General features: G+C 39.2%; 15 protein-coding genes and 3 long non-coding RNA genes across 32 annotated transcripts; 8 read left to right on the plus strand and 10 right to left on the minus strand.

Annotated features, from left to right (window-relative positions):
• The first annotated feature begins 6356 nt into the window (after positions 1–6356).
• On the plus strand, positions 6357–8949 carry LOC123469425. 2 transcript variants are annotated; one of them, XM_045168395.1, is made up of 4 exons: positions 6357–6670; positions 6733–7777; positions 7853–8102; positions 8171–8949. In XM_045168395.1, exons 1-2 carry the CDS (start codon positions 6569–6571, stop codon positions 7489–7491), a joined length of 861 nt encoding a protein of 286 aa, XP_045024330.1. In that variant the 5' UTR covers positions 6357–6568; the 3' UTR covers positions 7492–7777; positions 7853–8102; positions 8171–8949. The 2 variants fall into 2 exon arrangements, with proteins under 2 accessions (XP_045024330.1, XP_045024329.1); XM_045168394.1 differs by having other exon boundaries at positions 6733–7466.
• Positions 8946–9721, minus strand: LOC123469427. 3 transcript variants are annotated; one of them, XM_045168397.1, is made up of 5 exons: positions 9584–9721; positions 9379–9503; positions 9269–9314; positions 9059–9204; positions 8946–8997 (listed from the first exon to the last, which is right to left on the minus strand). In XM_045168397.1, exons 1-5 carry the CDS (start codon positions 9719–9721, stop codon positions 8946–8948), a joined length of 507 nt encoding a protein of 168 aa, XP_045024332.1. The 3 variants fall into 3 exon arrangements, 2 of the variants coding, with proteins under 2 accessions (XP_045024332.1, XP_045024331.1); XM_045168396.1 differs by lacking the exon at positions 8946–8997 and having other exon boundaries at positions 8998–9204; XR_006642696.1 differs by lacking the exon at positions 8946–8997 and having other exon boundaries at positions 9034–9314; positions 9379–9519; positions 9584–9699.
• Positions 9720–12949, plus strand: LOC116927699 (protein Cep78 homolog). Of its 2 annotated transcripts, XM_045168391.1 has the most exons (8): positions 9720–10187; positions 10279–10387; positions 10452–10707; positions 10772–11086; positions 11154–11216; positions 11322–11499; positions 11569–11784; positions 11855–12949. In XM_045168391.1, exons 1-8 carry the CDS (start codon positions 9720–9722, stop codon positions 12521–12523), a joined length of 2274 nt encoding a protein of 757 aa, XP_045024326.1. In that variant the 3' UTR covers positions 12524–12949. The 2 variants fall into 2 exon arrangements, with proteins under 2 accessions (XP_045024326.1, XP_032790625.2); XM_032934734.2 differs by having other exon boundaries at positions 11322–11784.
• Positions 12950–13038: 89 nt separating this feature from the next.
• Positions 13039–14177, plus strand: LOC123469428. Its single transcript, XR_006642697.1, has 2 exons — positions 13039–13700; positions 13799–14177. It is a non-coding gene; the product is annotated as an uncharacterized LOC123469428 (long non-coding RNA).
• On the minus strand, positions 13937–17506 carry LOC123469423 (molybdenum cofactor sulfurase-like). Its single transcript, XM_045168390.1, is given in 15 exon segments — positions 13937–14174; positions 14239–14343; positions 14411–14560; positions 14623–14821; positions 14887–15115; positions 15171–15309; positions 15385–15501; positions 15560–15836; positions 15964–16040; positions 16126–16178; positions 16285–16314; positions 16317–16604; positions 16685–16954; positions 17013–17222; positions 17285–17506. Coding segments are annotated over 15 exon segments (2424 nt in total). The 5' UTR covers positions 17352–17506; the 3' UTR covers positions 13937–13961.
• An 819-nt stretch (positions 17507–18325) lies between these two features.
• LOC123469424 (SET domain-containing protein 4-like) lies at positions 18326–20077 on the minus strand. Of its 2 annotated transcripts, none has more exons than XM_045168393.1 (2): positions 18784–20076; positions 18326–18401 (listed from the first exon to the last, which is right to left on the minus strand). In XM_045168393.1, exons 1-2 carry the CDS (start codon positions 19868–19870, stop codon positions 18391–18393), a joined length of 1098 nt encoding a protein of 365 aa, XP_045024328.1. In that variant the 5' UTR covers positions 19871–20076; the 3' UTR covers positions 18326–18390. The 2 variants fall into 2 exon arrangements, with proteins under 2 accessions (XP_045024328.1, XP_045024327.1); XM_045168392.1 differs by lacking the exon at positions 18326–18401 and adding an exon at positions 18608–18720 and having other exon boundaries at positions 18784–20077.
• Positions 20078–22482: 2405 nt separating this feature from the next.
• Positions 22483–23844, minus strand: LOC116929884. Its single transcript, XR_006642699.1, has 2 exons — positions 23671–23844; positions 22483–23257 (listed from the first exon to the last, which is right to left on the minus strand). It is a non-coding gene; the product is annotated as an uncharacterized LOC116929884 (long non-coding RNA).
• Positions 23845–24013: 169 nt separating this feature from the next.
• On the minus strand, positions 24014–27531 carry LOC116929881. Its single transcript, XM_045168398.1, has 5 exons — positions 27042–27531; positions 26248–26979; positions 25612–25861; positions 24885–25543; positions 24014–24820 (listed from the first exon to the last, which is right to left on the minus strand). The coding sequence occupies exons 2-5, from the start codon at positions 26942–26944 to the stop codon at positions 24360–24362; spliced, it is 2067 nt and encodes a 688-aa protein (XP_045024333.1). The 5' UTR covers positions 26945–26979; positions 27042–27531; the 3' UTR covers positions 24014–24359.
• A 1770-nt stretch (positions 27532–29301) lies between these two features.
• Positions 29302–32140, plus strand: LOC116927670 (plasmanylethanolamine desaturase). 5 transcript variants are annotated; one of them, XM_045168400.1, is made up of 7 exons: positions 29302–29568; positions 29668–29892; positions 30011–30067; positions 30159–30199; positions 30266–30295; positions 31301–31519; positions 31582–32140. In XM_045168400.1, exons 2-7 carry the CDS (start codon positions 29718–29720, stop codon positions 31840–31842), a joined length of 783 nt encoding a protein of 260 aa, XP_045024335.1. In that variant the 5' UTR covers positions 29302–29568; positions 29668–29717; the 3' UTR covers positions 31843–32140. The 5 variants fall into 5 exon arrangements, with proteins under 5 accessions (XP_045024335.1, XP_045024336.1, XP_045024337.1 ...); XM_045168401.1 differs by having other exon boundaries at positions 30011–30043; XM_045168402.1 differs by lacking the exon at positions 30011–30067 and having other exon boundaries at positions 29303–29568.
• Positions 32141–32230: 90 nt separating this feature from the next.
• LOC116927661 (conserved oligomeric Golgi complex subunit 2) lies at positions 32231–35275 on the minus strand. Its single transcript, XM_032934709.2, has 11 exons — positions 35099–35275; positions 34794–35021; positions 34443–34730; positions 34094–34386; positions 33897–34017; positions 33677–33813; positions 33456–33617; positions 33332–33398; positions 33029–33269; positions 32672–32951; positions 32231–32586 (listed from the first exon to the last, which is right to left on the minus strand). The coding sequence occupies exons 1-11, from the start codon at positions 35159–35161 to the stop codon at positions 32313–32315; spliced, it is 2154 nt and encodes a 717-aa protein (XP_032790600.2). The 5' UTR covers positions 35162–35275; the 3' UTR covers positions 32231–32312.
• A 3364-nt stretch (positions 35276–38639) lies between these two features.
• Positions 38640–42247, plus strand: LOC123466452. Its single transcript, XM_045168403.1, has 4 exons — positions 38640–38953; positions 39016–39179; positions 39242–40609; positions 40678–42247. Exons 2-3 carry the CDS (start codon positions 39051–39053, stop codon positions 39986–39988), a joined length of 876 nt encoding a protein of 291 aa, XP_045024338.1. The 5' UTR covers positions 38640–38953; positions 39016–39050; the 3' UTR covers positions 39989–40609; positions 40678–42247.
• Positions 42248–42869: 622 nt separating this feature from the next.
• On the plus strand, positions 42870–46135 carry LOC116927625 (spastin). Of its 4 annotated transcripts, XM_045168436.1 has the most exons (13): positions 42870–42951; positions 43023–43181; positions 43317–43425; positions 43641–43699; positions 43859–44032; positions 44333–44446; positions 44520–44617; positions 44680–44832; positions 44908–45016; positions 45083–45231; positions 45303–45493; positions 45564–45757; positions 45819–46135. In XM_045168436.1, the coding sequence occupies exons 2-13, from the start codon at positions 43064–43066 to the stop codon at positions 45980–45982; spliced, it is 1632 nt and encodes a 543-aa protein (XP_045024371.1). In that variant the 5' UTR covers positions 42870–42951; positions 43023–43063; the 3' UTR covers positions 45983–46135. The 4 variants fall into 4 exon arrangements, with proteins under 4 accessions (XP_045024371.1, XP_045024372.1, XP_032790548.1 ...); XM_045168437.1 differs by having other exon boundaries at positions 42916–43181; positions 44680–44855; positions 44955–45016; XM_032934657.2 differs by having other exon boundaries at positions 42917–43181.
• Positions 46136–47648: 1513 nt separating this feature from the next.
• LOC123469444 (GPALPP motifs-containing protein 1-like) lies at positions 47649–49162 on the minus strand. 2 transcript variants are annotated; one of them, XR_006642710.1, is made up of 4 exons: positions 48595–49162; positions 48358–48519; positions 48064–48287; positions 47649–47990 (listed from the first exon to the last, which is right to left on the minus strand). XR_006642710.1 is itself a non-coding variant. In XM_045168438.1 (3 exons), the coding sequence occupies exons 1-3, from the start codon at positions 49069–49071 to the stop codon at positions 48132–48134; spliced, it is 795 nt and encodes a 264-aa protein (XP_045024373.1). In that variant the 5' UTR covers positions 49072–49162; the 3' UTR covers positions 47649–48131. The 2 variants fall into 2 exon arrangements, 1 of the variants encoding a protein (XP_045024373.1); XM_045168438.1 differs by having other exon boundaries at positions 47649–48287.
• Positions 49163–49497: 335 nt separating this feature from the next.
• On the plus strand, positions 49498–50535 carry LOC116927651 (small nuclear ribonucleoprotein Sm D1). Its single transcript, XM_032934700.2, has 4 exons — positions 49498–49661; positions 49858–49934; positions 50102–50302; positions 50363–50535. Exons 1-4 carry the CDS (start codon positions 49648–49650, stop codon positions 50443–50445), a joined length of 375 nt encoding a protein of 124 aa, XP_032790591.1. The 5' UTR covers positions 49498–49647; the 3' UTR covers positions 50446–50535.
• A 3400-nt stretch (positions 50536–53935) lies between these two features.
• Positions 53936–69465, minus strand: LOC123469445 (protein grainyhead-like). 2 transcript variants are annotated; one of them, XM_045168440.1, is made up of 13 exons: positions 69165–69465; positions 67668–68697; positions 67338–67585; positions 66290–66452; positions 65170–65281; positions 62300–62394; positions 61651–61707; positions 59014–59115; positions 56358–56537; positions 56219–56268; positions 55915–56131; positions 55627–55691; positions 53936–55472 (listed from the first exon to the last, which is right to left on the minus strand). In XM_045168440.1, the coding sequence occupies exons 1-13, from the start codon at positions 69377–69379 to the stop codon at positions 55343–55345; spliced, it is 2664 nt and encodes an 887-aa protein (XP_045024375.1). In that variant the 5' UTR covers positions 69380–69465; the 3' UTR covers positions 53936–55342. The 2 variants fall into 2 exon arrangements, with proteins under 2 accessions (XP_045024375.1, XP_045024374.1); XM_045168439.1 differs by having other exon boundaries at positions 67668–68700.
• On the plus strand, positions 61836–62628 carry LOC123469447. The gene is made up of 2 exons (XR_006642711.1): positions 61836–62136; positions 62207–62628. It is a non-coding gene; the product is annotated as an uncharacterized LOC123469447 (long non-coding RNA).
• LOC123471576 lies at positions 69438–83836 on the minus strand. The gene is made up of 2 exons (XM_045173210.1): positions 82994–83836; positions 69438–69708 (listed from the first exon to the last, which is right to left on the minus strand). The coding sequence occupies exons 1-2, from the start codon at positions 83263–83265 to the stop codon at positions 69438–69440; spliced, it is 543 nt and encodes a 180-aa protein (XP_045029145.1). The 5' UTR covers positions 83266–83836.
• A 12215-nt stretch (positions 83837–96051) lies between these two features.
• On the minus strand, positions 96052–99706 carry LOC116935944 (trifunctional enzyme subunit alpha, mitochondrial). Its single transcript, XM_032943153.2, is given in 16 exon segments — positions 96052–96446; positions 96510–96548; positions 96614–96690; positions 96693–96779; positions 96845–97050; positions 97115–97314; positions 97468–97690; positions 97749–97916; positions 97974–98149; positions 98215–98419; positions 98476–98617; positions 98620–98725; positions 98790–98878; positions 98952–99038; positions 99098–99310; positions 99542–99706. Coding segments are annotated over 16 exon segments (2286 nt in total). The 5' UTR covers positions 99606–99706; the 3' UTR covers positions 96052–96242.
• Positions 99707–113754: the final 14048 nt, after the last annotated feature.

Here is a 113754-nt window from a genome sequence, read left to right on the forward strand (position 1 = left end):
TCTAAGCTGTCGCAAATTTTCACAAAATCTTCGTCAGGTGCCTTGTAAGCCGTAACCCAGTGGTTCATTCCATCGTGTAGAATCTGGATCCATTTCTTCTCCTTTACTTTTGGGAAGCCAAGATTTGAACCATGGACAGTGTCCATTAGACCTCCAACCTCTGGGGAAATCTTCTTGATGAGAACTTGAGCTGCTTTCATGTGACAATCGTTCAACCGAATGTCCTCGTTAGTGACTTGATTAAGCTGATATCGAGACAACACGACCAGTGGAAATTCAGGTTTCTTCTATAAATAATGAAGGAAAAATATGTACTGGTAAAATAGAAATAAGATTGGTATTGGCTAACCTTCGTAGTCAAGTCGATGAAAGAACTTTTTTTGTGGTCATCACGTCGAAGAGGAATGTCAATTTGAGCCGCTTTTGTATTGATTTCTGGACCAGGCAAAGAACCCTCCTACATTGCACAGAGAAATGGATAGGTTCTTCAACTTGTCAAGAAATGCATTCAATTAAAACATAACTAATTAAATAAGGTAGTTAATGGGAAACGGAACAAAAATCCTAATTAATTTGTCCTTACCTGTCTCGTACTGTTATCCCGTGAGTAAGTAGATGTTTTAAATAACAACGTATCCGCGCTACAATCACAACCAACATCTTCTACAACAACTTCTTCTTTATTGCAATTGTTGTATCCGTCCCTGACCCCTTCTTCATCGAATGATTCAGTCTAAGCCATTTAAGACATGAAAAAGACATGAAAAAACAGTTAATTCCATTTAAATTATAAATGGATTTATAAGGCTTACCATGCGGGCTAATAATATGTCCTTAGGACCAGCAGGTGAATGGTAAATTGCATCGTGCAATGATGGAATCACTTCGTTTAAATGATGTGGGACCTTTCCAATAGACCAGTTTCGGATACTGCGTTGCAAAATTTAAAAAAATCCAGGGGGGTTTCGATTGCAGGGGGAGATAGGAAAAAGGGGGTTTTTGATTTATTTACCCTAGTAATACTTTTCCAATTCAGGAAATGTTCTAGAATACTACACTTTAAGACATTCTGCGTCTTCTCCAGTCTTTATAAATAATTAATCATCCCTAGTTTATCCATTATCCTCATATGCACATTTTAATCACCCATGTTTACATATTTTCTTGACACTAGAAACGCAAAAAAATACTAAACAGCATCCCTAGCCTTTTACTTGAATTAATTTTCATGGATAAACTAGGGATGATTAATTATTTATAAAGACTGGAGAAGACGCAGAATGTCTTAAAGTGTAGTATTCTAGAACATTTCTTGAATTGGAAAAGTATTACTACCTAGCCTTTTCTTGAATTAATTTTCATGAATAAACTAGGGATGATTAATTATTTATAAAGAACTGGTCTATTGGAATCTTTCTATAAATGAAGAGTAAAAAAAAATCTCGAATACAATTAAACATCTCTATTTTATAACAAATTAGGATTTTTAACAATCATAGTCAAGTCGATACTGGAAGGACTAATTTGATGGTCACTTGGAGTTGTTTGGGCAGCTGCATTTTTCTTTTCTTTTTCTTTCAATGTGGAATTCACCTATGAATAAAAATCAGTAGAATATGCTTATGTGTGACATTTCTAATTGATAAAAATTTTGTTTTTTTCGGCTTACATTCATAGTCAAGTCGATACTGGAAGGACTAGTTTGATGGTTAAGTGAAGGAGTTGATTTGGCCTCTGGATTTGTTTTGTCTTGGTGTGTGGATCAATGTGGAATTTTCCTATGAAAAAAAAATACGCTTTACAATGTAATTGTTTCAATTGCTAATTATTAAGGTTTGAAGGCAAACATTCATGGAAAAAATTGTGTGAACAGGTCGAAAAGGTCCAATGTCCGATGTCAAATTGAGCCAACTTCTCTGCGATTTCCGACAAAGAACCCTCCTACAGCGCACATTTATATTCCAAAATACCGGAGAATATTTGATGAATGTTAACCTTGGGAGTTAACTTATTTGAAAGTGATGATGGATCCACATCTTTCTTCCGTGGACGCTTTCTGCCAGACGTCTTGTCTGCAGGTTTCCTTGCTCTCTTTAAAGCAAGAGTAGAATTCTTTGGCTTTTTCGTATTGTGGTCGAAGCATCCAAGGTGCATCTGGACAGCCACGACGTGTGCACACGTAGCAGATACATGGCAGGTACACTTAGTCAAAGAAAAGTTCTTTGGAATCAGGTTCACAATCCTACTCTCGGAGTACGTCGTTCTTTTCACCACATATTCGCCTGGCCCGATTTGTTTTATCAGGTCATTTTTGTTTAATTGGGTAGCGACGTTGTAAACCGTGACATTATCCTCGTGAGTACCTTCATTGGTACTGTCGGTTGCAATTCTAGCCTTTGAATCATTCTGTAATATTAAAAATTGACTTGTAAATATTGAAGAACTTAACGTATTCCCTACGTTAAAAATAGGCTGGACCGAATACATACTTCCGCTTTCATTTTTGCGTAGCACTCTCTCACATCTAGAACTATTTGATCTGGCTGGATAGTCTTCTCAAAAACCAGCATGTCTTTGTTGGTGTCGTACAACTAGAGTGCATGATAAATTTTCAACGTCATTAATTCATAACATATAAAAGAAAAAGAAAGTGAAGTGCTAAGAAGCGTTCAGAGCGTACCTGTTTCAAGTGAGATTTTAACGTCAGATCACCCAATCCATATCGTCCTCTAAGGATTTCGATGTCGTGATATTGGCTCAGTAATGAAAAAGCCCGGGCGAGGACATCGACCGGTCTTTCTTTTCAATCTTGCAAACGCTTTAGGACTGCATTATAGGATTCCGAGGCATTGGTGTCGCCTGTTTTCAGACAACTTTGGCTCAACATCCAGGCTCCGATGCATTGAATAGCCGAGTGGATTTCCTTTCTGTAGTATGCCTTGAATTGCTGTAAAGTTTAACAAATATTTTATAATTGTTTCAAATTTAAGCCTAAATAAGTTTTTTTTAAATTTTACCAGCAAACCGGATGCGTACCGAGGGAGGGGTACGATCCGAAATTTAACATGGTAAAGATGGGATAATAAGGGTGGGGGGCTGGGTACGTCCTTTCAGCAATCGTTTAAGTTATATGTTAAAAGAAAAACTTACACCATTCCAGCGCGTAGCATTACTCAGTATCTCGTTGTATCTCATCAAATATTCAGTCTCTGAGGTAGCCACGAACAACCACTTTAAGTCATCGATGTAGCTGTCCACTTGATCCATCTTCGTAATCTGAAGCTTCTTTAGTTCACGCTTGGCATTTTTGAGGATACGTCCCCAGTCCCGGTACCTCTTCATCTTTGGAAAATATTTTTCTATCGCGAATGAGAACGCCTCCTCGCCATCAGTCATTATGTAGGCATTATCGGCTTTCACCTAATGTTGAGACCAAATTCGAAATATACTTAAGGTTAATCATATGCATATACATAAAAAAGATCTTACCAATTGAGGAAAATAATCGGCACACTTTCTGAGAAAACGTATCATGTGTTTCAGTCGTCTTTCTGTCATGGATCATGAAGACAAAGGGCACTACAGGGGCCTCTTCAAACTCAGTAAACCGAGCAATCAAAACCGAAACATAGGCATCCGCTAGCTTAAATGTAGTATCATATTGCAAACCGAATGCTGACGAAAGATCCGTGCGGTTGATCAGACCTACAATTTTCTTGGCCAGCTGGTCGAGGTATATGATGCACAAGAAATCGGGATAAATTTCGACTTTCTTGATACTCTTTTCCTGGTTAGCATTGATAAGCAAATTGTAATATGCATCTCGGCTGATGCGCAACTTGTGGCGTTCATTGGCCTGGAAATTTTCCACTTGTTTCTGGTTACGAGGAGCGGACACGGCATGAAGAAAAGCTTCTTCCGGAGCTTCGCAAACAAGTTCCTTGTAGACATTTGAAGGCAAACCAGGTCGTACTTTCATTTCATCCCGAGATGACTTCCTCGTAGTAAAAAAATTCATCTTTCTCTTTTTCCCTTTTGCATTTCCATGAGGCAGGTCGACTTGAATGTCGGCGTTGCCAAGATAATGAATCAGAAATCGCAAGGGGTAGCGGGGGTCCCAATAAACTTCCCGCTTGAATTCTGATGACAGTTGATGATCACCAATCCGACTGTAGAAGGGGATTTTCTTGCCCCAGACCCCTTCTTCAATTTCGTAGTTTTTTCCTCCTTGTTGTCGCCAATGGTAACCATCGGTTCTATAATCTGAATAAAAGAAGTTATAGAAAAAGACCTGTGTTAGTGTTTTAAAACATAATGTTGGAATTCTGTAGTGAAACTTGTATTTTCCTCTTAACTGTAAAAAAAGGTGTGATTTGTTTATCGTAATCGACAATAAAATCAAAAGCTTTCATTTTCTAGGTAAAACAGCAGTGAATTCAATTTTTCATTTCGTTTCTGCGTAGCAATACGTAACTAAACAATGGTTAAAAAAACACCAATCAATAAAGCTATAATTAATAAGCAAGGTTCTTTTATTTAACAGCCCGTTGACAAGATAAAAAAAGTAGTGTACCATTTTTCTTCCCTTCTGATTTTGCTTCATACAAGTAAAGCACCCCTCCTTGACATTTCATTTTGACCTCGTCTGTTTTTTCATCTTCTAATTCTTCAATTTGTATAAAAAAAATTTCTAGGGGCCAGTTTGTCATAGAATTCACTCCAGTATTGTCATTTTCATCATCAACTGATGAATTTGCACTAGCTTTGTCGGGCATGTCCTGCTCCTTCTTCTTTCGCCCTTCAACTGAAAAAAGAAAAGAACCCGTAGGAAAAAAACTTGAACTTCACGTGGAAATCGACCATCTGGTTGTTTTGAACTTGTTGCAAAATTGGGGTGGTAAATCTTGAACTAAAAAAAGTGTTAGAAGGAAAAAAAGGAAAATTTTGTTTTTTCTACAAAATATAAAAAGAAGAAATGGTTAATTGCAAAATTAATTGCAATTGCCAATCCAAGACATAGAAATATCGTTTGTAGTAATGGCATGATGCTATTACTGTTTTTCATGTTCATTCGTGCTTATTGTATTCAAATAGTGTGTCAATTGCAAATCCAAGACTTTTCAATACAGACTTTTAAAACATTTGACATTTTAAATCACGAAAGTTTTTTTCGAAAAATTGCATGCGGCAAGTGGCATGTTTATTTGAAGGAAGAATGAAGAAAAACATTTCGGGTTCTAGTGCGCCTTTCGTTATTTAATAGGCGTGCATGTAAGGTGCGCACTTTAGGGCCGTCGCGCATGTAGGGCGCGCACTTTAAGGTCGGCGCGCCCACGGGCGCGCATTTTAGGGTCGGCGCGCTGGTGTTTTTTCCTGTCAGAAAAATAGTTATACATGCGACAACTAGGGGCGCGGGTATACGCCATTCTTTGTGAGATTTCGCGCATTTAGAGACAAAGGCTACCTAAATTTGCATGATTTTCAAGTAGAAAAACAACGCACCCCTAGTTGCCGCATGTGTAACTATCTTTCTGACGGGAAAAAATCAGAAAATGACACATAGCCTGCCACGGAAAAATTAATTACTAAAAAGGGATTTAAGTTTAAGCATAACAAGTGGCCGGAAGGAGTAGATTACGTATTTGTACACATAAAAAGCTTAGTTAGCCTTTGATAGTCTTATATTTGGTGTATTTTAAAAAATAATTAAGAAGACACGTAGTGCCATAAGGAAGTACGGCGGAAAAACTCGCGTTCGGATACTTGTGCACTGATATGCCGGCCAGCGGCTACAAGTCATAAAAATTTAAAAAAAAATGTGTTTTGATACCTTTATCTATTATTAGGTCACAAAATTATTTTCATTGACTTAGGTGGATTTTTTAACCCTCTTTTTCTCAATCGCGCTAAGCGCACTCCGTCATTTGAACCCATGATAAAATGGTCCGAAAACGCGAAGTGTTCGGATACTTTTGGCACCTACTGTATGTATAAACATATGGGTTGTTATAACAATAACAACCCTTAAAACTCAATTCATAGGTGGCAGTTACGGTTATGGGACACTTAAATCGATATCTTGCCTCATTTTCTCACAATCGATACGCGAAATTGGCAACAACTTTTGGGAAAAAATCCGGGAGGGGAAGTTAACATGGCCGTCAGCGCTTCCACTTCTAGGGTAATTACCCTTTTCTAGGGTAATTGAAAGATGGAATTGGCCAGCTAGGGAGCTAGGGACTTTCTAGGGATATTGTCTTTAATGGATATTTAGGGCTAAGCTAGGGTTTTCGGCAAAAATCTAGGGAAAACGTCAGCTTTTTTCAAAAATTGCCGCTTTTTTTCATAGTTTATAATTATTGTTAAAGAAAAGCATGCAACGCAGCACAACACTGGCAAATTTTCAGCAGAACAGCAGAGAGAAGCAGACGACAGTATTTTGTAAAATTCTAGATTTCAAATATTTGAATTTGAACATTCAAACTACTTTTTTTCTGAATAGAATTAATTGATTTTTTAAGTGTAGTGATTGATTTCTATTCCAGATTATTTTCCCACAAAGACAGTAATGTCAGACCCTGAACTAATATCAGTCGATCTTTGTGCTGGTGAATCTACTAGTCTTGATGTCATTGAAGTCGTTGTACCCACAAACATTCAAAATGATAAAGTTAGTTATACTGTATATTTTGTCAACAAGTCATTCATTAATATTATGTTTCAATTTTTCAGGAAAGAGACGGTCGCAATAAAGTGAGCATTAGTGGATGTGGAACAAAGGCCAAACAGAACTACAAACAGACTTCCGTACAAAACTTTTTCAAAGTTCCTGTTAGTACGTCTCTTCCAGTAGCAGTGTCTCTTCCAGTAGAAGTGTCTCTTCCAGTAGCAGTGCCTCTTCCAGTAGCAGTGTTACCTATTCCTACTTGCACATCACCATCATCTAGAACAACGGAAGAGATATGTGCAACTTCAATAGTCGTAACCAATCCTGATTTTGCTTCACCAGACTCGACAGAGCCCAGCAAAAAGAAGAAACCATATTACAGACAAAAATTTGTCGACAAATGGCTTGCTGAAGAAGAATTCAAACCATGGCTGGAAAAAAGGCTAAGTCCATCCAAAAACTGCTTGACAGCCTATTGCAAGTTTTGTTGCGTAGAATGTACAAATGGCCGCTCTGAACTCGTTCGACATATGGCTACCCGCATTCACTTGCAGCAGGGAAATACGTGGGCGTTGAAGCTGGTGGAACAGCAACGGAGTACGATGCAAAGGTTTGTCAGCGGCTCCACCAAGCAAGCAGAACTAGAGGGAAGACTGACTCTCTTCATCGCGGACAACCACCTTGCTCTTTCTGTCATTGACAGTTTAAGCGACCTTTTGAAGAAATGTTTTCCAGATGACGAAAGAGTTCGTAAGCTTGCTTTGAAGAAACAAAAAACTAGGAAACATCGTTCGCTATGGTACGTACGGATAAGCAACGAATAATTTTTTTTCGTTCCTAGAACGGAGACTGTGTTGTATGTTTTATCTTTCTGTCTCTTGGTGGTTGGCGCAATTGTATCATGAGAGTATAGACTACAAAAATTTTGCCTTGGCTGCCCGGCAACCATCCCATTTTGTTTGCCACTTGAACCACTTGACGGATTTACTCTACGGGCCAGTAAATTGTTAAAGTAGTTGAAAGAAAAAGTAAAAGATATCGTTACAAAAGCGGAAAAATATCATCATTTATTTTCATACAGCTCAAACGAAAAATGGAATACGATCTGAAGTAATTCCTAAAGATCGTATATTTATTTAAGAAAAGTTTATTTTTGTGTAGCTGAACTAACTTTTTTAATTCCAGGTTTTGGAGATCATCTGAAAAAGGATCTGGTGAACACCTTGAAAGAGGTTTTTTTCTCAATTATTATTGACGAAACGACGGATGTCTCAGTAAAGGGACAATTAGCGTGTGTAGTGCAGTATTGGTGCCTCGACAAACACATGCTGGTTGTTAAACTGCTCGACTTAATTGAAGTCGAATCGGCAACCGCTGATGGGTTATCTACTAGTGTTTTAAAATTGCTGGAAAGAGAAAATATTCCACTGGAGAGGTAACATGTACAACTATTCGCTGAAAGGATTATATTTTATCTCCCTTGCTACATTTCTATATTTACAGAGTCATCGGGTTTAGTGCCGACACCTGCAGTACAATGTTTGGAAGGCATCATTCCGTTTCCACTCTGTTGACCTCTGCTTTTCCGAACCTTTTAACCGTAAAGTGTTCATGCCATTCCATGAATCTTTCGGCTTCATACGCTTGTAAGAGGCTTCCTGTAGACATTGAGGATGGTCTGCGCGCTCCTAAAAGGAGCTATTGAGGGACTTATGCAGAGCTTTGCAACAAACTTCATGAATCCAAGGTACGTCATCAGCCGTGAAGTTGCAAAAATTGACGTGTGGCTTACATCGGAGTACGTTAGCCTTAGAAAGGTTTATCTCGGTAAGTAACTTTTAAACCCATAATAAATTCCCTTAATGCATGAGCCATTTAACCCAAATATTAGGAGAAGCTGCCAATCAATGGATCCAAAAGTGCACTGAATTGAGCACTGAAGACCTTGATTATATTTTCAAGCTATGTCGGAGCTTTTACATCGAAGCTTTTCTACAGCTTCAACAACGATATAGCTTCAAGGACAGTTTTTTTGCAATAGCTGATCTCTTACATCCCAAAAATGCCCGTAGTTGTGAGCCTTCTAATTTAACCTCTCTTTTCCAGCGTTTTCCTGTTTTAGGAAAGAATATTAACACGTCGAAAGCCGAACTGGACTGGCGATCCCACATTCATCTTGAACCTGAGTTTTTTGGTTGCGCCAACGATGGCTCGGTGAGACTCCTTGATGCCGAAAGTTACTGGAGTACTAGTACTAATACAAAAATTTCCCTTCCTTCTAAGAAGGATTGTCAGGGTTTTTCCGCAGATGGCGGTTGAAATGGAATTGACTATATCGAGGATATTGAGATGGAAATAATTACAACTTTAAATTTTGTTCTTTTAATAAACCTCACGTTCACCAAAATTTGATGGTGATGTACATGTAAGTTGCTGGCAGCCTGAACCAGTTCATTTAGGTCAACGATTGGGGGTTCCAATTCTTCCACGACTATATTCTGAAAGCCTGATTGCAAGATCTCTTGACAGGATGATGGCTGATAAAAACATATACATACTGATTACAGCACAGGTTATTTACAGAAAAATAGCTCAACAAACCAGATCTATTGGAACTTGCTTCGCATTCCCTTTGTAATTTGGGTTCCTTTAAAATAAGATCAAAACGAAAATTATTATCGAAAAAATATAAATAAGACTGAATCAATTACTTCTGATCAATCAAATCGATTACTGCTTCTTGACTACCTAAGTCTACCTCTTCAGTGTCTACCTGTCCCATCTCTGAGCTCTCTGCTTCCATATTGTCCACAACTTTTAAAAATGTAAAAGCTTCCTAAATGTTGAAATGTCTGAGGTAATGTTTAAATGATTAAGGTCATTGTTTAAAAGGCTCGTTAGGCTGAGCATACTTACTAAACCAGTAAACCAGTATTGAACACCAGCTTTTGTTTTGAGTGAGTTGCGATCTTCTACCGCAGGAACGCTCGGAATTGGGAACAAAATATGCGCAGGGTGGCAGCGCATTGACGTTTGAGCAGGCTGGCTGAGCATGCTCACCTCAACCCGTGTTGCTACACCAGTATTCTATTACTCTGACACGACGGTAATCGTACAAATCGTAAAGATATACCGGGTAGAAAAAAAAATAGATTGTGAACGAATGAATTTTGTCTCGACGTACAAGCGAGAATGTCTCTTGAAAGGAACCTCACCCTTGCACGCCATCGAATCATCTTTGGCAGATGCCATTCTAAATTTCAAATTTCTTCGAATCCCATCTTCTGAGTGGGGTCCGGTTTTGGACACTCTGAAGAAAAACTTTTCCTTAAAAAAAATTTGCGTGAATATCGATGTTCTTGATTTAGAATCCAAAAACCAAATCCACATGACTAAGTTGAAACATCTCCACCCATTTATCCAAAGCCTGCTCATTCATGTGAGTAACAGTCAACATTTAACTGAGCTCTTTTTGGTTGGAATACCTTTTAGTGTTGCAGATCTGGATTGCCTTACTAAGGTATCAATGTTTTAACAAAATAGTCTTGGATATGAATTATGAACAGGTTTTAATACTTTTGTAATGGTAATTTTTTGTTAACATTTTTTAGGGAATTTTAAACTCAAATTCATTAAAACATATTTGCTTTGCAGAAAGCAAGATTGGTGATAAAGGATTAGCAAAAATTATTGAGGCAGTAAAAGCAAAACCCAATATTGGTAATATAGCTATTACTGTTATTTGGTTACATAATCTACATTTAGCAGAAAAAACTTTGTTTAGCATGGTTGGATTTGAGGAGCTGTGGCTTGTCTGATAAAGTTGGCAAACTGCTTGCCTCACTAGTATCTTTTCAGTCTGTTACCAGAGAAAATGCTGCAAGGAAAGCTTGTTTGTCAGCAGGAGATCACAATTTAGATCTGATGTGTGGATTAAGGAGGCTTTCTTTGAGTGGCAATTCTCTTTCTGATGCTGTAGGGAATTTGGCATTGGCCCTGTATGAAGATAGATGGATAAAGGCAGTTGACTTGCAGTTTTGGTAATTATGAGTTTGTGAGAGCTTTGTCTATAGTCTATTTGGCATTTCAACTTACTGTTCATAGTCATTTGAAAGATGATCACCTCAATCAGTTTATTTTGGCTGCTGAAAACAGCTGTTCATTGGTCTATCTTGACACAAGCAACAATGATGGCTTAAATTCTACATTGGTGAAGAGGTTGAAAGAAGTTCTTGAGTTTAACGCTCTGAAGCATCCTTATGTTATTCAGCCAATCTCCACCTCAGTGTCTGATCGCATGGTGTCAAATAGAAGAGGGCAAAACATTGGGCATCTTCATTCATCTTTGAAAGAAATGAAGTTAAATACTAAAATTCTGAATTTACCCATTGAAACTAGACATGAGATGACAAAAAATAAGTATGTCTGTTATAGTCAAAATTTTTAAAACCTATACAATATTTAAAAAATACTATTTCCTTGTTAGAGAAAAAGGACTAAATGATGGATTGGTAAATGATGTATCATACAGTCAACTTGTATATCCAAGGTAAAGTGCTTTTTCATGTTTGGCTGACCAACTAGCATAAATTTAAAATTTATTATTCATTTACTTACTTATTTATTTACTTTATTATTTACTTTATTTTTTCAGAAATGATATTTACTTGAGGAAAATATTACTAAATAATGCGGAGTTGCAAATTTCTCAAATACATGACGAAGTCAGATCAGTAAAAGCAAAAATTGCGACATTAGAGGAGGAAGTGAGAGAACTCACTATCATTAACAAAAAACCTTCAGGAAGCATGATGATTTCGGGTTCCCCCAAAGTTGTTGAAAGCAATGCGCTTAGTAGTCCTTTCACCCGAAGTATACTTTTGTCTTTGATGCGACTTCAGGAATTATTGAGAGAACTGAAGATTACTTCTGCTGCCCCTCACCATTGCGAAGCAAATGTTCGAAGTCAAGATATTCAAGTAATTCTTGATGTCGTGTATGCGGCCGTGCGTCAGTTTGACCCTAAAACAAACCGTGCAAAATTATCGGAAAAGTACGCGACTGTCGCTACCGAAAACCATTCGCTTAGGGGAACCACGAAAACCGTGAATTACAAGGTGACAAAGTTTATCTGTCTAAGCTGATTCTAATAATCTTATAAATTTCTTTACCCGTAATGATCAAAAGGCGGAAAGAACAGGTAAATATTGCGAAAATCCTTCTGGTGACTTTCACCAAGTTTGCCAAGGTCAGATTATAACCCCAGACAAAGAAAATACGACAATCACAGAAGATCTTTCAACACTTTCCCGAGCTATGAGTTCGGTCGAATCTCTGTTTCACGGACACTCGCCGATGAACGATCCTTCACAAATTCTGCAAGATCCGTCAACTATTAGCCTGCAAGATTCTTCTAGAAATATAACTAGCAATTTTCGTGTGAATTCGTTGAAAAGCCTACAAACGAGTTTGGAGGGATTACGTCAACAGCTTGATGGAAAAAAGGATATATCCTTGGATCAAAGGAATTTTATACCTGAGTTGACCGACAGTAGAAACATTTGTGATTTCACCTCCCAGGAGCAAGCAGGCTCGCATTACAGCACATGTTTCAATTCATTTTGTACATCCAGTGCATCAAGTCGGCTAATTTCGAAAAGCTCAATAGAAATGCGGACTGAAGTTTCAAATGATTATCTTCCGCATTCTGACACCAAACAATCAAAAAAAGTTTGCCTTGATAAAGAAAGCATTCCATCGCCACTGTCATCAACGATCGACTTGTCATCTATTGTCGATCTTTTGGGGAACTTCAGCATTGATGATATTGGCAGCAGTACGCTAACACCTCCGTAAATGACAAAGTGAGTAGCGAAAACCTTTTATCATAAAAAAATCTGATGAGTGCGGATTGTTTGGTCGATGAAATGTTTCGTCACCATAAAAGAAATTCGCGGTTTTTGCGTCAACGGAAAGCACAAATGGTTTTGTCCAGTATACATCATTAAACGTGGCAGCTTCCGCGTTCATCAGAACCCATCCTAATTTGAGCGTCAAATATCGTGTGCTGAAAAGCAAGCTATTTAATTAGAAAACGCTCCGTCTGATACAGGAGGAGATTCATTTTTAAGGCGCTGTCGTGAATTTGTGATTTTATTTTTCTAGTGGCTAGCTTGGGCATAAATGTGAATCAGTAGACCTTTGCACAAAAATGTGTGCGTTTCGTTCAAAACCTTTGGTGGAATGTTTTTAAATGGTAATACAGAAACGGTGCGAATTTCATTAGTTTATGGGCCTTATTATCCGTTTGTGTTAGCTTGTCTTGCCAATTTAAACACACTTCCAATTCAACACATCCCTTTCAAATCTGCTATGATTTGATTTGATTTGATTAGGGAATGGGTGCTGTGCTGCTGTTGCAGCAACTGGTCTTCTGTACAACGAAGACCTTCCGCACCGGCGTACGCAGTCGTACAAAGTGAGTCGCACATATGAGCAGTGTAAATGTTGTAGTGTGTATTTTGTGTGGAAGAGGGCGATGGAAGTACCATCATTTATATGCGAACTTGTTAGGCGATTTAGGAAGAGGTGTGAACTGTTCGTGTAGTGGTGCGTGCCCGGATGTGGGAGCAACTATGCTCACCAGGAGAGTTGAACTCGGATCTCAAGGTGCCCCGATCACCAAGTGACGCCTTATCCAACTCACCCATCCGCCCCCCTTCAAATCTGCTATCCCTACCGTTCTTTACGCGCCTCAGTTTTATTTCTGAAAGAAGAAAAAAAATGTCGCTGAAAATTTAAGCATGCGGAGAAAACAGATGGGAGTATACTAAAAAAAATAGCGTAAAACCTATGGTGTGAAGCATCATATCTTACCCATCTTCGATTCTTATTTTCCCATTTTTGGAGGTAAAACTACAAATTGATCCAAGCACAATCTCAAGTTACCCTATTGACAAAGCTGTTAGGCAACAACTTTTCATCATCCCACACCTGGAAGAGGCGCTTTTTTTGTACCAATTTCTGTTCCCAAGTACGTATAAGCGTTCAAATAAATTAATCGTTTATTAATTTATTTGTTAATGATTGTAATTTTTGTGTATTCATCGTCTACTTTGTATGCAAATAAAGTTCCGCATCCATAGCATTATCCTTATGGCAGCTTAAGAGCGCAGGCAACAGTTCAACGTAATGCAAACATGTTACATGTTCGTACAGTACATTCACTATCAGTGAATGATAGTGAACGAATGTAATAATGTGGTAATGTGAGAATGTGAACTAATGTAATAATCTATGTAAACTTTACATCAGATGTATCTAGCGAAACTGGATATCCAATTTCAACAACTTGTGCACCACTAGCGTTGGAACACATTTCAAGACAAATTCCAAATGGCATTTTTTTCCCTCTGGTATTTGCCAGGACTGTTAATGCTTCACGACTTCGGATAGCAGTGTTTTGATCAATACACACCATCTGACATCGGAAACATGCACCGACATTCTGTTGCAAATAAACTGAGTTGAATGTCTCAACTAATTACTGTTATCATATTACGATTTATTACCTGAAAAATGTAAGGTCCTATTTTAACTTTTTCCCAACCATCTTCTTCGAAAGCATTTGCACTTTCTACAACGAAATTGCCTCGGAATCTAGTCAGGTATTCTTCCTAAAGAAGGTAAACATACTGCGTAATTATTTCGCCTAATTTTCAATACTGCACATGGTATAGCTACCGTTGAAGATAATTCAAAATCCGTATTTTTAAGCTGCTCCTTCAGACTATTCACGCTGCTATAATTTAGTAGCAAAAAAGAAGAAGTGTTTACCAATGATGAATCCAAAATAGAACATCGCAACAGTTTCAAAGCAGGTCGACCGATCACCTTCGTGACATAAAAAACGCCATTACTAATATAACCCTTTTCTAAATTACTAGGCAAATTACTTCGCTCAGCCACTGATTGACGGCAGATTCGCAGTCATCTAAGTGCATGATTTTTCCGCATATTTTTCTAAGATTCATTCCATGGTTACCGTCCAAGGTCGTATGATGGTCGTTGATATCCATGCTGATGGATAATTCCGTACCATAGTATTGTAAAATAAGTTTGTTCCGTTCTAAGTCAATGCTTGGCCGAATCATACTTCAAAATATTGATAAATAAAACCATTATCATTATAGTGAATTTTAAATGTCATAGATATTCACCAGAGTTTCGGTTCACGCTTTTGTGTCAGCGCAATCCCGGCGTCATTTACGATAACCCAGTGTCGGTCATACAATAGCCCAGACTTAGAAATCGGCCATGTTTTTGGACTAAAACCGCCACATGACTTTATCGGATAGACGTGAATGCCTATCAATTCAAAATAAGTTCGATTCTGCCGAACGGGCTCCAGCAGCTTTTCTGCGGTGCCTTTTCTCGGTGCCACATTATCTGAGAAAATATTTGATAAACTAGATGATCACCAGCAAACATTTGAAAGCTAGACCTTGCAGAAAGCACTGTCGTAATATAGTCAGGAATTGTATGACGTCCTTTCTTTGTGACATGTAACCAAACGAAACACGAACTGCACCAGTCGGCCGACCGTGAATTAAGTCATTTTCATCGCCACATTTATGACCAGACTGTTAAATAGCATCCGAATTTATTACAAATTAGAAGAAATTTAAACAGAACTGTAGTGCATAAGAAAATCTTACCATATAGTGGGAACATAAATCCTCTTCTGATAATTCAAGAAACCGTTGGCAAGCTGCAGGATTGCAGAAGCAACCCGTTCTCACGTGAACATCATACAAACTAAGTATTTTTTCAACCTAGAGAAAAAATACTCATTAACTTCTAAGCTAGTTGTGTAATTAGCATAAGTTCAACATAAGCATATCCAATGTAATCGCCGCTTTCCGCCATTAGATTGAAAGTGACAATGGCACCCTGGCGTTGCCGATCAGTGAATTCCGTGTGGGAATATATTTTCACTAAACTTTTTCCGTTCGCATGTTTCAGTTGGCACAGGGAAACATACAACAATTGTCCTAGTCGAAACGTGTGGATAGACACGTTGTCCATTGTTAATACAAGATTTTTAAGCTCCCGCATACCATGGCGGAGTGCGAGAATGGAGAGAAAATTCACAGTCCCATTTTCAAATCTGTCAATTTAAGAACATGTTGTGTTATTAATGTTTAGTGTTCATTTTTTTTTTTTTTTATTGAAAAATTTCTTGGGTTAGCGCTTGACACTCAATTCGACACAGAAGAATAACCTAAAAAAATTACTTTTCTTGTAGAACATGACGTGCCACATGAAAGTCGCGAGAAGATGAAACAATTTCCACTGTCCCTCCTCCAACATACTTTATTGAGCCAAAGCAAACGAATATAAAAACAAATTAAACAACAATTCCGAAAGGTCATTAGAAGTTTGTGGCTGTTTAATACCTTTTTCTGTAAGACATGATTAGCGCGCTGATGAACGATTAAAGCACCTAAACCTATAGCGTTGAAGAAGAGTAAACAGAAATTAAAAAGTTTTAGTTTGTTAGTCGTGAAAATATCTTGTTTCTGTATTTTTCTTTGGTGTCCACAGTGCAAACTCACCTGTTGGATAACCAAACATCTTGTAAAAGATATTGCTACCATATCTGGTTGCCAAACAGAGAGATCTAGCTGATTCGTGCCTACATACGAGGCGGCATCCAAAAGACAAAACCAGACCTTTTTGCTTTTCTCCTTCTTATTTAAAAGTTCTTTGTTCAAACATAAATCTCTGCTGATGTCGGAGAGGCCTCCCTGTTGCGAATACGATATAAGCTCTAAAGGATATTTGAAGCCGCTGAAATTGCATTGCGCTGGGAAGACAAACAATGAATTTGCTGTCGCCAACGTTTTTTCGCTTTCTTTCGCAATCTCTGTTTCTACTGCAAAAAATAAACATAAGGTACAACGAATTTTTATAATTGATCCAGAAAGCTTAAGATATCGCTATAATTTTAGTTACCTTTTTTTTCCTGATAAACTGAAGAAGCAAGATTGTCTTTTATGTGTACCTTTTCATGAATGCCACTATGGCTTTCCAGATTAAAATATGTGCTAATGTCGTCAGACGGTAAAGCATAACATGGAACATTTCTTTTAAAATATTCCCTCATGCCAATAACTGAAGTGTGACTCTCTTTAAGGTAAATGAAGGACCCACAGTCATATGAATGGGATGACATACTTGAAAACTGAAAACTTTCAGCCACAAGCCTAAGGCTATCAGTTGCTCCTATATTGTTGAATTGTTACTAATTTTAAATTATGTGATTCAATGGTATCTAAATAACCTGATGTAAATAACAATGTATATTGGTTGGGATCTGCTTGGAAGAAATTAAGTAGTTCAATTCTTGTTTGATCAATAAGATCAGTTGTCAATCTGCTAGGAGTGTTACGACTATGAGGATTCCCAAAGCAATTCTGTGTTAATTCAGCAAGTGAATGCTCTATTAATGACTTAGAATATAGTGTGCTTCCGGCATGGTCCAAATACAAGCCTAAAAATGCAAAAGTATCCAATCATGCCCCAGTTGGAAAAAGAGGAAATATTGAAGCTTACCTTTCACATGACTGAAGTTGCTATTCATATATTGCCAAGCCTCTTCCCCATAGATATCTATCTCCATTTTTGGGTTTCACACCAGCTCTAGCGTGGAACAAATACGAAATAGTTGAAGAAAATGCACTACGATCATGTGGGAGATTATGATTCAGTCCCAAAAAGTTTGTATAGCTTTCCTGTTCGGCTAGTTTCTGTTTCACCTACTGCATGCAACAGGTGAAATATTTCAGATAGATCGCTGCGGTGTGGAGACGAAGGCCCATTTGTTGACAAACATGTCTAAAATAAGAAAATGCGGACGTTTCGACTAAAATGTGAAACTTCCCGCGGAATGAGGATGCCTGTTTTATAGTGAAGTGAAACTGGTAACTTAAGACCCGACCAAGGACGCGAATCTTTATCTCGCGGTCCTAGCACTAGCTAACGTCGGGAAAACATAGGCAATGCTATCTGGGGGGCCAGTGTAGATCGTATAATAATAATCGATCGTATAATAATCGTATATTCGCGCAATGTTATTTCCATTACACGATCTACACTGGCCCATCTGGGATGTCTGAAGGCTATCGCCACAAAGCCACCCCATCTACACTTGCGTTATAGCTGCCCGTCGGCCTACCAATTGTAGCTATTCGTCGAACCACGATATAATAGAAACAATCATAATATAAATTCATTATTATAAATAAATTCTTATTATATCGTGGTCGAACCTTCTTTTGCTCGTCGGCCGCTCGCTGTATCTGTCAGTCGGTCCACCTGGTGAAGTCCTCAACGGACGACCACAGCATCAATTACGCCACACGAAACGCCGTACTCGAGTTTTTGTGGAGATCCGGACTCCCAAAACGTATTTAAAAAGAAAGAGAGAAAAAAGAGAAATTCCCCTCGTAACCTCACCAACATCCCCTGACAACTTGGATCTTTAATACGCCGGCGCTTTTTTGTCATTTTGTGATCTTCAACGGAAGACCCGTATCCGCCAGGACAACCCTGCACCAACACATAACAAACAATAAACAAACCTGGTAAAGCTATCCGTCGATCCACCCGGTGAAGGTGCCCGTCGCTCCGATCGCTGTTTCTGTCCGCCAATCATTTCGCTACACTGCCCCTTGACGATTTTCAGATAGTTAGTTACTAAATCTGATGACATCCCGTTGTTTTTGTTGAATGAACAAATTAGCTCTACAGAAATAACTATAATTTTTTTATAAGACCAGAGAGCAGTCTGATGGCTGAACCTTAGGATCTCGAAACTAAGTATCCACACTGTTACCAATGCAAAAACAGTAAAAGTGAAGTCTTGAACCCAAATGATACGTCATAACTTAGTATTTATTCGGCGTCCAAGACGCAAGCATTGAGAACATTTAGAATATCTTTTACGAGTGATTTGGCAACCCAAAAGCTTGAAGTAGTACTGCTAGAAACTAGAGACATTTTATTCAAGCTTTCCGTGAATTCCAAAAATAAGGCATCTACAATTTTCTTACCTAATAACTTGATTTGGTCTTTGTCAGGTATGATTTCCAAAGGAGAAAACCCTTTTCTTGACAGCTGGGAATCTTCACATGAAAGCAACATCAGTGCAATTTGAGCATTCCAGCTAAATCCCTCTTCGCTGTAAAATAGATTTCCATTCTTACAAAGTTGCTTGAGAAGGGCAATCCGGTTTGGAACAAAACACAGAGAATTGACGGGGAACAAATCAAACAGAAGATTGATTCCGAATTCAACCACATTATGAGGATTTTTTGGAGTTATAAATCCATATTCTAAAAACAGTTTTTGGTTATCGTGTGGCCCATAGTTGATGAACACTTGCTGATGTTTCTTTATCTTTTGACTCGAACGTATTTCGTAGTACTGGCTGTTTTTATTAAAACCAGCTTTGACGACCACGTGCGGATCGTGATTAAACATGTCCAAATACGGAGCTAGAGCCATGTTATTTTCCAATCCGTCCATGTTAAATATATCCGAATCTTGATAAAAAACTGCTCTTGTATTGACACAATACCAGGCCCATTGGAAACATTCTAATGTCAGGGTTGGACCAAACAAATTTTCCCATATTACCACAAGGTTTTGATACTTTTCCAAAACATAGCTTTGATTGCATAAAATTTTATCTTGAAGAACCTTGGGTAAAACAGCCACTTCTTGGCTTTCACATAATCCTCCAACTGAAAAACTCTTTGGCAGAGTAGAAAGGTAAGAAGAATACAATCCATTTATTTTTGAAATCAAAATGAAGAAAGTTAAACATTCTGCTGTTGTCATCTTGAAATTTCTCAAGGCAGGAATTTGCAAAATAACCTTTTCTTTAGTAATAAGAAGATTTTTAGGGATTCTGACTATGAGACTATTTGGAGCTAAGTTGGACATGGCCATGAGACCACGTCCAGTGTCACTAAACACGGCTGGTTTTGTTTTTAAGCAATCTTTTGAAGCACCATTCCACCCATTCGCACTCATCCATTTGCACAATTCAACGAATTCCGGATTAGAGTCGATTACAAGAGGGCGAAAATGTTGACTTCCTACTCGCAGTTTACGAATTCTGGATGTTCGTCCCATTTTCTCATTGAAATAAAGTTTCACGTCACCAAAGATTGTCCCATGGTGTATGTAGCCATTTTGATAGTAGTGCCAAACCTTTTTCTGTTTTTCTTTTATTTCGAACTTAAGTCTTCAACTAGGCTGGATTCCCACAATCAATTTGTAAAATGAAGACAACAGAAATGCACCTCTCGCCTAGCTACCAAAGACAGGCCCTACTGCCAGCGACGATGACGCGCTTACGTGACAATACTGGTAATGGTAGGAAGCGCTTGCGGTGTAAAAATAGGCACCAGATACCAGAACCGCACGAGACTTTAGAGTTAGACCGGTTAGACCAAGGCCTACTTAAAGTTGGCGCTAAGCAACAAAAAAAAACTTTAAAAAGCAAATTTTATGTTTGTTGCGCCAGTACATTCCAGTAGTAAGCTGGTTCTCGGGTAATCGGGGCCGAGCCCTACTCTTGAAAAAAGTGTTTTTTAATCTTAGCATTATTATTAGTGCAAATTTTTGCTTAAGTGTAAATTTAATATGTAGCTCGAATTTATTAGGGTTTTATAAAAGAATTTTAAACAACCTACTCTATCTAATTTTTCTTAAATAAATGATTACAGGATGATGTTTACAATAAAAATAGTATGGTCATTTTAGCCGAAAAAGGGGGGTATACATAGGACAATTAGTAATTTGAAAAATTTTTTTTAGCACTATTTATACTTACTTTTCAAGGAAGTGTAAAAAACCCGTACAAAATCGTACTGTGGGATCACATATAAATTTGCAATTGAAAATTTGAAAATCGGAAATGGGGGTCTAATTGTAAATATTTTATTGTTTTGAGTACATGTAATCAAATTTTATATGTTAATAAACGTGTGTTTCAAATTTCAATGTTTTTTATGTAGATTTACTATTTTTTTGTTAATTTAGGAGTTACTCAAATCGGTTTCCGCGTCGAAATTTTTTCGCCGTGTTTAACACGCCGCTTATGGCGGTACGCGTCATCTTAAAATTAATGCTGCATATAAACGAAATAACATTAAAATCCCCAAATACTCTAGTTTTTTAGCCCATATGACCTAGTTTACTTTGTATTTATTAGATTTTATGAGAATAACACAGCAGAAAAGTTATTTACATTAGAAAAAACTACCCTTTTTCAAAATTCCCAAATGTTTTACAACACACCCGCCGGGTGTGTTGTGGCGAAAGGGGTTGTTGAAGTCAAGGCAGGAGCCTTGAAATTGTCAGGAATGGACGAGTGTTATGATGTGTCAGATTAATGTTGTCCTCATTCTTCGGCCGAGCGCTAGATGGCGCGAGACTGCACTCAGTCTAGAATATTCCAGGTCACGTGGCGTGACCTGATTGGCTCCTCCCCTTGCTCTATGTTGCCCCTTTCCCTGATGTAGTATAAAAGGGGACCCCCCACAGTCAGTTCGGGAGTCGTTGAAGGAAACTCGAAGCGGTCGGAGCTCAGGTCGCTCTATTCCGTGTAAATTCCTTTGTTTGTTTGGGTGCGAAAGCGAATACACTGTGTTACATCGCCGCCATTGGATTCGTCGTAATTTTCTGTCTGTCATCCTTCGTGCTCATGGGAGGTGAAACACTACTCGCTGACGCTGCCGTTGAGTCTGTAGGGGACTCGCTGATAGATTCTAGCCGACGAAGTTCGGTGAGGAAAGCATTAACTGTCGCTGGCGGATTACCCATCATCACTGATCGTATTTCGGGACGGATTAGTCCATGGATGAGGAAAGGAATCATCTCTCCATCGTTGATAGGAATAGCTCTGCGGTGGCATAATTTGACTTTATCCAGTACATAAGCCGAGCCAGTTTCATTCGGCAATTGTTTTCTTTCTTCTACTTGTATTTGCCACTGACTTTCCGTTAATTGTATTTCAAAGGTTCCACGTAAGTTATTCAGCCAGTCGGCCCATAGTGGTATATTTGTTCCTATTTCTTCGTGCCAGGTGAGAGCCTTTCCGTACAAGGAGCTAATGGCGGCCCTTCTCTTGTCAGCATCTTGCCAACCTTCTGCTAACGCTTTTCGATTAACCAGTTGTAGCCAGTCTTGTAGTGATTCGTCTTTTGATCCTGAATATTTGACATCGGAGTCCAGCGTAGTCCGAATCGCTACCGCTGGGGCCGGTACTGGATTCACGGGGGCAGCTACGACAGGTGCTGCAAGTAAACGATTTGCTAGGGCCGTGAGTACGTCCTTTTGTTGACGCATTTGTTGTTGCTGAATTTGAAATTGCTGTTGTTGCAACTGTTGATTGGCCGCCAGATTGGCCAATGCTTCTGCTAGGGCGTCTTGATCCATTTCCATTTTATTGGGACTATTGGATCGTGATACCAGTTTGTTTTGGCACCGACTAGGATGACACTTACAATGCTCGTTGCAATACCTTTCGTTCTGGACGCATACGCACCCTTTACAGGTGGTTGATTTGCAACTACAACCAGACTGCATTAAACTTTACCTGTGAAGGTACAAACTCGTCAATTAAGTCAAAGTATTTGACCTTAAGACACAGTTGTGTCGATTAAGTCAGACTTTAAGACGCAAAACGTATCGATTGAGCAAGGCGAAACCTGAAAGTAAGACACAAGACGCGTCAATTCCGAGGTGATAATATCTTTATTAATGAACGTTAAACAGGTAAAATTTTTTGGGTTTGTTTTAGTCGATGAAAGTAATTTCCATCCTTACAAGACGCGTCAATTACGAGGTGATAATATCTTTATTAATGAACGTTAAACAGGTACAATTTTTTTGGTTTGTTTTATTCGATGAAAGTAATTTCCATCCTTATTCTTTCTAATTCTTCTTCTTCTTCTTGCTTCTTCTTTGCTGCTTCACTGTTTTTTTACCTCTCCAACTTTTCTTTCGCTCTTCTTGCCTCTCTTTCTTCTATGCTTTCTGCTTTGGTCTTCCTCAGTTTTTCTTCTTCTGCTTTCTTCTTAGCCTTTCTCGATTCTCCCTCTTCTGCTTTTTTCTTAGCCTTTCTCGATTCTTCCTCTTCTGCTTTTTTCTTAGCCTTTCTCGATTCTTCCTCTTATGCTTTTTTCTTACAAATTTCTGAAATCCTCAATCTTTCCCACCTTTCTCTGGCTCTTCTTTCTTCTCTCTCGGCCACTGTCTCTTCCCTGACTCTTCGAAGGGGCGCAAAGTATTCCGCCTTACTAGGGAGTCGAACTTGTCGTCTTCTTCTTCCTCCTTTTCTTCCACCTATCTGGTTTGCTTCTGTCCTATTTTCCTTTTCTTTGGCCTCTCTTTGGCGCCTTTCTTCAATTGCGGCTTCGGGGATCTTCTTTCCTTTTCGAAATTGTAATGGTTATTCCTCTTTCTTTGCCGATCCGACAACTTCCTCTTCTTCTTCTTTCCTACTTTTTTTTCCTTTTTTTTTTTAGAGAGATTAATTTTAATTAGTGTAGCCTGAACAAATTTGTGACGCGATTGCGTCAACAAGTTGTGACGCGAATGCGTCAGCAAAATTACGACGCGCCAGCGTCAGTAATTAACCTTCTTCACTGACTTGCGACGCAAATTCGTTAGCAAAATTACGACGCACCAGCGTCAGTAATCGAACTTAACTAGCTTGCGACGCAAATGCGTTAGCAAAATTACGACGCACCAGCGTCAGTAATCCAACTTAACTAGCTTGCGACGCAAATGCGTAGGCAAAATGACGACGCACCAGCGTCAGTAATCAAACTTAACTAGCTTGCGACGCAAATGCGTTAGCAAAATTACGACGCGCAAGCGTCAGTAATCGAACTTAACTAACAAATTAACTAAACTAGCAATACTTATTATCCATGTCCGGCACGTGTTGAGCAGCGTCAAATCCCACTTCTGACACCAAATTTAGAGAAATAATCCAAAGGCGGCGATGTAACACAGTGTATTCGCTTTCGCGCCCAAACAAACAAAGGAATTTACACGGAATAGAGCGACCTGAGCTCCGACCGCTTCGAGTTTCCTCCAACGACTCCCGAACTGACCAGTGCTTCCACGGCCAAAAAATAAAAAACCCTAGACGCATTGCCAGATCTCCCTTTTTACCCCTTTTTAAAATCCAGAAATCCCTAGATTTCTCCCTAGATTGATGTTGCCATATTTCCCCATTAACCTCTCTTTTACGCATTGAAATCCGACCAGATTCTTTGTATTCCGAATTGCACATTGAAAAACATTAGATAATGACAGCTCCTCGTCAAACTGCAACATTTACGGAGGCGGAGACTAGGTTATAACTTTTAAATTACTCACATAAAAGGGAACAGCACACAGTTAAAAAGGGAGAACATCAGGAGTTTGGCAAGCTCCATCTACGCCACTTCTGATGCCAGGCTCAATAGCTTGATTAGCAACAACAGACAAAACGCTTCCAGTTACTTTCAGCCAATCTTTAATCCGCATTAGACTAGATAATGTAATATTATGCAATGAATGTCTACCATCAGTTTTAATAAGCTTGAGCATACTAAAAACCCTCTCAGCTGCAACATTGCTGTACGGCATTGAAAAAAAAAAAAGCAATACAAACGGCCAAGTTTGGACACTTCGTACTACCATTTGGAGTTTTGCATTTCAAAACAGTACTCCAGTAACTTTCGGCATCAAGGAGTCTCACCGAGCCATCGTTGGCGCAACCAAAAAACTCAGGTTCAAGATGAATGTGGGATCGCCAGTCCAGTTCGGCTTTTGACGTGTTAATATTCTTTCCTAAAACAGGAAAACGCTGGAAAAGAGAAGTTAAATTAGAAGGCTCACAACTACGGGCATTTTTGGGATGTAAGAGATCAGCTATTGCAAAAAAACTGTCCTTGAAGCTATATCGTTGTTGAAGCTGTAGAAAAGCTTCGATGTAAAAGCTCCGACATAGCTTGAAAATATAATCAAGGTCTTCAGTGCTCAATTCAGTGCACTTTTGGATCCATTGATTGGCAGCTTCTCCTAATATTTGGGTTAAATGGCTCATGCATTAAGGGAATTTATTATGGGTTTAAAAGTTACTTACCGAGATAAACCTTTCTAAGGCTAACGTACTCCGATGTAAGCCACACGTCAATTTTTGCAACTTCACGGCTGATGACGTACCTTGGATTCATGAAGTTTGTTGCAAAGCTCTGCATAAGTCCCTCAATAGCTCCTTTTAGGAGATGGAGTTGTGGAGACTCTGATTGGAATTGGGTGTTAACTTCGTTCATCTGGCTTAAGGCATGACCAACAAAAAGCAAAAAAGGAACGGTCAATGGATGCTTTAAGGAAGCTATAACCGCTTTGTTGGTTTGAGTATTCGACTCTTGGTACTCAGATTCAAAATATTCTTTCAATGCCGGTAGCTGATCTTTCACACGCCAGACACAGGCCTCAAGCGATAGCCATCTTGTTTGTCCGGGGGACAAGATTCTATTTTTTGCGACTCCAACGAACTCCTGAAAGGCGGAAAAATTACGTCGGCGAGCTGTGCTGTGGCTAAAGTGGTTAAAAACACCGCGCAGACCATCCTCAATGTCTACAGGAAGCCTCTTGCAAGCGTATGAAGCCGAAAGATTCATGGAATGGCATGAACACTTTACGGTTAAAAGGTTCGGCAAAGCAGAGGTCAACAGAGTGGAAACGGAATGATGCCTTCCAAACATTGTACTGCAGGTGTCGGCACTAAACCCGATGACTCTGTAAATATAGAAATGTAGCAAGGGAGATAAAATATAATCCTTTCAGCGAATAGTTGTACATGTTACCTCTCCAGTGGAATATTTTCTCTTTCCAGCAATTTTAAAACACTAGTAGATAACCCATCAGCGGTTGCCGATTCGACTTCAATTAAGTCGAGCAGTTTAACAACCAGCATGTGTTTGTCGAGGCACCAATACTGCACTACACACGCTAATTGTCCCTTTACTGAGACATCCGTCGTTTCGTCAATAATAATTGAGAAAAAAACCTCTTTCAAGGTGTTCACCAGATCCTTTTTCAGATGATCTCCAAAACCTGGAATTAAAAAAGTAAGTTCAGCTACACAAAAATAAACTTTTCTTAAATAAATATACGATCTTTAGGAATTACTTCAGATCGTATTCCATTTTTCGTTTGAGGTGTATGAAAATAAATGATGATATCTTTCCGCTTTTGTAACGATATCTTTTACTTTTTCTTTCAACTACTATAACAATTTACTGGCCCGTAGAGTAAATCCGTCAAGTGGTTCAAGTGGCAAACAAAATGGGATGGTTGCCGGGCAGCCAAGGCAAAATTTTTGTAGTCTATACTCTCATGATACAATTGCGCCAACCACCAAGAGACAGAAAGATAAAACATACAACACAGTCTCCGTTCTAAGAACGAAAAAAAATTATTCGTTGCTTATCCGTACGTACCATAGCGAACGATGTTTCCTAGTTTTTGTTTCTTTAAAGCAAGCTTACGAACTCTTTCGTCATCTGGAAAACATTTCTTCAAAAGGTCGCTTAAACTGTCAATGACAGAAAGAGCAAGGTGGTTGTCCGCGATGAAGAGAGTCAGTCTTCCCTCTAGTTCTGCTTGCTTGGTGGAGCCGCTGACAAACCTTTGCATCGTACTCCGTTGCTGTTCCACCAGCTTCAACGCCCACGTATTTCCCTGCTGCAAGTGAATGCGGGTAGCCATATGTCGAACGAGTTCAGAGCGGCCATTTGTACATTCTACGCAACAAAACTTGCAATAGGCTGTCAAGCAGTTTTTGGATGGACTTAGCCTTTTTTCCAGCCATGGTTTGAATTCTTCTTCTGCAAGCCATTTGTCGACAAATTTTTGTCTGTAATATGGTTTCTTCTTTTTGCTGGGCTCTGTCGAGTCTGGTGAAGCAAAATCAGGATTGGTTACGACTATTGAAGTTGCACATATCTCTTCCGTTGTTCTAGATGATGGTGATGTGCAAGTAGGAATAGGTAACACTGCTACTGGAAGAGGCACTGCTACTGGAAGAGACACTTCTACTGGAAGAGACACTGCTACTGGAAGAGACGTACTAACAGGAACTTTGACAAGTTTTGTGCGGAAGTCTGTTTGTAGTTCTGTTTGGCCTTTGTTCCACATCCACTAATGCTCACTTTATTGCGACCGTCTCTTTCCTGAAAAATTGAAACATAATATTAATGAATGACTTGTTGACAAAATATACAGTATAACTAACTTTATCATTTTGAATGTTTGTGGGTACAACGACTTCAATGACATCAAGACTAGTAGATTCACCAGCACAAAGATCGACTGATATTAGTTCAGGGTCTGACATTACTGTCTTTGTGGGAAAATAATCTGGAATAGAAATCAATCACTACACTTAAAAAATCAATTAATTCTATTCAGAAAAAAAGTAGTTTGAATGTTCAAATTCAAATATTTGAAATCTAGAATTTTACAAAATACTGTCGTCTGCTTCTCTCTGCTGTTCTGCTGAAAATTTGCCAGTGTTGTGCTGCGTTGCATGCTTTTCTTTAACAATAATTATAAACTATGAAAAAAAGCAGAATTTTGGCGCAGGCGGCAATTTTTGAAAAAAGCTGACGTTTTCCCTATATTTTTGCCGAAAACCCTAGCTTAGCCCTAGATATCCATTAAAGACAATATCCCTAGAAAGTCCCTAGCTCCCTAGCTGGCCAATTCCATCTTTCAATTACCCTAGAAAAGGGTAATTACCCTAGAAGTGGAAGCGCTGGAACTGACTGTGGGGGGTCCCCTTTTATACTACATCAGGGATAGGGGCAACATAGGGCAAGGGGAGAAGCCAATCAGGTCACGCCACGTGACCTGGAATATTCTAGACTGAGTGCAGTCTCGTGCCATCTAGCGCTCGGCCGAAGAATGAGGACAACATTAATCTGACACATCATAACAGTACCGACCTAAACAAAAAATTGTAAATCGGTTTACTACCCTAGTAAAAATTGTTAATGTAATAATTTTGCACAAATGGATAGAGCTTATGAAGAGCTATCCATTCCTGTAATTTTTCCAAATTTACAGTAAAGCTTATAGTTTACCGATTATAATTCATTTAGTTTCACGATCCGTCAAACCACACCGACAAAAATATCCAATCGGTTTACTACTCGGTTAGGTATTTTTTTGAGCAAAAATTTTACAGAAGTGGGTAGCCGTCATCATGGTCTAACATTGGAGGTCCCCGAACTGTCGTCTGCTAGGCCTGCTTTGGGCTGTTCGTCTGCTATTTCCGCGGACAAATTTTGGGGCACTCGCTAGGGGTGCTGACTACCCGGATCAGTCATAACATTTCCCTCCAAAACGTTGTCAACAATGGGGAAAGTAGTCGCTTGGGACCTCTTTTCAGCGCTGTTTTCTTCTGGATTAAAAATAAAAAAATTTACTACAAAAAAAAGGAAACCTGAATCCATTCCTCTTCGTATTAAACACCTCAATATACATTAATACACATTAATTGACCATCTTAGACGGTTTGCGCAGCTTATGCTGCTCTTCAAAAGTTTCTGACTAACCTCATTTTTTAAACGTTTCGCTTCCATATGATATCGGATTTCTATATATTCAAACATTAAAAAAGGGACCATTTCCATGCGATGTTCGTCGCAACAAATTTTTGGCAAAAACAAGGCCGTCGCATCTCGCATGCAACATCATGGATGAATTGGTGGAAAGAATCTCTCATGTAAGCTTTCGCAGAAAAAAATGATTTTGAAAAATTTTCTCAACTTTGGCAAATGTAAAAAACATGCAAAGAGAGGCAAATGAGGTTAGCCAGAAATTAAAAGAAGAGCAGCATAAGCTGCGCAAACTGTCTAAGATGGTCAATGCCACAAAAAGTTTTTTTGGCGGAAATTCAAAGCGCGTGACTTGATTTCAGGTAAATACCCGTGGTAATCGAAGAGAAAATCGGGGCTAACCGGGTAATGGAAACGGTTTTCGAAATCGTGTTACTCACATGAAAAATGGGTAGGTAGTGGGCACAAAGTCTCAAGAACCGTTACCCACCGGATCCAATTTTTTTGCCGAGAAGACCTACCCATTCGCCCAAATACCTACTGATTGGACACGGGGCCGAGCCCTATCCATGACTCTGACCATTCTCTGACGGTATGTTTCTGCTTTGAAATAAAAAACAAAAAGAACTAGGCAACGCCGCAAACGGCGCAATTTTTCAAAATAGGGTGAATTTAAAACATAAATAAAAAATTCCCAAATTGCATCGTCATTTTGATTTTGGTCCCAAAAAATCGGGAATGAAAAGGAGCCCTAGTGGATTTACTTTTCTAGCACACGAACTGATAATAAAAAATTCTAAAAATAAAAAAAGTTGTTTTGCCCTATCACCCCTGTAGACGACTGGCCTCCTATACTAGCGAACCTAGCGGGGAATCCAGGAACCATTTAATAAACACCCGCCGGTTTTGGGATAGGCGATAGTGTACCTTACTATTTCATCATATCGTCTATCGTGCTTAGATTAGACCTTAGACTTAGGGAAGTTTAGACCGTTTAGACCGCTTAGACCGTTTAGACGTTTAGAGTTTGGACCCTGCGGAAAGTTTTTGAATATCTAACGAATAGCCTATCTAAAGATCGATATATTGTCAAAAAATCTAAATAGTTCCAAAACTTCAACCTACGTGTAAACACAGATAGCGTTAATATTTCACATTTCTTCCTTTACAATATCCAAAGATAGTCGTGCATTGAAAACCGTAAATCAGAAGTTTAAGTCTTTTAAACAAGACTGTCCCCACACATTTCCTTTGCAAATCCCATATAAATATAAATTTTTTGTTTTCTTGCTCTAACAGTTGTACGGTATACGGCTTTACCAATTATTATCACAATCTCATTCACTGCGATGGCCTTGTCTGTTTCTTCTTCTTCTCCAAGCAATCACAATCTCTCAGAACAAACCCTGGTTAGTGGTGATTCAGGTTCTAACTGTGTTCCTTCTAGGTTGGAAGATAATAACAATCCTCGTTGGGGACCAGCACACAAGGGCGCTCAAGAATTAGCACAGCTTTACACTAAAGGTGAAAAATGTCATATATTTAAACTTGTTCATATCTGAAGTACCCAAAGATAATTAAATTTCCCTGCTATACACTCTTTGTAGATTATTATTTGTAAGCTTTCTGTTTCCTCTTTGAGATCACAGGCAAAAGATTCCAAGAAACCTTTTCGGTAGTTATTGCTGTTGCATTGATGGTGATAGATCTGTGTTATTTGATATATTACTTTCAACTTCAATCAATTGGTGTTATTCTACTTTCTGGCTGTGCTGGTATACTGTCAGCAGATTTTTCATCTGGACTTCTTCATTGGGCTGCAGATACTTGGGTGATAATTGTAAAATGTAATTTGTTAAAAAATCACCAGAAACATTTTTTATTTTTATTTAAACAGGGCTCAGTTGACCTTCCTGTCATAGGAAAGGTATGTGTAAAAGTTTTAAGTTTTCAATGATATAACTTGAACCATACTATAGTCATATCTTCTAGTCCTTAGATACATAATGCTGTTTAATGGTGGTGGTACACAAACACAACGCTCATAGAAAACAACTAGCAGAAGTTCTCCCAGTCTGGGATTGAAGTCGGCCAAAAGATCGCCAATTCCATAAACCTTTACTATAAGAAAAATGAAACATTATTCTAAAATTAGTTTTATAGCCGTGATCATGCTATCTTTTAACACAACAGCTACGGCAAACTTTTTCTTTTTTGTGCACTCGCGTGTGACGCGTACCACCAAATATAGTATACTGAATCACAAAATTTAGTACAATATTTGAAAGAAATATGCTCATCTAGCAGCGATAGACTTAATTTTTGTAGAAGCCAAAAAATTCAGTTTTAGCATAGAATTGAAACCTCAACCGCCGTTCGGCATAGAACGATTGAGAATTATGGAGAAACGTAAAATGTAATTTATTATTGATAGCGATAATGAAATAACAGGCCTGTTCTCATCAATAAGAAAAGAAGAATCGAACATTCTTGAAACTCCTGCGACATTCATGTTGTTTCGAACAACACTTTTGCTCACAAAAACTGAAGTACCGGTATCGAGGGCATATTAATAAATGTTTTAATAAGATATTGTGTAAAATGCCTGTTTTGTTTTGTGGAGATTGGTTAGCATTCCAGCTTAGCGACTCGAATGATTGTAGGTTCCGTCAGTTTAGTTTTGCCATAGTTCCTAAAACGGATGATCTCTTTTATCCAACTTGTAGTCTTTACAGAAATCATCCATGAATTAACTTCTTTTCGCTTTTTATTTGCTCAAGTTGTTAGATGAATCCTAAAATTTAATATAATATTGTAGATCGCTGTTTCTGTTTTTACTCATGAATGCTTGAACTTGATCACTATGTGGTGTTCGCAAACTTAAAGGAATGAAGTTCAACCAAGTTTTATCTGGTTACTTGTCTGTCTACAGAACTTTATACGACCTTTTCGGGAGCATCATATCGATCCCACGGCTATTACTCGCCATGATTTCATAGAAACCAATGGCGACAATTTTATGGTGATCATTTTGCCTCTAGGAGTTATGGCGTCACGTTTCTCGACTTGTTCGAACGATCAGATTGCGCATTCCTATGCATGGTACTGGTACCTATTTCTTTTTTCAGTTTTCGTCTGCGTGACCAATCAGGTTCGTCATTAGTGATCAAGAAAAAATTAAATGAAATAAATGCTAAAAGATTTAATTGGCAGATTCATAAATGGTCGCACATGTACACCGGGCTTCCTAAATGGGTTCAATGCTTACAAGATTGCCACATTATTCTACCCCGTAAACATCACCGGAAGCACCATGTATCGCCTCATGAGACATTCTTCTGCATTACAACAGGTTGGCTGAACAGGCCTCTTGAAATCGTGAAGTTCTGGAAAATACTTGAATATTTAATTGAAAGTGCCACCGGTCAAAAACCGCGAGCAGATGATTTCAAATGGGCCGAAAAAAGAAATTAGCTGTTTAGTTAGTGCAAGGCAATGATGGAGTCACGCCTGTAACTACTGTATATTTTTGCTTTTACGTTATGCTTCCAGGCACAGTTTATTACAATTGTCCTATTTTACTTGCTCCGGAGACTGCTTCCTCTACAGAAGTACATAGGGCTTATTAATGCAAATATGTCAAAATAAAACTAATTGTCATGTGTTTGTTGTAGAATTCAGCATAAGAACTTTTTCAATTACAGTATTAAATAGTATGAAATTGTTATAAAATCCGAATGAAACAAATAAAATACATTTTCTTATTGGTTAATTCAGAAGTATTATCAGAAATGACTTCTGTGTCAATCATTTTCATTTCGCGTGAATTCATCATACTGGATATATGTTGTATCTACAAGTATCGGGTGTGGTACAACTGTATTTCTTTCTCCACTCCAAGGCAATAAACTGAATACAAAATGCCGCACCAATCGTTCGGGGGACTATGCCGGAATTTGGCGAAGGTAAACTTGTCTTGCGTGTTCAACGGCATCCAAAAGAGCCTGTAATTCTGACAATGGCTGGGAAGATAATGAACGGGCCTCTTCGACGAACAAATCGACATCAATGACAAGCTGTATTCGTATTTTATCGTCGTCGCTGATGCCGTTGCCAAGAGTCATCAATGCGGAAGCACTACGGTCCTTACGTAACCGTTTCAGGCTCTCTTCCGTTTTCTGAACAGACGTCAATACATCAGAGACTGCTGCAAAATACCTGAAAGAACACACGTGGTAGGCGGGGTGGAGAGAAAGAGAAGTTGAGCACATAAAATGGGGAAAGTATTTCTTTAATACTTAACTGTACAGATAATGCTTTTATGACCCCATCCGACCACTTTGAAACAAGTTCGGAGTGGTTCACGTGTAGTGCGCGGAAGTCCTTGATTCCAGCTAGCAAATGACTGACATAGCTCGAAGCCTTCGTCGGTGCATCTTTGTTTGTGCGTCGATATAACCTTGGAATATCTGCCACCTGTTTCAAGCGGGTTGCACAGTTACGCTCAACATCGCTTATAATAAGTTGGCTTATTTTTGGTAATATGACGCTTTCAAGATCTGCAACACAGCTTTGAAAAGCACCTAACGAGATGTCAGTCAATTAAGAGTCACGCTGCTATTGAAATTTCTGAGAATCTCGAAATATCATGCATACTTACTTTCAAGTGCTTTATGATTTTGTATGCCCAGTAAAAATAGCTGTTTCCAAGCCACGCCCCAGATCATAGGGAATTCAGCAATAATTAAACGGATGTCACTATCTAGCAGGACCAACTGGTGTTGCGTAAATTTTGCTTGGTGTTGCTGGGTCCCCAATACATCCATTTCAGTTAACCTGGCGGTACTGCCTGACTGAACTAACGACGTTGCTGGATTGCTTGTCTCAGTACCCTTGAATTGCTATTGATTAAAGAAGCTAAATTGATTGACGAAAGCTAAATGGAAATAAATTTGATTTTTACTTCGAACAAAATTTGGGAAATTTTTTGTTTGTAACGGGCAATCATTTGAAGGGACAACTTCCAAAACCTGAAATCGTATTATGAGAGTAAATAAGGCAATAAAAAATCTGAAGTTTTATCACACCTGTGAGCTAAAGGTGGAAGGTAAATATTTTGATCAAAACACGACACCAAAGCGTTTAGAAGAACTTCAGTGGTTTGAAAATTACTTCGACTTTTCTCTGCTGATGATTCGTTGAAAGGGGTTATGAGACTTTTTTCGAGGGTACCAGCTAACTCTTGAAATCTAAAAATACCGAAGACCATGAAAACCTAAGTTATACATGATTCATTTGATAGACTTACCGCATTTGGAAGTAAACAGGTAAATTCCACCGTCTCATTAAGGAATAAAACATTGGATCATTTTTTACGGAACGATTGCAGGAACGATTTGACGAGTCTTCCAGGTAGTCAATAAATTCCATCGTACATTTGTAGCGCTAGACAACAAAAAGTTTTAACAACTGAAGCCCATTAGACAGCTTATTAGAAGTGTAGTCATTTGATTACACAGCTAGCTTACTTTGTGAAACAAATCGGGATTTCCTTGCGCAAAAATGCAGTCTAGATCAGAGACAAGAAAACCATAGAATTCTGGCCACAAACAATCAACAACGAAGGCGAAGCCTTGCAAACCTTCAAAACTGGAAAGTCATGAACTGATTATTAACAACCTTCTGAAGCGTAGAAGAATTTAGCTATTGCTGAAACTTTTATTACCTCCTGCTTATTTCGATAACATCCTTCAGCTTTTGCTTTATAAAATCTTTTAATTTATTAAGAAGTCCATATAAATCCTGTGGATCCTTTCGTAAGGAGCTGTTACTCAAAATTTTTTCAAATGCTGGATGAACAAGATGAATCCGGACAAGGTGAACTGCTAGTTTGCACTGATCCAAAGTAACAAACGTATGCAGAGCTTTTTGAAGAAAATCCCGCTTTCGACATTCAATTCCATGCAATAGTGTGTGTTCCAGACACTTCATTAAACTTGACTTAACATCGGCAGTTCTCTGGAAAAGCGTTATCGAGAAACAACGATACAGTTGATGTAATTATAATATGGTACCTTCTGCAAATCTGCAATCATTAGTGGTCCACTGCTACACTTTAAAAGTAAATGTTGCAACTGATTATATTCATTTGCTGCTCTTCCAATTACATTTCCTTTACTACGATCTTCTTCTAATATAATTGTTTCAGACTTTGCAAGACTAAGAAGTTTTTCTAAATTGTCCAGTGATGTAGGAATTTTCATCAGACATTCTAAAAGGAGTTTTTGCTCCCTTAGGCATTGCCGTTCACTTAAATTAATTAGCAGAGTGCTATGGGCATCATCTAGCACTTTCTTTACTGTCTATAAATAGAAGAAAATATGTGGTCTTTTGCCCTTTAATACTGTATTTTGTTGTGCACTCACCAAAATTTCAGCATGAATAGAAGTTAATGGCTGTTGCAAATTTGAAATTGCAATATCAAGCCCTACTAAATTTCCTGAAAGATTGACAAAATCTGCATAATCTCTGTTAATTAATTCAATCATAGCGGATCTCAAAACTTTTAAATAAGATCCAAGATCATCCCTTAAAACTTCCAAGGGAACAGAATTCCATAGATCTTGCAAAAAGACATCTGCTGAGAAGCTGTCCTAAATTTTTTGTTAGAGATAAGTAAACGATTCGACACCTTTGACAGTGACTTAATACGAAATGCAAAAACAAATACTTGAATAAAAATTTCTCGTTTGAAGCAAACCCCCGGTGGTGTTGCAGGGACGACAGATTCCATGTCGAAGTTCTTGAACTTACGACGTTATGTACTTGAGCCTTAAGTGACCGGCAATGCAAAATTTCTTAACAGAGCTAAACTGAAGAACCACCAGGATTAGCACCAAATAAATAACAATCAACAAAAAAAGCAGTCGACGTGGCAACTTTTTGAGTCAAAACAGACGGAGAGCCAGAGGGCCAAAGCTTGCCAACCGAGATCTGTTCAAAATTAAATCAAACAGAAGCTTTCCTGCAAAGAAGTTCCTTCAGTGATCTAATAAATAAAATTTAATTTGTTACGGTGCTTGCGGAAAAAAATTGATCAAAGGATATGAAAGCTTAATTCTGTTAACCTTGATAAAATATGTTTTAGTTTTACTTAAATTTAAATTTTTTTGTTTAAATTTTTTTTAGTTTAGTAAATAAAATAGATTAACTAATTTAAAGTTTAAAACTGAAGAAAATAAGCTTTGCAAAGCAAACATTGTTCTGCAACTAAATAAATTTTATTTAAGTGTTTTTCAAAGTAGGAGAATGGTGGGTTCAAATTAAAAAAAAAATACGCTAATGAAGTGACATCGGGTTTATAGCAAAAGGGAGCAAATAAAATAAGCCTCGTCCCGGCCAAGCACAAATTCCCGATTCCCCAGAACTAGGGAGATTTCGAAGAAAATTTGCTCGTTTATCCATCCAAGTCATGCAGACAGGCTAAGACAGGTGACGAGAAGAGAGATTGGAATAACAAAAAAATTGCGTACAAAACCGAATTTCGTATAGTTTAATCATAGCTGAAATAATAAAGAAAATAATTCTCTTGAAGACAGAGTACGAAATAAACGTATCAAGTCACGGGTCTTAGTTTCAGTCTTAACTCTTCTGTTGAGTTCATGAGTACGTCGAACGGTCGAAGTAAATCCAAACGCGTGACCAAAAACAAAAACTTCGAAATATCTCATTTTTGTTTATGGCCGTTTTCTCCATTTGTGATTTAAAAAAATACTTTTTCATATTTTGTTATAAGGAAGACGGAACGCAACTAGGGCTCGGCCCCGCGACGATCGGGTACGATTTTGGCCGAACCGCGCGGTTCCTTTTTTTGTCATCATCAATCAATCAATCAAATCAGTCATGATGACCTTAGTCCAAAACCAAAATGCTCTCCAATTTTACAACTTGAAAATATCAGGAGGGAGTCCCGCAAAACGTCGAGCTGCCGCACAAGAAGTTATCGAAGGTCTGCCGGTGACGATCGAGTGTTCTAACGTCGACTTAAGGCAACTCCGTCATCTAAAAATGCGAAGTTCCGAGACTGAATTCTTCGTCTCCGTCAGACGCCCGATGTCACGCGATGAGAAACTACAACTCTCAGGCAGAATAAACGACTGCCGAAAAGCTTTCAACCTTCTCGTTAACGGGAGAGATCCGCGGCCATCCCCCAAATAAATCCCGCATATCTAACATTTTTTACCCTCCACATGCAGTTAATGTATGACTTTCAAAAACAAAAAAAATGTGTTCATTTTTTTTTTTTAACTACCCGTTTGAAGTGCAAATCTACCTGAGCTGATCGTATGGAATGGATGAAAAGTCGTTTAACGTTTGGGCTTGAAGCTTTGGGAGTATCTTGTTTCGATGTGATGATGGAAGCGTTCATGGAGTTGCAGCTTTATGTATTCCATGAATGCCTAAATCATCACTGAGTTACGAGGTGATTCCTGGGCTGGGCTCTTACGTAAACGACATGACATCCACGACATTCGGTCAGTTTCAGTATGGATTTGTTCTTCAAACGGTAGTTGGGGTGACTCATTTGGATTTATTCTCTGACTTTTTCTTGTTTTATGAGATCAAAAAATAAAAATTTTCTTTGAACTAATTCAGATAGATGGCGGCAAAAGTCTTTTACGTGCTGAGGTTGAAGCTTGGGAGTATCTTGTGTATTTATCACTGAATAGACAAGATGACTTCTGGTTAAGCCTCCATGTGAACGTCTAATGTCCTTGATATTTGGTTAGTTTGGGGATGCTGAACAAAAACAAAAACTGTTGTCTGTTTTTATTATTATTGCTATATTGATTCTCGGTGTTTTCTATTTCATCAATGGTGAAGAACATAGAGCACGTACAGGAAATTAGGGACAATCTGGCCGTCTCTCAATTCCATGTGAGGAATATGGGGGAGGAGTTTGACTCTTACACAACACTAACGTTCAGTTGCAAACCGCTAGATGTTTTAAGCAGCTAGACACATCCAGTAAATCTTTACCTCCTTTGATTTTCAATAACAAATATACAAACCAAGTCTCTTACGCAATTATTGATTGAGAAAAGTCCTAAACGGAAGCTTTTCAATAGCTTTTCAATTTCAAGTTAGAATATAGAGATTGGAAATATTTTACATTGATCCACCATCACTTTGACTTTAAAACATTTTATTTCGTCCATGGCCGAATTGAAAACATTATCCCCGGCCTTTGATAAAACATAAACGAATGCCTAGATGAGGAAGAAGCACATACTTAATGTGCAGGGGGAAATTTCATTACAGCTTTTAGACGGGCGCTGCACGTTGCAAATCTGGCGAGAAAAAAACAAATACGAGAGAAAGCATTAAGAACATGGAAATCGGTGCTGTGCCCAGCTTTCTACGAGGAAATGAACCAATCGTATACGCACGAAACGTAAAAAAAAAAAAAAAAGAAACCGTAACAACTCGCCAGTGTTTATATTACAGCAGTCGCACTCTTTAATCCCATTTTTCTACGTCATATCCAAGTGGGTATTTATTTAGCCAAGCGGCTCGATACATTTTAAAAACTGTGCCACGGAGTCGAAAAGACTTGGAATTATTTAAACTGTTGGCTGTTACAGACGTGCTATAACGAAGTGACGTCATGTGCCAGACTGCGTCTATGATTCATTGATATGCGAACAGCGAAATGGCGATCAAATCTCCACACAAGGACAAGGCATTTGCACATAAATGAGGCCTTTTGATTTATATTTGCAGTGACTTGTTTCTGTTGCGAACACAACCAACTATACGTCGTATAGGGAAACAACTGTCTGTTAATTTCATGCGCGTAGAACTACATTCGTTCTCTGTATTTACGAAGGCAAAAGGCCAATGGAAAATCAAACGAGGCTATAATATAAAAGATCGATTTAAATAAACAAATGAAAATAAATGCATATCATATAAAAAACCGGAACGATGTGTTACACAGAGACGCCGTACATATACATTTACCATGATAGATGCGTCATACAGCGCCATGCCGCTGGAGCCAGCGCTTCCACTTCTAGGGTAATTACCCTTTTCTAGGGTAATTGAAAGATGGAATTGGCCAGCTAGGGAGCTAGGGACTCTCTAGGGATATTGTCTTTAATGGATATTTAGGGCTAAGCTAGGGTTTTCGGCAAAAATCTAGGGAAAACGTCAGCTTTTTTCAAAAATTGCGCCTGCGCCAAAATTCTGCTTTTTTTCATAGTTTATAATTATTGTTAAAGAAAAGCATGCAACGCAGCACAACACTGGCAAATTTTCAGCAGAACAGCAGAGAGAAGCAGACGACAGTATTTTGTAAAATTCTAGATTTCAAATATTTGAATTTGAACATTCAAACTACTTTTTTTCTGCATAGAATTAATTGATTTTTTAAGTGTAGTGATTGATTTCTATTCCAGATTATTTTCCCACAAAGACAGTAATGTCAGACCCTGAACTTATATCAGTCGATCTTTGTGCTGGTGAATCTACTAGTCTTGATGTCATTGAAGTCGTTGTACCCACAAACATTCAAAATGATAAAGTTAGTTATACTGTATATTTTGTCAACAAGTCATTCATTAATATTATGTTTCAATTTTTCAGGAAAGAGACGGTCGCAATAAAGTGAGCATTAGTGGATGTGGAACAAAGGCCAAACAGAACTACAAACAGACTTCCGTACAACATCAGTCGATCTTTGTGCTGGTGAATCTACTAGTCTTGATGTCATTGAAGTCGTTGTACCCACAAACATTCAAAATGATAAAGTTAGTTATACTGTATATTTTGTCAACAAGTCATTCATTAATATTATGTTTCAATTTTTCAGGAAAGAGACGGTCGCAATAAAGTGAGCATTAGTGGATGTGGAACAAAGGCCAAACAGAACTACAAACAGACTTCCGTACAAAACTTTTTCAAAGTTCCTGTTAGTATGTCTCTTCCAGTAGCAGTGTCTCTTCCAGTAGAAGTGTCTCTTCCAGTAGCAGTGCCTCTTCCAGTAGCAGTGTTACCTATTCCTACTTGCACATCACCATCATCTAGAACAACGGAAGAGATATGTGCAACTTCAATAGTCGTAACCAATCCTGATTTTGCTTCACCAGACTCGACAGAGCCCAGCAAAAAGAAGAAACCATATTACAGACAAAAATTTGTCGACAAATGGCTTGCAGAAGAAGAATTCAAACCATGGCTGGAAAAAAGGCTAAGTCCATCCAAAAACTGCTTGACAGTCTATTGCAAGTTTTGTTGCGTAGAATGTACAAATGGCCGCTCTGAACTCGTTCGACATATGGCTACCCGCATTCACTTGCAGCAGGGAAATACGTGGGCGTTGAAGCTGGTGGAACAGCAACGGATTACGATGCAAAGGTTTGTCAGCGGCTCCACCAAGCAAGCAGAACTAGAGGGAAGACTGACTCTCTTCATCGCGGACAACCACCTTGCTCTTTCTGTCATTGACAGTTTAAGCGACCTTTTGAAGAAATGTTTTCCAGATGACGAAAGAGTTCGTAAGCTTGCTTTAAAGAAACAACAACTAGGAAACATCGTTCGCTATGGTACGTACGGATAAGCAACGAATAATTTTTTTTCGTTCTTAGAACGGAGACTGTGTTGTATGTTTTATCTTTCTGTCTCTTGGTGGTTGGCGCAATTGTATCATGAGAGTATAGACTACAAAAATTTTGCCTTGGCTGCCCGGCAACCATCCCATTTTGTTTGCCACTTGAACCACTTGACGGATTTACTCTACGGGCCAGTAAATTGTTATAGTAGTTGAAAGAAAAAGTAAAAGATATCGTTACAAAAGCGGAAAGATATCATCATTTATTTTCATACACCTCAAACGAAAAATGGAATACGATCTGAAGTAATTCCTAAAGATCGTATATTTATTTAAGAAAAGTTTATTTTTGTGTAGCTGAACTTACTTTTTTAATTCCAGGTTTTGGAGATCATCTGAAAAAGGATCTGGTGAACACCTTGAAAGAGGTTTTTTCTCAATTATTATTGACGAAACGACTGATGTCTCAGTAAAGGGACAATTAGCGTGTGTAGTGCAGTATTGGTGCCTCGACAAACACAGGCTGGTTGTTAAACTGCTCGACTTAATTGAAGTCGAATCGGCAACCGCTGATGGGTTATCTACTAGTGTTTTAAAATTGCTGGAAAGAGAAAATATTCCACTGGAGAGGTAACATGTACAACTATTCGCTGAAAGGATTATATTTTATCTCCCTTGCTACATTTCTATATTTACAGAGTCATCGGGTTTAGTGCCGACACCTGCAGTACAATGTTTGGAAGGCATCATTCCGTTTCCACTCTGTTGACCTCTGCTTTGCCGAACATTTTAACCGTAAAGTGTTCATGCCATTCCATGAATCTTTCGGCTTCATACGCTTGCAAGAGGCTTCCTGTAGACATTGAGGATGGTCTGCGCATTGTTTTTAACCACTTTAGCCACAGCACAGCTCGCCGACGTAATTTTTCCGCCTTTCTGGAGTTCGTTGGAGTCGCAAAAAATAGAATCTTGTCCCCCGGACAAACAAGATGGCTATCGCTTGAGGCCTGTGTCTGGCGTGTGAAAGATCAGCTACCGGCATTGAAAGAATATTTTGAATCTGAGTACCAAGAGTCGAATACTCAAACCAACAAAGCGGTTATAGCTTCCTTAAAGCATCCATTGACCGTTCCTTTTTTGCTTTTTGTTGGTCATGCCTTAAGCCAGATGAACGAAGTTAACACCCAATTCCAATCAGAGTCTCCACAACTCCATCTCCTAAAAGGAGCTATTGAGGGACTTATGCAGAGCTTTGCAACAAACTTCATGAATCCAAGGTACGTCATCAGCCGTGAAGTTGCAAAAATTGACGTGTGGCTTACATCGGAGTACGTTAGCCTTAGAAAGGTTTATCTCGGTAAGTAACTTTTAAACCCATAATAAATTCCCTTAATGCATGAGCCATTTAACCCAAATATTAGGAGAAGCTGCCAATCAATGGATCCAAAAGTGCACTGAATTGAGCACTGAAGACCTTGATTATATTTTCAAGCTATGTCGGAGCTTTTACATCGAAGCTTTTCTACAGCTTCAACAACGATATAGCTTCAAGGACAGTTTTTTTGCAATAGCTGATCTCTTACATCCCAAAAATGCCCGTAGTTGTGAGCCTTCTAATTTAACCTCTCTTTTCCAGCATTTCCTGTTTTAGGAAAGAATATTAACACGTCGAAAGCCGAACTGGACTGGCGATCCCACATTCATCTTGAACCTGAGTTTTTTGGTTGCGCCAACGATGGCTCGGTGAGACTCCTTGATGCCGAAAGTTACTGGAGTACTGTTTTGAAATGCAAAACTCCAAATGGTAGTACGAAGTTTCCAAACTTGGCCGTTTGTATTGCTTTTTTATTTTCAATGCCGTACAGCAATGTTGCAGCTGAGAGGGTTTTTAGTATGCTCAAGCTTATTAAAACTGATGGTAGAAATTCATTGCATAATATTACATTATCTAGTCTAATGCGGATTAAAGATTGGCTGAAAGTAACTGGAAGATCTGCTTGTGATGCAGAATTCAGTGAACAATTAATAAAAAGCGTTTTGTCTGTTGTTGCTAATCAAGCTATTGAGCCTGGCATCAGAAGTGGCGTAGATGGAGCTTGCCAAACTCCTGATGTTCTCCCTTTTTAACTGTGTGCTGTTCCCTTTTATGTGAGTAATTTAAAAGTTATAACCTAGTCTCCGCCTCCGTAAATGTTGCAGTTTGACGAGGAGCTGTCATTATCTAATGTTTTTCAATGTGCAATTCGGAATACAAAGAATCTGGTCGGATTTCAATGCGTAAAAGAGAGGTTAATGGGGAAATATGGCAACATCAATCTAGGGAGAAATCTAGGGATTTCTGGATTTTAAAAAGGGGTAAAAAGGGAGATCTGGCAATGCGTCTAGGGTTTTTTATATTTTGGCCGTGGAAGCACTGGCTGGAGCGTGAGCCGTTTGGCCCAGCTGTCATTCCAGCTTTTGTCCCCCTTTAGTGGCTAGGGGCTAGTGGCTGGAATGCTTAACATATCTCTAGCCATGTTTGATAATTTAGGCCATCTTTTAGACCTTTGGTCCCATTCAGCATAACAGCAATGCCTGACAGCCTGACCTGACTCAATTAAGTGTCAGTCAGTCAAAGTTCGAAGTTCAACTCAGGTCCCACCTGGCAACCATTGGCACCACTTTACGCTCAACGCGATTTGATTGGTTGATTTGAAATTTCCGCCAAATTTTAAAAAAATTTCAAAATGGCGGCGGTTCGCACCGGTTTGACGAATTCCAAACCGAGAACCGCACTTAAGTCAAAAACGGCTAAACCGAACCGACGGTTTGGTGATTTCTGGCCGCTAAACTGCGGTTCGCCCCGATCGAAAACGATCGGGGCCGAGCCCTAAACGCAACAGGAACGATTTATCTTTATTAAAATTTGGCTTTGTGGCATTGCAAGTTTGCAACAGTTGTGTCTGGCCATCTCTGTTGACATCTCACAAATTGTAGTACCAATTTTTCTTACAGATCTATATATATAGACTTCCTTTTTCTCTCCGTTTTTTTTTTTTTTTAGTTTTCTACTTCCAATATTTGCCTTTATACGAAAATTTTAAAATGTGGAATTTGACTGGTAAAGGGTCTTCTAGTGATATTTTTAATAGACAACAACAGTGTCATATAAAAGCATATGGACTTGTTTCGCGTGCTCTGAAACTTGATGAACAAAACCTGAGTAAGTTATCAAGCTACGTCATTTTATATTTTTTCTTCTATTTTTATGGATATGTCATACAGTTCAGCTTTTTTTTATTTTATTTTCCATACAAGAAAAAGTAATCTGTTTTTCTCTATGTCAAAATGGATGAAGAAGACAGGTCCCTAGTCATTGATTTGTATACTGAAGGAATCAAGGAATTGGAATCTGGAATAAGCATTCAAATAGAAGGAATTGGTGAATCCTATGAAAAGGCTAAGAGGTAAAAACACTAAGATCAGCCTATCATAAAGCAAAAAATAAAAAATTCCTTTGTTTTGACATGTCTTCTTTACAGTTGCATTAACTTGCATAGTCACATTCTAAAGTTGCTAATTCCTATAATGCAGTATGCTTGTGCTAATCTTTAAAATATTTCACAGAAATTTGTGTCTTGGATTAACTTTTCTGTATAAATTTTTGAAATGCTGAATTTAGGTTACAAGAAAAGATGAGAACCACCCTGCAAATGGCAAGAGATCGCCTAATTATTTTGAGTAAGCAGTTTGAATTGTTTTGAAGTAACACAGTTTATTTGCCTTTTGCAGCATTCTTTTTTTTTTTAATCATAGGCTTGTTTGGATATAAGTGATGAGAAAACTCTTTAATTTGCTGTGTCTATCCCAAAGTAACTTATTCATTTGTGTTTGCTATAGAAGGTGTAAGCGATTTACATAATCTGCCTCTCGCTGACCAGGAGGAAGAATTAGAATCTGTAGAATATATGCCCAACCATAGAAGTACAACTGAAATAAAACAGCAAATTTTTGACCAATCTAAGGACTTGGCAAGTGTTCCACACCCACCTGGTGCTACATGTAGTCGCTCTGGTACCTATGTTATTCTGTATTTTGTTCCTGTTTTGTATATTATTATTATTATCTATTTATTTATTTTTTATTTATTTTTTATTTATTTATTTTTTACCATTATATTATTATGATTATTATGATTATTCGTATTATTCTTATTGTTAACAATAATAATAACAATGAAAATAATAATAATATTATGTATATATATTTTTGTTTTTGTTTTTGGGAAGTGTTTTTCAATTTGATGGTATTTTAATGGCAAATAGCAACTTATTTATTTTAAATGAACGTGTTTGACGGTTAGTATAATCTTAGGGACGGTTCGAAAGCAAGCCATGACACCTGTGCGCAGAATTAATGCTGCAAAGCCAAACGTCGTTTCTGCATCTCAATCAGCTAATAAAAACAGTCCAATAACTAAAGGAGGAGGTAAAGCAACCCTAACCGTTTTATTGCTTTTCTCTGAATACTTTAATCTCAATTTCAATTGTACTTGTTTTAGGTGTGAAATGTCATACTGCTATTACTACTATCGCCAAAACAACGCCTCCGACTAGACTGCCTACTGTTGCAAGCAATCGCCGCCCTGCACTTTTGCCTGTAATTACCTAGTGGTATAGAAACCCATAACCTGTTTACATAATCCTGGGATTCTTGCACAGACGCCGCCTAGAGCCCCGGCCTCCGTTTTAACCAAGCGGACTTCAAAAGTTTCCACAGTAAAAGGCGTCGACTCAAAACTGGTATCTTTAATCTTAGACGAAATTGTGGATGGTGGTGCGGATGTTTCTTTTGGTGATATTGCCGGTTTGCAGGTAGCTAGAAAACCTTTACTTCGGTAACTTTAAATGTGTGATTCTTTTTATTGCGCATGATATTGGAAACTGTAGCAAGCCAAGCAAGCATTACAAGAAATTGTTATTCTTCCGTCCTTAAGGCCTGAGCTCTTTACAGGTCTTCGGTCCCCTGCCCGTGGTCTCCTGCTTTTTGGCCCTCCAGGTAAATCTACACATGGCATGACCCCTACTCTTGGTCTATGCATCACAATGTGTTGAATTTAAATAGGTAATGGGAAAACTCTGCTTGCTCGTGCTCTCGCAACGGAGTCGTCAGCCACGTTTTTTAATATTTCCGCTTCATCTTTAACTTCAAAATACGTCGGTGAAGGGGAAAAACTGGTGCGGGCTCTTTTTGGGGTTGCCAGAGAATTGCAGGTATCTAACTTGTATGGACTGATGAAATAAAATTAGTTGCAATCACAGCTAATTTTCCCTCTCGTGTTTAGCCTTCAATAATCTTTGTCGACGAGATAGATTCTCTGCTATCCGAACGTAGAGAGGGAGAACATGAAGCGAGCCGAAGATTAAAAACAGAATTCCTTTGTCAGTTTGATGGACTTCGCGCTTCACACGAAGAAAAAATCCTGGTAATGGGAGCTACAAATCGACCACAGGAATTAGATGAAGCCGTTCTAAGGTAAGAGAATATCTGAAAACATGCGGCTGATTGAAATATTTGTAAAATTCTTCCACGAAATGTTTTTTAGGCGTTTTCCAAAGAGAATATATATCAGTTTGCCGGACGTTTCTGCAAGGGCCCTACTACTTACGAAACTTCTTTCGAAGCATAACAATCCACTGTGTGAAAAACAGCTTGCTAAACTCGCTCAGCTGACTGATAGCTATTCTAGTTCGGATTTGACAGCCCTGGCCAAAGACGCTGCTCTTGGACCTATAAGAGGTAAAGTTGGTGACATTGATAAGATGATGAGATTTTAACTGATGATAGATTTTCTTTTCAGAACTTGGACCAGAAAAAGTTAAGTTCATGAAGACACAACAGCTTCGTCCGATTAGCATGCAAGATTTCCTAGATTCTCTAAAAAGAGTTCGTCATAGTGTATCGGAATCTTCACTAAACGTCTATGCAAAATGGAATCGTGAATACGGAGACGTAAGCATGTAAAGCAATTTTCAACTAGCTCTATAAGAATTGAAAGCTGCAAAAGGCAATTGTCCTGTCATACCGTAAAAGCTTGCTTCTCTTAATTCTTTAACGCTCAAAAACGATTTTACCAAATCTATACATGTGTATTTTCTAATAAAAGTTTATATAGTACGTCGTCCTATTCTAAAACTCTTGCAGTAGAACCTACTTTTCTTATCTCTTCGTCAAGCGTTACCCCAGACGAAAAAATATTCTGCTATACTTCTGTAACAGTACAAGTTCCTTATTCCGGATTGCGGTAGGCGCAGATCTATGTTCTCAATTTAAAAAGAGAACAGTAAAAATATGACGCCCTGATCCTGATCTAAGCAGTGTGTCTTTGATTGGCTTGAGAAATCGATTGAAGATAGATTGATTGAAGATAAAATTGAAATTGTCAGCGGTCCCTATTTAGCTAATTTTTGGGTTGTCAATGGTCATCGTGGAAATTGAGTCTTTAAGGGCCAGAAACAAGAAAGCAAGTTTAGAGAGAGACAACGCAGAGAAAAAATTGCGTTGCGCCGCGAACAGAAAACAACCTCTTCAGTTTTGCGGTGGTTTTTTGAGGCGTTTAGAATGCAAACAGTTACACTTTCGCTCTGTTACCTAATAGTATGTCTCTGATTTTCTTATCTTCATTGCTGTTCTTTGATTGGCTTTTAATTACTTGTTTTGTTAATGAATTTGTATTTTTCTATATGGCATTCCAAGGACGGCCGTAGCCTACTCCAACCGTAGTCCACACGACTAACTGTAAAGTTAGCCTACTGTTAGTAATTGGAAATATACTCTAGGGTACTAAAAATTAATTTTTATGATAAATAAAGTTTCCCAAAAAATAAAGTTTAAGACACACATCTCTGGATCGGGAAAAAATTTGAAAAAAGACACCATAATGAAAAACAAAAAAAACAAAAAAACAAAAAAACATGAAAACCCAAACAACCTTTTTCTTCTTCATCTTCAATTTTTTAAAGCTGTTCCGTGACACGAATGAAGTAGCAACAGATTTCCTCGTCCATATTTTTCCCTCTGCCGTACAATCCTTTAGCTTGCATACTTTCCACCCTTCGTACCGTAAGGAAAGAAAACCTACTAAACCTATTGTCGTAATCCGCCAAGCGGTCACCTTTTTCACCCGAATGAAAAGGTACAGAAGAGAATAAGAAAAATAAAAAACAGAAAAAATTAAGAGAGACCAAGAAAAAGTTAAATAATTATGAGCTTAATGAAAGCAAAAAAGGGAAATGGATAAAATAGGGTAGAGAAGCAGTGAATTGTAAGTCTGAAGAGTGAAAAGTGCGATCAAATCAGCGGATGCTTGCAAGGTAGCTAATTCATTTTAGGAATATGAGGAGTATAGTCAATTGGTCATCGTATATAGTCCTGCCAAAAGTAATAAACCTATCATGGTATGGTAATTTCTCAAATGCTATCCAATGTCTTAAACAATACTTAGAACGACTCCCTTTTCAAGATGGAAGATTTAGTTGTTGAGCTGCCATTTTTCTAAGGAACAAAAATTCTAAGTGTGAAAAACTAAAAATATACAACTCATACGACGGATAATGGAAAATGAGGAATTTATTACCGTAAACTGTTTTTGGGCAAAACTGAAAACTTACAAACAGAAATTGTCGAAAAATTGTCGAAAAAGGATTGCTGTATTTATAATAGAAAATTCTTTAAAACCAAAAGATACAAAGATGTTTAGTAATGACGTTTGAAATGAAATCGAATACGGATGACAGGCAGATTTAGAGAATTTTTTCACAAAACAAGTTGCTCCTCACATGGAGAAAATTGCCGTTCCTAATAAGAATATTTTTTGACGCGAAGTGTATGCTCACAACGGACACTGCACGATGAAAACTTCTTTTCCGGTTCAGCAGCAAAGTCCATACTTATCTTTTAATTGGTTAATTGGTAGTAAATGTTTGAAAGTACGATCCTAATTACAACTTCCTAGTAATTCCAACCATATGTTCTACCAAAAGTAATCTGTTTCACTTGTGGTTCAAAGACTCATGTTTTGGAATTAACTGAGTTACAATTCATACCACAACGATATACTTCAAACATCCGAAATCAGCGGAGGCCCATCGGCTGTGATCAAGGTGCAAGTGTCCTAAAGATACTTTTGGTTTCCGATTTTGAATTTTGAATTTAATTCTTGAGACTTTTTGATCAATGATTTTCGTTTTGCGTCGTCAAGCTTGTTGAGTTTTAAATCTTCGTCCCTATCAAAAGGTTTCCTTTCACTAGGTTTGGAAAGATTGCCTTTCTGAAAAAGATAACATCAATTATCTTTCAAGGCTTTCCATTGATGATAAGAAATAAAAAGTGAAACTTACTATTTTTTTCAATTCTTTTTGATGCATCTTCAGAAGACTCTCAGATCTCTTAGTTTTATCATGCTCAGCTACAACTTTCTCTAGCTTCTGATTCCTCTTTTGTTCCAAGTAATGCTTCCTCATTTCCCCATCAAAATTGTCTTTTTCTTTGGATACACTGGCCTAAGATGGATTATCATAAAGAAAAGAATAATAATACAACTCAATATTTTTGGTTTTGTTTTGTTAGAATGAAACCTTAGTAGTTGGAGTTGAAGTCCATTGATCTCTTCCAACAACCTCTGGCTTTTCAGATCGATTGAAGGCTCGTGGGCCCAGCCCAAAATTTTTCCTTTTAAGCTCTGGAAGTTCAATCATCCAGTCTTCTCTTTTAGGCTGTTTGCTTTCTTCATCTTCATTGGCACCAAGTAATTTCCTTTTCATTTCAAGGGCTCTATGTTCAACATCAACAAATGAACTTTGTTCAGAATTCCCAAAATTTGCTGGCAAGGGTCCAATAACTCTATCATCATCGGATGTTGACTCACTTTCTTCAGTGATTGTTGCTTTTTTTTCACTAGATATCCTCAATCCATTGTTGGGCATATTTTTTGATTGTCCCAAATGGGCGGGAAGTGCTGGTCCATATAGATCAGCATCATCAGAATTCGAATCTGTGTCATTTTCGTAAGCTTTTTTCAGGTGGGGAGGTAGAGTAGGTCCAATACGAGACATTTTCTTTCTCTCTAATGGCGTAGAATAAAAAAGTAAGAAACACAGCCTTGTTTCTGTCGAGGGTAAATCGATGGGTGTCAATTACCTTACACCTAGCAGACGAAAAGCGTTAATTTCTATTTGAAAAAGTTGGGAAGTTTTTAGGCCTGGGCGAGTAAAGTGTCTGTTTGCGCTTGCTACTGCAGTTTTGGGATTTATCCATACTGTGTTCTGTGTAAATAGTTTTCAGCTTACACAAGTTACTTGAAAACATGTTTCAACATTAGAAACATTATGCTAGGATCCTTTTTTAATTAGCTTTCGTAATTTGCATTTCTTTTTCCTCACAGGTGGCGATAAATACCACGCATCCAAAAGCCGCAAAGTGGTTTGTTAATAAAATGGAAAGAAGCCCAATGCTATGTGCAGAAAGGCCTTTGTTAGTATAAAACATGCTTTCCAAATCCAGTTTTGGTTTTTGATTGTAGCGTACCTCGTGCGTTGGCTAAGTTAAGGACTAAAGAAAAAAGAAAACGAATAAATCGTGTATGGTGATTCATGTAATCTTGTATTTAACAACCAACAGATTGTCAAAAAATGAAATTAGTTAGGTAAGTCCTTATTGTTCATCCGCAACATCTAAACTAACGGTTTAAAGCTGCAAGTTTGCTCTTTGTAAAAACCGGTTGGGATGCATCTGCCCATCAATGATGCAATTTGTTTCAATATTTTTATAATTTTTTTTAGATAAATAATGCTGTGTCTTATGTTAATTGAATGGTTGAATGATGTTTTCTTTATTTTTAGGTTTTTGATGAAGTTGAGCCATGAAACAGTCATAATAGAATTAAAAAATGGTACCCAAGTTCATGGAACAATAACAGGTATTTACTTTTTCCTAATATCTTTTGTGTAAGTCTTTAGTTATTCTGTAATTATACTATTACAATAAATAGCTTACAAGTGCTTTTTAAGTAAATGCGCTATTTTTCATTACACATTGTTTTCTTGGTGTGTATGTAATGGTAGCCCCCCGATTCTGCATTTTCAGGAGTTGATGTTGCAATGAACACCCATTTAAAAGCTGTTAAAATGACAGTCAAGAACAGAGATCCTGTTCAGCTTGAAACCCTGAGTATCAGAGGAAATAATATTCGGTATTACATTCTACCTGATTCCCTTCCACTGGAAACCTTGTTGTTGGATGATTCTCCTAAAGCCAAGGCAAAGAAAAAAGATGCAAGTGGTAGAGGTAATTTTTTGCATTTATTTTATTGCATATTTGTCTTTGATCATTTTTATAAATGTTTAGCTCGTGGAAGAGGCCGTGGCCGCGGAGCCGTCAGAGGAGGGCGTGGGAGAGGACGTGGGCGAGCTACGGGTCCTCGACGCTGAAATTTGTAATTTCAAACGCTTTCCATTTTTTCCCCTTTTGAGCAAATGTAAAAGAAGTTTTCATTTGCATTACAAATCGTCATTGTCTTACATGATTTTTGCCACCTTTAGCAGTTAAACTTTACAGTTAACTTATTAACGACATTTTAAGCATTCGTGCCTATGGCTCGGCCCCCCGACTATTTTGACCAAAATGCGCGGTAAAAAAAAAAAAAAAGGCCAAACCGATGCGGTTTGGTTTGTCGCTTTTTTAGAACCGATCGTACCGCGGTTTGACGGTTTGCACCCGCGGTTTAATGTGATTTTATACGGTTGGCACAACACAATAATTCGGAAATTCTGTTTAGTACGAATCCAATCTTTTTAATATCAAGTTCAATCAGTATCTTCTTGGACACCAAGTCGACATCGTCGAGCAAACAGGCTCTGTACCAAGACCGTAAACGTATGAGGGCTTTTTTGGTTAAGAATCATTCGAGCAATTGGAAAACCATCTCCATCCCCGTACCACATACGAAAAACAATTTCTTGCAATAATTGCACTTAGCTTTAACCTCACTTTTTTTTGCATAATGCTTCCAAACACATGACTTTAACCCATGTTTTGACTTGAAGGTAGAGCTAGTTGGAAAATTTGGATTACTTTGTTTAATGTTCCTTTAAACTATCTAAATTTAATTCCCTCTTGGTTTACCAAGGCGTTCTACAGGACCTTTATTCCACTCCCTTTTTCTGACTTGATAGCATTTTCTACTAATATCTTGTAAACGGCATTATAGATCTTGATGTTGGATAGCTAGTACCGGTAATTAGCGTCTCGTGGCACTACTAATTATGGGTACAAAATTTTAATTTATTATTAGTGGAAACAACGTGTCATTTCGTGTTTTGTAGGAAAAAAGGGCGGAGCTACACATTTCGCAGATCGCCCCGTTTCCTCCGTGGATCAGCTGATAGCTATTGGGGGCCAGTGCCACCAGTGTTTAATGTTTAAAAATCCCTATTGCCTTCACAAATAAAACTTAAGTAAAAACAAAATTCACATTTAAATAACGTTTAGAAATAAACATTGAAGAAAAAAAAAAAACATGAACCAGCTGATCGTCTGCTTGGAACAAAAGAAGAAATAATTTCCCGTGATCCCATGTAATCAAGCATTGAAAAAGGGTTGGCCTAGGTGACGGAGACCTTGTTGCAACTTGATAATTATTAGTCTGTGGCTTAGCTTTGGCTAAGGGGGCCAACGGTTCGCAAACAACCAAATTATAAGTGGAAAATGTTGGGGGAAAAAGTCAAATTTATAATTCGATTTTTTATTGTTGAGTACGTTTTACGACAATTTTGCTGTGTGTCCCGGCTTGGAGAAGTATTTCCAAAAAGAGACAGAGACCTCTCAACTAGCCGATGCCAGGTAATGAACCGAGCCTATATCTGCTGTACAAAAGTTGATAAAAGTTATTGTACCTCTATGACCAGACAATATTACGCAATCTGTATAAAGCAAAACGAAAGAGATGCAATACTATGACTGTATAAATTTGTCGAAGAATGAACTGAAATAGTAAAACGGGTGCTTGTGTGCTTGCATAACAAAGGCACCAAACGCGAACAATTCAATTCTGGTTCGCGAAAACTTACCATACATAATTGTTTCCCCTATTTTTAAGTAGACCTAGTAAATAAATTAAGATCTTGTCTGTAATTACCCCTAGTCTGCCCAAATTACCCCGAGATCAAATGAGATTACCGCATTTTGGAAAATTACTTGAAGACTTTTCGACCACTAAATCAGTATATTATCTATAAAATACGTCATATATTATTGTATTAATTCATTACATTGTCATCCGTCCCAACCATGACACCATGGTTGGTATACTTTACAAACGACCTGAATTTACCTTACGGTTGGGCCTAAATTTGTAGTATATGGGTAAAAATAAACAGATAAAAACACCCAATTAACTCTATTTTCAACTGGAAATGGTGTTGAATTGGCAAAAAATGGATTTCTATCGGACGTCCACTATCGAGCCAATTTGGCATTCCAGGAAAAAAAAGACAGGACCGACTCATCGCAAGAAACTCAATTTTTGTGCGATTAATTCCCGGTATTTATTTTTTTTTCAGAAAAAAATTTGAAAAATAATACTTTTTTTAAACAGTATCATCATTATTTCAGATATGCGTCCAACAACCAAGAATATTGTGGCACACGATGCCTCAAACATCTTGAATCGTGAAGCGAACTACTTCTGGTGTAGCCGAAAAGCGAATCAAGAAAGTGGGACACAGACACAGTATGTGAGAGCTTAGCTATCTGCATTAGCTGACCAAATATCGGAGATACTGATTTTTTTTTATTCGAATGACCACCGAATGAAAAACCATCAACAAAACGAAGAAGGTAAATATTGCATTTTTTCTCATTAAAAGTTTGGTAGTTGTATTTCTTTTTTTTTTTTTTTTTGTTCTGAAGAAAAAAGGATTATAGTCGGATGCCCCATATCACCAACGAAGGTGAAACCCCAACGACTACGTTAGCGATTAAAGCTGTTTTCCTTTTTCGTTTAATTCAGTAAACCAAGGATAATTTTTTTCCGGATAAAGTTCTATTCGTTTATACAGCAGGTGCCAAAAATATCCGAACACTTCGTGTTTTCGGACCATTTTAGCATGGATTCAAATGACGGAGCGCGCTTAGCGCGATTGAGAAAAAAGGGGTAAAAAATCCACCTAAGTCCATGAAGATAATTTTGTGACCTAATAATAGACTAAGGTATCTAAAAAAAAATTTTTTTTAATTTTTATGACTTGTAGCCGCTCGCCGGCATATCAGTGCATAATTATCCGAACGCGGGTTTTTCCGCCGTGCTTCCTTATGGCACTACGTGTCTTCTTTATTATTTTTTTAAAATATACTAAATATAATACTATCAAAGACTAACTAGGCTTTTTATGTGTTAAAATACGTAATCTACTCATTCCGGCCACTTGTTATGCTAAAACTTAAATCCCTTTTTGGTAATTAATTTTCCCGTGGCCGGCTCTCCTTCTTTGTAAGGAAAAATGAACTGCGTTGTAAAAGGGTGTCATCATACCCAGGGCCTAAGACAATGAAAAATATTGTGTTACATTGAAAAAAGTTAACAGTAGGCTATATTTTTCCAACAATTTAGACTGTCTTCTATTTTAAACTCAATAGATTGTCAAACCCAGTCGCTTGTATAAATCAAGTTCAAAGTCGACGAGACGACTATCATGCTGTTGAGTCTCATAACTCGAGAAATACGATTAATGTATAAACCGGTCCCACAAGTGCAATCCAGCATTGAAGAATGCAGAAGTCATTTTTGATCTCGGCCCGTCGTTTTCTTTTAAAACATCATAGAGCTATCTTTGCGCTTGGTGAAATTAAGTGATTTTAAACAGCATGCGTTATTTTATTTATTGGGTTCGCTTGGGGCTTAAAGTAATTTCAAAGCGGGAGTTTTTGTAACTGTATATTTTACCACTATAGAGAATATAATTGGCTATCGTTAGACGATGTCAAACAAATGTATCTTTGTTGTTTGTTTTTCTTTTTTTTTGCCTTTTTGCGTTGTTTTTTGTTTTGTTTTTTGTTTTTTTCTAATTTTTTTGTTTTTTTTTGCATGCGGCACTTCATTTTTGTAGTCATCGAGAGATGGTGGCAAAATGAAATCTTTGACGAAACTGCATGTGAAACAAACAGAATAATAAAAATGCTAACAAATACCGGGGAATAAAGATAGACGCTAAAAATGTTGCATAAATCAAGTATTGAAAAGATATAGAGGGGTGAACACGAGATTATTTAAAAAAAAACGTACACCGCATGGTTTTAACGTCCTTTGAGAGGCTAATTGACAATTGGCATGGTGAGTGAACGGAGGGCTTTAAGCTCTCAAACAAATGTCAGCACTTGATGCTTTTTGAGCTAATAGTCATCGTAGAAAGGAAGCGCGTCCAGTAGCATGCATATAAAAGTTGTGAGACAAAACGGGGGACAATTGAGACAAATATCATGAATTTTTAAAACATCCGTTTCAAATAGCGACATAGACGAACATTCACTCAGGTATATCCTAGACCATGGTCGGCCAAGCAACTGGACGAAACAGACAAAAATTATAACTTGATCCGTCATACGACAACATCCGCGTGTACGCACAAATGCAACGCGGAAAGAGAGATTTCTGAAGGAGAGGCATGGCATGATTGGGTTGATCTCATTGGTTTGGCAACAACGATCGACATTTGGCATTGTGCATTATTTAAATACAAATTGACCTTCATCCAGAACTCTAAGCTGCTTCCTAACGTCTCTTTTTCATTTCTTATTATTTAATTTTTTATCATTATTTTTTTTTGTTTATATATATATTCATTTTACGGCAGCCGCTTGGCTGATGGAGGACTGAGATAAGAGTCAACAGTCTGAAGAATTGATATGAGAGAGCTACGAGGAGTGAGTGAGCTGCCGTGTTGTATGTTGTATGAGATCAGAGCGAGTGATGTTGGATGATCTACACCACGCAACTCCTTTGATATGCTAGCGCATCCGAAACAATGGGGGAGAATGTAAATGTAAGGTTCTTGTACAAATCCAGACTTTCTGGGCATTACAGGTGCTATTCATCACGGTTAACTATTATAGCAAAACTATGCATCACTGGTTAGAGTCGGTCTAATATCCTTGAAAGTCACACTGAGGAATCAAATCAGAAGGCAAATTATCTCAGATAATGCACAGTGCTGGCAATTTTGTGCTGATGATCATTGATCAATCTAATTTATATGTAGCATATATTGGATGGCGGGACGATGGCTTAAAGTCGGTCAGTATGACAGTTCGAGATTTCGAGTTTTTAACTTTTCACGTGTCGTAGAGCTCCTTGAGAGTGATGTCATACATTCCCTCTTCCGACGAAGTAGTAATTTCTAAAATGAACAGATCCTCGTTGCAGTAATGTTTGAGCATGTCGTCATCAATTTTGGCCAAAATCCTAGAATTGGATGGGTATACAAGATATACATGAATGAGGACTCACTGCCACAATTACCATCAAATCTAGCCATTCATTTCTAATGTGATTATTGAATGCAATCTGCTTCTGTCTATAAGTTACACTATAAGACGTGGTAAAAACGGATAGTTACCCTTTGGCATTTTTCCTGTAGAGCATGTTGATAGTCGACGCAGATAGCTTGTATTTACTCTCAATCTGTTCATAAACAAAGCCAAATTTTAATGCGTTTTTCTAAACAATACCAAGATGTTGCTAATAGCACGCTTAAAGTCTTATTCGATTTAATGTGTAGGTATAATATATATTTTATGACAAGTTTTTGTGAATAAATGGGGCCATTATTGTGATGATTTAAGAGCCGTGCTCTCCATGAAGCTTGTGGTTAAATTTATTATTGGATGACAGGTTCCACACTTACAGCGTCTAGAAGTCCAAGTGATGTTGGTGGCACCAAATGAAGTGGAGTAAAGGCCAATTCATTTTCCTGGCGCACGTATATCATAACTCGCTCGCATGGAGGAGGTGTTAATTTCCGCCTTTTGGCAGCAGGTGACGCATACAGGGTGGCAATGTTACCAGACGCTGCGATAGCCGGCGGTCCTATTAGGTTTGTGTGCGTGTCCAAAAATTCTTTCCTACATTGAAATGAATATTAAAACGATGGCATAAGATAAAAGGGAAAACAACCAATGATGCAATAGGGAAAAGAGAGTGGTTATTACCTTTCATGATCTTGGCCGTAGAAACTTGGAAGTTCCATTGAAGCCCCAAGCTGTAAAGGAAAATCAATTTTATTTATGGAATGGTTTGAATAAAAGGTTACGCATTTCCATGCAAAGGAGAATAGCGAGAAATGTCTACCTTCTCGTGATCGTCGGGTGTAAAGAGAGTCGGTGGTTTCATCAAATCTGCCATGTGGTAGAATTCGGATCGCTCGGCATTGAGATGGTAAAGTTCCTCCAACCGCTTGTTCCGACCTGTGACGACCATTTTCCTTTTTGCTGCTCGTCTCTCCTCATCGCGTGTTTTCCTTTCCGCTCCCTTTACAAAATACATAGTGATATGTTTACAAGTCCCGTTTTTAATCAAAACTTAAAAGTAGAAGGAAAAAAAACCGTTTTCTCAGATTACAATTGCAAATGTCTACGTCTATGACGTTTTCCGCGAATTTTGTGGCCGCTTGGCGTTTCTTAAATTTCAACGTTCTAAGACATCGCACTTTGACCAGAATGAAATTAACGTTATGATTTTGGCTAACGTTTCTTGGAATACGATTACTTAGATTTATGATTTTTGCTACCCTACATGGTCTTATTGTTTCACATTAGGCTCTTCTTTTATTCAAGAAGCGCTTGACTATAACCTTTCAACGATCACGAAACTAAAGTCGACTTTTACGCATCGATCTTTCTACCTTATTCATTTCGGACCAAGGTCTAATCTAGAGCAAAAGTCATTAAATTCGTAGTAGGCGTGGTAACCAACACATTTTCTACTATAATTTCATATCCACTTGATTGACTGTCCACGGGTGCGACTCGATAAGATATAGTACTACAGGTCCTCTCTCATTTTCATGGGTTCGCCTACAGTGTTCCGCAATTTCATTTCGTATCATGAAACAAAATATATATATTAATATACTTGAAGAAAATAATGGACAAATTCGCCTTTAGTTTGAACCAAAACCACAGGTGAAAATTTTGCCTGCTGAAAAAGGGCGGGTTATTGTTGGGATGACGGTGCCCAGCAGATAAAAGAATATCAAAACGAATGCTGAATGAAGCCTGGCACGCAACCTAGCGATGATGGCCGCAGGATAAAGAGGGTGCGGTCTATCCACGAATCCGTCTAAAACGATTTTTTTTGTCTTTTTTTCCTTTTTTTTTATTTTTAGTGAAGAAATATATTATAGATATGCAAGGAGAACGAAGTCAAGTCAATTCTGTTTCGACGATATCCCTGAACCTGTCGTACAGCCGATTCAATGTAGATGGCACCTAGCAACATATGTTTCTTACCGGCATTCATTAATTGCCCAGCTTGTTCAAACAGTGCAAGAAAATTTCAAGTAATTAAACCAACATGTCGTCTGAATGGTTAAGTCATCCAGTTTTTCAAGCTCTTTAAGTTTAATAGCTGAAAGAAATAGTTGAGTTGATTTGCTAAAAACGAGCTTGACCCTTTTATTACTGTCCAATCCTAATGAGCAAACGTTCGGCCTGGCTGATTAGAATAATCGGTAAGTAAGATCCGAGCTTCTGAAGCCGTCGTGCCAGTGATACAAGATGTAGACCATCGACAAAAACGCACACGACTGCGGTGAAAGCTATTACAAGACATAAGAGAAACGATAATAATTCAGCCAAGTGGTTTTCATCGTTAGTGTTGCTTTCACAAACTATCAAAGACAATCATCCAGTTCTGCGTGCGTTCAGCTTTTATTCATAATTTTGCCGCAAGACGTCTAATGGGTGAAAGTCTCGATGACGGAATGCAAAGCGATTGACCAATCTGACGAATACATGTTTTGTCGTTTTCGTCAGTTCCGTTTCTACTTCTTCGTTTATCGACTCTCCGATTGTCGACTCTTTCGGAACCATGTTTTCTCTAACGCACATTTCAGCCCTGCTTAAATAAACTGAATAATTTGTCGTGATCATCATAATAGAGCTTATCTTGGTTTGCGATAGCCAGTCCATCAGAATTGCTTAAAGTATCTGCGCATATAGTGAATACCCAAACGCAAAAATGTTTGGATTTAACAGTAGACTCCACATCTTCGGTGAGGACAACAACAACAACAACAACTACAACTACAACTACAAAAAAAGTGCATTGTAGATGTAAAACGCAGAATGGAAACTTCAGGATAAAAAAAAAGGTATCTGAACAACGGGATGAGGTTCAGATGGTTTTCGAGCGTGACTCCAGATTTTCATATCATCTCGTAGAAGATCCATCATGCTGGTGGGGTCAAAGATTACACGTCACTTCTCCGCCCTCCTGCGGTACCGACACTTCTTCTACTATACTCTCTCTCCTCTCTTTTTTTCTTCTTCTTATTCTCACTCGCCTTCTTGCTTTCTGACCCTCCCTATCTTATTTTTGCTTTCTGTCGACCATGGAGTCAATCGCAAGTGGCTTGATACAAAAAAAAATAAAAAAAAATAAATAAATACATTTTTAAAAATGACAAAAAAAAAAAAAAAAAAATCAAAATTTCCATGAGACGGATTCGATTGGCTATACAAAACATTTCTTCTAGTAAGCGGAATGCCTGAAATTGAGGAACATTTCGCAATCTCGGCAAAGAAATTTAGAATTCGTCATCGTTAATAAAACCACGCAAATATGTCGATCTACTATTCAATGTGGAAACAAAGGCAATACTCAAGACAGAATGTAACGTCCACTATTTTAACGGAAATGTCAAGATGTAAAGAATCTTGGCGTAGTTCCATTAAAAAAAAAGACCATACGATTTGTTTTTGCAGGCGGTAAAGAAAAGTCTTACCTTATCACAGAAAACTTTAACTTGACAATAGCCACGGTGGAAAACTGGTATGGAATCTCGCGGGTCGTCAAACGTGTCAATTTGCAGATGGAGTGGTAAACCCTGATGAACAAAATAAAGCTTTATTATAATAGGCTAGGCCGAGTAAAATAAAAAAAATAAATAAATAAAAAAAAAAGGTGAAAACACATCGTAGACGCTAATAATAAGGCATGGCTAGATCAAATCCCATCCATCAACATGTGCAAGTAACTGGCAGCCCACGGCATGAATCACACAGAGTGTGTTCATCATTCGATTTATTCAAATGATTAAGGTCAGTGAAAATGTGTATGGATAAAGTATGTCTCGAACTTCACCATATCACTATATATAGCCATGGAGGAGCGGTGCCCAGGGTTCAATCGAATCAACATTGAAAATGCGTGTCAGTTTTATGCTTTGAGCCCCGCGGACGAGAGGTAAAGACTTGCGAGTTCAATAGAGTAAAAAAAAAAGGGAAAAGAAAAAGAGATGCATATAATACAACAGATCCACACATACACAGCAAAAGAAAAAAAGAAAAAAAAAATGAAAAAAAATTCTGTTTTGGTATGCTTGCTTTGATGTGCTGTGTGTGTGTGTGTGTAAAGAAAAACCTGGACAGGTGTCCGTCACGGTGAAGAAAAAACGAACGACTGAAAAGAGAGGAGAGAGGGAAAGATGGACGTCTGTAGCTAGCAGATTAAATCAAGGCCTGGCGTGTACAATTGCGATGCCAAGTGACGCATTTCTGGCTATCTGTTTGGAATTGGTTTCCCGCCCCGAACGAAGAAAAACTCTTCAAAGTAAACAACTCAGTGTTATGCAAACAAACATTTTCTACATGTAGTACACGCTGTGGAAACGCCTCGCCTTTCGATTGTTTAACTAACTCTTTCGCGTTTCTCAAACTACTCGGCTTCAGTGTGTCACCCCCCCACCCTCCACCCCCCATCTCTCTCTCTCTCTCTCTTCCGCTACGGCGTCAAACAAAAAAGGAATGCCAGGGCGAAAGAAAAATGTAACGACACTGATATGTATCGACACAAGGAAGAAAATGAACACACGGTCGCTGTGTATAAGTATATAGTAGCTCGCATAAGATAAAGGGTAGGATTCGGCTCGGCCGCTCACTTATGCGGGAATAACAGCAAGAATGATGATGCCGAGCGATGGCGGCTTAGAAATCAATCAATCCTATTGCTGCAACTCGCTACAGAGGACGTAGACATAAAGAGAGAGAAGAAAGAAGAGTCCAAAGAAAGAGCAAAAGGTCTCCCTTCTTTCTCCTCTCCAAGAGATAGTTCATTTGCATAGCAAAGGAGGAAGAGAAAAAGAAAATAAAAATACAAAAATCAAAAAGAGCTGGAGGTAGACAGATAGGGTGAGAGAAATCGGTCCGTGAGAAAACGGCCGAGAACTCGTAGAAGAAAAGAGAAGCAAAGAGACGAGAAGAGAAAAGGTGACACAGACATAGAGGCCAGTCATGGAGGTATTGGAGGAGGGGTTTGCATCAGAAAAAGGGGATGAACATGTGAGCATCGCTTTTTAACTATGGCACAAGGGCACTTCTTTTGATTGGTAACTATTTCACGGATGTTTCACTATAGCAACTACCAGGGCGTTTTTTGTTTTGTTTTGTTTTTTTTTATCGCTCGTCTCCTGAGAAATGAAAGAGTAAAGCAGATCGTTGTAGTTTGATCTTAGACGGCCAATACACTTCGTATTGGACGTTTTCTTTTTTGTATTTTTGGTTTTTTTTTTTTCTTTATTGATTTTTAATTTTCAATCCAATGGCGACTTGGACTGTTCCAACCAAATACTAATCAGATTGAGCACATTTTTGTTTTGGACAAAGGAACTCTTGGGTTTCTTCACTTCGATGAGGGATATAAAAGAAGGAGAAAAAAAAAAGCACAAGGTCTTTTTTTTATATTTTATCAAAGCACGTCCCAGCAACTAGCCAATAGAGAAAAAAAAAATGGAAAAAAAAAGCCAATGGACTTTATATGTTCGAGCTAATTAGATTACTTAAAAGAAATTTCGTTGCAACCCGATTTGAAAGGAGAGAGAAAATACAATGAGAAAGACGATCGGAAATGACAGTTGACGATAGCAAGAGATACTAAATTAAAGCAGTGGTGGTATGCAGAGCAAAGCTATAAAGCTCGGGTGTGCGTTTGTCCTGCGATCGAATCCTAATTCTCGATTTGCATATGAAAGAAGCGACCAGACCGTGTGTACCCTTTCGCTTTTGAGAGCAAAGATGGGGCGGTATAGCGAGGCTGGCAAGAAAAGAAAAAAGAGGGGGTTGAACTGAGCGCAAATCGACCTGATCTTATTCACAGTTCACTGTGTGGCATTACTCAAAGAGAAACTTCCAGTGCATCGATGGACGGTGAAAAAGTATTGCACAGTAGGCCCTCAATGTCCAACCTCTACTTCTACTTTCCCATCGCATAGGTGCTAACACGAATTCAAAAGCGTTTCAACTACACACACATACGCAATTTCTTTATTCCGAGTGCCTGTTTGCTCTCCCCAGCAAATCCCTACCAATAACACAGAGGAATTTAAAAGGAAAACGAAAAAAGAGGAGCTGTTATTCTCCCTTACCTTCACTCCTTTCTGGCTGCTGAAGTCCGTACTTAGACACTGGACGGCCACGTTGATCTAAACAAAATGCACAAGGACAGAAGGCAAAAAAGAAAAAATCGATTATGAGACATTGGCGACGTTATCGTCAACTCTTAACTGATTAACACTGTAAAGGCAGCTCGGTTCCATTTCTGTAATCTCAAGCCAACTCAATGTCTCGCTCGTAACCTGGACTGCTCTAGTTTCCCTTTTTGTTTTCCCATGGACACCAGACAGCCATAGCCATGTGAATTAGACTTGTGCGTTTTACGTTGATCCCGATACAAAAGCGCAACATAATACCGAAGATATATACATTGGTATTCTACCAATGCCGGAAAGCTGGCGACTTGTGTGACGTTTGCTCCGACTATACGTGAGACCTTTGCGAGCAAACCAACACTCGCGTCAACTAGGGCAAAGGCAACGGATTTCGAAGCGTACATTCCAAGTGCAGCAGTTCAAGTTAAAAATGAAACTCCTTTTTTTTTTTCTTGTTTGTTTACATTTTTGAGTTATTTTTCTTGCATTGTAGATACCTCGTCGTTGTTTCGGATCGGCTCGCGCAATTTTTTACGATCTGAAAATTACGAGAGAAATCGACGAGAGAGAAGAATCGAATAATTACCTTTGCTGAACTTTCCAGCGGATTCCAATAGATACATATAGCGTTGTGAGCCACCTCTTCGATGCAGCCAATGAGGCCCGAGCTGTTCTTCGTATCTGGAGACGGCACAAATTCAAATAACAATATATTAGTACATGTCGATTGCGTAATACTGCACGGTTTCAAACTGCTACGTCAGGCAACGATAATATCGTAGTAATGAAAAAATGGAAATATATTCAAATCGGACCGCGTATTCAGGAAGGTAAGTTTAGTTTTCGTAAATGGTCATCATATTCAAATACCTGCTACTGCTGATATTTGCAATAATAACATTCAAATGCGATGAACTTCTTTAGTCAGACTTCTTTTTTTCGCGCCTAAGGCATTCCTAACCTATAGGTCACAGCCAGTTTTCCCAGTTTTTTTTCTTTTTCTTCCTAGCACTATGAAGGTTGTAAAGGGAGTCTATGTGTCAATGGGAACTGCTTAGAATAGAAAAACTACAGACTCGTAAATGACAGCCACTTGTCCCCCCCCCCCTTCTTTCTCGTCCCTCTAACCGCTTTTTACAACTCAGTTTCTCTTGCGTATTTATTTATTTTTATTTTTATTTTGCCGGCCCTGCCGTAAAGTGCGCGTTGCGAAAGGGTGACGGAACTAACAGTTTTGTCTGAAATATTCCAAGACGTAAAAATAATCGAGGGGGGTGAACCATTTTTGTTTTAATTCAATAATGATGGCCGCATGCTTTCTGTTGCTGCTTTATATTCTCCCGATGGTAATGAGGAACGAGAAAAGACTATCGCCCAACTGGCGATTTGGTGGAATTTCCAAAACGATTCGATTGGCCTATTGATGCTGGATAGGGCCAATTCAATGTCGACCGTTTTTGCCGCACTATTTTTGCACGCCACGAGAAATCTATAAGGAACTGTAGCCACTGAAAGGGGAAGAAAGGGTTGTAAAGAGGTCCGAATGAAATAGCAAGTTTACTACACAAAGAGACCGGAGGAGGAGAAGCATAGCGAAATTGTAGGACCAGGTCACAAAAGGCCCATTTTTTTGAAGCGGCTCTCCCTTTTTTTTGGTTTTTTTGTTTGACGGTCGCATACACGTACGCTCGGGAAAAAATGAGTTAGTTACCAGATACCAAACGGATTGGCGGGTAGGAAGAGGGTTGGTTGAGAGGGTTGCCGAGCTAAAGGTGGTGAGCAGAGAGGAATGAAGAAGAGCCGTGCGGCATTTTCTTTTTTGTCTAGCAACTTGATGCCCGTGAAAACTCTAACAGAAAAGGGTCACACAGAGTGAGCCTTCTTTCTGTCTGCTCACTTACCCCCCAACTCTCCCCTTCGACCGAATCATAGCCTTTCCGCAACGTTTCCTCAGAGGAAATATAATTCAGGTGTACGTGTGCAACGGAGCATCGGGGCTAGCTGCCATCCACCCCTTTCCCTTCGTGACCATCCTTTCGCCTCGATGTACTTTTTGTGTGTGTTTTTCCGCAGCTCCCAACTGCTACGCTTATCAACATGACGCAAGAGGTCACGCGTGGACGAAATGCAGCTGTTTGCATTCGCCTTATACGTCGTTAACACGACAGTTCCAACGTCTCTATTCAGAGAACTGGCTATCAAGAGGCAACTAGCCAACGACCATGTAAAGCAGCTAGCAGAGTCAACAAAGAAATCAAAAATCAAAACCAAAACAAAAACCAAACAAAAACCAAACAAAGCCAAAGACGTTCGGAGACGTAGACAAATGCGAGTAATTCCGTGACCGCTCGCTTCGACCGTCCAATCTCCAGTCCACTTTCTACCTGTTGGTGGAGCTGGTTTCAGAGCAGATGTCACATCGAGATTATTGCGTTTGATTTCTTATTTCTTTTGTCTCGTCCAACCCGAGCTTGCCATGGACATGCAAAGAGCCAGCCCTTCGGTTTTTTTTTCTTTTTCCTTTTTTTTTCTTTTTTCTTTTTTTTTGACATTAGCTATTCAGTTAGAAGGAGCCAACATTTCAAGATCCCCCCCCCCCTCCAAAAAAAAGGGTAGATACATAACAGGAGCACGGTTTACTGGGCTTGACACGTTAGCTAGATCAACCTGATTTCCCCCTTCCTCATTTTTTCCATTCTCTTGCCCATCAGTCATTGGCTCTCTCGTTCTTTCTCGTCAAACTATTCGTGTCTCTTTTATTTCACTCTATTCTCATTCTACTAGCGGTTGACGTCTTCCGCACGTTGACATTTCACGGTCTTGCTAGTATCGCTTCTCTGGCTTTCAGAAACGAAATCAACAAAGACAGCGTAGCAAAGCAGTCTGAATTTGAAAAAAAAATTTTTTTTTTAAGCAATAAAGGAAACAGACAGTCGTAACAATGTCCATCGCTTTCGCTATTTTTTCCGTTTTTTTTTTCTGTGAATAAAAAAAAAAAATTCTCACTCTTTCGAATAATGAATTTGCATACTGTATGTATAAAGAAAAAAAAATCTCTAGATGAAAAATCTGACAAAACCAGAAAGAAAACGTCGACAATCAACTAAGTTACCCGCTTCTATTTTGTCATCTCTTTTATATTCAACCAAGATTCATCGTTGATAGCGACGATGCAAGTATTAACTATTTGACCCATCTGCCATACTCGTTATAGCTGTTTGCTTGGATTATTATTTGTTTCCCGAGAAGTCAAACTGGGCGACATATCGTTGATCGGTCGAGACCGGGCAAACGTTACATCAACTTTCACGACTGGCTTTTCATCTGAGAACTGCTGTATCAGTTTTGTTGTTGTTGTTTCTTAAATCTAACAAGGTTGCCTCGCATTTTTGTTGAAGGCGAAGAACAGAATAACTAGCATCTAGAAATCTACATTGCTTTGATTAAGGTTCATACCTGCGTCGAGTATCCGTTGTTTAGCGCTATGTTGTCGTCCATGCCAAAACTGCCAGGCCTTGGCTTCGTCATCGGTGCTCTTCTCCTCGCGGAACACCAGCATCACCATCGTCTACGTGCGTTCAAATCATACCCGAAGAAAACAAACAAAAAAAACAAACAAAATACGACAATAAACAAGTTTGACATGATGGCTATCGAGAAAATTAAAACAATACAGGAGCAGAATGTTATAATTCGAATCAAGTGTCGACGAAAGACCCCCAAAAGAAAAGAAAAAAACAAAAACATGAGAAGAATGGAACACCTTCTTCCAATTGAATAGGCGACACCGTAAGGGCGGAATGGGGTAATAAAAAGAAAATAAACCCAACTGGTAACCAGGTGTTTTCGGTGTCGTAAACCTGCAATTTACTGGCTATCTTACTGTCCGAGAAGGAGGTTCCAACACTTTGGCTGCTTTCGGGAACGTTTTATGCATTTCATTTTTCTTTGCAAGATTTCTGGCGCGTGTTTGTGTTGCTGTTCGCACAACACCGTGACGGCTTAACTTTTCATCTCATTTTCATAGTTGCCATGATTGTCTTTCGTATTTTTGGCGGATGTTTTGGATGAAATTTAGCTAACGCTTTTTACTCATTGGCTCTCAATTGTGGAGCAAACGAAAATTCGAAAGTCGGTTGGACTAATACGACGTCAAACGTATGCATTAGAATGCCTCCCAGTGTGGCCTTTACGTGATGCAAGAAATTTCGTCGTTTCACTGCTCCATTTCTTCAAAGTATAATGCGGGTTTCATCGTTACCGTTCAGTGTGATTAGCTACTCTTTGGACAGAACTACAACGCCCTCCCTCCCTCTCTGAAATTCATCTGCGACGTGTAGATACCTGCATCCAAGTGGGGGACTGATTTCAATGCAAACTAGGTCATCATTTTCTGACAAGCTAATGAACTGTCAAGCAAAAAGATGAACGATGGATAGCTGAAGAATAATTAGCGGGTCTAATTTCTAAAGATTCCAAATAGAAGTTTGGAAAAAGAGAAAAAAAAGAAAATGCAAAACAAAAAACAGAAAAAGAAAAGAAAAGAAAAGAAAAAGCTGGCAGAAGTTCAGTCTACCTTGACGGTCTGGTTTTTCAATGGTCGCTCCGGATCGGGGACGTATTCTAGAGTTATCCCGTAAAACTGGCCTTTATTAATATAGGTGATACGGTCATCTTCTCGCCGCTGTGAAGTTGAAATCGGAGACTCCAGGTAGTATCGGAACCCATACTGGTTAAACCTGTTAAACATTACAGAAATTGAATGTCATGTTTGCACAGTTGAATTAGTCGTCTCAGTAAAGACGCACTTCTTTCACACACCACACACACACAAAAAACCGAAAAAACAAACAAACAAAACAGGTAGACAGGAGAAGAATCAAATTGAAAAAAACAAACAAAAAACAAACTGGATTGTGCCGCTATACATGCCCCATAGTAAGAAACCGTTTGCAACCAAAAATGAACTAAAAATACAAGATTCCCGCTACTTGGATCGTTTGTTTTGTAGGCAGAATGAGAAACATTATATACACCAATGATTCAAGTAGAAATAACCTCAAATAATAGGTCAATACCACGAATTCATTATAATCCTGCTGCTCGCAATGGTTCGGAGTCATTTCGGAGTCGAACAGTATAACCAGACATTAAGCATCACGTCTATAATGCGGCTTTGAAAACTGGACTGGACTGGCAAGTATATTATACGGAAATCCGCGATGTTCCTACGTTAATTTACTCGAAAAGCGCTCTGGGGCAATCAAAAACACATATGTGAGAACCATTTGCTTTCAGCATTATTTCGGGTTTACCTGTCGCTCTTGGTAAGGGTTACTAGTTATTAAAGAAAACAGATCGACCGATCGGGGAATACTTTTTTTGGTTTTTTTCGGTTTGGCTCGATTTCTTCAAATGCAAACTAACAACTAGAAACCAGCTCGTTCTTCTTAATGTTCATGAGTGTTTTCCGCAGGTAATAAACTGACGATCGTCTAGCGTAACGCAACAACAACGGAAAGGAGTGAACTTTAATCGAATGCAATCGACCAAAAATAGGGCAATGAACCTGAGCTTGGAAGAAGTTCGTAATCGAAAAGGCAGCGATAGCTCCAGAGACTTACACTTTTGGAATCTGAATTTTGTCGACTTCGCTTTGGCGGTTGCAGTCTGGCCACGAACGGGATCGCGACGAATTGAGATGCGCACTGCCAGGTGACATGCTCGACTTGGAGTGCTCGCCACCAGACGTCGGCGTTCGGCTGCCCTCGTCGCTGCCACCGTGAGCGCTGTTGTGATGCTGCTGTTCCGATGACGGATGCTCGATGGCCGGCTCACCAATCAAGCCCGGGTATTCCGTGTAATCAAAATTCTGCCAACATCAATTCGTAGTTAGATGAGCCTACGAGTGTGCGAAAGAACGCGGGCATGGTTTCGGTTTGCAGTAGACCTACCTGTTGGGCGACGGATTGGTCGCGAGGGGTAACAGCGTCGACCCCGATGCCGCTGTCGGGCGACGGCAAGTCAACGGTCAGTCCGGTGCCCTGCTGCTGCTGCTGCTGTTGCTGTTTGTAGATGCCACCCGGCTGATTGCGGATGAAGCGATCACCGAAGCCAGTCTCGTGTCCTTCGCCATAAGCGAGCTGTGCCACGGCGCGGGCGTACTGCTGATCGCCGCTGCCGCCATTTGCATTGGCGTTGCTGTTCGTGGTTGCGCTGCTGTTGAAGTAGTCGCGATAGAACGAGTCGCTGGAGCCGACCGACGAGCTGACCGCGTAAGCAGTCGGCTGTTGGCGCAACGTGGATGATGGATGGATGGCCGTGTAGACGCCAGATTCATTAGGTGAAACGAGCCCGTAAGCGGGACCAGGAGACGAATCATAGCCATGATTGTTAACCGTCTGAATGCTGGCCAAGCCACTTTGTTGGTGTCCGCTGCTTCCGACGGCACCGCCGTTACTGGTGTACGCAGACGGCGAATATTGCTGCTGCAAGGCCGACTGGATGCCGGCGCGAGCCAAGTCGAGAGCGGCCGGGGACATCATCGTATTGTCGCCGTCGTGTTGCTGCGACTGTTGAGACGAGACGGGACGCCGGATGTGGATGACGGAACCGGAGGTGTTGGCGCCGTCGCGGCTGTCGTTGACGCTGCTTCCGCTCATGACGTGTGATATCGACTCTAGACGAGGGATCATTTCGTGGACCAATTCGCCGTCCGCCAAAACACGCGAGATAACGGTGCCGCTAACTCCACCGTCGACTTTGTTGTCACTGGAGCTGGTGCACACGATTCTCGAATCTGGATGATGGAGGACGTGACGCAGGTTCCTCCTCGTCAAGTCCTCTGGCTCTTTTTTGATTGCAAGTGGATAGATATCAGGCTCAGAAGCTGATCCTTCGTGAGACTGGTGATTTTGACCACCGATTTCTTTGCCGCTGGACAATCCGTCGGCCGAAGATGAATGAGAGCCGCCCATTCCGTTCCTGCTATATATATTAACAACAACACCCAAATAACAAAACACAAATAAAAAAACAAAATAAATAATAATAACTACAGCCACAACAAAGAATAGGGGGAAAAATAAAAGAAAAAAGAAAAACCATTCTGTATAAATTAACTGAATTTGCTGAAATTGCTACCTCACTATGGGCATGTAGTACTATAATGTAGTTGGCCTTGCCCATTTTGACTTGTTTGTTTCAAATTGTAAACACTTGAAGCAATTCTACTTTAATGAACGTATTTTTTATGTCTGTCTTGTATTCCAGTGGGTCAGCTTTTTAATTATTTATTTATTTATTCATTTATTTCTTTATTTATTTATTTATTTTTGTTTTGTTTTGATTGAATCTAGCGCATGCCTCTTGTACTACATCAGTTTATCCAAATGGTTTATGGACTGCGAATCGACAGCGTCAAAGGGGGCCAAGTGAAAGGTTAAACTTACGGCCAAAGGTCATTCATGGATTTGCCGTCTTTATGACCAGGTTGGACAGACGACGAAATAGGCAGGCCGTTGATTAACGAGTGGTGCTGATGCGACTGGTGATGATGCTGGCTCTTGCTTGGATAATAGTGGTGCTCGTACGAGACCAAAACACTTCCGACCGAATTGACGGATGTTTCCTCGCTCAATGAGTTGCCTCCGCCCAAGTGCAGCATGGCATTGGTGGCTGCATGCAACGGATGCTCGTAGAAAGTGTTGCGCCAGGCAGCGTCCTCATTTTCTGAAGTGGGCAGTTGAAGCGCCACCTGCTCCGCTGCTTCCGCCGCTGCCGCCGCCGACAGCGCCCAACGTCTCAGCAGCAGAGCTCATGCGGATCCGCGTGACACTCGGAGACGAAGACGAGCGTCGCGACGGGGAGGACGGCGATCGCGCTGGCGAATTGGAAGCACCTAATTTGACGGGCGGCAGAACCTGCTGCATGGGCTGGTGCCGAACGGCTAACGGCTCGCTAACTGCTCTTCCACAAGATTTCAACTGCTCTTCCCTAAAGGTGAATCACAAAAAGGTTACAGTTTTATCGATTTTTTTTTTTTCATTTTGTTTTGGTTTTTTCTTCTTCTTCTTCTTCTTTTAATGTCATTTCAAAATGCGTCCTCAAACAAAAAAAGGAAACAAAAACTTGAAAATCCAATGAGAAGAAATAGTCTGACAGTCTGGCATGGCTCCATACCAGACTGCGTGATTGGTTGAAAAACATTTATCTCTACGAATAATTGACGAAGTAGAGAGGACGCACGAAGATAATATACCGGGATTCGAATTCCTATTGGACATCTAAACCATTTGGAAGGGATGGAACTTGGAAGGTGAGTGATAGTAAGGAGGGGGGGACAGGGCGGCTCTGTATAAAAATCCACTCAAAATAAAAATAAAATAAAAAAAAACCAAAAAAACAAACAAAAAAAACAAAAAACAAAAGAGAATGGTATAGAAGAATAAGAGATGATGGAATTCGTATCACGGCATACTGCCAGAATGGCTGTGCTTAGTTGAGCTGTCGGCAGAGAACGAACTGCCTGTGACCATCTAAGAAGATTTTAATTGGAACGGTGAGTTGAGCACGAACGGGCGCGGATGAAAAATACGTGTGATAACATCCGATAAAGTTAATGTCATTTTGAAATATGGACGAGACAGAGAGGTATAGGACAGTGTTGACTAAGAAAGGGGAGGGAGGTGGGGGGGAGTAGCGGAGAGGAGGGGAGGGGGTGGAGGGAAAGAGCGATAGAGACATGTAGACTGAAGAGAAACCAAGTCAGTTGAAGAAGATGTCGACTGGCAGCGACAAAGTGCTGTTGCTCTTATCACAACCTAATGCCGTCTATGGATGCTCTTTCTATAGAACCAACATGTTGGTGCTGAGCGTTGACGGTTCACCGTTGATAAAAAAAAGCCAAAAAACCAACTCACAAAAATAAAAACCAAAAACAAAAAAAACAAAAATACCCGAAAAATTTACACACACACAAAAAGAAATCTAACGAAAAGAAAAAAGAAAAAAGAAAAAAGAATAGAAAACTGGAATGGAAACAAAACAAGCCGCTTCGCCGAGTTCTTCTTATTAGAGTTGCACTTCGCCATGTAACAGATTTTCGATAGGAACTCCTGGGTTCTTGTCAATGCCAAACACGCGCATTTCGATCGCTGCCATTTAATTGGCAGGAAAGAAAACCAGTCTGAGATCTATCATACTGAATGTTCCCGCCCTTAGAAACGAAAAGCACATCAACCAAAAAGAAAAGAAGAGAAAAAAAAAAAAAAAAAAATGAGCAACAATAACAACAACAACAACAGCAACAAACGAAATAGAATAAAAAAGAAAAAAAGAAAAAAGGGATGGCTATGTTAGGATCGTCTTAATTGTCCCAAGTGAATGACACAAGATAGATGACTTGTGTCTGCTAACTCTCTGTCGGCTGCCGGGCAAATGTCCCTCGGCTGAAGTTCAGCTACCAGACATTAGTTGAACACCAAACGCATCAGCCAACTGTTTTCCAGAACGAAAGCTATCACGGCCAAATGACAGTCGTCAAATGAATTTACAATGTAATCTACGAAAGCGTATTGGATTTTTGGACTCATCACAAACCTCTATTTATTTGTGTTTTGTTTTTCCGTTTTTCCGTTTTTTCGTTTTTTCTTTCGATCTCTTTTCCAAATCGAGCGACAGCCTGATGACCCTCCCCGCCGTTCGTGCGCTTCGCGATCGCAATTACGGAAGAATGTGCGCGCGCGCGCGCTCAAAGTAATTCGAAAGCACGACCACCAAACGAACAGAAAACCACTATGTTTAATTGTTTAGCTACATACATCGTCTGCTGGTAAGTATGACATCTTACTACTTGTCGGGCAGCCTTCCAAAAATAGAAATGGCAAGCAATAAAGATGAGCCGTGCCACTGTTTGTTGATCGCATTGATGGGTAGCATCAGAGGTCCGCGTGACTTGCCGCTACCCTTTTTGGTATACAAACATTAGTAAAGCCTCGCAACGGGTAACAGGTAGTTAGTGTCGGTAGGAGCTGGTTACGTAATGCGGTCTCCCGCGACGTATTTCTGGACCGACGGGTTGAGCCGTCTCGGACGCCTGGCGAGAGCTATCAATGGTCGGGTGTGGCGCGAAACTCATTACTTATGCATTCAAAATAATAGTCCCTAACTTCCGTTGGCAGCCTATTTGCTGTTCTTGTATCTCTTGGATGTTTATGGACACGGCATAATAACAAACTTACAAAACAAAACAAAACAAAACAAAACCAAAAACACTCCTTCTTTCTGCCTAAAAGACGCTGTTATTTGACACTCGCGAGATTCACTTGTCAATTGCTTGAATCGCATCGCTTCGAGATCGTATTGATGGGCAAACATAGGGAAACGTAACCGATCAATTGAACGGCTGACGAAAGAAAACAAAATAAGGAAGCGAGCGGCTAAACAAGTGCGGCTGTCATCTGCTTGTCTTATAGCTTTTATGACCCAACAAGTGCAGAAAGAGAGAGAGATTGTAAGAATGGTTCGCTTTATGGGCTGCTGCTGCCAAAAAAACACTGAAACAAAAAACTAACGTAAAAAGGGTGAAACAATAAAAAACGATTGGTTGTATAACCATCCACACGGCGCTTTTGTTTCCACTGTCTACAATCGTTTTCTTTCGGTTCTTTTGACTCTTTCTTTTTTCTTTTTCTTTTTTTTTTGGTGGCAACTTTTTTGCCACCCTTTCTCCTTTCTTGTCCTCTACTTCTTTTGCTCCCTTCCTATCCCATCACAGTTTTGCGCTGCCAAAGTGGCCATGCCATTCGGCGCAATTCACTGGGTTCAGAATTTTCCAAAGAAAAAGGAGCCATAAAGTTGGAAATAAAAAAAGAGGCCCAAAAAGAAAACTGCGAGCAAAATAGAAAACAAAACAAAAAAATGTCTTGAATTTAAAAAATAATGATAATAAAAAAAAAAAAAAAGAAAAGAACGAAAATAAGAGGAAGTTGAAAAAGGGTAACAAAGATTTCTCGAGTTTCCTATATCAATGTTGCGTCAAGTGTAGGTGGAAGTGGAAAAGGAGGGTGAAGTTATGCACCCAGGTGACGAGACCTTTTTTTTTTTTTACGATCAGCCGACGCTCTTCTTTTGTCTCTTTCCCCCCTCCTGTGCTCTCTCTCTCTTTCTCCACGTCTCTCTCTAACAGAGGCGGGAACGCAGATAAGACGATGATTGACTTGAAAGAAAAGAAAAAAAACTCGGAGCCTCACATGAGAAGGAAATAAGAAAAAGGATTTTTTTTTTCCGTGGGTTTTTCGGGGTATAGATTTACCGTGCCGTGTTATTTCACTATTTTTTTTTTATTCGCTTTTTGAGTGTATGTCAGCGAGTGAAAGTTTCGTGTCTAACTTTCTGGCATATCGAGACAGTTGGAACTTGGGAAGGATACCTAGCAAAAATATAAAAAATAAAATAAATAAATAAAAAAAAAAAAAAAAAAAAAAAAAAAAAAGGCTCGAACATTTTGCCGAAAGAGGGAAACTCGCACGCAAACAACGAAATACGAATAGCGCGCCATCCACGTGAAGACGTTCTTTTTCGAACGGCTGAGATTTTTACGACTTGCTCTCTACACATTTGCGCTATTCGGCCTTTTTCGCTGCAGCTTTGGCTTTTCGCAAAGTGCTAGAAGGTGTGAGTCACCCGATATCAATTAGCGAGCAAACAGGTTCGTTAGCTAATTCCACGCCAAACGCTGAATTCCGATACGCAAGTCAAAGTGTCTAATTGTCCCGACAATAACGCGGGGCAAATGTACGGATGTCGCGGGACAAGAATACGACACGTGCGCAACAAGCAAAATAGAGTGAATGAATGTTCGTTACCTGGATGGGCACTTGTCGTAGGTCGCTGAAATTAAAATCACCGATGGTCGAATCAAAACGTTTGATTATACCACAAACCACTGCGGTCAATGCGCCAACAAGCGACAGATGACTCAATCATTGTTCGGCCAAACGGCCAAAGTGTTTGTTTTGTTTTCGTTTGTTTTCGTTTGTTTCCTTGTAAAGATGGTCAACACTAGTAGCGCCCGATACGAGTGCGCCCGACGAATGTTTCAAATCACTAAAAACCAAACATGAACTGTGTCGTCTGAATGATTATTCCGTGATGCGTGCGGTAGCCAACAATTGAAGTGGTGCGCTGCGTGATGGGAGTGCTGCCGCCTTTGGTACCGACTTGCTGGCCAGTGACTGTGCCAAACTTGGGGAAAGCAAGTAAAGTCCCTTTCGGTCGTTGAGTTAGCCAGCCTCCAGCCATGCCAGCCCCTACCATGACTGAACTGGCTTGCGCTACCCTTTTGCTTCACGTCGGGGGCCTTCAGTTTTTTTAGCCGTTTCTCAGCTCTTCTGTACGGCTCTTGGTGCGCAACAATGAGTTGCAGCAGCGCCCCTTTCTGCTAGAGGCGCGAAGATTCACCAATTACTTTGCATACCAAGTCCCGCCTACTTCTCTCTTCCCCCACCTCACCCCACCTCTCAACCTCACCCCACCCATACACTATAAGCTAGCCGAGGTTCCCATGCCATCTACTATGCGGTTTGCTACTTTGGACTATTTGATTCTGTGTGTCGCCTTCTGAAATACCGGCCAACGTCCTGGCCTCGTTGCTCATTACACAACAGCCGAGTCTTATCACTACCGCTCTGAAATCGTGTCCGTTTTCACGTTTTAATGACATTTCAATTTACCTGCAAAAGAAATTCTTCTTCCTGGTTTCGTAAACATTTTTTTTTTTTTTCGAAGTTCAACGCTTGACGTTCCCATGGTGGATCTACATAGTCAGTTGTGTTGAACTGCGTAAAAGTCCACTCGTTTATGAACATCAAGAACATTTAAAAAAGAGCAGAGCTATTTATCTTCTTTGCAGTCTTACTTTAGATGTGTGACGCGCATTCAATTTCTCAATGAATGTGCTCGATTATTAGTGGAAAAAAAAAACAACAAAACAAAAAAAAATATATATATATAAATAAAAAATACATTGTTACATTATGATTTGCCACGGATTTTGCAACACGATCGAGTTGGAACATTGTTCGAAGTGAAACCAAGCTAGCTATGCAAGCCCGCGGTAACGCGTGCATCAAGAAACACACATGCACTCGAAATCGCAAAAAAATTTGCAATGCAATTTTTCCAAAAGTCGAACTAATAAAAAACAAAAAATTCTAGTTTCAGCACCCGATCATTAACCTGTTGAATTTGTTACGCCTTTAGTTAATATACCTTTAGCAGCCAGGATGGCTAGAAAACCTTCCAATAAAGAAAGATCTCCAACGCAAGGCTGATAGCTTCTATCTAGTTAGCCATTGTTATACTCATTTTCGTTATACCCAAATTTAAATGATATTTCAGCCAACATATATAGCCTGAACTGTTTGGCCGCGTGCTTTAAACTATTTCAGTCATTTGAATTGACACGGGGTAAAATGTAAACAGAATATCCGTTTTGAGAAGACACTAAAAGATGTATTGGATTTTGAGGCTATAAGAAATCAAATGACCCAACTGTTTTAGGTGTGCTTATACAATAACTGCAGCAGTAGAAAGTAAATTAAAAATTTCAAAGCCTGACTGATTTTGAGTTGGCCAGCGACGCTTGCCCTGCACTGTGCACTAGACCCAATTGTTCTTTATGCAAATCTGCAGCTGCCGTTAGTGAGGCAGGAGACGAGGGAACCTATGAACTTTCATAAACGGACCACCCGCCCTTACGGCCGAAAATGCCGGCACATAAAGCGAGGAGGAAGGTGAGCTTCAACCGTTGCGTATCATCTACTATTATACTTTTAGTCCTTTGTGCTCTCATGCAACATGGCCTACCGGACATTCTTGGGAAGATCTCTTGATTGAAATGAAGGCATGGCTGGATTTCAATGCCAGCGCATCAATTATAAAGATGTAGCATATTTTTCTTGATAGATTGCCATTTTGTATGGACCTTGGGCCACTGAGCTAATTACAATAGAGACGCCAATAAAACGTTGATTTCGTGCCGACTTTTACTACCACATTTTCATCGCGCCTAATATCCAGCATGACCCAAGGCAAACTTTTCCTTGATTTGAGTTCTTAATGCGCACTTTTTGGCAGCAGCATTTGAGAGGCCACCGTGCAATGGATCCATTCATTTTAGAAATTTCAAACATTTGAGACGCGTTTGAGACGCTACAACTATCCAGTCTTCTATATTGCGTGTTTCTGACGAAAGAATAAAACTCTACTTTACACTTGTGAAAAGCTTCGCTATACTTATAAATTACTTCATCGCTTTGTTAATGCTTAACGGTATAGTTACGATATTGCATTATCGTTATTTGTTTGTTTTTTCAAGAAGAAGAGTTTTCAGTATGCAATACTCGGCTAATATCGGGTGGAGGTTAGAAAAACCCCCACCAGTTTCTATAGGTGAAGCAAACAACGTTAGACTTGCTATGCAATGACACAGCGACACGCTGCAGTTGGCAGTGGCAATTTTTGCATCCAGTTTGGTCGCAAATATACCAGCACTATCGAGAAAAGTGACAGGTCCAACCCCAAACAATTTCAAAGATAGATAAGATTCAACAAGGTTATTCACTTATTCCCCATAAACATTTAGTTTTGGGGGGGAAAAAATCGCTTTCGGCGTAATAGAGAGCTGCTGGGAGATTGAGACGAGAACATACCCACCTTGATCTTCATCTCTCCTCTATAGGAGCCCCCTACACAGACGGGTTTGTTAGGGCTTGTGAGTGATAGAATAAGAAAATCATAGCAACGGCGAAGACAACCTGCCAAGCCCTGACGACTTTGGCTAGAAACCAAAAATGAATAAAATAAAATAAAATAAAATGAAATGAAATGAAATAAAAAACTAAAAAAAAAAAACGTTTCAAACTAGGCCTTTTTCAGCCTGTAGGCTAACCAAATCTACCAGGGTAAGGCGGAATAAAAGAGTCGAAAGGTTGAGACGCCTTGGAAAGAAGCCAGGTACTCAGAAGTCGAAAACTCAGGTAGGCGTCCCTCATGTTCATGCCAAGGGGTGGCTCGACCCTATTCAACGTTCAGCCTGCTAGCTGATTGATGGCGTCAATTGGCTAATGAAATTGCATCAGGGCAACAGGCAAAGAGTCGTTACACAGAGAAAAGTTATTTAATGCCCAATTTTATAAGCACTCGCAGCTTGCTGATGCCATAGGTGTCCTTTACGTTATGAGATATACAGACACAGAGCTCAGCTAGCGCTGCCATGGCTAGTACGCTGGCAGTGTGGGCATGCGTTACATAGCTCATCGGGCTGAAAAAAAAAATATATATATATACAGTATGTTTTTTTCTTTCTTCTTGGAAATGGATAATGTAACCGTCGACTCAGCGAAAAGGGGTGGGCAGAGAAATGTCTTGAGCACCGATCGAGGCACGCTGCAAAAATGCTGCAAGAAAGCTTTCACTTCGACAGACTCACAACCCAAAAACTAAAAAATTGAAAATTAATAACAATAATAATAATAAAAAACGAAAATATAAATACTGATCGCACAAACAATTCCTCTGCTATGTATCTCTCTCTCTCTCTCTCTTTCTCTCTCTCTCTCTCCAGTCAGTCAGTCTACTTTACCGACATGAGTTTCGTGGCCTTCATCAGACATCGCATCCGCACAAATTTCGTCTGGTGCTGTGCATGCGCTCATTAATTCCCTTTCATCACGTTTGATCAAGGTTACAATACATTAGTATGCGTTCGATTTTGGGAAGTTGTTTAACTGCCGCCGATGGTACAGAATTCAAGAGAATAACCTCTAGTCAACAGTAGTTAACCAGAGGCTAATTTATGACGTTTTTTTTTCAATTGTTGTCGTTAAAAAAAACAAACAAATGATATCAATCGAAGATGGACTAGAAAACTCCAAGTCAGTTGCCAATAATTTCAAAAACTGAGCTGATGCGTGTCAAAAGCGCTGATGAAAGGGTAGTTACAAAAGAATTTATAATATTCTTCGCGGAAGGGGGGGTCGAATTGCGAAACCCCTTCTTATAACTGAAACAACAGCCGTTGAGATCGGATTGGTCAAAGCCCCGGTGTTAGAGGTTTGATGAAACCAACCACAGTACAGAGACAATAGTCGATCAAAGGCAAGGCTGTTTTGTTGAAGAACTAATGTCAAATAGGCAAACATTACGTTCCTTTTGAGCCGACTCTCTGATTTGCTCATTAGAAAGAAAAAAACAAAAATATTTCCTGAAGATTGTAAAGCAAATATCGCACTGTCGAGCTGATACCGCCGTTGCGGATCTATGACGCGGATGATGCGTGCAGGAATAACCAGCAGGTCTTGCATATGCAAATAGGGAGATTGGTTCACGTCTTTTGGCTTGACTCTCTCCTTTTTCAACGTTCTATCTTTTTATGTTTTGCTTTGTTTTGTTTTTTTGATGCATTGCCGCCAGAACAAACTTTCTCCCCCGTTTTTTATTATTATTATTTTTTTTTTTTGCTACTTTGGGAAATGCTTTTTACCTTTGTATATATTTTTTTTCTAAGGGTTGACGCGTAGGGTATAGACACGGTTTTCATACACACACACACACACACGGCATCCAAGTTCAAGATTAGCGCGGAAAGAGGCCCGCTGATGAGGCAATAGCGATGCGGGTGATAATCTGGAATGTGAATGCAGTTCCAGGGTCCAACGTCGCGAGCTATTCGCGCGACGAGCGTCTCCGAATGAACACATAATCATCTAACTCCAATACTATAGCGGTACGGACTATCTTGGAAGCAAGGAATGGAAGACTTTGGAGAGTGCTGCGTTAGAAGAAAAAAAAAAAACGGATGATGGATGAGAAGCGAAGGGAATCAAGATCAAACTTATCTTTTGTTTCTCACCAAAAATTTCCCTATAACCTTGGAAAGGTGATGGGGACGAATGCGATAGACGACCGTCTAAGCTATACACCAAAAATCTATTGTCCGGCTTTCTTTTTCCTTAATATTTGGTGGCGCGATGGTGTGATCGGGCGATTGTGAACGATTGGGCGTCATCGCAGTTCGACCAGCCTGCGCGCACCGATCTCTATCGATAATAAACAAACGCTGTCGTTTGGAATTTTTTTTTTTTCTCGTCCCGATGAAAGGCATATTTTCGACTTTGGTACGGAAAAACGGATGTTTCACACGTAAACTGGAAAAATCGCATCTTTGCCTTGTTTTTGCTAGTTCGCGTTCATGTAGCTATCGCTGAGTCGCAATAACACGGTCAAGTTTATTTCAATTGTGTTTCAAAGAGGCGGAAAGATAAGCTGTTTGATTGCGAAATAGTAAAAAAAAAAGCTAGGTAGAATTTAATTGGCATGTCTGTTTTTTTTCTATTTTTTCCCCTTATCTTCAAATGTTGTTTCTCAACTTGTATGTGCAGTGTTAAGTCGATGCCCCAGTTTCTTATTCTTTTTTACATTGTGTTCTTTGAAGTAGGAGGAAGAAGACGAAGAAGAAGCTGTGAATGCCCATCCGGAGCAAGTTACAGGAATGGCAACTTGTTTTATGTACGTCAGTTGTATAGTGTCACGATCTCAATCACAAGATACCGTCGTAAGATATAGAAGTCAACTTGCGACAAGAACCTCCGAAGTACCATCTCTGGCCGTGGGAAATGTACATGCACTAATCAAAAGTCGAGTTCTACTATCAGACGTATAACCGTATCCACTAGACGAGCGACGTCCCGCAGCCGTTAGTCCGTCACCTTTCATCCTCATCACGTTCAGCAGCATCGTTCCGTCTGACTGACCGGCATGTCTGATTGATTTGTTGTCAACCTTTTTTTTTTCTTTTTTTTTTTTCTTCTTCAAAACTTCACATTAATTGAGAAGAGCTCCAAGAACGACGTCAACCTCTTTTATTTTTTCCTTGTGCCTTTGTGCGCAGAGACGCATTCCTGTCACTTGGTGTACAAATGCGACCTGGTCACGGGCTTATTATTGTTTGCTCACGATTATCAATCTATATTTTTTTTTCTCTCATTGGAAAGCTAGCCAAAGTTCCCACGGCTGTGGACGGACAACGCGATCGGGACTGTGTTCGGGAAACAAATCTTTGATGAATTTATGTACCAATAATTACCTACTCAATTATCGCAATGTGACTAGTCGTGCACGATGAAACTAGAAAACGACTCGGAAGGGACATGTTTTCCGCATTCTAAAAGCACGTCTGCACAACTAACAAAGGCTACTAGACATCCAATCAGTTTATGAGATAGCATGTCACTAATGAAGAGTAGCGCTGCGATTGGGAAGTAAAAGAAATTTAGAGCACGACCGTTCTCAGACTGACGATCCCTAAATTAAGGATATGCGGTACCAGCACCTTCAGCAATATATGTATTCATAATGTCGATTGATTATTTCGGCTAGAACACCAGCTGGGCAGGTCTGCGTCAATAACTGGGCGTAAAATAGTGCGTGTTGTTTTTATTGTGGACGCATCTCCTGGGTATAGATCAGTTAATTTCTCCGGGAAGGCGTGTTAGTTGAAATTTCCTGATGAACATGTTCTTCATACTATATTTATGTCAGGGTAATGTCTCGCTTGTCGAAGATTATTATTTCTGGTATGCTGATTACTAAGTTATATGTTTACGTTGCGTCTTTGATAAATTATTCGTTTAACCGGCTTTAAAAGTAGTATTTATTGAAATTATAAGGCACTTTCTTTTAATATGTCTGGTTCAGGTTAGTGCACAAACTTGATGTTTAGTGAACAGTGCCATTTCGATGTGATGACGGTGCAGCAGAATTTCCGGTGTTACATGTTTCTGGCTCAGAACGGGTGTGCAAAGCGTTAGTTTGTCACTCCGCTTATCCTGCCTAACGACTGTTCCATAACCAGCAGTCACACAGCCGGTTGATTTTTTGGTTCTGGCTTATTTGTTCATGTTTTATTTGTTTTTCGTCAGACCACATTCATGTCATTCATTTGTTTTGCTTGATTCGCTCTTGTTACTGCTGATGACGGCCAGTCCGAAAAATCAGCAAACGGAAGGGCACATTGTGAGCGCACCGCTCATCGCATTAAATCAATGGAAAATGATAATAATGCATAAAACATACAGGCCATTTTAAAAACGAGTTTCCTTCCATCTGAATATGGTGGTTGTCACCATAAAACATTTAGCACGTACGCATAATAATAAAAAAGTGGCTATGCTACACCGTTTTGCGTCTAAAGTGTGAAGAGCTTACAGCCTGCCCAATTCCAGTTTCATCGTAATCATCCATCACTCGGCTACGGCGGGTCCATACGGGATGCGGTTTTCGATTACCCGTCAGAGGGCCTCTAGAACTGAACATTCAGCTATGAAGCCTAGATGTCTATATAAGATGCAACAAACAATCAACGTCAAACCGCGTCAAACAACTTTGCTAGCGAGGTGATAATTATTTGTGCCGCGTTAAACAATTAGGCACTGAGGCCACGCAGGTGATTTATTTCTTCATTGAAAGACAACAGCAACAAAAAGGCGATCGCGGACACTGGTAGGCCTACAACATCAACTTCTAAAGTGTAACCCCATAAGATGGGTTTAAAAAACAAACACTACCTTTGCGACTGGTTCACTATTTTCAGCTAATCTTTTCCAGTTAATGAAGCGATAAAAGCTGCGCATCATTTTTTCTTTTTCTTTATTCATCTACGACCATTTTAGCATCTTCCGAAATTTAAATCCGCATTAAAAATTCGGTGCATGGCACACACACACACACACACACACACACACACACAAAATAAAAAAAAGAAAGAAAACGAATGGAATAAAGTAACAATAAACATATCATTGAGCTGAGCCGACCAAAAAAATTAAGAGCACAAAAAACGAAACCAAGGGCTCATAAGCAAAGAATCGAAGCGTATGACTAATGAGCTGTCAAAGAGGGCAGCCGACTTGAGAGCGTGGTCCCCTGACGTAGAATTCTTTTGTTTATGTGCTCGCCGAAGTGAAGGACGCCGACATGTTCTTCAAGCGGACTGTTGTCTATCTACGGCAACGGAGAATTTCGATGCACGGAGGATACCAGCCACGTAAAGCTCTTCCCAGTTATAAAATCCCCAACTTAGATTCCCAACCGTTTGTAATGTTCTGTTGGGATGCATTTGAGCGTCCCACCAGAAAAAAAAAAAAAAAAATTGAATAAAATGAAAAAGAGGAAAAGAGAAAAAAAGAAAAAAAGATAAGGCATGCGATCTACGTGATTCTGACGTAAGGGACAAAGTTACGGAGAATAGGTGAATGTAGCCTCGCATGCAAAGCGAAATGTCTTATGAAAACAAAATATTTCGGCCGTGGAAAAATACAAACTGAAACCGACGGCACGAGAGTTCTTTCTTTCCAAAAAACTGGGCGACATAGTATTATAACGATCTAGCGAATGTCTGCTGTCTCTCAAATTTTTAATTAGCGCTGCGTAGATTGGACTGATAGATGCCCTATATACGTATATTTTTCTTTTTTTCTCCACCAATGACAGTTCACCTGTACAATGACAAGTCGCCTTTCTCTGTCTTCACCTGATTCATTAATACAACATCGCAGTCCAGACATGCTGGACTAGGCTGCCGGGCTATTTAGGCTTGTCAAAATGCAAACGCTCGGCGTCTTTAGACAATTTTGAAAATGCTTCTTCGGAAGATTTTTTATAGTTCGCCATGCGTGCGTGTCAGCTTATAGTCTGTTGTTTTCTCGTTTTTTTTTTGTTTTTGTTAGTTTTTTTTTGTTTTTCTTTTTAATTACAACAAGTAACATAGTTACACCAGCAACATTTTATCACTGTGTTGTTGTTCTGCGACACTTTTTTGTTTTAACGGACAATCCCGGTTAGGCGAGTTGTCCGAATCAAAAACGCTTGGCCGGGATTGTAAATGTAAGTGTTAAGTTAACGACAGGTATATCTTTATTTTCTCGGTTCTAGGTAAGACATAACTGGTCTCAACGTGTGGTCTTGTGCGTCAGCAAACAATCTGCTGCTCATGATAGTCGCACACATATCTGACAGCCACAGTAATAAAGGAGCCTGAAAGGCCCAAGTTTCTTCGGAAATGCTCAAACTGTCGGTGTGATAATGCGTCCCTGACACTTGCTGCGATGTGTGCAGCAGATTTCGCTTACGGGATTTCAATTGGAAACGAAAGGGGGTTCGGACAATCACTATAGTCTCCCGTTGTTATTGCTTTAGAAGAGCGACATGCATTACTAACCTGTTGTCTTCTCCACTTTTCGGACTGCCGTCGGACGACTGGTGTAAAGCAACAGCTGATTGACGGTGTCCATGGCTACTCGGACGAGGTGGCAGTGAGTTGAGAACGGAGCACTCGTTCAAACCGGCTACGTCAGCATTCGGATCAGGGTCAGTCCCGTTGACGGAAAAGTAACTAGTATAACCTGATGTTTGCGCGGCTGCAGTGGAACCGTGGGATGGGGATGCTCTCGCTGGGACGGCCATCTCGTCTGACTGGTCACAGCTTGCCATGATACGGAGACACGGACCACCGCAGTGGGGTTTAACGAGGACGCGACAAGACAAGCACGTGGTTACGACTGTTTTACTCCAACCAGTCTACTTGGCTTCTTCCAATTATCCTTGCCTCGCGTTCTCCTCTTTCCCTTTTTTTCTTTTTTTCTTTCTTTCTTTCAGTCTTTCTCTTTTTTTGTTTGTGTTTTTGTTTGGTGTCGCTCCCTCTCTCTGCTGTTGCTTGTGTCTTCTGGCAGAGCGTACCGCGGGAGAAATACACGAATCAAAGAGCGGACCGTAGCCCGCAATCCAAAGTCAATGGGAAAATGGAGCGTTCGGAGCGCAACGGTCTGTTGCGTTGGTGCACACCGCGATCGCCGCGTGCCATCCAAAGTTCTTTGATATTGTTTGGCTACGTCAGTCGAATTTATAGAGACAAAGAAGCACACGGAAACACGGTTGATAGGGATTGAAAGTAGCAACAAACCGCAAGGGTCCACCGAGGTAGACTAACGGCTGCCGCTCAGATATGGCCCACTGAAAAAGGAATGGCTTATCATCGCCAGAATCACTGCTAGGCCCTTGCATTGGAACTCTCCTTCTTACCTGCACCAGTGCTGCGCAACTTGCTGTTCCAATAGACAACACGCATATTGTAAATAACATGGGGGGGAAAAAAAATCTTCGAATTCATCCAAAACCGAAACCAAACCGCCCCATGTCCCTGCAGGCGTTGTGTCTGATTCATCTACGTCTTTGCAAGTGAACGCAGAAGAAGGTCGAGCATCAAGAGAAGGGAAAAATAGCTGCAAGGAACTTTTCAGCTCTCAACTACCATTCCACATCACAAGGAAAACAGAAAAAAACACACACACACGCAAAAGAACACAACAACACAAAAAAAAAAAAAAAAAAAAAAACAACAAAAAAGCAAAACAAAACAAAACAAAACAAAAAATCAAATAAAATTAAAAAAAACAACACACAAAAAAAGTAAACAAAAAAGAAACGCTTTAAAAAAAAATCTGATAACAAATTAGAAAAGGCGGGAAATTAATGGTAATGAGGAAAAAAAAATAGTAATGCAGATGGAGATGATATCGCAGGAAAGTTAGAATATTATTTTAATGGCCAACCCCTACGAAGCTCTCAGGCATCTTCGGTTGATTGCATACCTGGATGTCAAGTAAAACAGGCATTTTGACGTGAGCTTTCGGCGGAAATTGTACGCGCAAGCCATTTGAATAGGAAAACTCCTTGTCTTGGAGAATGAATACATACACAAGAATGAGGTGATTCTGTTCGAGACTCTTGGTCGCCAACAGTCCGTCTTTAGATCATCTTTTCATGATATGCACGCGCCTTTCTGCGATCCGGCGCAACGCACAAGTCGTTCACATGTCGCAAAACAAACAAAATTTTAAAGTTAATGCATACTGTTCATTGAGTATGCATCCATGTAGTACCGGTATTGCTAAGATTATTGATAATACTGAGAGAAACGACAAAAACCAAACAAACAAACGGCTTTGACATTTTTACTGGAGTGCAAAGAAATTGTTCCAATTGGCTTTGCAATCTTAGTAAAGAAACCAAAATAGCTTACACATTCGGTGAGAATATAAATTATAAAGAAATCCAGCGCAACGGCCTAAAAGCTATTGCTAACTAACAAAACTACTGGCGTTGATTTCCCTTTCAGACTTGTAAAACACATATTTGACGCCTAACTGTACAAATAACGTACAAACTGAACATCGTAGGTAGGGATACGTAGATTGCAGCTCATCCGTTCATGATTTCCTCAATTGGCGTAAATGTAAAGGAATACTTTTTGTTCATCCCCTTCCGATGCCATTTGTTGGTATATTGCACTCATCATAGCGTTAATAAAATGAATGCCACATTCTTAAGTGAATTTCTTTTGCGAGAAGTATTGTATTTACTTTCTAAAATCATCCACAGATCTTAAACACTGTGAAAGCAGAAAATTGAACTTTGAAGGTTGGGCGCTGTTGTAATCACTAATCAGGTTGTCATTATTAGGAGTCGGGCGAAGGGCGATTAACTCATACCTTGATTGGGCTGTGTGACTAACTAAATACTTGTAATTAGTTTTCTACTTTTTTCACGCCGTCGACATAAGCTAACTAATACTGAACGAGACGACAAACGCTTTGGCTATTTTTTTCACATCATCGAGAAAAGAAACAATTCTAAGAAAGAGTTGAAACATTTAATAGGTCGATTGTAGAATTTAGGCTACATCAGGTACCGGGGATTTTTTGGGTTGTGATTTCACGATGAAGATATTGGACTTGAAACACCCGAGGTAATAATCACGTAAACTAATACTTGGGTAAACCAGTTTTGATAATAGGGCTTGACGACTTCCCGATCGACTACAGGCCGTACGAGAATCGTCGATTTTTGGCTTCTTTGGACGAGGGGGCCTTTCCACGATCTTTTCCGGCACTTACAAACGGGGATCCTAAATGGATTGAAAGAAAGGTGTGATGAATAGCATCGAGTCAACAAGCACCATTTTTTAAGATTGTTTGGCCGCCTGCGGTTGGGTGCTCCAATTGGTAATGGTTAGGAAAATGCAACAAAATATTACCGCATCCCAATATTTTATCGAGTCGTAAAAAATACGAAGAATCTCGCTCGCCAGGTTAAACCAGTGGATACTTTTCGGCAATATGATAAAAGAACGAGTTTGTTTTTAGTTTTTTTTTTGTTTTTTTTGGTTTTTTTTTTATTTTATTTTTTTTATTTTTATTCATTTTTTTTTCTTTCGTTTGTTTCACTACTGTTATGTAAGGATTTTTTTACGCGGTAGCGCACCATAACTTAGGTTTACAGCCTATATACAGGGGCAGACCGACCGGTATGGGATTTGAATGTGTTAGTATGATCATTTTTAAGGAAGCAACCGAGGTTGCACAAAATGAATTGGACGTATCGTTAAAATAAGTTACAGGCCACTGGTGATGTTATTTTGTTATATGTAACTCATTATCTAGATTCCAACATTTATGATTTAAATGTAAATTGAATTCGACGTTCTAGCATTTTTGCAGGGATTTTGGTATTTCTGTCGCTAGGTTAAAATTAAGAAATGTCGTGTGGACCAGATGGCTGCCATTAATGGCGAATTGCGAAAGACTTTGAAATAAAAGCAAGAAATGCCCTTTCTTAAAAGTAAAAAAACTTGATGGAAAAAAGAATGGCCAACAACCTAATCGCTTTGTTTCAGATTATATACGTAGGCCCACGGGTTTGCGTTGATCTATGCATTCACTAGGTATAGACTATTCAGAATAATGTTTTCCGTGACGGCATCGTTTCAGCATGGAACAGATGTGGTTAGAATGGTTAAACTTAAAAACAATAATAATAATTAAAATTGAAAAAATATACTTCGGTTTTTTCAACCAAGTGAATCTGTCATTGTTTTATTGAATGATTTGAACACCTGTAACAATTTTATTGCGTGGATTTTGTTATTCTGCTCTTAAACTGGTTTACCTTTTAGCCTCAACGATAGTGATGAATGGGCCTAGACGTCAAATCACTCATACCTGATTAGAACGTCTTTGGCTGAACATACTTTTACCGACACCAGCTCATTAGCCTATAGGTATTAAGCCCCAAACATTGACCCGCATTGATCATTAGAAAGAGAATGATGAGGTTGACATCGACGCGACGATGCTTTTGTACTTATATGGAAACATTTGTGTCTGTGTAACGTTAGACTAGTTATAAGAACAAAAAAGACGATTACATGCCAATCTCACGCTGAAATTATTGCTGCGTAAAATTTCTGAACAGCTAAAAATCGCTGTTTTCAGTATTTTATGATCAAATTCCAGGCAGATTTTTATTGGTATTTGGTCCTATAAAATAGAACATGAATGTACTGTAAAATATGATACAACAGCATGTATAGTATACGATGATATGTATCAGTATACACTGATATATTTGAATAGTAATTTTATAATTCAATCGCTTTTTTTCTTAGACACGGGGAATGGTATACGTAGGTGAAGCAAATAGCTACAACTGATGGAATATTTTATAGTTGTTGATTTGATCTACTTTCAGCGTAGCCATCGTAATTGCATTTTCTGTTTGAGCGGGAATAAATGCTCAGCATATTTTCATATAGCTTTAATCGGCTTTAATAGTTCGTTGTCCCTCATCCATGACTAGCATATAGCGATACAACTAGTTCTAGCCATTATAAATGTAAGATTTTGCATTGGGAAACCCTGATAATTATGCACTTGAAAGATGACCTACCACTCTAGCTAGTATCAAAACTGGATTTCTGTTGAGGCAATGTAGACTCTCTTCGTTTGAATTCAGTTTTGTCGTAGAGATGGGGATACGGTGCCCAAATGACTAAAAATATTTTTGACATTACAAATTATAACAGTTTTCTATTGCTCCTGGAAAACGATTTCCTTTTATGGGAACTCACATAACACCTACATCGATTAAGAAAATTACCTCACTCATAAGCTATATGATTAGAAAATCAGGAAAAAAAAAACAATCTTTCCGTCGGAAAAAAATTATTTTATCGTTGGAGATCAATTTGAGAGTTAAACAATAAGAGCTTAGTTTCAGCAATAATAACAATGAGGAAAAATTTGTAATAGCAATGGTTTTAAAGGAGCTCTCGTTCGTCTATGTTTACGGAATCCTTGACAACACCATATGCCCAATATTATGTACATAACCTTTGCGACTAAGTAAGACATTAACATTGACATTTTAATAAAAACTGCATGTTAAAAAATATTAGTAGCCAAGACGACAATCATACACGGGAAAACTCGTCGAGCAGCATTCTTTTTGTCGTTTTTTTATTTTAATTTTTGTTTTATTCATTATTATTATTATTATTATTATTTTTTTAAAATCCCAAAGACGCACTGTGTGGAATAATACGGTCTGTATATTTCTTAGATCGTTAGGTTTTCAGACAATTATATTTATTTGATCAAGAAGAGTTAGACTACTCACTGCATTTCACCAAGCTGTGACTAAACAATGCTCGTCAATAAGGCTATGAAGCACAACAATGATTGAATCCTCCATTTTAGAGTTAGGTACAGTCTAAGCAGTTTAAGAAACGTGTGAAACAACTCAACAAGTCTGGGCCCTGCAAAGGTGTAGGCGATAATAAACATCAAAATGTCCTACAAGATATGATTTCAATTCAACAAAAAAGAGAAACAAAATCTGTTACACTTCTTATAGTTTCGCGCGGAAGAAGGAACGCCATTTTGATTTGCCTTTTTTGTATTTCTTGGGCATAGGTTTTTTTTTGTTTTTTCCAATGACAAATCGACTGTCACACGTAGCATTCTTTTTGGAATCGCCATCCCCGAGTGGACCATTATCTCAGCTTTGAACTCATGCAAATGAGCATTTCAGTATGTTTAAACCTTCCTTGTACGTCGTTTTCTTCCCCTGCTTGTTCTTCTCAAATAAGGCTTTTGGATGTTTGTTGTGTGCTGATTGGAGAAAAAGCACTCGAGCAGCCATGACTGCTGTATCCAATTAAATAACCTAAAAAATTACAGTAACTTTGCGTCATTCTAGATTGTTTTGGAAGTATCTGTTTCAGCGCACAAACACTGTTATAGTTGCTCGCTTTTCGTCGTTCGTTGTTCGTTGTTCACAAATTTTACGTTTGGCATCCATTGTTACGCATACGCATCATACGCGGCTGGTCAGGTAGACCAATTGTTAGTACATTCAAAGACTGATCATGACCGGCATTGGCTTGTCCTTCAGGCTAGTTTTGCTGAATGAGTCATATTTTTATTATTAGACTGCCTGTTGTCTTGGTCGTCTGTCACATCGGTAAAACCAGTTGAGCAGACTGGGAAATTTCCGCCGAGAAAAACATAAATAAGTAGATAAATAAGGCAATAACAATGAATAAACGTATTTTATGGCCTATGACAAAATTGCCATCTCGTTCGCATTTTAGATGATAAAATTCCAGTGAAGATATGATTTACGACTAAAAGGCGACTTTTACACGCAAACACAATGATACACATTGAACTCGCCGATAGCAAGTTCATTTTCAAAGTTGCTGTACTTGTTTTGCTTCTAAATACCTCACGGTTATGTTGTCCGTTTTCTTCTTTTTGCTGCACAAGCTAAACTAACTGTCCGCCTAAAACTGAATCGCCATTTCATTGTTGTACTATAATAATTTCCAGTCCACGTGACACAAACAAGCTGGCTTTTAATGAGCTAAATTTAGGCTACTGAAACGAAATACTTGAAAGCGCCATGTTTCAAATATTTACTTCCAGTTTTTTTACATGTCTTCGTGACAGACCAAATAAAGTTTTGGGTTCTTTTATATTGCAAGATTTGTTAGGGCAGGAGCACCGGGACGATATTTTTGAATGTGGATTTCATAGAAGCCTAGGCCTATAGATTACATGGTCTGCTACATAGTCATGAATTTATATGTAAAACAATTAAAACAAGAACATGGTGGATTTTTGAGTTATTTATTCCCGCCATCAGAATCTAACTTCCACACGATGCTCAGCACACTAAAATTTAATTTACGTAGAAAAGTGTCGAAAGCATGGACGAGATCTAGTCCTGCATTACCTGGCCAATCGATAAACCATCTGTACAGGAAGAGTTTTCAAGGCTAGATCGACTAATTGAGAGTGTAGGGTAAACGCACTTTGAATAGTAGAAAAAAGGATGATGACATCTGAGTTTAATGACAGTTCCGATAGTCCTTACATTTGTCACACTATAACGACGGACATCCATTAAGTGTGTCTAACGGGGTGTGTAAAACTCGAAAGAATTTCGTACAGTTGCCAAAGAATCACATTGTTTAAGAAGCACAAAATCACAGTTTGCAATAACAATTACATGGTTTTGGCAAGAAAATCATGAATTTTGAAGTCAAATAATCGCAAAAGAATCACTTTTTGGTTCGAGAATCAGTCATAGTTATAGAATCTCGTACACCTCGCCAAAGAGTTTTACACCCGCGGGTATGTAAAGAACTAACTGTACTTGTACTCGTGTAATTGTGTAATTATGACAATGGAATATTAACAAATTGGATTGTGAAAATACTTACAGTAAACGTGATACACAATAAATTGGAAAAACAAACAAACTCGGATGTGGAAAACTTCCAGCAAACCGAAATGTAACATTAATGTGGCTGCTTGCATGGCTGCTTTTTAAAAGGCTATAGTCGCAATTTTTATGACGAGTATTGCATTGTTTATTTTATTTTTTTACCTATTTTGCATTGAAATGAACACTGTTATTGAAACAAATCGATAGGCCATCGGCCTAATGCGAGTAGATATGTAATGAACAACATTTCCTTATTTATTTCCATATGATAATCACATTTTCATCATCGAACATCCTTCGGACCTTCCATTTCAGTTTATGCATTAGTCGTAGCACAAAAATGGAATGCAGACGCAGTAGGATGAAATATCTGCCGATAGCTGCACAGGTCTAATCAAAAATTTGTAAATGAATATTTCACAATCGGGAAAAAACAAAGTCTTGCAGGAATGTATACATAGTATATTTTTTTGTAAGCCGTCGGACAATTAAAAATGCAAAGAATTAGTTGAAGGGAATTCATAAAAAGTAACCACCAATTAGGACAAAATAATAAAATAAAATACATTTTAGTATTACGCTTTACTGAGTGTTCAAGTAAAGTATTGATAGAAAACCCGTTTGGCCGGGTAAAATGTTGCAAACTCTATAATTGAATGTTGGACTTTCTTAATAATTGTCACTAAAAAACCGGAGCGTCTTTCCCGAAATGATCAACGTTCAACAGGTAAAAATGCAGCTTTGATTCACTTTGGCAAGCGGTATCACTAGATCTACGCCTGTATGCCTAACTTACATTTACAGAATTAGCTTGCCATGACGAGGCCTATAAATAACACTTAGGATAAAGTCATCAGAAAGCCTCCCCGAAAGCCTTCTTTTTCTTTTTACTTTTTTTTCCTTTTTTATTTTCTTGTCTGCTTCAACGTCAGCAAGAAATACAGAACTTCGCTAAGCAGCAGACTGGTTATCAAGGTTGCTTGTAAAACCAAGAGCCGCGGCGTTGTTGAATAACAATGTCTCTGCTAGGAAAGGGAAGGCAAAAGCTATGCGTGCTGCGTCTCAACTATGCGTCTTTGGATTTTCTTCTCTAATGGAGAGACAAACGTAGGCGACAACACCCAAAATGTACAACTTGATCGAGAAAGGGCAATCAGAGTACACAGAGAATGTTATATGGTAATCATCTAATTAAAAACTGTCCTTATCCTACCTGACAGTCTTGACTCTTGCACGGCCCTGCTACGTCAGATGAATAGTTAATCAAGATGTCATGTATCCATTTTCTATGCTATTTTCCCATCTTCTTTTATGTCATGGCAATTCAACAGCATAAATTCTAGTTGCCGATTGTCCGTTCAAAACGTGGGGGAAAAAAAAGATAAAATAAAAGGAATAATTAAAAATAAAAAAAAAAATCACAAAATAAAAAAATAAAATACCAGGTCAACCTGGTCGTTGCCTTCAACTTTCCTTCAAGCAAGAGATTGAAGGAAAAAGCTATGCATCTCGGCATAGTATACACGAATTCCAGGTCATATGTACGCATGTAAAGTATATACGTGTTTAGAACAGAATTTGCATGAAGCCTCTTCGAATTTCGTTTATTTTACAAATAAAGACGAACTGATTGAATAAATATTGTGATGGAAAAAAATGTTCTCAAACACGTTATATTTGGGTAGAGGACTCGACATCTTCTGATAGTACCACTAATGTGTTTTGCGCCAGCCCAACGGTTTTAAGAAACATAAAAGAAACCATACATTTAGAAAACATTAAAGGCGCGCTGAACAACTTCAGAATTTCACGCGTGAACATAAAACCTGCAAACCTAACTTTTTTTTCTCCAAGCAAGGCAAATCACTTAACGAAGCTGAGATTTCATTTCTTTGAGGAATGGATAAAACTAAAAAAATTTTTACATCACAGATTCTACGTTGGCGCCTCGATTCCCATCGTCGTTTGTGATGACATAACTATCATGAAAATGTTGCTGTGGCTGCACCTACCAAGGAAAACGGCAATTTTCAATAGGACTACTTACTAAACTCCAGTCTTCTGTGCAAAAGAGCATGCAAAGTAGACTATGGTACAAATAGCCGCAAACTCGACCCCTAAAATCGTTGGCCGTAATAGAAAGGACAAGTACAAATTAAAGTAAAACAGTCAAACATCAGAAATCATAAATTTTTTAATTCCAAACTAATAAAATCTAAATTTTCGAATGAAATTTCCAAAGACTGAAGTGAACGAAACGGAATACCGGCAATACATCCTTCACTCTCAGTTATGTTACGCCTTCCATGGAATTTCAAGGTGTTTGGGTATGACCAGCATCAGTCATCGACATTTGCTTCGAGTAAAGCTGTTCTATTAATCTACTATGCGCGCTGGTCACTGTAGTAAATAATAGCACAGCAGATGTATTCAATTTTGGCATTATGCATTGTGCTCCTTTTTAGCACACTAAAAGGGAGACCAAAATAGTTCTTATCCCAAGTCCATCTGTTTATTATTCAATTTCGACTGATTCTTTTATGATGCGATGCTATCCATTGCTTAATTTCCATCTTCTTTGCATAGATTGTTGGTAGAGGCCATAGTAGCTAATCGGGTATTTTAATGATCCTGTTATCAGGGGTTGGGGACGTTACGTCGGACAACTCTGATTTTGTCCTATTTGGTTTTGTATGTCGTTTGACTTGAGCTAGCATAGATAGGGGAAGGGCAACCCTTTTCTCCGTCATCTTATGACTAGGATAAATCGGGAAATGGGCCAATATTTATAGATTCCGATTTGTATATGTAAATGTTGAACCTTCTAATCCAAAATTGTAGCTATGGCGTTTTGGTCTACTTTGACCCTTCCGATACTCGCTGAGACATTTTTTTTTTCACATATGCGTAGCTAAAGACAGAGCGTGGAGGAAGGTTTGGTCTTGCATATTAAAAAACTTACTATTGTTTTGTTAAAATTGTTCTTTCTATTTATAACGTCTGTAAGTATCAATGATGCCTTAGGACGTTCAAATTCAAGAAACTTGCAAAATGTAGGTCCTTACGTCTTGTCTACATTATATCAAATTTTGAAAGATATCCAGCAATATAGTGGATTAGAAATCTATCAAGCAATTCATCAAGCTCGTCGCTCAAAAGTACACCACAGAACGTTTGACGCCTCGTCAAAAACCCTCTATGAAAAATGATTAGTGGTTAATTGGTAGACAGCTTTTCCGATGTTATAAGGGGCAGTTGTTCATTCGTGAAATCATGTAGCCTAGATTTATGACGTTATGTATCGCTACGTGCACATTGCTAAGGGATTTACTTTTTAAATTGCCTTCGCATTTAACCCCAAAAGTATTTTGGCTTAGTAACCACTCAAAAAATCAGAACAGAATATTGAAATATCAAATTTACTAACATATTTGAAAACTGAATATTGTGTCATTTTGACCAATATGTTGCTACGAAGCAAAATGATTGTAAAACAAGTCGAAAAAACCTGACCGATTGTAAAGGTCATGGTTTACTGACGAGTAGAATTCTATATCTACGTACATTTTCATCGCATTTATTATTAGTCATCGACGACAGAGTTGTCTCCGTTGAGAAAGAAAACATACTGTGCATACAGACAGATGAAGAAATTTGGTGACCGGTTTCGAAAAAAACTGGATTATACACTGCCAAATGGTGAAAACAACTTTATTATCATCGCCAGGTCACGTTGAAGTCTAAGAGGTGGTTGACGAAGATTTCGTGCCCAGACTATGAATAGTGGACAGAGAGAAATTGGTTACGTTTATTCTGGATCCCGTTCGGCTGCCTCTTTTTCTTTATCAGCTTTCCTTTGCTCGGTTTTTGCTCCCCTTCCATTTTGGATAGCGAGTGGAAAGATGCACCTGTCATCGATCAACGTCTCAGCTATGTCTGTAGAGATGCAAGCGAGAGTTCTTCCTTTCTTGAACTTTTGATTATCATGGTAGCATAGCTTCACTGGTTTCCCAGAATATATATTCAGGTCTTTGTAGGGACAACGCACTTAAAAGAGGCAACAAAGTTGATTGTATACATGCAGAACATTGATGGCATTAATTTTCTCCTGTGCGCATAAAACGCACAGTATCAAAAATACACATTTTTCCTGGGTGGAAATATCGGCAAGTGACTGACTTGATTTTCTACAATTTGCTCGATAATCACATTAGACTATTTGATAAAAAAACAAAAACGATGTGGTATATTTTGTTTCATGCAGCGCCATGTTTGAACCGTAGGGTAACTTGGCGTCGCTTGATTTTATAGCTTTTAACGTCAATGACGACGATATAACCTATACAAAAGGAAAATGATTTCATTTGGTATCGTCGAAATAACACCCTTATTGTTGCATATAGACAAAGAGCCTTATGGAAATAAACTAGGTCACGGATGACATTAAATCATGAGAATAGTCACTGTAACCACCGATAAAAAATTTTATAAACCACGAAAGACGAAGCCATTAGCTCTTGCATTTTTCCCATTGCTTGGGTCAGTTTTGGCAAGGGCCGAAAATTCCACCCGTCGGAAAGGAAGTACAGACGTACTGTAGCTTCCAGATGTTTATTTATGACTATCTAGTACCTAGCTTTCCGATGATAATCCTTAAATTTTTTTTGACATGAACATGATGCACGTGTCAAAATCTAGGACTATTCAACAAGATCTATTGACAAAGTAAAAGTTAGTAGCTTGCTACTGGTCTTGTTTGTCTTTATTCTATATTGTGAAAGTTGTTAAGACAACTAGAACTTCACAGTCAAAATAGGATTGGAATAACGGAAAATCAGAAGTAAATAGATGTCAGTTACAGTGAAGCTTATTATAATGGCAATAAGTTTTTGTAACCGGTAAAGCAAGTGGCTGTCCACAAACATTGTCACGCCATTTTTTCGTTATTTTAAACCCTAATTCTTCTCTCTTGTCATAGGCCGTCACAAGTCACAACTCACAGGAATTATACCTCCTACCTCTGAAAATAACGCCATTCTCCTAGACCATTCCCATCCCATTACCTTCTGGACTGGAAGAAGGTTTAAACTCGCATCTGGACAAGGGAAATGGTTTAGTGAATGCTCAGAGTTCATATAAAATATAGCTGTTGAACGATGGGACTCTAACCCTAGCGATATTAGATCGGATAAGATACAGAGTAGATAAGAAAATGGACAGAATGTTTTTGATTGAAATTGCTACCTTTAAAGAAGTGCTATGGTATTTGGTAACATTCCTTAGGCCCCTACAAACGTTTTGATGAAATTAATGCGCAACTGAGGTAGTAATTCAGTTTTAATTTTATGTCATAAAAATCTCGCAGCTGCCAAGACTGAAGATCTTTACGCAGTGTCCCTTGGTCCGATTCCAAGTCATAGTCCAGCGAACAGCAATTGTTCCAAGTTTTCCGTGTCATCTTGATGCCGAATTATGGACACTCAAAGATATTTTGGACCGACTGGTTCTTCGACGCCCTGTTTTACAAATTGATAGTAACACGTTCGACATAACCAGTTGCGCCTTCAATCACCATCTTGTACCCTACTTTGAATTATCTTACGAATGGTTACACAAATACGTCGACTAACAGTATCAAAGTTGAAAGAATCCATGAAATATAAAGTTTAATTCAACATTTGCTATTTTTAAAAAATTACAAAAAAAAATCAAAAACAAACAAACATTCCCTTCCATGTTAAGCAGCCAAATTGGCCCTTTCTAAATTGCATTGATTGTGCAAGTCTATCTAATGGATACGCGACTTTGGCTGTACCCAAAAACAGACTGAGCGTAGCTCTCTAAGCACGGACGTAAAACTTCTTGTTGCTTTTGCTGTGATCCAGTAGCAACTGGCAAGGCGTGAAGCACTTGCCATATGCAGCTTCAAATTTCCTCATAATGGTAACTAGTTTGTCAGCCCCAAATTCATCCACGAATCGGAAAGGTCCACCAGTAAATGGAGGGAAGCCCAAGCCAAAAACGGCTCCAATATCACCTTCCGCCTGGTGATAGAAAACAAAAGTTTAGATGTGCTCATTCATATCGTATTCATTAGAAGTTTTTACCGGATTAGCGAGAATCCCTTCTTCTAGGCACAACAACGCCTAAATAAAGCAAGTAAACTTAATATCGATACACGTAAAGTTTCAAACTTATATTTATATCGTACCTCATTAATGAATCGCGAAGCTAGCCTAAATTGAATATCCTCATCGCTTTGTAATCCTTTGGGAACCAACGAATATTTTTAAGCACGTCAAGAGCCTCGGTGCAAACTGGTTTCTCGCCTTTAAATCCTTTCTCGTACACAAAAAAGCCTTTTCCGGACTTCCGACCTAGAACACAAAGGTAAGACTAAATGTTTCGTTTGAGATTTAATTAAATAAAGAAAATGCGATACCAGTAATTCCAGCCTTGACTAATGAATTAAGAACTTCCGGATTTGCTCCCGCAAAACGCTCACCAAAACATTTAGTCAAGTATTCTCCAATATGGGCACCGACATCAATACCAACTTCATCCGTCAACGTAACTGGACCAACAGGGAAACCAAAACTTTTTCCAAGTTTATCAAGCTTTCGTGGTTCAACTCCTTCCAACAGAAGCCTAAACAATCGACATAGCCTGATTGAACGAATATTCTTAAACAAGTTACGTGCATAACGTCTACCTGTATGCCTCAGCCATCATAAAGGAGAGAACGCGCGAAGTATAAAAACCTGGACCATCGCCTACTGTGATAACAACTTTACCCTGTCGTAGCCCAACATCTACAGCTGAAGCAATCGTGTCACGTGAAGTTTTCGGGTTGGTGATGATTTCCAACAATTGCATTTTATCGACTGGAGAAAAATAATGCATGCCTATGACCTATTGCAACCAAAAAGAGAAAAAAAAACAAAAAAACAACTCGTACAATAGGTTGTTTAACTACCACAGATGGACTATGACAAAATTGACGTAACGCAATAGTAAAAAATAAATTAGACGCACAGCGTCTTTGAAATTATGGCGTTTGATTACCTTTTCGGGTCTCTTACTGGCTTCCGCAATTTTTGTAATTGGTAAAGCACTCGTGTTTGTAGCAAATATGCAATGTTCTGGGATAATAGCTTCCACTTCTTTGACGATACGATGTTTAAGGGATAAATCTTCAAACACAGCTTCGATTACCATGTCACAATGTTTGAAGGGCTCGTAGTTTAGCGTACCAACTAAATTGGAGGCAATGCGATCACGTTCAAAACTAGGGAAAATAAAAAATAAATGTAAAATGCTAGCTCCAGCTCTAAGGAAATCCTTACCTAGTGATTTTTTTTCGCTTCATAGATTTTTCTAAACCAGCATACACCTGATTTTGCCCACGTGCTAGACCACCTGCAGCCGCATCTTTAAGCAAAACTTCAAATCCTTTAACCGAAACCTGTGCTATTCCAGCCCCCATTAAACCAGCGCCTATTACGCCAATCGTCCTAACATTGCCAACAATATTAATTTACAAAACCACGAGAATCGCTTGAAAAAATTACTTTGCCGAACGTTCTGGTTTTCCAAATCTGTTCTTTTTGCATTCAGTTTGGCCTTGAAACAAACCAATTAAACCACGCGATTCCTTAGTTACAGCTAACTGACCAAAGCCTTGATTTTCAGCAACATATCCGGCTTCAAACCCTTTATCTACAGTTGTTCGTAACACTTCTAAGATCTACGTAAACCAAATGATCTATTAAAATAAATCTATTACCGATAAATGACAAGGAGAGCTTTTACCTTTAGGGGTGCTGGATATAATCCATTGGTTTGCTTCATCACCTGCGCTTTGGCTTTGTTGAAAATGTAATCCTTGACAAAATTATATTTTAATGCTGCTGCCAAGATGCGATCGGTGACTGACTTTTCGCGCTTGGCCTTTATTGTGCCAGAAGCTAAATTTTCAGCAGTCTGAACAGCCACTTTTTCTAAATGCTGCAAAGTTCTAGAAAATCTAACATTAGTATGCAACAAGCAGCAAAGATTTTTGACAGGATTTACTGCTGGTCAGGTTTATCCAATCCTGGGCCCAATGGTTGTACAGTCAGATCAACTAGACCCAACTTTTTAGCTTTGTCTGCCTTAACACTTTTCCCAGTTAGGATCATATCCAGGGTAGCTGGAAGGGATGTTAACTGCAAAAGCGCTGAGTACCCCCGCCACCAGGGAGCAGGCCTAAAAGTACCTCAGGTAATCCCAAAACCGTCTTACTCTCAGTAACAGCAATACGATAATGACATGCCATAGCAACCTAAATATAAATAAGATAAATTAAAGAAACAACATTTGGTCCAAATATCACACTTTTATCTAACCTCAAGCCCTCCACCTAAACAGGAACCCATTATGGCAGCCACAACAGGTTTTTTACTGTGTTCCACCTCCAGCAGCAGATCTTGGCAAGCTAAATTAAATGATATGACATAGTAAACTTTTTTTAAGGCAATTAGTTTATTGCTAGTTGAAATGTTTCAAACCTTTCGATAACTTGGAAGCTTCTTCTGCTGTTTTACATTTCTGAAGCATTGAGATATCAGCACCTGCAATAAAACAACCTGGTTTTCCTGCAACATTTAAGAATTACTTAGGTGAATGAAAACTGAAAAGATGGCTGCATCACTACCTGACATCAAAACAGTTGCATGGATATTTGCATCTTTAGTAATGACATCCATGATCTCTTTAATCTCAGTCATAGTTTCAACATTTAGTGTATTGACTTTGGAGTTTGGGGAATCCAGCTTGACTACAGCAATTCCATTTTTAACTTCATACTTGGTGTGAATACGGCTATCAACCCTTCTTGATGTTGAAAATTGACATGAAGAAAGCTTACCTGCAAAATAAAATCATTGCTACAGAACATCATCATTTCACGAATTAATATGCTAGATAGTAACAGATTTAAGTTCATTTTCATTTCAAGAAATGAAAAAAAATCATGCAAAGAAATATGTTGTCTAATTGCTACAGCTGGTTGTAGATTTATACTGTGAAATAAGCCAAAAACATTTGTACGAGATGATGTTTTGGAAGATTTTCTGAAAGAATACAAAAATTGACTTACTTAGCCAACTTCTCTTGCCGAAGGTCACAAACCTCGAAACCAAAATTAATCTTCCGGTAGCCATAACGAACCTAAACTGATCTTACGTTGATCGAAATGCAAAGATATCTTCTATCTTGTACCAAGGCCTACTTAATAGTTAAAGCCTGTAAACTTGAATACCTCCTATAGCGGTGATGCGTTATCTGGCGACAACCAATCAGAGGAAAAAAATGGGTTACGATTGCGCTATCTGGCGCTTGCTACTGCTACTGCATCGACAACCAAAATACAAGATTAAGCAATAACAGGGTTCTATGTATACAGTCATGCGTGGAAGTTTCTTTAGCAGGCAAATGGGTCTATATCCTTCTATTTCTTTTTGATGGAGGGGATAGTTTGGTGCCTACCGTACCCCTATATGCCATTCCTATTTCTCTTTCTTTGCAACCCGCGAAAAAGGTGCAACAGTAAAAGTAGGAAAATTAACTGAAACGTAGAGGAAGAGAAGAATGGAAAGAAAACGAGGGTATGGTAGGCACCATAGTATCCCTTCCGTCCAAACAAAATGAAAGGATATAGACCCATTTGCCTGCTAAAGAAACTTGCACGCATGACTGTATATTGTCGCGGGTGAAAAGGGAGATTGGTTATCTCTTCGCAGAGATGAGTCACCCGCTCCTTAGACAACGCTGCGATCAGGGTGAAGAAATTGTCAGGAGAAGTCCGCTCTAAGGAAGATACAGAGATACGCAGTCCGGAAGGGGAGTAATTCGCGTGACGGTATAAAACGCTGCCCCGCATCTGCGTTAGATGAGTCTCCATCGGGTGAACTCGGAGCTGGGCTCCGTTAGAGGAGTTCCCTGAGTTCCCTGGAGGTCTTCATACGCTTCTCCGAGTCCGAGTCTGGGTAAATTGTTATTCCCCTTTTGGTTTTAGTAAAACGTTGTTTAATGTAAGTCATCGCTTGTTGTATTATTTCTTGTTTATGACAAATATAACATTCGTGTGACAATATTTTAATTAAGAGTATCTTAGAATCCCTAACTTTCAGTTAAACAATTCCAGCAAGTGTAAAAAATCGTCCTTTTGAGAAAGATTTGTGCCCACTTAGTAATATTATCATCATTTCATTTTACCATTACTACGAAATTTTCGATGGTATTGAGATGATGGTTAGAGATCTATCTAAAGGAGGAAGAAGGTTCAAGTCTACTTTATATGTCAGGTTATCAATGTGAAAAGAAGTTTTTAAATTTTAAATTTCATTTCTAAGTGAAAAAGTTTATCTTTTTATAGGGGTTTTGCATAAATGATTAATTTTACAACTACAAGTAGAAAATTTTTCATCAACGTGGTAATAAAACTTATATTTTTCAAACACACTACTTTTTTCTTTTTAACAACTCAATTGCCATATTACTGTAAAATATCTACTAACTTTTCATTTCAAAAGCTTGAAATCCTTTTATCTTTATATCTTAATTCATGTGTTGATGTAGGCCTACAGCAGACTTGCTGCGATCGCGATCTCAATCAAGATAACAAAATTGATCGCCGATCCGATCATTCGAGATTGATCGGAGATCGGATCGGCGATCAAAAAAAATGTATCCGATCTGATCATTATTAGCGATCAAACTTTTCGCCATCTAGCGGTAGATTTTGTTGCCGCATGTACCCTATTAGCATTCTGCCGTCACCGGGATATCCCAGCTAGGTCCTTTCTGGCTGAGCAAGATATCCCATTCGACTTCTATAGTAGGTAGGACATTCTAATGTCCGGTTTTTAACATCCTTTAGGATTACCCATTGGTCGTCCATTGGATATCCAAAGAAAATACACAAAATAAAAAAGCATTAGATTGGAGTCGAAGCTTGTCTCTCTTCCAATCTGTTGCGAATCAGATGTTGTAACCACTCAGATATATATTATACATTTTGAAATGTATCAAATTGGTTTTATTAGCGCAAAAAAAAAATAAATAACTTGGAATAACTATTCCCACTGAGGTTTGCGGGTTGTGGGTGGGTTATTATAGTTTTATTTATTCTTAAGAATAATAAACCGTACAGTGTAGTACGCTGTACCAGCATATATTGTTATGTATAGTAACTGGGCTCTGCGTAATAATGTAATGCATTCTTACAATGTCAGATTGCGGCTCGTTGGAAAATTTGAACCGTATTGCTGAAAAACTATGTATGAAAATTTAAAACAATGCCTGGTTCTTGGTTGTATTTAAAATTTAATAAATATAACTATCTTCTTTCATGCTATTGCCGTCAATAGAGTAGTAAAATAAAGAGGGATGCACGTTCTCCACAAAAGCGAAAATCTCATATGTGCCCATATAGCACATTTCTGCCGTCGGATGTCCGAATCATGGCCGAACATCCGTTAGATATCCATGTACTCAATGGGTAGTTCCAGGGATGTCCGTCGGCTAGTCACCTTGGAAGTGCAATGGATGTGCGAAAATTATATTCTACGGACCTCCTTCCAACAGCCAAGAAGATTTTCAATTGTTTCATTTAAGGATCGGCCTCGAGCCAATCGGGGTGCTTTTTTGCCAATCGGGTTTCTCATTTCGGGCCATCGAGGCGTGGCTCCGGGTGGAAAATTCTTCTCCCCGAATTCAATTGGGGTTTAATCGAGGTACTTAATCAGGGAAGCTACCCCGATTGCAATCAATCGATTCATCGATGCAAAAAACATAATCGGTTGACTGTTTCACCCGATCGATCCGATAACAACCCCGATAATAGCTCGTTCTACCCGCCTGCCCCGATTTTTACCCTGAAACCGAAAGAACGGCATTTTTTAAAAATTGCGTCAGGGCAACGGGTTGACCTTAAATTTTCCCCCGCACCGCCCCGGTTGAAAAAGTGGCACCTCAATTCAGCCCCGAATGCACTTTATCGGTGCGGGGCGGTTAACTCGATTAGAGCTAATTGCCTAATTGGGGCCGATCGCCAGGTTTCATTATTAATTGTCAAAATTTATTTGTTTCCAAAAGGGGAGAACTTAACCGTGTTCAAATTTTTCCCTTGAAAGTATTTTTATTTTAAATCCAGCATTCAATACGAAAAATTAAAAAAATAAAGGAGTAGTTATCTATTTGCCGGATGGTTTACTTTTAAATTTATTGCAAAAAAATGAATAAAATATATGTAAGTCGTGAGTTTGTTTGCACAGGCTTGCCGTTTAGCTTACGGGAACCAAGCCATTTGAAATTAACTTACAGAAAATATATATTATTCGGCATTTAGTAATGGATGGAAAGGTTGGAGAAAAGGTTCGAAGACTGCATGGAAGTACTACGAGACCTCCAAAGCCTGGTCCAGTAGAAAAGGCGGCGGTATACTACCGGGTGTTGTTCATTTCCCATGTAATGCTTGTGTGGTGTGGACACTGTTGAAAGTAAACTCAGAATCGACGTTCGAACGTTGTGCTTCTGTATCAACGTTCTGTTTCCACTTAACACAATCATCTATGTGTAGTTATGTTTTCCACTTCCCAAAGGGTTGAGAAGAAGACTTTCAGTCTTTTTACTCTCATGCTATGAGAATGTCGTTTTTATCTACCTTCTGATTCAGAATAGTTTAACCAAGTTCCATAATACTTGAAGCAACTACCTAGTTGAATACAGAACTATTAAATCAAAGTGTTTTACTTCTCTGCAAAACTTAACAGACACTACTCCGGTGAAAGCTATAAAGGGACCAAGAGTCGGGACGACGGGTGCAGTCTGTTGTTAGAATTTAAAGAAAAACAAACAAAAAACCCTCTACCCCAACAATAGGTGGCTTTAAAAAATTGAATCAGTGTTCGGATTTTTGTGCAGGATTCTGTACCTACATGGTGGTGTTCTGTTACGGATGGGCCTTTGAGTTGGTGCAACTTCGGTTGAAGTGAGAGGCGCTACCATGACGCCATCTGCTGTGGGATGTTCGGTAACTTTCTTTTCGTTGTCTGCTACCGCCTGAAGGCTGGTAACTTCAGGTACTTTTTGGGATTGAATTTCTTGATCTTTCCTTTGTTCTTTTTCATCGGCCTCTTCCAAATTGTTTGAAACTATTTCTTGGGAAAGCTGTCAATCATTTGAAGCTTCAAGGAATAGCTTCATACGGATGACGTTCCCAATATCCATTTTCCTCCGTCCGGTTGCCGATATCACCTCATAATTCACCAGAGTGGTTTTCCTCAACACTTTGAAAGGTCCCAACCATCGATGAAGAAGTTTTTCGGATTTTCCCACTTTTCTGAATGGCTTGTACACTAGCACTAAATCTTCTGATTGGAAGGATAAATCCCGATGATGGGAGTCGTACCTCTCTATTTTTTTTCACCTCTTCCATTCTAGTTTTCAACATTTCTCTAGCTGTCGATAATTCGGACAATAGGCGATTTGCGTAATATGCTGTGGTGCCATCTTCTGTCAACAATGGATTTGGATCTGCGCCCAGCTCCAAGTCGATTGGTAATTTCAGCTTGCGTGTTTATGGAAGAGGAAGAATGAAGAATATACTGTGGATTCTTGCCTGGCTGTGTTGTATGCGATGCACACGTACTGTAGGGTCTCATCCCAATCACACGCTTCTCAGTACTAACATACATGGAAAGCATTGCTGCTAACGTATGATTCATTCTTTCCACAGCCCCACATAACACAAGGCAGTCCGTCGGCTGTCCGACAGATGTCGGGGTCGGATGTTGAGCACATCTTTTTTATATCCTCCGGACAGCCCGATATCCGATTTGGATGTCCTATGGATTTTTTTTTTTTTGGTTTTGACAGCCCTCAACAGCGCCGTCGGACATTCTAAGGATATCCGAACGGGCTTTCATTTGGCTATAAATATGACATGTATTAGACCTCTAATCTTGAAAAAACATTACGCTATATCAGGATTCGAACTCGGGTCTCCCGCATCAGAGTCGAATATTATTCCACTGTGCCAATCTATAGATATATTATATACCATTTTCGAACAATACAATCGAATTGTCGTAAATCACTTGAGCTTTTTCGATAACAAATCACATACAGGATTTTTAAGAAGTCAAGATCAGTGTTTCGGATTTTTTTTTTCAAATCAAATCCAAATCCTCCCGGATTTTTAAGGGATTTGGATTTGCCTTATTTTTCAATGGCTTGGATTTGGATCGGATTTGATCCCCCCAACAAAAACCCGGATTTTTTCAAATCCAAATCCAAATCCTTTATAAAGAAGAAGGATTCAGTCATCTGGTCTTGTTGAGAACGATGTCTTGCAGTCCATTAGATCCGAACTGGAATACCGATACAAACATTTGCGTACGGGCCATTTTTAACCGAAAAACGAATTCACAATATTAAACATTTGGTTTTTATAATTTAGGAGACTCCCAAGAAATTCAAGAGGGCACGGCAGGTAGGGCAATGAATTCACCTCCGTCTAAGCGCCAAACCTTGACTCGGGCTCTATTTTCAACGGTCATCCAGAAAAGGGCTCAATCTGCTAGCGCATCAAAGGTCCTTGATGAATTTGAACTCTACCTCTCAGAACCAGTGTACCAGTCAAGTGGTCCAGATTCTCCTGACAATGATTGTCCTTCTGACTTGCGCTTTAGTCCCTTGGGTTATTGGAAAGTAAACGCCCATCGATTCCCGTTGTTGGCTTTGATAGCAAGGGAGCTCTTCGGGGTGCCCGCTTCGGGAGGAGAGATCGAACGGGTCTTTAGCACCGCCACGGACATTGCAACGGCTAAAAAAAATCGCATTAAGCCTCCTCTCTTCGCGAAAATGCTTTTCATAAAGCGAAATATGAAACTTATGAGTCCTGTGACTCCTGTCAAACAAAAATGATGAATTGTGGCTAACTCTTTGTTTTTTTGCTGTTTTCACCATTGTCAGTCAGAATACTCAGAAATAAAAAGATTTAATCCAACTTAAGAAATCTAAAGGAACCTGTAATTATAGTTTTTTTTAAATATGGATTTTGTAAGAAATCAAAAGTCGAACAGACTTTTTAGCAAAACTTCTATTAAAAAGTAAACTAATCCAATAGAGCAGTAAAACATCCTACGTTGCACGTTCTCCACAAATGCGAAAATCTCATTTGTGTCCAAGTTGGTCTGCTGCGGCTGCAGCGTCTTATGGAGAAACCAACTTCTTCATGTTAAAAAATAAGTTTTCATAAATATAATTAAGATTTTCCCCCTTTTCTTCCTAGCAGAGGGTACCCTATTCATTTTTTCATTTCCCAATTTTTTTCTAGCCCTAGTTCTATCTGGTTTATTTTTATTTAGCTATTGTTTGTGAATGGTTTGTTGTTCATCCCCTTGTAGCAGACGAATTTCTGGCAGCAAACGAAATTCTTCGGCTAAAAGAGACGAGCAACTTACAAACAAAAATAAAATAAAAATAAAGTAGATAGAACTGGAGCTAGAAAATAATATTGGGAAATGAAAAGATGAATAGGGTACCCACTGGCCACTGCTAGGAAGAAAGGGGGAAATCTAAATTATAGTTATAAAAACTTAATTTTTAACGTGAAGAAGATGGTTTCTCCATAAGACGCTGCAGCCGCAACTAGACACAAATGAGATTTTCGCATTTGTGGAAAACGCGCAACGCAGGATGTTTTACTGCTCTATTAAGTCTTGGGTTTTTATTTGATGTTAAATTAGGGATTAAAGTCAAAAAAATTAAAAGGAAATTTTAAACATTTTTACCTTGACACAGAAAATGTAGAAGAATTTGTATGTAACTATGTGTTACATGTTGCAATCATAAAATTAACAATAGATTGTGAATTGGATTGGATTTGGATCGGATTTGGATCGGATTTGGAACGGATTTTCTCAAATTTAAAATGATTTGGATTTGGATTTGGATTTGGATTTGATTTGGATTGGATTTTGCTGATTTTTTCGAGCTTAGGATTTGGAACGGATTTCAAAACACACGCAATGATTTGGATTTGAGTCAAATCCGGCAAATTTAGAAAATCCGAAACACTGGTCAAGATGATGTCGAACTTAGGTAAAACCAGAAGTGAATAAATTGAAATTAAACAATTTATGCTAAATATTTTTTGAATTTTAAACTTCAGCATGATTTCTTAAGTTTAAAGTAGTTTTTTATTATTTGAAATTAAAATCCTATCATAAGTATACTTGCTTTGAATATTATTAGATGCCGAATAATATTTATTTTCTGTAAGTTAATTTCCAATGGCTTGGTTCCCGTAAGCTAAACGGAAAGCCTGTGCAAACAAACTCACGACTTACATATATTTTATTCATTTTTTGCAATAAATTTAAAAATAAACCATCCGGGAAATAGATAATTACTCCTTTATTTTTTAAATTTTTCGTAATAAATGCTTGACTTAAAATAAAAATACATTGAAGGGAAAAATTTGAACGCGGTTAAATTTTCGCCTTTTGGAAACAAAGAAATTTTGACAATTAATAATGAAACTTAGTGATCGGCCCGAATTAGTTCTAATCGAGTTAACCGCCCCGCACCGATAAAGTGCATTCGGGGTTGAATTGAGGTGCCACTTTTTCAACCGGGGCGGTGCGGGGAAAAATTTGAGGATAACCCGTTGCCCCAAGGCAATTTTTTAAAAAATGCTGTTCTTTCGGTTTCAGAGTAAAAATCGGGGCAAGCGGGTAGAACAAGCTGTTATCGGGGTTGTTATCGGATAGATCGGGTGAAACAGTCAATCGATAATGTTTTTTGCATTGATGAATCGATTGATTGCAATCCAATTGATTGCAAACCCCAATTGAATTCGGGGAGAAGAATTGTTCACCCTGAGCCACGCCTCGATGGACCGAAATGAGAAACCCGATTTGCAAAAAAGCGCCCCGATTGGCACGAGGCCAATCCTTAAATGAAACAATTGAAAATCTTCTTGGGTGTTGGAAGGAGGTTCGTAGAATATAATTTTCGCACATCCATTGCACTTCCAAGGTGACTAGCCGACGGATATCCCTGGAACTACCCATTGAGTACATAGATATCTAACGGATGTTCGGCCATGATTCGGACATCCAACGGCAGAAATGTGCTATATGGGGCCCCGTTTGCTTGAGAATGATAACTGGATGTCGTTTTGTGGTTGGTGTGTAACTTTTTTTAACACTGCTTGAGTTAACTCAGCAACGAAGCATTTTCCTCGGTTGGTGATAATTTATTCTGGAGTTCAATGTCGTAGAAAAATTTGGTTAATGGAGAATTCAGCGACATCATCTACTTTGCCGGTTGGCATAGCTTTCTGGTCAACCGATTTAGTTAGGTAATCCACTGCATCAATTATCATTTTGTTACCTTTGTGAGATAGAGGGAATGAACCTAGTAGGTCTATACCCATTTTCTCAATAAGTCTTAATACTTTAATGCATTGCGAAAATCCCGGAGGTCTATCTGAGACTCCTTTTGCTTCCTTTATGACAGCTTAAGCAGCTCTGTACGTAGGTAGTTATGTTAAGATTCATTTTCGGCCAAAAGAATTGACTGCAAATTTTGTGGAGTCCGCTTGATGCCTAAATGACCAGAAACAATGTCATCGTGATGGGCTTGTAAAAACCCTTTAACAAAAATCCACAGGTACACATAATCTTCTGTAATTTTTTCCATCTTTAAAAGTTTCCCTGTAGAGTTTTCCGTTGTACAGCACGAAGTTTTTCACTCTTTCTTTTCTATCCTCGAGCATCAAGATTTTCCGTTCCACTCACGGTGAGCTCTTTGTTTGCTGACAAATGAGCCATCTTATTCGGGAGAAAGGATGTCCGATGCGTTTGGTCCAATGGTTGCAACGATGAAATATCCATCATCTTCCATTTCTTCTATATGCTGAAGTGGGTTTCGTGAGAGGCAGTCGGTGTTGTCGTGAGTTTTCCCACTACGATATACGATATATCGTACTCCTGAAGCGAGAGACTCCAACGTGCTAAACGTCCAGCGAGGTCTCGCTTGCTTATTACCCAACACAACGCTTGATGATCGTTGACCCCTTTCACTTGACAACTCCACACAAAACATCGAAACTTGGTAAGCCACCATACTAATGCAAGACATTCTTTCTCCATGATAGAATAATTTGTTTCTGATTTAGATAGTAAGCGGCTTGCGTAAGCTACTGGTCTTTCGACTCCATCGATGCGCTGGGCTAGTACACCTCCTATGCCGATACCGCAGGCGTCCGGTAGAATTTCCATCGGTAAATCGTAGTTTGGATGAGCTAGCACTGGAGCTGATGTAAGTGCTACTTTTAGAGCGTTGAAGCTACTACCTTGATCCGTTCCCCAAATGAATGTAATGTCTTTATTTTTTAGCCATGTGAGTGGACGTGCGATGGCTGCAAAATTCTGGATGTTGCGTCGGTAATAGGAGCACAATCCCAGGAAGCTTTGCCCTCGTTTGATTTTGTTTACTCTTGAATGGCCTACCTGGAGATGGAAAATTTTCCATCGATTATAGTTTTTCAGGATCCAGAGCAACACCTTCCTTGGTAACGACATAACCTAATACTTTTAATGTATTCTTAGCAAATGAACAGTTTGACTATTTTAGTTTGGGGTTGGCTTTTTCAGGGCAATCCGGTACTGATTGGAGTCGTTCCAAATGTTGTCCGAACGTTGCCGAGTAGACGATGACGTCATTTCGGTACACCAGACACGTTGTCCAACGAAGTCCGGTTAAAAAGATATCCATTGCCCGCTGAAACGTACCAGGGGCATTAGTTAATCCAAACGGAAGAGCATGGAACTGATATAATCCATCGGCAGTTACGAAAGCTATTTTCAGTCTAGCCTTGCTGGCGACTGTCACCTGGTAATATCCGGATTGGAGTTTCATGCTGGAGAAGATTGTAGTTCTCCAGGCGGCTCAATGTATCGGCCACACGAGGCGGCGGGTAGGAAACTTTTACGGTCACTGCATTAAGTTTGTGATAATCAACACAAAAACGCCAAGTTCCATCTCCAGCAGTAGGCCATTCAACAGCAAATAAAGTCAAACGAGTACAAAGCTTCCTGGGATTGTGCTCCTATTACCGGTGTCACATCCGGAATTTCGCAGCAATCGCACGTCCGCTCACATCGCTAACAAAGAAAGACATTCCATTCATTTGGGGAACGGATCAAGTTAGTAGCTTCAACGCTCTAAAAGTAGCACCTACATCAGCTCCAGTGCTAGCTCATCCAAACTACGATTTACCGATGGAAATTCTACCGGACGCCTGCGGTATCGGCATAGGAGGTGTACTAGCCCAGTGCATCGATGGAGTCGAAAGACCAGTAGCTTACGCAAGCCGCATACTATCTAAATCAGAAACAAATTATTCTATCACGGAGAAAGAATGTCTTGCATTAGTATGGTGCCTTACCAAGTTTCGATGTTTTGTGTGGGGTTGTCAAGTGAAAGTGATCACCGATCATCAAGTGTTGTGTTGGTTAATGAGCAAGCGGGACCTCGCCGGACGTTTAGCGCGTTGAAGTCTCTCACTTCAGGAGTACGATATAACTATCGTATATCGTAAAGGGGAAACACACGAAAACGCCGACTGCCTCTCACGAAACCCACTTCAGCAGATAGAAGAAATGGAAGATGATCGATGTTTCACCGTTGCAGCCATTAAACCAAACACAGTGGATATTCTTTCTCCCAAAGAAGACGGCTCATTTGCCCGCAAACAAAGAGCTCACCTTGACTGGAGCAAAAAAATCTCGAAGCTCGAGGATGGAAAAGAAAGGGTTAAAAACTTCGTGCTGTGCAACGGAAATCTCTACAAAGAAACTTTTAAAGATGGAAACAATTACAGAAGATTATGTGTACCTGTGGAATGTCGTGAAAGAATTTTGCAAGCTTATCACGATGACATTGTCTCCGGTCATTTTGGCATCAAGAGGACTCTCCACAAAATTTGCAGTCGATTCTTTTGGCCGAAAATGAATCTTGATATAACTGTAACGAAGGCCTACAAATATATTTACTCAACATGCCCACATTTTATGATCTTATGTTACTCCCTTCTTCATTTATGATATCCACCTTTCTTCTTATGTTAACGTCTACAATTGCAACATATTTACATGTTTTACTTCCTTGAAACGTTGTTTGTCAATCCGGAGATGAAGTCATCAACGCTTTTAGCTGACCTCGATGAACACCTGCAACTGATGCGCATATCGCACAATAAATAAACAATCAGTTGATTGGTTGCTTACACGTCATAATCAATCAATTAATAAAACATCTCTTGATTGGTTGCTCGTGCCGAGTTGCGACAGGCCATCAGCGTCTGTGACCACTCCCGAAATGCGAGGTTTCGTGATGAACCCACATTTCCGACAAACAGAGTCGTTCGGCAACTTCCACAACGTTTAGACGCGGAAACTCTGTCGGTGCAAATTCTTGAATTTGCTAGAGTCTTCTCACAGTTCTGAAACGTTTAGTAGTCGAATTGCTGAGTGTTAATTTCTCCGCTTCCTATCGTTTTACCAGCGTGCGCTCCCGTAACGCTCGCGCTACATCGGTAAGCTTCCAAATTGTCCTTATTTCGTTGGCCATTATGGTCTGGCTCGTTATTCCCTTTCTTGTCATATTGTATGTCCTTTCCCGTGTAATTCTTATGGCCTTAGTCAAGTAAAATACATGTCTATCATTGTGGGTAATTCGCCTCCGAGTTCACTTAAATTCCAATTCGAAACAACATTTAATTCTTTGGTACTACTAACTCCCCAAGGGGATGTATTACATAACTCGATACGTTCAGAGTTGCGCGAGCTGTCAAGGAAGAAAAGGAGTCCCATATAAATCTCCGGGATTCCTGCAGTGCATTAAAGTACAAAGACCTTTTGAGAAAATGGGTATGGATCTGCTTGGGCGATTCCCTCTATCTCACAAGGGTAAAAAAATGATAATTGTTGCAGTAGATTACCTGACTAAATGGGTTGAGCTGAAAGCTATGCCAACCGGCAAAGCAGAGGATGTCGCTGAGTTCTTCGTTAACCACATTTTTCTTCGCCATGGAGCAACACAACAAATTTTCACTGATCGAGGAAAATGCTACTTTGCTGAGTTAACTCAAGCAGTGGTCAAAAAATTACACACTAACCACAATACGACATCCAGTTATTAGCCTCAAGCAAACGGGGCTGTGGAAAGAATGAATCATACGTTAGCAGCAATGCTTTCCATGTATGTTAGTACTGACCAGCGGGATTGGGATGAGACCCTACAGTATGTGTGCTTCGCGTACAACACAGCCAGGCAAGAATCCATATGATACTCTCTTTTCTTTCTCCTCTACGGACGTGAACCGAAATTACCAATCGACTTGGAGCTGGGCGCGGATCCGACTCCATTGTTGACAGAAGATGGGGCCACAGAACATAACGTAGATCGCCTATTGATCGAATTATCGACAGCTAGAGAAATAGTGAAAACTAGAATAGAAGAGGTAAAAAACAAACAGAAAGAGAGGAAAGACTCACATCATCGGGATCTGTCCTTCCAATCCGGAGATTTAGTGCTAGTGTACAAGCCATTCAGAAAAGTGGGAAAATCCGAAAAACTCCTTCACCGATGGTTGGGACCTTTCAAAGTGCTGAGGAAAACCACGCCGGGGAATTATGAGGTGACATCGGCAACCGGTCGAGGGAAAACGGATATTGTGCACGTCATCCGTATGAAGCCATTCTTTGAAGCTTCAAATGTATGGCAGCTCCCACAAGAAATAGCTCCAAACAATTTAGAAGAAACCACTGAAAAAGAACACAGGGAAGATCAAGAAAATGAATCATAAAATGTACCAGCAGTTACCAGCCCTCAAGCGGTAGCAAATGACGAGGAAACAGCTACCGAACATCCCACAGCAGATGGCGTCATGGTAGTGCCCCCGCTTCAACCGAAGTAGCACCAGTCAAAGGCCATCCGTAACAGAAGACCACTCGCTAGGTACCTAACTTGCTTGGTACCATTCCTGATGCTCCTGTTTACAGTCTTCAATCCACTAATGGTTACGGCACTGATCCTGAGAGAAAACGATTTTTAAAGAACATGTAGATGTCGCTTACAGTGAATCAGCATGGACAATCGTAACTGACCTCGATTTACGGCCGGCTGGAGCGGTAATAGCTTACTTGCAACAGAAAATTCTCCAACAGCAAGCAGTGGCAGACAAGTGGAAGCAGCATAGATCTCGACCCAAAAAAATAGCAGCCAAAAGAATTTTCAGCAAATTACGAAGTTTCTCGAAGGAACTGGAGAGCGTGACCGAGCAATTCACGACCGTGAAAGAATCGTTAAACACCAACCCAAGAAACCGACGTAGTCTGATTGATGGAGGTGGATCAGCTCTCAAATGGCTTTTTGGCGTTTCAACACAGCAGGACCTAGAAGAATTAAACAGTCAAGTGCAACAAGTTAAGCTGAATCAAAAGGAAATGATACACATTATGCACAAGCAAGCTACCGTTCTGAACGAATCATTGTGGGAATCCAGAGCCAACGCTCAGTTGATTAGAGAGCTCCGAGGACAGTTTACGTCCCTGCGAAGCGTGACCACACAATTATTAAAGTGGAATACAAAGCTAGAAGAACTTGACTTAGACCACTTCGAGTATTTCTTCCAGCTGGACGACACGTTTGAGGCGCTGAATAAAATTCTGTAATTGCTACACCAACTTGCCGATAGCCTCAACATAGGATTCAGTCTATTAGAAAACGGGCATTTAGCCCCTCAAATCGTTTCCCCAGCACAATTTAACGCAGTGATTAAAAATGTCAACCGACAATTACGTAGAGGATGGTCAATTTCCGCGATGATGATCTTTGGGTTGCTTATCGTGAATCCACAGTCAAGATGGCAGCATTGGAACATCATTTTAGGATCTTCATTCAGGTCCCTATCTTCGAATCATGCTCAACAGTATTTTGCTGTTTCAGATCATCAACCTGCCGAGGGCCGCGGATAATTGAACGCATAGTGTGAGCTTTAGCAACTTACCAAACTTTCTTGCAGAAGCAGCTGACCTCGAAACTTTCCTGGAACTTTCCAAAGACGACGTCCGGGAGTGCAGTAAAATAGGCCGACCGTTATGTAAATTCCATACGGGCATCAGCAAACGGAACGCTCGCAAGTCCTGCGCCATAGCAGCATTCATAAACGATGTACCTCGAATTAAGACGCAGTGCCGGAAGAAGTTTGCAGATTGACGAAGTTCAGAAGTC

The sequence above is a fragment of the Daphnia magna genome, linkage group LG1, assembly GCF_020631705.1.
Source record: "Daphnia magna isolate NIES linkage group LG1, ASM2063170v1.1, whole genome shotgun sequence".
In the NCBI taxonomy this organism is placed as follows: domain Eukaryota; kingdom Metazoa; phylum Arthropoda; class Branchiopoda; order Diplostraca; family Daphniidae; genus Daphnia; species Daphnia magna.

Bases quoted from the DNA above. Each gene is read 5' to 3' on its own strand.
- LOC123469425 (XM_045168394.1), top strand. From the start codon at position 6,569: ATGTCAGACCCTGAACTAATATCAGTCGATCTTTGTGCTGGTGAATCT. The intron at 6,671-6,732 runs GTTAGTTATACT...TCAATTTTTCAG, and splicing joins CAAACATTCAAAATGATAAA to GAAAGAGACGGTCGCAATAA. The intron at 7,467-7,852 runs GTACGTACGGAT...TTTTAATTCCAG, and splicing joins AGGAAACATCGTTCGCTATG to GTTTTGGAGATCATCTGAAA.
- LOC116927699 (XM_032934734.2), top strand. From the start codon at position 9,720: ATGCTCACCTCAACCCGTGTTGCTACACCAGTATTCTATTACTCTGAC. The intron at 10,708-10,771 runs GTAATTATGAGT...TACTGTTCATAG, and splicing joins GCAGTTGACTTGCAGTTTTG to TCATTTGAAAGATGATCACC. The intron at 11,785-11,854 runs GTGACAAAGTTT...AATGATCAAAAG, and splicing joins CGAAAACCGTGAATTACAAG to GCGGAAAGAACAGGTAAATA.
- LOC123469427 (XM_045168396.1), bottom strand. From the start codon at position 9,721: ATGCTCAGCCAGCCTGCTCAAACGTCAATGCGCTGCCACCCTGCGCAT. The intron at 9,504-9,583 runs GTAAGTATGCTC...TTCAACATTTAG, and splicing joins AATACTGGTTTACTGGTTTA to GAAGCTTTTACATTTTTAAA. The intron at 9,205-9,268 runs GTTTGTTGAGCT...TGTTTTTATCAG, and splicing joins AGCAAGTTCCAATAGATCTG to CCATCATCCTGTCAAGAGAT.
- LOC123469424 (XM_045168392.1), bottom strand. From the start codon at position 19,870: ATGGGACGAACATCCAGAATTCGTAAACTGCGAGTAGGAAGTCAACAT. The intron at 18,721-18,783 runs GTAAGAAAATTG...AAATGTCTCTAG, and splicing joins AGACCAAATCAAGTTATTAG to TTTCTAGCAGTACTACTTCA.
- LOC116929881 (XM_045168398.1), bottom strand. From the start codon at position 26,944: ATGTGGAACAAAGGCCAAACAGAACTACAAACAGACTTCCGCACAAAA. The intron at 25,862-26,247 runs GTACGTACGGAT...TTTTAATTCCAG, and splicing joins AGGAAACATCGTTCGCTATG to GTTTTGGAGATCATCTGAAA. The intron at 24,821-24,884 runs GTAAGTAACTTT...CCCAAATATTAG, and splicing joins CCTTAGAAAGGTTTATCTCG to GAGAAGCTGCCAATCAATGG.
- LOC116927670 (XM_045168399.1), top strand. From the start codon at position 29,718: ATGGCCTTGTCTGTTTCTTCTTCTTCTCCAAGCAATCACAATCTCTCA. The intron at 29,893-30,017 runs GTGAAAAATGTC...TTGAGATCACAG, and splicing joins AGCACAGCTTTACACTAAAG to GCAAAAGATTCCAAGAAACC. The intron at 31,520-31,581 runs GTTCGTCATTAG...TTTAATTGGCAG, and splicing joins TCGTCTGCGTGACCAATCAG to ATTCATAAATGGTCGCACAT.
- LOC116927661 (XM_032934709.2), bottom strand. From the start codon at position 35,161: ATGGAATCTGTCGTCCCTGCAACACCACCGGGGGTTTGCTTCAAACGA. The intron at 35,022-35,098 runs GTATTTGTTTTT...CAAAAAATTTAG, and splicing joins AACGAGAAATTTTTATTCAA to GACAGCTTCTCAGCAGATGT. The intron at 33,814-33,896 runs GTAAGCTAGCTG...TTTGTTGTCTAG, and splicing joins ATCCCGATTTGTTTCACAAA to CGCTACAAATGTACGATGGA.
- LOC123466452 (XM_045168403.1), top strand. From the start codon at position 39,051: ATGTGGAACAAAGGCCAAACAGAACTACAAACAGACTTCCGTACAACA. The intron at 39,180-39,241 runs GTTAGTTATACT...TCAATTTTTCAG, and splicing joins CAAACATTCAAAATGATAAA to GAAAGAGACGGTCGCAATAA.
- LOC116927625 (XM_045168436.1), top strand. From the start codon at position 43,064: ATGTGGAATTTGACTGGTAAAGGGTCTTCTAGTGATATTTTTAATAGA. The intron at 43,700-43,858 runs GTAAGCAGTTTG...TGTTTGCTATAG, and splicing joins AGATCGCCTAATTATTTTGA to AAGGTGTAAGCGATTTACAT. The intron at 44,447-44,519 runs GTAAAGCAACCC...TACTTGTTTTAG, and splicing joins TCCAATAACTAAAGGAGGAG to GTGTGAAATGTCATACTGCT.
- LOC123469444 (XM_045168438.1), bottom strand. From the start codon at position 49,071: ATGTCTCGTATTGGACCTACTCTACCTCCCCACCTGAAAAAAGCTTAC. The intron at 48,520-48,594 runs GTTTCATTCTAA...AATCCATCTTAG, and splicing joins CTTCAACTCCAACTACTAAG to GCCAGTGTATCCAAAGAAAA. The intron at 48,288-48,357 runs GTAAGTTTCACT...TATCTTTTTCAG, and splicing joins AAAAAGAATTGAAAAAAATA to AAAGGCAATCTTTCCAAACC.
- LOC116927651 (XM_032934700.2), top strand. The intron at 49,935-50,101 runs GTATTTACTTTT...CTGCATTTTCAG, and splicing joins AGTTCATGGAACAATAACAG to GAGTTGATGTTGCAATGAAC. The intron at 50,303-50,362 runs GTAATTTTTTGC...ATAAATGTTTAG, and splicing joins AAAAGATGCAAGTGGTAGAG to CTCGTGGAAGAGGCCGTGGC.
- LOC123469445 (XM_045168439.1), bottom strand. From the start codon at position 69,379: ATGCTGCACTTGGGCGGAGGCAACTCATTGAGCGAGGAAACATCCGTC. The intron at 66,453-67,337 runs GTAAGTCTCTGG...AATGTTTAACAG, and splicing joins AAAATTCAGATTCCAAAAGT to GTTTAACCAGTATGGGTTCC. The intron at 65,282-66,289 runs GTAGACTGAACT...GAACGCACGTAG, and splicing joins TGAAAAACCAGACCGTCAAG to ACGATGGTGATGCTGGTGTT.
- LOC123471576 (XM_045173210.1), bottom strand. From the start codon at position 83,265: ATGGCAAGCTGTGACCAGTCAGACGAGATGGCCGTCCCAGCGAGAGCA. The intron at 69,709-82,993 runs GTTAGTAATGCA...ATTCACCTTTAG, and splicing joins AAAAGTGGAGAAGACAACAG to GGAAGAGCAGTTGAAATCTT.